This window comes from Chlorocebus sabaeus, chromosome 24, assembly GCF_047675955.1.
Source record: "Chlorocebus sabaeus isolate Y175 chromosome 24, mChlSab1.0.hap1, whole genome shotgun sequence".
Lineage (NCBI taxonomy): Eukaryota > Metazoa > Chordata > Mammalia > Primates > Cercopithecidae > Chlorocebus > Chlorocebus sabaeus.
Genome location: NC_132927.1, coordinates 53,494,214 through 53,606,308, shown reverse-complemented (window position 1 = coordinate 53,606,308; position 112,095 = coordinate 53,494,214). Strand labels below are relative to the sequence as shown.

Genomic DNA, 112,095 nt, shown 5'->3' with positions numbered 1-112,095 from the left:
ATTAAGTGACTTGCCTTAAGGTCTCGCGATGAGTATATAGTAGAGCCAGGACTCAGTGCCAAGTTGGGGTTTTTCTGCCTCTCTAGTCTGGTCCTGGGACTAGAAGCACCTTCTCAGAACAGCCTGGCAGCCCTAGATACCCGGGAGAGAAGGCCTGAGCACTCAGCCCGAGGTCCCTGAGCAGCACCTTCCCATGGGCCTTCTGCTTAATGCATCGGCAGCCGCTCATCTAGGGCCCAGGTTTTCCAGGCTCTCCCAGGTGAACCCAGATCAGTGTGTGCTGGTAGATGTTTAACAACAGGTGTTCTGGGAGGAAAAACTGGTGTGTATAGCATTTGCCAATTTCCATGGTGTAAATATTCCCAGTATGTTCTTTTTTAAGCTACCAACTTGATGCCACTGAAGGAGAAGTTGGAAAAAGATGTGTATAGTTGGTTCTTGAAAGCCATATAAACGCTGGCTCTAGCACACTGCTGACCCAGACCTGGTGACCATGGCTTGGTCCGAACTATGGTGGGGCTCTTGGCCACAGCCCATTAAAGCAAGGGAGGCATGGAGGCCTACAGGATGGGCCAGAGAGACCTGAGGTCAAATCCTGGCCCCACTGCTTATTACCTATGTGACCTTGGGCTAGTTATTTAACCTCTTTGCCTCTGTTTCCTGAGCTGTAAAACGAGGGTATGATAAATAGCACCTACTTCGTAGAGTTATTGTGAGGATGAAAAGAGGAAATGAAGTAAGGTGCCCAGAACAGTGTCTAGACATCAATGCCACCTCTGTATTATTAATGATACATGGATCTCAGTGACCGGCACTGGCTCTGGGACAGTACTTGAACTCTCCTCTAGGTTCTTACCTCCTGGGCGGATGACCCACAGGGAGGAGACTCCTGTGACTTTTACCGAGCCCCTCAAATGTGGGCTCAGACCCTTGGTCTACTGGTGGGGGGAATACGTCACTCTCGTCGCTTAGGCCCATTCAGATTCTCAGGCCTTTCTTGAAGGAACCAGGGATAGAGTGCACTTACCTTGGCTTGTCTTACTTAGCACGTATCTCCTGGCTCTAGGAAGACAAAGAGTGAAGCCATGGTTTGAGTGCTGACTCCACTTACTAGCTAGGGCCATTAACCCCCACTACCTCATCAGACTCCAGACCGTGGCCAGAGGAGAGAGGAAGCAAGATGGGTCCTAAGTGTAGACTGCTGGCAAGAAGCGCAAGCTGGGTAGAGTGGAGTATCTTAGACCAGCCAGGTGGCCTGCACAGAGCACTGAGCATCTGGGCACTGAAGAGTGAAGCTCACCAGTGACACATGGCATTGCCCTGTGACCTGCCACACCTGGCTGCAGGTTCACAAGACCCCAAGCTGGAAGTCTAATCACGTCTTGTCCCTTCAACCCCCATCCCTTTGTGCTCTTGCTTGGAGACCTCTTGGACCTTAGGACACCAGCATTTCCAGGCTGCCTTACAGCCTTGCTCTCCTGCTCCAGCCCAGAGATTTGTGAGGAAATGGGAAATAGAATAGGGGATACCACAAACTCCTGAGTCCTTGGAAGAGGGAGAACAGCTACATGGTTTCCTGGGGCATGGCTGGGAGCAGGAAAGAAGAATTCTGCTGAGGCACTCAGTTCTGATTCAGGGCCAGAAGGAGACATTTTCAAGACCAGGACTCACCACTCCATGTCTAACACAGGGCTGGGCATGGAGCCCCAGCTGTTCATAACCGGGGACTCGGGAACACCCACCTTCTATCCATGGAACCAAAGGAGGTGGACTAAAAGGCCCCAGAGACCTCGCCACCCAACCCCCTTGCTGCACAACTGAGGAAACAGGCCCAGAGAGGTGTAGACAGACAGAGGAGACAGGCTTGGAGACCCCTGAGGGAATAATCAGAGAGAAATAAAGGTGAAATGGGCTTGCTCTCCCTAACCTGGGCCACCAGCACTGGGCTGGGGCCTGAGGAACTTCTGCTTTGAAACAGAAAAGTTTAGTTCTAACTGACAGTTGGCCAACTGCACACCCTGAGTGAGGAGCATGGATTCTATCATCTGAACTTCTAATGAAAAATTAAACAGTACTTCCATTAAAAAAAAAAAAAAAAAAGATTAAAAATCATGGAAGTGGGGAGGGCCCAGGGAGGGGAGAGGTGAAAAATTAAAATTAAAATTAAATCATGGAATGGTAGAATGTTAGAGCTGAACTCGCTCAAGATTCCACCCTGGCCAAGCAGAGCTAGAATTAAGTTTCCACCCTGGCCAAGCAGAGCTGGGATTAGAACTTGATCTCAGGGATTTCTAAAGATGGAGTCTCAGAAAAACCCAGGCCTGGCTGGGAATGGCTGTGGTCTTGGCCCTGTCCCTACGGCTGAAGGCCCTGGTGGTTCCCAACGTGTGCTGGTGCCCTAGTCGGACCGAGAACTAGGCCCCTAGGCCGCCTCCCAGGCCTGACCTGCAGGCCAGGTGGGTGGCAAACTCAAATGCCTCCAGCAATGCGTGAGTTGAGGGGCCTGTGGAGAGGGGGCGCACGCAGCGCCTACCTGAGGCGACCAAATTCAACACAGTGCCCTCGGGGCTCGGGAGGAGAAACTGAGGCCTGGAGAGCCTCATTGATGTCTGTTACGTTCTGCAGGCCGGGCCTTTTGCAGGCCACCAGGTCGTCCCTGGCCAGAGCGGCTAGCGGAGGGAGCGCGCGTCTTCCTGGCCTGGAGGGGGCGGGGGCCGCGGCGGCTTTAAAGCGCCCAGCCCGGGCGTCGCGGGGCGGGGCGGCTCTCGCGGCTGCGGGGCGCAGGGCGCAGCGGCCGAGCGGGGTCCCCGGAAGCACAGCTGGGGTGCCTCCACCTACGGCTGGCCGTGCGCCTCTTCTCTCCCGCGCCAGGGAAGGAGCGGCTGCGGCCCCCGCCGGGCGGAGGCACGGGGGGCGTACGGGGGGCGGAGGGGCCCGTCGCGGAGGAGATGGCGCGGCACTTGAGGTGACGGCGCCCGAGCCCCGAGGGTCCCAGCCCCGCGCCCCGCGTCCCCGGGACAGCATGGAGCGCCCAGAGCCCGAGCTGATCCGGCAGAGCTGGCGGGCGGTGAGCCGCAGCCCGCTGGAGCACGGCACCGTCCTGTTCGCCAGGTGAGGGCGGCCCGAGCGCCCGGGGGTGCGGGTGGAGGCTGCCTCGGCGGGAAAGGGGTCACGCGGCAGGACCGGCTCCGAAGGAGGGAAAACTGGCCGCTGCCGGGGCTCTGGGGCGGCTGCCAGGTGTGCGCCAGAGGAGCGGGGCGCGGCGACGGATGGCACAGCCCCTCTGCCTCTCTCTCAACCGTGGGCGCCTGTTGCCAACCAGCGCCACACACCCGGCTCCCAGCGGGGCTCACCGGGCCGGGCGGGGTCTCCTCCCGCGGATCTCCACACATCTGGGCGGGTGGACCTCCGTCCCCGCGCGGGGCCTCCACCCCGCCTTGTGCCTCCTGCGTGTGACTGCAGGGGTGCACCCCGCTGCAGGTATCAGGGTACTGGGGTGCCCCGAGGGCCGGGGAGGGGAGGTGTGCGGGGCGAGCTCCTGCACCCATGTGTGAGCTGTCTGGCTCCAGGTGTGTGGATTCCTGACAATCAACAAGACATCAAGCCAGAGAGCCGCCGGGGAAGGGGTGACAGATGCGGGAGCCTCACCGCAGGGGAGAAGGGTTGGGGGGTGCACAGGCCCCGGGGGGAAGGGAAGGCCAGTCTCCAACCTCAGTCAGCTCGCCGTCTCGGTAACCCCTCCGCCATCACCAACCTGGCACTGCTTTCCTCACCGTGGTGTTCCCAATCCTTGGCACCCTCGGGCAGCCCAGAACTTCTGCCCAGGTTTCCGCAAAACCGCCCCCAATACAAAAGGGGAAAAAATTCAGTTACCCGGTGAGACTTCCCAAATGCCGAGGAGAGCCTCTGCTTCTGCCTCCAGACTCCCTCAGCTCACTTTTTTCTCGGGCACTCGCTGTGGCTCCACTACATCCAAGCTGTGTGACTTTAAACAAGTTCTAGCCTCGCCGGGCTTCTGTTTTCTCCTCTGTAAAACTGGGGTAACAGTTGTACCCACTGCTTAGGATGGTGAGGAATACAGTTAAAAGTTAAGCACACGGAAAGTACTCAGCACGGCGCGGGGGGGGGGGGGGGGGGGGGGAGGGGGAGAGAGAGAGAGAGAGAGAGAGAGCGCGAGCGCGAGCTCTCTCCCTCCACACAATGTAACTCCAGGTTTCCTGTTTGGGGACATCTTCCTGTCCCAAATCACACCCTTCAGCTATTCACCGAGGGGCTCCTGTGTGCCAGAGGCCCTGGGACACATTTGCCCTTTCTAGGATGCTGCCCAGAGCCAGTAGGTGTGAGGAGGAGGGCACTACCGAAGCTGGCTAGGGAGCAGTGCCAGATGGGAGAGTCTGCTGTGGTTTGCAGCTGAGACCCGGCTCGGCACCCCCGCCCTCTGACTGCAGGACAGCCAGGCTTGCTGGGGCTTGCAGGGGCTCACACCTCAGGGCTAACACCTGGGCCTCACCCCCACAGGCTGTTTGCCCTGGAGCCTGACCTGCTGCCCCTCTTCCAGTACAACTGCCGCCAGTTCTCCAGCCCAGAGGACTGTCTCTCCTCACCTGAGTTCCTGGACCACATCAGGAAGGTGAGAGGGAGGCAGAGCTTCTGTGACCTCTGGGATCCAGCAAAGCACCTCCCTGGTGGAGAATGGGGAAAATGACTTTCTGCCCCAGGCCTAGTTTTACTCCCCTCCTGTTCCCCCAAGCAGGGTATCAGCTCCTCTCCCTCTGGACTGGATTGGTCTGGGACATCAAAATCAGCCTCTTTCCCTACCCTGTGTTCAGAGAGCTGGTCCCAGCCTCTGTCATTGCCTTTGTCCCCTGGCTCCCATAGGTTGTGTTAGCACAGATCCTAACCATCTGCCTATGGGAACCATCTGCCTATGAAAACCAGGCTGAGATTTTCTTAGAATCTCATGATTCTCAAAGGGCCTCAGTTTCTCCTTGTCCCAGCAGACAACACTCTCCAGTAGGCATGTTTAGAGATGTGAATTCCTCAGAGGAGAGAGGCTTCCTTCATGGGTGTAACGTTAGTAGTTTGGCCACCATGTATCATGTGCCCCCTACATGTAGTAGACACAGGCTGCCTTTGACCCCTGATCCTGGAAACTGAGGGTCCTGCTGGCCTCTCTTGCTTTGGGACCCTCATGCCTTGGGCTGTGATTGTGAGAAGATGTGGCTGCTCTAGCCTCTCTGTTTCACTGCTGCCTTGGCCTTGGCAGGTGATGCTCGTGATTGATGCTGCGGTGACCAATGTGGAAGACCTGTCCTCACTGGAGGAGTACCTTGCCAGCCTGGGCAGGAAGCACCGGGCAGTGGGTGTGAAGCTCAGCTCCTTCTCGGTGGGTAAAGGAGCTCTGACTCTCTCCAGAGCTCCTGGCCTGGAGCCACTTCTCTCTCCCAGACTTCCCCTAGCCACCTGTTCTGTCTCCCATTCCCATATCCTTAGATAACCAGGGCTGTGGGCCTGCATCTGTTACCTGCTGTGTGGCCCTGACATGGGCTTGACCTCTCTGAGCTTCCAAGTTCTCTTTTCTGATATGGCTTCTTTTAAAACCATAAAAGTTAAGGAGCCTTTGGGATTAGCTGGTCTGCTCAATTTCCTATTGCTGTGTATCAAACAACCCTAGAACTATGACAATGCTTTCTGATTTCTCATGACTGGGCTCAGCTGGGCAACTCTTCTGCTCTGTATGGTGTAACTGGAGTTACTTGTGTGTTGTGTTTAGCTGGGAGCTCAACTGTGGCTAGAATGTCCAAGGCCTGTCAGCCTTTGAGCTCTGTCCCTGCGGTTTGTTGTCATTCACTAGTCTAGCTGAGCTTCTTTATAGAATGGAAGCTGAGTTCTGAGAGGGAGTTTTTAGAGGACAGGCCCCAGTGTACAAGCACCTATAAAGCCTCTGCTTGCGTCACTCTTGCTAATGTCCCATTGACCAAAGCCACTCACATGGATAAGCCCAGTGTCAATGTGGGAGGACCCTACTCAAGGGCATGAATCCTTGAGGTGTGGCCCACTGGAGGCAACTGATATGACAGTCTACCACATAGTCCAGTCACCTTGCCAGATGGTGAGCACCTTGAGGAAGGAGCTGTGTTGGTCTTGTCCTCCTCTCCATCCCCAGCACCAGCACAATGCCTGATCTACCAGGGCTACCGTGGATATTCAGTTAATATTTGTGAGATAAAAAAACCTTATTTTATTATGAGTAATAATAGCAAATGAGAGCCATTATCTTTACTTATTTATTTATTTATTTATTTACTTATTTATTTTGGGGACAGAATCTTGCTCTGTCGCCCAGGCTGGAGTGCAGTGATGTGATCACAGCTCACTGCAGCCTCAACTTCCCAGGCTCAAGTGATCCTCCCACCTCAGCCTCCCTCATAGCTGGGACTACAGGCATGCACTACCATGCCCAGCTAATTTTTGTATTTTTTGGTAGAAATGGAGTTTTGCCATGTTTCCCAGGCTGGTCTCAAACTCCTGGGCTCAAGTGGTCTGCCCACCTCGGCCTCCTAAACTGCTGGGATTATAGGCGTGGGCCACTGTGCCTGGCCTATTATCGTTGTAGGCTTCCTGTATACAGATGCTGTGCTAAGAACTTTTTCTGGATTATCCCATTTAATCATCCCAACAGGCCCAGGAGGTAGAGCTTCTACTTTCCCTGTATCACTGATGAAGCAGCTGAGGCTCAGAGAGGTTACTTAACTTACTCAAGGTCACCCAGCTGATGAAGAGTGGAGTCAGAATCTGCACTCAGGTCTATCTGGCTTCAGAGCCCAGACTCTTAACCCCATCATTGCTGCCTTGCAGATGAGGAAACTCAAGTCTGGGGGCAATGACTTGGTTTGGTCTAAGCTGGGAGGTCCCAGGCAATGTCTTGACCCCACTCATGGGGTGTTTGCAAGACCAAGAGTGGGGTGAAAAATGTGAGGATATAAAGCCTCACATTTAGAGGGAAAGGTGGGCACAATGTGATACCCAAGGATTTGGGTAGGACCCTGCTCAGGAAGCATGGACTCCGTGCAGGAGAAAAAAAAAGGCCCAAGAGCCCTAATCAACCCTAGGCCTCAGTTTTCTCACCTGTGGAATGGACTAGTTCCTTCCTGCCTTTGGAGGTGACAAGGTGCCTCTTGCCTCTGCAGACAGTGGGTGAATCTCTGCTCTACATGCTGGAGAAGTGTCTGGGCCCTGCCTTCACACCAGCCACACGGGCTGCCTGGAGCCAGCTCTACGGGGCTGTGGTGCAGGCCATGAGTCGAGGCTGGGACAGCGAGTAAGAGGCGACCCTGCCCAGTGGCCTCCATCTGTTTGTGTCTGTCTGTTGGTCTGTATCTGTTGTAGCCCAGGCTCTCCAAGCTTCCCTGCATCTTGGTCCTTGTCCCCTTGGCCACACTGGAGAGGTGCTGGGGCAGGGCTGGGTCTCAGTCTCCCAGAGTCCAACTGCAGGAGTGGCTTTTCCTCCAGGAAGGGGCCTCTGGGTGTCCCCTCATCCCCAATAGCCTCTTTCCTGCCTGTTTTTTTTTTTTTTTTTAACTTTTTTGGCACTCCCTCTGGCCCTGTGAGGAATGTTTTGGTGGCAGAGGCTGGATGGAGCTGGAAAGGTATGGGGGTGGGAGGGGATGGGGCTCTTCTGTCTGTCCTGCTTCTTCAGGTGAGTGCAGGCCAAGGCAGGGGTGAGATGGCTGAGCTTCCAGCACCTTCTATCTTACTTGCCCAGTCCCTTCACTGCTTTCCTGCCCCAAGATGGCTTGCTTTTCACAAATAAAGAGAAAGGCAGCTTTAGCTTTCTTGGTGGAATCCCAGGCATGGGAGCAGAATCAGAACCGCCAGGGAAGGGAAGGGGGACCTGGGTCTCAACAGGGCTCATCTGAGTCGCGTGGGCTGTGCAGATGCCCTGACAGGGTTGGTTTCCTTTGGCGGCATTCCCTTTCCCTCCTTCAGCACTTCTGCCAGGAACTCCCTGACTATTCCGCTGCTGCGGGAACCCAGCTAGCTGGCCAGGTGGGGAGGGGCTGGGGACTGGCCAGGAAGGAGGGGTGACTTCATCCCAGAGAGACCCAAGTTCCCCCAGCCCTTCGTCACCAACCCGCTCCTGCAGGAGGGAGTCTTACCTCCCCCGGCCCTCCTTTCTGGCTCAGCCTGCAGCGACTGTGAGGCCACAGCTTCTCAGATTCACTGCCCGCTGTGTGCCAGTACTCAGGCAGCTGGAGAGAAGGCAGCTGCGGAGGCCCTCGCCCTCACCCCAGCCGTCTGCACTTTTACCGTTTGCTCTGTGCTGTGATCCTATAAACTCATGAGAAATAAACTGGTACTGTGTGCCTCTCTGACCCTCGGGCCTGGTCTTTTCTTGGGTCTTGGCCTGTGCCAGGTGAAGCTGCAGGGCAGCGGATCTCAAGGCAGGATGGGAGGATGGAGTCAAGGAGGCCAAGGCCTGGGAGGAAGCTCTGGGAAGCCAGTGGCAGACATCTGTGGGGTCTGTGGCCCAAACTGGCTGGCAGGTCACAAACCCAGCTCTTCTTCCTCCTGTGCACACAGCTGGATGTCATGCAGCCACCCTTGCAATTAGGTGGGGTGTGTAACTGGGCTCTGGCCGCTGGACCATGCGATGTGTGTGCCACTCCCAGGCCTGGTCCCCCAAAACTCCTGCATGCTCCTCCATGCTCTGTCCTCCTTCTGCTGGTATGATACAGACCTCACAGAGACATGAGGGCTACGTGCTAAACATGGCAGAGCCACAGGTGAAAGGAGTCCCAACCCTGAATCGCTGCTTGGAGGAAGGTGCCCATTAATCAGAATCACCCATTTTGAATTTTCTATGAAAGAGACAAATTTCTCTTGTGCTTATGCCATTATACATTTTGGGGTTAGTTAAACCCATACCCAGACTGATCCATGGTCTGAAGCAGGTCATTGGTCAGGGGCTTGGGACCCCACAGGCTGTGGGCTAGAAAGCCAGCCAGGGATGTGGGGAGGAGGAACTGCGTTGAGTGGGCATGATAGGAGCAGGTTTGGGGTTACCTCCACGTGTTCCAGCCTCAGCAGCAGATCCAGAGCCCACGCATGGCTGCAAGGCCTGTGCCTGGGCTGGCTGTCCTCACCCTAGGCTTCCAGTTTCTCAGTTGACACTGAATGTAGCAGATGCCCATGGGGCCTTGCCAGCTTCCAGATGGGGCCTCATTTTCTTTAAGCTCAAATGCCAGGCCTGCCAGGCTATGTGATGGCAGGCACTGGGTCTGCAGCATGTTAGGAACGCCTTGCCCTCTGTGGTGCCCAAAGCATTTTCTGGAGCCCTACAGGCTCCAGTGAGGCAGGGCCTCATCTGCTGCGTGACCTATTAATGGGTCAGGCTCAGGTGTCCATGTCTGGCCCACAGCTCTTGAGGCGGCCTGGCTTTGGAAAGATCTAATGTCCTCCTCTGACTTGTGTCTGAGTCATCCTAAGCATGGGTGCTTTCACCTTTTTTGAAAGCCACTCTTCTACTTAGGTGTGAGTGCGTCTGTGCATGGGCATGCACTGGTGTGTGTGCACATGTGTGTACGTGTGTGTATGCACACGAGTGTCTGTATCAGGGGAGAATATCCCTTACCTCCTCCTCTGCTCAAGGGCTCAGCCCTCTCTCTCTCCTGCATCCCTCCTGTCAGCCCACATCTCCCCTCCTATACAAAGAACAGCCCCTCACTTCCTTTCCTCTCCAGCTACCCTTTTGGTTCTTTACTTCCTTTGATAGCAAAACCCTTCTAAAGGGTAGTCTTTCCTTGCCGTTTTCATCTCACTTCTTATGGGAGGATGGGAACCTGCTTCAACCAGGCTTTGTCCCTACTTTCAATCTACTACAGTCAAGGTCACCAACCACCCCCATCTTGCCAAATGTAGGGTCACATCTTAGTCCTTATCTTCCTCTCCTGCTCAGCAGCACTTGAAAAAGTTGGTCATGCCTTTAGTTTTATACTTTTTATTATGGAAAAATGTTAACATACACAAGAATCAAGAGATGAGGGCATCTCCATGTACCCCAACTGCACCCCCCCACCACCACTTTTTGTGTTTTTTTGTTTTTGCTGGAGAGTTTTTAAAGTAAATTCAAGACTTCATGTTCTTTTACCTGTAAATTCTTCCATATGAATTTCTAGCTGGCACTTTATTTCACATATGAACCCACGCCATCAATATATCTAACAAGAAGGACAGTATCTCCTCATCACCACCTAATTCCAATTCCCTGATGGCCCACATTCATCCACATGTAGATTTCCCAGACGTCTCTCTGCAGTTGGTTTGTTCAACTCAGGATGCACACTTTGCATTTGATTGTGTCTCTTCACTCATTCACTTTGGCCCGGCCCCTCTTGCCATTTCCCCTCACCATTGCTGTGTGGGAGAAGCAGGTCGTTTGTCTAATGGTCTATCCAGCATTCTCCACTTGGCTGAAGCCGCTTCGTGGCATCTTTTGACTTTACTCCTCTTTACGCCACATTTACTCTCAAGCGTGGTTAGAGGTGGGGACGCTGTCCTTCCTTTTTGAGTCCCTCCTGGTTTTCCTTGCCGGTTCTCCTCCTATATCTTTGTGCTGGCTCAGCCCTCAGACCTCCTCACCTGCACCTGCTCCCATCAAAGTCTCAGCCAGTCCCATGCTTTAAACACCACCCAGGTGCTGATGACTGAAATGAACATCTCCAGCCTGACTCCTGTATCCAGCCACCTCCTTGACATCCCCACATGGCATCTCAACCGGAACACACTCAAGATGGAACTCTTGGGGTTTCCCTTGGCCTTTTTCTTCCCAGCTTTCTCCACCTCAGAAATCAGTGTTTGCTGAGTTCTTCACACTAAAGAACTGGGAGTCATCCTTGCATTCCTGCTTTCCCTCAGACCCCACATCTAATCATCCAGGAATCCTTGCCCTGTGTTCCAAATGTAACTGCTTCTTTATTCACTCCCTATCCTGGTGCAAACTACCATATTCTCTCTCCTGAATGCCTCCGACACAGTCCTAACTGGGCTTTTTTTTGAGACAGGATCTCACTCTGTTGCCCAGGCTGAAGTGTGGTAGCATGATCATTGCTCACTGCAGCCTTGAACTCCTGGGTTCAAGGAATCCTCCTGCCTCAGTCTCCCAAGTAGCTGGGACTCCAGGTGTGTGCCACTATGCCCCAGCTAATTTTTAAAATTTTTGTGGAGATAGGGTCTTGCTTTGTTGCCCAGGCTGGTCTCAAGCTCCTGGCCCCAAGTAATCCTCTCACCTCAGCCTCCCAAAGTGCTGGGATTACAGGTGTGCACCACCACACCTGTCCCCAACTGGGCTTTCTGCTTCTACTTGTCCCACCGTGGTGACAGTGACCATTTCAGCACAAGGGTTACATGAGTGGTTGCCAGGGGCTGATGGGGAGGAGAGAATGAGGAATTATTGTTTATGGGTATACAGTCTCAGTTTTGCAAGATAAAGAGTTGTGGAGGATGGCTGGTGGTGATGGTTGCACATTATGAATGTATTTCATGCCACTGAACAGGACAGTTACAAATGGTTAAGATGGTGGATGGGTGCGGTGGCTCACGCCTGTAATCCTAGCACTTTGGGAGGCCGAGGTGGGTGGATTGCTTGAAGCCAGGAGTTCGAGACCAGCCTGGCCAATATGGTGAAACCCCGTCTCTACTAAAAATACAAAAATGGTGGTGGCGTGTGCCTGTAATCCCAGCTACTCGGGAGGCTGAGGCAGGAGAATTGCTTGAACCTGGGAAGCGGAGGTTGCAGTGCAATGAGATCATGCCATTGCACTCCAGCCTGGGCGACAGAGCAAGACTCTGTCTCAACAACAACAACAACAAAAAACAAACAAAAAACCCATCAATGGTTAAGATGGTGAATATGATTATGTGTACTTTACCACCACCACAACAAAAAAACCTGGAAAACAAATACCTAAGGGGGTCATCCTCCTCCCCAGAATCCTCCCGGAGTTTCCCGGATGATGAGTGAAACTGGGGAGTCCCAGCGTGGCCTGCACAGCCCATTGCCCACTCAAACCTCGCCCCACCCTCTCCTCCCCTTGCTCACTCTGCCTGGTTCTTTGGGCCCTGCATGTGTGCACACAGACCCTTTGCTGGCTCTCATGTCTCACCCCCACAGAGCTTGTGCTGGCCCCCCTAGTGCAAAGCATCCCCTCCCCGCCTCCAGGCACCCCCCGCCCTTATCCAGTGTTGTCTCTCCCTGACACCCCATTATGTAGGCCTATTTGTTGACTGCAGTTGTCATGTTCTATTGCACAGAAATGGGCAGGCAGTCATGGAAACCACTTGGGCTCTGTGTTTGGAGGGGAGGGAAGAGGGACTGTCTTGGAACCCTCGCTGAAGGTGACAAGGTAGCCAGAAGTCCCCCTGACACCTGATGTATGGCCCTCGGGCCCACACGGTAGTCATACTTATTGCAAAAGAAGATAATGATGGCAGAAGCGTGCCTGAGCTAGGGAGTTGTCATTTCTAAGCTAGCAATGGTGAGATGCTGAGGCCACCCAGGGCATGCGGTGCCTAAGGCTGGGACTGTTTTCCTTATCCACTCACCCCTCCCTGCACACTGGAATCACCTGGGGGACTTTTGTAAAATACAGGGTACTGGGCCCCACTCGAGAAATTTTGGTTTGTTTAGGGATGGGGCCTGGACATTGAGAGTGACTCCCATTTGTGGCTGAGATGGAGAACCTTGGAAATTGAGGCTGAGAGCTGCCGGGCTGCTGCTTGTCCAGGCCGAGGGACTGTCAGATGTTCTGAAAGTAGCCTCTGTTGAGAAAGCCTGGGAACCTGTCTCCCCATAGACCAGGCTCTCCTCGCCTCCCCAAGGCCTTCCACAGAGCAGACCTAGAAGCCTGGAATCGGCCAGCAAGGAGGTTCCTCAGGACAGAAGTGGGCTGCCCCAGGCTTCCCTGGCGGGCCCCATGCGGCCCCAGGCTTGGTTTCTGGGCAGAGGCACGGGGCACTCTCAGGCCCCGCTGCTTCCTCCCTGCACAGCGCTCGGTCACGTGCTCCAATTCTATCTTGGGCACAGCCCAGTGGCGCCACCTCCTGGGGCTCCCTCTTGCCTTGCCCCAGTCCCATCCCCAGCCCAAGTAAATCCACCTGCAGGCCTCCAGTCCCTCCTTGCCTGCTGAGTGGAGAGAGGATCGACCAATGCTAACCTCCCTGGAGAACGTTCCATCCCTGGGGCAACCGCCCACCCTCTTCAGCTTCTTTTTCTGTCTCTTTCTCAGTCTCTGCCTGAGAAAGGCCCCTGACAGGTCTGCTGAACCAGTGTCCCAGGCCTGCCATCTGGGGACCCTGGAGCTGCTGGCCCCTGGGAGGGGACCATGAGAGGCCGCAGCAGGGCGCAGCCCCCTCCCGTCCAGTCAGGGAGTCTTCATGGCTTCTCTCCTGAGCAGCAGCCCTTGTGGATTTCAAGGGCTGACTTGACTTGGAAAATAATTGTTTTGAGGGGGAGAGGGGACAAGTGGACAAGTCGTGATCCCATGCCCAGGCCCACACCATGGTGGACTTTGAGTCAATGGCCACTGATGGACTGTGGAAGCTTGCGGAGAGGACCCAGCAAGGGAGATGCGAGAAACAGTCCTTAGGTAGCCACCCCGAGACTGTCATTCTCTGTCCCCATAGGAAGCACTATGGGAGGAAGTCTCCCCCTACCCAACACCCACACAAGATTCCCATCCTCTGCCCCCAAATCTGCTCTGCTCAGTCATGAAGCAGAACAGTCCGCCTCATGTCCTCCCAGCCCTACTGTCTGGATGAGGTGGCCAGCCTGGGTGATGCAGCTGCTGGAGGGAGGGACAGAACGGGTCTCCTGACCCTGAGATGTGTCTCCCAGGGCAGGGAACTGTTGTATCCTTGCCACAGCTATAACAGCCTTTGCTAATGGGTGTTTCTTATCCCACATGGCTGCCCCACACATTTCCCTCATGCCAACCTCTCCCCCACCCAACCTCTCCTCTGCCTCCCCCATCCCCGAAGTCCCCCACCCTCATCCTCTTGCAGACCTGGGCCCTGTCTGCCGCTCTTCCTGGGGCCTCAGCTGAAATCTGTGTGTTTTGAAGTCTGGCTGCTAGCCTAGCCCATTGGCCCACTCATGGGGCTCAGCACTCACCAGGGACTTCTACTGCCTCTCGGGGCTACTCTGCTGGCTTCCTGGGTAGCTCAAGGACCAGAAAGTTCTCCCCACTGCACAGTGGAGCAAGGCCAGGCTGGCCCAGATGCAGAGGCAGAGGCAGGGGCCGGGAGAGGCTGGGAGGACTTGTTTATTCAAGGCACGGTCATAGCATTAACAAGAAGGTTCAGCATTCTGGCACATTCCTTTAGTGGTGGTGGCCAAGGTTAGCCCACACCCCCCCCCAACTGGGGGCCCCAGATGATGCAACACTGCTGATAGGCACTTTGCTTCCGGGGCAGTGGAGGGTCAGGCAGGCGGGCATGGGGCCACTGGAGGCCTGAGGAGGGCCCCTCCTGAAGGCTCTAGGCAATACCGGTTCCCGGGCGGCAGCTCCTTCCAGAAAGGATTAAGTCAGGGGGTGATTTGGAGGACGGAGTGGGGTGGGGCGGCTGGGAAGTGGCTGGCGGAGGAGTGGGATGGCAGTAGGTGGAGGGAGGGGGGCAATGGACGAGGCAGGTGTGGGCTGAGGCAGGAGGTGCCTGAGAGGGCCTGGATATGGTGGTGGGGAGGCTAAAAGATGCCCCGCTGCACCGCCCTGCAGTGACCATGGGAGGTCCAGATGGAGCCAACTGCCATGAGGCTTTGCTGGTTCCCCTAAGAGTGGACTATGGAATCTTCTCCTTCTCCACATGCTCACCACCTTCTCTCAGAGCCAGGCTACACTGGACCCAGGTTCAGAGGGAGAAGCCCCTAGCCACCCGCCACATTGTCTGCCAGGACCTTTCCCATATGTGGCTTCCACAGTCTGGCAGGGGCTTCAGGGGCTGGGGGCAGGCTCCAGCAAGCTGTGTCCAGTGACAGCTTCTGGCGTGTCCCACGCCCCATATACCAAATACACATGATGAGGTCGGGCAGGGTCTGAGCTGGCCACCTCCCCACCATGTGCCAAGCTCCTGCTGGGCCTGACTGCTGTGCTGTAACAGTGTCCTTTCCCCTTGTTAGTTGGTGAAATGCCAGTGGGGAGGGGCCTGTGGGACCTGGGTGTGTAGGGGCTGGGCTAGGATCACTTCCCCCTTAGTCCTAGCCGGACAAGGAATGGGAAAGACAGCCTCTCTCCAGCCAACCCAAGCTCTCTGGAAAGACAGCCCCATGCCAAAATGTGGGCCACGCCCTGGGAGTGCAGCAGTTTCTGCGCATTGAGCACAATTTCTCACCTGCGGTGACGCTTGGAGCATCTGGGGCTGGGATGGGGCAAAGGCGGGGCAGGGACAAGGCCTAGGTGATCTGAGTTCAGGGCAGCCCTGTGACTGGGGCCTGGTGCAGGCGCTCAGGTGAGATGAGCCCACCTTCAGTAGGTTGGTGGCAGGGACCCAGACCTTTGGAGGAGGGGGCTGAAGAGGGCCCTGGAGACCACACAGACCCCATTCAGCTTGGCTTGTTCTGGTTCACTGAGGCCCCCACTGGTCCTTCTCATGTCCTCCCTGGCTGGGCTACACAGTGGTCCCGATGAAAGCCCATCCCAGAGGCAGAGGCCGGTTCCCCCCAGCTATGGCAAAGGTGCTGAGTGTCACCATCACTGTTCGGAATTCAGCTCCCCCAGGTTGCAGCCCTGGAAGGGCAGCCTTGCTTCTCCAGAAAGGGCTTCTCCCTGGAGCACGTGACCCTCCCCTCCACCCCACCCCTAGCAGGCCTGGGGCGACATCATGATTGAAGCATCTGCAGTGTCTGGACCAGACCCACACTGGAGGTCGCTTGGGTGGTCTTCAAGGCAGGGTGCAGGGGCAGTCCCGAGAAGGGGGAAGGGTCCTACTTGGGACTCAGGTCAAGGTCAGTCCTTCAGTTTGAAGCATGGGGTTCTTACCCTAATGTACTGCCCATCTTGACCAAGCTGGGGGCCCAGGCACTCAGTTGGGTAGGAGGCAGGAGACTCTTCTAAGTGACCACATCTTTGGCTTTGGGGGGTCTTCTCTTTAGACGCTGGGGCTTGGGGAGGTATAGCTGGTTTCCCACCACCCAGAGTTTTGGGGAGAAAGCCCCCTTCCATGAATTCGGCCTCTGTCTCACCCCACTTTGTGTTACCCAGCAAGGGCTAACCAAGGTTTCCTTCTGAAAAATGCACACAAGTCTCATTTGATGAGCCCTGAGTGGTCGCGCTCTAGCTACCCTTGTAAGAATAGAAAGGAGAAGGGCCTCTGCCCTGCTGCTCCTGGGGACATCTGATGAGGGCACAGGAGCAGGAAGGGGCTGAGTTACCTCTTCTCAGGTCTGCGCTTTCAGTTGGTTCCTTCTCGGGTGGGTGCAGAAACTTTCTGTTTACAGATCCCCATGCAGGGAACCCCGTGATGAGGTGGTCCTCTGTGTCCTGTCAATGTGCCCCGTGCACGTACCTTTGCCTCCTCAGACTGCAGGGGAGGAATGGGCCGGGGCTGGGAGAAGGAGCAGCAGCAGAAGCTCCTTGGAAGGGCAGCTGATGCAGAGTGGTGATGACCCCAGAGAGCCTTCGGCGGCCTCTTTCTGCCTCCTCCCTTAGGAACACCTTCTCCATCTTGGTCCCAGGAAGGGACCCCAGTGTTCAGTCTCTGTGCTGGCGCTCCAGCCACCTCTTTCAAGACATGGGCTTCCCTGTATCCTCCATCCCTTCCCAGGCTCCCTCAGCACTGCCAAGCACCCCCAGTTCCAGCTGGGCAGCAGGTCAGGGCGCCTGTATGGCCCATGGCTGGGGTGGCAGATGTCTCCACTGGGGGCTTCTCAAAGTCTGCAGGAGGTAGTGGGGAGGTCCAGGCCACCCTCCTGCCTCCCCTTGCCAGGCCCTCCCCTGGCTCCTCAACAAGTCGCCAGTGGAGGCCTCAGGTCCCAGTCAGTGGTATTGGTTCTGGCCCTCCAGTTCCAGTCCTTCCTGGAACTGGGCCGAGTCTAGCTCCCTTGCAAAGCCCCTCAGACCACTCTCTTCTTCTCCCTCTTCCGGCTGGTTGTTCATGGTGCCATAGGTGTGCCTGGCTGGGGAGGAGGCGGGGGTCAGGTTCAACTCCGGTTCCTGCAGCACGGTGGCCACATATAGCTGCTTGGGATAGAGACAGGGGACAGGAGCAAGGTCACGTCCGGAGCAAGGCCCTGGGCACACCCTCTCCCCCATGCCCCACCCCCATCGCCTCTGTCTCCTCCAAACCTTGGAGCCTGCCTTCTTCCCCAGCAGCCTGGGTCCTGTCTGCCCCACCTACCTACTTTTTCTTGATCATTTAATGAGCATCCAGGTGCTCCCAGGGCTGGTTTAGTGGCAGGACTCCCCACTCCTAGTCCACTGCTCCTTTAGAACATGTTCCATTCACTCTTGGTTCCAAGTCAAGCCATATCCAGGGAAGGTGACATGAGGCTCCCCTCAGCTGGGGTCGGAGAGACCCCCTTTCCTGAGCTAGTGTACTTTCTAATACAGCTTCAGCGGCACATTCAGAACCCCCCTGGGGTCTGTCACTGGTTGGCCTGTCCTCAAGATGTGGAACTGCAGCCGGGTGCAGTGGCTCACACCTGTAATCCCAGCACTTTGGGAGGCCGAGGTGGGTGGATCATGAGGTCAGGAGATCGAGACCATCCTGGCTAACACAGTGAAACCCCATCTCTACTAAAAATACAAAAAATTAACCAGGCGTGATGGCGGGCACCTGTAGTCCCAGTTACTCGGGAGGCTGAGGCAGAAGAATGGCGTGAACCTGGAAGGCAGAGGTTGCAGTAAGCCGAGACCGCGCCACTGCATTCCAGCCTGGGCGACAGAGCAAGACTCTGTCCCAAAAAAAAAAAAAAAAAAAAAAAAAAAAAAGATGTGGAACTGCTAGCAGAGACTTTGGTCATATGACCTGTCACACCCAGGAATGATCCCCATGCCTGGGACGGCAGCAGACTAGAAAAACACAGGACATACTAGGAAAAAGAGCAATTGTCATCCTCTGAAGTGGCTCTTAAACCATCTCTTTACTTTGAAAATAGGTAATTAGGGAATGGAATGAAACCTTCCCCATAGGAGTTTATTTCAGTGAAACCAAACAGCCCTGGTCGAAGGAATGGTTTTCCTACAAAAGAATCTAGACATTTGCATGGCACCCGGGTAAACCATCTAGATGACCTTTTGGTCATAAAGGGGAAAATGTCAACTGAACCATGGAAAAATCCTTCTGTCATTTCCCTAATTAGAGGGTCATGATGGCATCATTAATGAATGGGAATTAACAGGATGTTACATCCTGAGTATACATTGCAACACCACCTGCAATGTGTTCTAGCCCCACGTTGAACTTCAATCTATCAAGCCATCAGATCTAAATTCCAGTGTTCAGGGAATACAGGAGATCATGGAACCTGTCCTAAGACATCATGAACAGCCAGAAAAATCCAGGTGGAATATTCTGCAGGACTGCTGGCTTGGTCTCTCCAGTCATTTAAAAGGTACTGTGCTAAAATAAAAGGGACATGAAAACCTGATGCACACATGCTAGATTTGATATTGGGTTGGACAAGTTCTAAAAGATACTTCTGGCACAATTAGGGAAATTTGAATATGGGCTGGGTGCTCAAAGAGATCAAAAATTGATATATATGGAAAGAGATTGTTAACTAAAAATGCAGGTTATAAGCCAGGCGCGGTGGCTCACGCCTGTAATCCCAGCATTCTGGGAGGCCGAAGCAGGTGGATCAGCTGAGGTCAGGAGTTCGAGACCAGCCTGGCCAACATGGTAAAACCCCGTCTCTACTAAAAATACAAAATTAGCTAGGTGTGGTGGTGTATGCCTGTAATCCCAGCGACTTGGGAGGCTGAGACAGGAGAATCGCATTAACCTGGGAGACGGAGGTTGCAGTGAGCCAAGATGGTGCCACTTCACTCCAGCCTGAGCAACACAGCAAGACTGTCCTCCCTCAACAAAAAAAGGTTATAAAACAGTATGTGCAGTACTATTTCATTTTAGCAAAACTATGTAAATCATACATAATTATCTGGAAGAGATACATAGTATATAAATATCTGGAAGAATATACACCACCAGTGGTCATCTCTGGGTGGTGGGAATATGGACTTTTTATTTTCTTATTTCTGCTTATCCTTTCCCCCTATAATGATGTGCAATGTTCACATAGTCCTGTTGTAATAAGGCAAGATTTAAAAAATAAATCCTAGTCGTGTTTTTTAAAAGCATAAGTTTTAGAGTCAGATGGACCTGGTTCGAACTTCGTCCTGACACTTCCTTGCTTGGTGCCCTGGAGTCTATATTGACGGAACTTCTGAGCCTCCATTTTAGGATGAAAACCCGTACTGTGTGGGTTTATCAAAAGATTAAGAGTGAAAACAGCAAGGCACCAGGCTCACGAGAAGATTTCAAAAACTTATTGCTAACAGTATTCCAAGAGGGGTCTTTTCGGAAGGGTCCCAAGAAAAGAGAGACTTTCTTGCTTTGAAATCCTTGTCGTCTCTTCATTACCGAAGCACCTTCTCCTGTCCCTGCTCAGAGATAATCTGTGCCTGTATACGGGGTTTTTCAAAGCGAGGCAAATCTGGCACCCCAGTGACTTCTGTCCATTTGCTGGTGTTTTGTCTGTGCTTGTGTCACTGTGCACTCACACCCAGCTCTGCCCACAACTAAAGAAAGCCTTGTCTCCCATAGGGCCCTACCGCCCACTCCGTGTTCCCACTGTGCCGAAAACTGTCTTGAGTCCCTCAAGCTCTGGTCTGTCTTCCAGGCCTTTGCACAGGCTGCTCCTCTTCCTTGAAAACTCTTGCCCCACACCCTATTTCACCTGGCACCCCGTATGCCCATTCCTGGGGTCAGATTCGATGCTGCCTCCTCTGGGATGCTTTCGCCAAGTGCCAGCCTGGCACCCTTCTTCAGAGCTCCTCCCAGGAGCCCTGGCCTTGGGGCACAGGCTGACCCCAGTACCCACCTCAGTGCGTTCATTGGTGGCTCTGCAGCTGAATTTGTGGCAGGGATGTGGGTGGGTGCTCATGCCCGTTCCCCTCCAGGCTGAGCCACCGTGTGAGAGCCAGCACCCAGCCTGCGGGCCCTGCACTCTGAGCCAGCCTCTCTGCATGCAGACAGGCTCGCTCATTCGGCGTCCCTGCCTTACCAGCAGTGCAGACTTCTAATAGTTCCCTGAAGCTCTGTCTGTGTCGCTCTGCCTGCCCCTGTGCCTCAGGGGCAGCCTTTGGTCCTGAGGCCAATCCTCAGCAGGCCCCCCTGTGTCTACATGACTGAGGTCGCTGTGGTCTTGGCCTCCCTGACCAAGTACTTCCTCTCTGGTTGCCTTCTAGACAATGACGAGTACATGGTGGCTCTTCTCTTTTTCTCACTCTTCATCCAGGGCCACGGCAGCATTTGGACCTGGACCAAGTCCTGCTCCATTAGAGGAGGGAGCCCAGGGGTCCCCTATCTCCCCCCGCGTACCCAGAGTGGGCAGCAAATGCTGGCATCCCCCACGATGCCACTGGAGTAGACCACCCCTGCAAGCACCGCCCTCCCGACCTGTCCCTGGGACTCAGGACTCACGAGGGAGGTGGGCGTGGAGGAGGTGCTGCTTGGCTCCATGTCAAACACCGTCTGGATCTCCTCCTCCTCAGGCTGCAGCAGGGAGAGGTGGTGGGTTACAGGATGGAGGCCTGCTCTTTGTCCCTCCCCCCACACCCAGAGGAGCCTCAACTCCACACCTGGGCTTCTCGCCACCTTGGAACTCAACTCATCTTCTGTCTTTCCAGACCTTCAGTCTGGCAAGACTGAGGCCCAGGGGGACAGAGAAAGGGCTGGGATGCAAGGGAGTCCCTTCTGGAATGTTCTATTCCCAAGGGCCATTATGGGAGGAAGTAAGCAGAGCTGGAATTGAAGTTCAAAGACAAGCCTGCTTTGACTCCAAGAGAAGCCTTGACTTCAGCACTGTCGTCTTTCCTCCTGGGGCTTCCCCTCTAATTTGGAAAGTATCCTACACCAACACAGCCTAGGTTCCTGGCCATCCTCCTTCTCTAGCATGGACACCTGGCCAACCCAATCACATAATGCTGCTGTATTAGAAAGACAGAGCCAGCGGGGTCATTCACAAGACCCTTCACTAGTGTGGTGCTCCAGCCAGGCGTGGAAAAGGAAGGCTGGGCAGAGAGGGCAGTGGGCGCCTATGCCCAGAGCCCTGGACACAGAGACACCAGCAGCAAAGAGATCCTTCTCCGAGTCCCTCCTCAGGCTCGGCAGGGTGTCAGTCCTTAAAATCAGCTTTCTTTTCTTTATATACATTCATTTAAAAAGGAAATGATTCACTTTTATAAACAGAAAACTGTATTTCAGTTGCCATAAGCAGAAAGTTAATGTTAAATACGTAACCATGAAAAATAAAAAATCATGTTGTGATCCACTGGAAATCATTCCAGTGCCCCAGGATAGATATCCATTCTGGGAAATGCTGAGCTAGAATACACAGTTGTTGGCATGGCTCTAAAAGGGCATGGATTGGCTCCCTTCTCTTAATGATTAGGCTGGACCCACTGCCAACAACCAAAGGAATCATGTGGGGCAGGGGCCACCTCCAAACATGGCCGCCTCAAGTTCAATAGCCTGGGGTCTTAAAGGAGAGAAAATGACAATCCCCCCTTTTTTGAATCATCATCAACTCCTCCGCCAACCTCCTTTGCTCCATCCTGTCTCTTGACTTCCAGTCCTTGGAGGCTCACAGCTCAGTGACTGCACTGGACCCACATCACAGGAAGGAGGGGCCAGCAGCTTGCAGTTTGGAGGTGTCAGAGGGCAGAAAAGGAGAGGATAGCTGTCTTCTGGATGGGGGCCAGAGCCTAAGCTAGTGCAAGGCATGCACGCATGCACACTGGGCTCCACGCTCTACAGTCAGAGAGAAAGGCGAGACCCTTTCGTCCTGTGGTGCTATGGGAGCCCAGGCATGGAGGGTATCCTACAGCTGTATCCCCCAAGGGACCAGGAGAACCAGTGGAGGAGGGGCAGGCTGGCAACTCACCTCGTAGTCGGCAGCCATCCGAAGCTTCCCCAGAAAAATGCCAGCAAAGGCAATTAACATGGCAATGAGGAGGGTGGACAGGGAAAACATGGTGATGGCATGGAGAGAACCTGCCAAGGAGAAGAAAAGGCCATGGGCAGGAGTCTGCCAGCTGAAATGCCACCCCAACTGGCAGATGCCCAGGGACCGTCACAGCACCACTGCAAGGGCTTTGACCTTGTCAGTCCTCCTCTGATAACAACTGGCATCAAGGAGTCTGACACAATAACAGCATTCCTTTGTTCTGTTTGATTTGAGCAGTTTAGAATTCGGCATCTATGGAGTCCATGAAAAAATGTTTTAATTGACTTCAGTACCCACTTCAGTGCCCATAAAAATGTGTCCTTCCTGATCTGCTGGTCACCTCCAACACCATGGTCCCTGGGAAGTACCTTGGAGTGACCATTTCTGCCAGTGCCCCCAACACCATCTCTGACCTACACCTTTCCCTGCAAGCCCTTTTGAAGTGAGCATGCTCAGTTATCTGTGCTGATGGCACAGAGAGGGAATCTAGAAGGTAAAAGTCATCTACATTGCATTTGGGAATATTTGGTTCCTTTTTTACGGCAGCAGTTTTCTAACTAGGTAAATATTTTTTTAATGATGCGTTACAGCCAAAAATCGCTGCTTAATGATGGTTACTGCAGTGTTTTTATAGTAGCAAAAAGTGGCAAACCTCAATATCCAATCATGGAGAACTGACTAAAACTGGTCGACTTTCATGCAACCGCTGAAAGGCACCTACGTGTTCAGTCTTTTAACAACCTAGGGAATTGCTCAGAACATCATGTTCAGCACAAAACCTCAGGGTACAGGACTGAATGTTACAATATGGACGATCGCAGTTTTGTAAAGTAACAATAGACCAACAGCTCCCTCTCTACCATCCCGTGCCCAAAGCGCATGCCTGAAAGTGGGGGCTGGGAACAAGAGACATCAGGTTCTGGGTGAGATGATGGGTCATTTGCATGTTGGTCTTTGTATTTTTTCTGTTTTTGATGATAAACATGCAGTCCTTTATTCTTAGAAAAAAACATTATGGAAAAAAATGAAGTCTTTGAGGTGGCAGGGAAAGGTTAGCGGGATAAGCAACTGGGGGTGACGGCAAATGGGTAAACCACTTAAATGACTGAGAGTCGACCGTACAGATGCCACCATGACAGGGAAAGAAAAGAAAACACCGCCTCGGATTGCCTGAGCTCAGGAGTTTGAGACCAGACTGGGCAACATGGTGAAACCCTGTCTCTACTAAAATACAAAAAATTAGTGGGGCGTGGTGGTGGGCGCCTGTAGTCCCAGCTACTCAGGAGGCTGAGGCAGGAGAATAGCTTGAACCCAGGAGGTGGAGGTTGCAGTAGATCGAGATCAGGTCACTGTACTCCAGCCTGGGCGACAGAGCAAGACTCCATCTCTTAAAAAAAAAAAAAAAAAGGGAACAAAACACCGCGTTTCCCTTCTCCCACCACTGAGAAGGTTAAGGTCAAGTATCTGAGGGAAGGGCAGTGGGGCTGGGGGTTGCTGGGGGGCACAGGTGCCTCTGATGGGAGAAAGCTGAGAGATTTCTAATCTGTGGCCTGCAGGGACTGCTTCTGGGAGGGTGTCTCTGAGCTCCCCTGGGCAGGAACAGTAGCTGTGTATAGCTAAAGAGTGAGGAAAAAGCTAGCCCCTACTGCAGGCTCGGGTTCCTCTTCCAGGTTTTTGGCAACTCATAAAGTCAGGCATCTACCACTGGGCGCCGGTGGCTCACACTTAGAATCCCAGCACTTTGGGAGGCCTAGGCAGGTGGATCGCTTGAGCCCAGGAATTCGAGACCAGACTGGGCAACATAGTGAGACCTCATCTCTACAAAATTAAAATTAGCCAGTCATGATGGCTCACGCCTGTAGTCCCAGCTACTGGGGAAGTGGCAGAATTGCTTGAGCCCAGGAGGTCAAAGCTGTAGTGAGCCATGATCGCGCCACTGCACTTCAGCCTAGACAACAGAGCATTTTTCTGATTCAAAAAAAAAATTAAGGCCGGACGCAGTACCTCAAGCCTGTAATCCCAGCACTTTGGGAGGCCGAGGCGGGTGGATCACAAGGTCAGGAGATCGAGACCATCCTGGCTAACACAGTGAAACCCCGTCTCTACTAAAAATTTAAAAAAACTAGCTGGGTGAGGTGGCGGGTGCCTGTAGTCCCAGCTACTCGGGAGGCTGAGGCAGGAGAATGGCGTAAACCCGGGAGGCGGAGCTTGCAGTGAGCTGAGATCCGGCCACTGCACTCCAGCCTGGGCAACAGAGTGAGGCTCCATCTCAAAAAAGAAAATAAATAAGTAAATGAAATAATTAATTAATTAATTAGTTAAATTAAAAAACAAAACAAAAAAACAGGCATCTTATGGGATCCCAGAGGAAATGTCATGGGAACCGAGCCTCCCAATAGTTGATATTCTATTTCCTGCCCGTCTGGAGTTAGAAAGAAGGAATATGAGGTTTCCTGCCCTGAGCCCTGGAAACCCAAATCCACACATGGGGACCGTGTTGGCCCAGGGCCTCCTCTTAGCCTTGAAGCTCTGCTAAGACTCTAATGCAGGCCCTTTAGGCCCAGAGAAGTCACTGGGTGTGGCCAGGTCTGGCGAGCAGTATCTTGCCCTGCCTGGGCTTTTCTCCTCTAACAGGGTCAGTGTTAAGGGACTCGCAGAGCAGTGGGGCAGGTGGATGTGGGGTCTCCAGGCAGGCTTGGTACCTACCCAACCGCAGGAGAGAGAAGAACAGCATCCAGAACAGACCCAAGAGTGGCGCAAAGATGGCCTGGGAGACGGCAGCCATGTGGATCTGCTCATTCAGTTTGGTGGGTGCGAAGGAGTAGTACATGTTATAGCGATCCGTCAAGTGCTTCATGCACAGGTAGAGCAGCCCTGGGGGGCCAAAGGTGGAAACTTATTCAGTGGCCCCTTCGAGTTTGGACCTTTGCGGCTCCAGTGTCTCCATAGGCCTGAGAAGCCAGATCCAGGGCTGTCAGAGTCAGAACAGCCCAGGATGGACTGGGGGAGCTCTGTGGTGCTGACCTCCGGGGCCAGCAGCTTCCCTTGAGCCCCGAGAACTGATTCTTTCAGCTAGGTGAAGAGTCATTCACTCATGCATTCATTCAACAAACATCCCTCGTCGGCAGTCATCCAACCTCAGCTCCCGCATACCCCCGGCTTGGCCCTGGTCCTGACACCTCCCCCCCACAGGTCTCCTCATGCTCCAGGAGGTGGACTGATGTTGTGGGACTCAATTCCTCCTCCCCATCCGCGGGTGTGCAGCCCTTGGACATGCCTTGGAGATAACTCACCAAAAGGCACAATGATGGGGCAAGTGATGCTGTACGCCATCACCACGCTGAACACGTTCATCATCCACGCGTACTCGCGCCCAAACTGGAAGTCTATGGCCTGGTTCTGGGGCAGAAGGCAGGCGTCACCCTGAAGTGGCCCAGTCCCCTTGGCTTCACTACTTCTGCGGCTCCTCATCAGCCTGCTGGCAGCTCAGGCCTGGAGGCAGCCTCCTTTCCAACCCTGTAGACCAAGGTGCCCCACTGCCACCCATTCACACCGTCCCTCCCACCTCAGCCCCCTTGGTGCTTCTAGCAGGCTCTATCCCTGACACCCTCCCAAAGGAAACTGAGGGCTGTGCTCAGCAAAGGGCCAGCCTGTACCTTTCTGATGTTGACTCTCTCTGGCTCTGATCTAGAGAAGAAGAGGCGGGTGCTGTAGCAGAAGAGTGACCCCAGACGCAGCAGCTCCATGCCTGTGCCAAGTAAAGCTGCCGTGATCACGTAGTTGACAAAGAAGGCGCCGTTGTCTGGCAGGAACACACACCTGGGCAGTGAGGGAGAGGGAAGGCAGCAACAGAAGCCATGGGGAGAGGGAGAGATGTTAAAAGGGAGGAGAGAGAGGAGAGCAGCAGAAGAAATGGGAGTCGGGATGGAGATACAGATACAGACAAGGAGAGTAACATTTGCTCTCTTTCTTTTTCTCTGCCTTTCTCCTATAATATATATTCCCCCAACCCAATTAAGTTAACAAGCAGTCCTCTGAGCAGGGAGGGGCAGGGACCACATAAAGCATGGGTATATTAGGGGATTGCATTGACTTGATCCAAAGCAAGGGTGTCTGAGCCAGGTCCAAAGACTCTGGAGAATCCATGAGTGGGTTTCTGGGGGGTCTGTAAACTAGGACGGGAAAGAATAACATCTTTATTTTCACTAATCTCTAACTGAAATTTAGCAGTTTCTTGCATTAAGAATGTGGGCAATATGGCAGGGCATGGTGGCTCACACCTGTAATCCCAGCACTTTGGGAGGCTGAGGTGGGCAGATTACCTGAGGTCAGGAGTTTGAGACTAGCCCAGCCAACATGGTGAAACCTCATCTCTACTAAAAAATACCCTGAAGGATTCTGGTCCTTGCCTTATAGAGCAAGTTATGGAAGTTTGCATGTCATTTGCAACATATCTTTGAAAACTGGGATTCTCAACACTTCTTACCACTAAAACAAAAAAATCGAAATTGGCAGAATGTCCCACACGGTCTGCATGTTGCTTTGTCAATGATCCCCCCAGTTTAATGTTCTTCTTCCAATAAGTAATACCAGTTTTAATACTGATGTTTTTAAGACAGTAAAATGTAACTTTAGCTTTCTTATATAAAAAATGCAATATTGGTTGGGCGTGGTGGCTCAAGCCTGTAATCCAGCATTTTAGGAGGTTGAGGCGGGCAGATCACTTGAGGCCAGGAGTTTGAGACCAGTCTGGCCAACATGGTGAAACCCTATCTCTACTAAAAATACAAAAATTAGCTGGGCATGGTGGCATGCACCTGTAATCCCAGCTACTCGGCAGGCTGAGGTGGGAGAATCACTTGAACCCAAGAGGTGGAGGTTGTAGTGAGCTGAGATTGCACCACTGCACTCTAGCCTGGGTGACAGAATGAGACTTGGTCTCAAAAAAAAAAAAAAAAAAAAAAAAAAAGGGCAATATCTTGTTATTGCTGTGTTTATAAAGATTATGTCAAAATTTTGATTTTTAAAATATCTTGATAACTATAATTCAGTATAATCGGTTTTCTTTGTAATCCATGTATTTTGTGCACATAAAGACATCATTCAGAGTACATGTAAAACTGGCAGAATCAGAATAAGCGCTGTGGATTGGACCAGTGTCAATTTCCTGGTTTCGATATTGCACTATAGTTATGCACAACGCTTCCACTGGGGGAAACTGGATAAAGGGCTCATGGAACACCCACCCCCATACAGTTTTGGGGCAACTTCCTGCGAATATACAATTATTTCAAAGATATCATTCTGAGAAGGGGTCCCTGGGCTTAACTAGATTGCCAGAGGGATCCTAGCACAGGAAAGATAACGAGTCTGCCCAGTGAGGGTGTTCACAAGCATTTGTCTACACTTCTGAGAGCAAATTCAGGTGGTGGACTCAGGGAAGAGCACATATACCCATTCCAGTGTGCATACACAGCAGCCCTGGTGGACATGTGGGAGTACTCACTGGAACCTGATGGAGGCCTGCTCTAGATAGTAGATGTCAAAGAGCCAGCGGAGAAAGACATCCAAACTAGAAGCAAAAACAAGGCAAGTCTGTTAGTTAGCAAACCTGTGAGCTAAGGCTGAGGGTTCAACCATCCTCCCTTGCCCAGTCTCCAAAGAAAGACCCTTGCTTTATTCCAGCTGGCCAGTCCACACTTCCCCTCTTCCTTCTTAGTGCTGGGCTGTCCTGGCCCTGAACCCTTTGGCCTTTCAGCTCCAGGCCACCTCCTCCAGCCAACCTGGGCCAGTTTGCAAAACTGTGAGCAAACATTTCTCTCACAGTATTCACTCACTTCTCTCATAGTACTCTCTCCCTCTTCTGAATTTCTACTGCTCTTTGGCTGTGTTGTTCCCATGTGGGGCTGTCAGGCAGCTGGTAAGCACGCCTGTGTCCCCAGCCAGATGATAAGCTCTATGTGGGCCACGCTCACGGCTGACATGTTAGTGTTTGCAGGAAGCCTGGCTCGTGCTACACCCATGACAGGCACGGGGCTATCATTTGAGGAGTGGGTTTGCAGCACCCACGGGCAGGTCTACAGTATCTGAAAGAGGAGGTCTTAACTCTAAGACAGCCTGGCTATTAGAGGAGGGATAATTGGAATTAAGGTACCTGGTCAGTCCCATAGAGGGCAGAATGACCACCATGAACACCAGAAAGATGTAGCACTTGTGCACCATGACCAGATTCTGACTTGATCTAGAAGAGACAGATATTCATCAATGGACGTGGCCTAATAAGAACCAAAGGCCTAACTATGTAATAGAGAGAAAGAGAAACACTGATATGGTTTGACTCTGTGTCCCCACCCAAATCTCATCTTGCAGCTCCCATAATTCCCACGTGTTGTGGGAGGGACTCATTGGGAGAAGATTGAATTATGGGGGGTGGGTCTTTCCCTTGCTGTTCTCATGATAGCAAATAAGTCTTGTGAGATCTGATGGTATTATAAGGAGGAGTTTCCCTGCCCAAGCTCTCTTTGTCTGCTGCCATCCACGTAACACGTGCTTGCTCCTCCTTGCCTGCCGCCATGATTGTGAGGCTTCCCCAGCCACATGGAACTGTAAGTCCAATAAACCCTTTTTCCTATATTAATTACCCAGTCTCAGGTATGTCTTTATCAGCAGAGTACAAATGGACTAATACAGAGTCCAATGAAACCTCTTTCTTTTATAAATTGTCCAGTCTCGGGTATGTCTTTATCAGCAGTGTGAAAACTGACTAATACAGACATATGCAGAGTAGAGATCTGGGCTGGGAAATTGGTTTAATCGTGCATACTGATGCCATCTCCATATACCACTGTGAGCTGTGCTGCATCTGGGGGCAGCCGGAAAGAATATCATGATCAACTAGTGATGTCTGTGCTGGGTACAGGAAGGGATGGGAAGGCACAGATCTGCCATATAGTTGATGTCTCTGTGTTAAAGAGACATTACCAAGAATATTCAAAATCCCTGCAGAGTTTCAGTCATCAATGTAAGTCTTGTTCTCGGCCAGAGGAAAAGGCCAGGAAGGATTTCCGTTAGGACACACCTTTTGGCTGCTGCCTGGTGGAATGGTAGGAACTTTTGGTGTGGAAAGTAACTTTTGAGATGCATGCAGCTTTCAAGCCAAAGTACTGCCACCTGCCCAGGGCATGGCAAATACTTTCTACCCAGTGAGCTGCCACCATAGAACCATCAAGGCTAACAAATGGGAAAGCTCCTGATTGGGTAAAAGGTTGGCACGGTGTGGGTCATATGTGATGACAGTCACAGTGAGTGTGTGGGCCCCTCTGTGTGGCCACAGCATTCTACTGACATTCCCACACAAGTCTTTCCTCCTGTGCCTTCTGCGTGGAATGCCTGGGACTGCCTAGCTCATGCCTACGGCTCCATGCTTTCAGGATATGGCTGGGGGCTGAGGGAGAAGCCCAAGGAGGGCTTGGTTTTGGCCCCACACTCTTAGACAGTGGCTCTATCTCAGCATCCCAGGGGCCCAGAGACAACCCAGACCCTCCTTCCAAAGACAGAACACCTGTTGGTCTTTGGGGATGGCTTCAGGTATCAAAATCATCCCTTATCAATTCTCCTTCTTAGGCTAGAGGGGAGGCCCAAGTGCCAGGCTATCGGGGAAGCCAAGGCAGGGGAAGAGGCTGCAGAACCCACAGGGCTAGGAGAGGAGGCCCCCAGGTCACCTGGTCCAGTGGGCCTCCAGGAAGGCGGAGAAGTAGACAATCAGAGGCAGTATCACTGTGAAGCCCCAGAGCATCACAGAGGGGAAGAACTGGGTCACAATTGGGCTCTGCAGGGGGAGAGGGGAGGATGGCAGGAGAGACATCAATGCAAGCATCCCCTTCCCCCTGCCTCTTCTCCTCCCACTCACTCCCAGGGCTGGCTTGCTCTCCTGGAGGCTGCAAGGGGCCTGGCCCTTCTCACTGGCCTTCCTGGCCAGGCAGAGGCTGACACCCAAGGTCAAGTGGTCTAGGTCACTGGAGGAGCAGCCTGAGCTTTCCTGAGTGACTTCCTCCTAAGGCCAGAGCTAGCCGGGAGATGACATTGCCTTTGCTGTGATGACATGTGAGTGGGTGAGGAGGGGAGGATGGAGGAGTCCCCAGGGAGAACTGTGGTCCTGGGGTTGGATGGGGTCTGGGGCCTATTACAAAGTTTGCAAAGGAGAACAAAAATCAGCAGCAGAAGTGGTGCGGCTTGACTTGTGTGCGTATGTGCGCGTGTGCGTGCATGTGTGCATGTGTTTTTTGGTTTGTTTGTTTTTGTTTTTTTTCAAGACAGAGTCTCGCTCTGTTGCCCAGGCTGGAGTGCAGTGGCGTGATCTCGGCTCACTGCAAGCTCCGCCTCCCGGGTTCACGCCATTCTCCTGCCTTAGCCTCCTGAGTAGCTGGGACTACAGGCGCCCGCCACCACGCCCGGCTAATTTTTTTTGTATTTTTAGTAGAGACGGGGTTTCACCGTGTTGTCCAGGATGGTCTCAATCTCCTGACCTCGTGATCCGCCTGTCTTGGCCTCCCAAAGTGCTGGGATTACAGACGTGAGCCACCGCACCCGGCCTCACATGTGTTGACTGTATGTGCATGTGGGCATGCACATGTGTGTTGACTCTGTGAGTGTGTGCATGTGTGCGTGTGTGCATGCACGTGTGTTGACTTTGTGTGAGTGTGTGCATTTGCATGTGCACATGTGTGTTGTTGGAAATGAGGATGGGGAGAATATGGAAGAAGAGACCTTCCAGGCTCATCTTAACAGTCTTGAGCCTAAAGAATTTGGAAATAGGCTAGGCTCCCTCTGACCTGCACCATCAGTAGGAGGCATCCCCTAACTTCAGAGATGGTTCCTCCAGGGCTGAGGGATCCCAGCCTAGAGTGCAGGTGTCTGGAGATGAGGGAGGTGGAGGCAGATCTGGAGTTCCCACTTCTCTGAGAGGGCTGCGTTGGGACTTACCTCACTCTTCCTCACCCTCAACCATACTACACACACCAGGAGCCTGCTGCCCTGAACAACTTGTGGAAAGCAGAGCCACTCACATTTGCCACACCCTCTGGACTCCAAGCTGGCCTGGGATGACCCCGTTCATGAAGACCTCTGAGCCCATGTTGACAGGCCGACACCCCCTCCAACTCACCCCAGGACCTGCCTGTGGACTCCCCACTCTCCCTTCCTGTTCTAGCCCTGGTCCCTAAGACTGGCAGTCACCCACCTTCATCCCTTTAGAACAAATCAAGCCCTACCCCACCATTTGCACCACGGCCACCTCCACAATGTTCGCACTGTATGGGCTCTACAGCCGCATCCCAGGGGGCCCCCCCATTCCATCCTCGCCTGAATTCTTCCTTGATCTCCCTGGGGCCCCCAGGCCTGGCCTGAGCAGAGGAGGCACCTGCAGCTTCTCGATGGGGCGGGTGACGTTGTACATGTCGATAGTGTTCATGATGATGGCAGGCGTGGTGAGGAAGAAGAAGAGGAAGAAGAGGAAGGTGTTGATTGCGATAAAGCGGGCCCACCAAAAGAAGCGGCGGACAGACAGGTGTTTCCTGGGGAGGGATGAAAGAAGGAGGCACACTTAGAGACATCAGTTCTTAGAGGCCACGTGCTGTTTGCTGCAGGCCAGCTGTGGACCCAGGCTGGCTTGGTCTAATCCAGCCTCCTGGGTCCAGACCTGCGTGCAGTGGGCCCCTGGACCGCCCCCTGTCACACTGTTTATAAAGGATCTGGTGCATATAGTCGAAAAAAAAAATGGACCTGAGTTCCTTCTGCAGGAAAAACCTTTCTGCTAAGGGTTGGATGCCTCCCACACTTGTGGGAATGAATCTGGTGGTACACACAGGTTGTGGTCTTAGGAAAGCATGGAACTTATTCCCCTTGGAGTCTCTGTTGGGCAATGACATGGGGAGAGAAGGCCCTGTCCTGCTGCCTTCTTCAGTCTCAGAGGAGCTCAGAGGAGAGGGGAGGGGTGGAAAAGGCTTACCAAATAATGTCTTTGGGGTGTGGAGCCATAGTGACCCTCCAGTAATAGGATTTGACGATGGTGGTCACTGAGGACTGCTGGGGTTGCACACCACAATGGATATATTTGTAATCCTTACGGACGCTGCAGAGAGGGGAGAAGAGGAGGAGACGTGGGTCTGGGGGTGGGGGATGGGCTTAGCAGGGTCTCATGCCCGGGGCTCGGGGTCACTACGGTGGTCCTACAGATGGGGGCTCACCCCGTTCCTGGGGATTCTTGAAACCTTGGCTATGTCTTCAGGACCTTAGAGGCGGACAGTTCCTAAGGCCCAGTGTCTGGAGGAAAGGGCTTTTGAGGGTGCCTTGACTGCCCAGGAAGGGCAGGGGTGCCATGTGGTTCTGTTTCTGCCTTTCCCCTTAACAGCAGTGACAGCACATAGACACACTCTTTCTTTGAGATTTGATAAGGGAGGTACTACTTTTAGCCTCATCTTAATATCAATAGCCACTAATTACTGAGTTCTTTCTGTGTGCTTGATACTGTGCTAATTGATGACCAGTATCATTTCCAATGCACAGATGACTAAATCGAGGTGCCTAGAGATGTGACCAAAGAGGAGCAGGTGCTGGAGCCCCACCTCTGGCTTGCTAGCTCATATTCCGCTGTAATTAAGCCTCGGATCCTCTCTACCAAATGATGATGTCTCAAAGAATGAACAATGTTACCTTAGGTAGGTGTATTGCTTTAAACAACACAGAAATGGAATAGAAGGCATATCACTTGTCAACCCTCCGGGAGGTGAACAGGGCCGGTATCAGTAACCAAATTTTCCAGATAACAAGTTGAGAGCGTAAGGAACTTGCAAAATTGTGCACCATTGTTTGTGAGCAAAATCTAGGCAGTTCTCTTCCTTTGTAGGGGTGGGGTGGGTGGGAACAATGTGCTGTACAGGATCAGTCTCCCCCGGAAAGAAGAGCCCACCCGCCCCCCACAATTCTTAAGAGATAAATTCTGGAGCTCCTTTAGGACTTTGGCCCAGTCCTAAGGATCCTTCTGGAACATTCCAGAGTGGACTGAATTCATTCCTTGTCAATGCATGGGCTGCCAGAGGCTGGGGCGGAAAAGAGAGGGGACGGTAGAGCTATGAATTAGGGGAGGCCTGCAGCAGCAGAAGGGCAAGCAGAGCTTCTCTATCCTGATGCTCTCTTACGGTGAGGAGGGAGTGACGTGTGTGTTGGCTGGGCGCGGTGGCTCACACCTGTAATCCCAGCACTTTGGGAGAATGAGGTAGGCAGATCACCTGAGGTCAGGAGTTCCAGACCAGCCCAGCCAACATGGTGAAACCCCATCTCTACTAAAAATACAAAAATTAGCTGGGCTTGGTGGCGGGCACCTGTAATCCCAGCGACTTGGGAGGCTGAGGCGGGAGAATCGCTTGAACCTGGGAGGCAGAAGTTGCAGTGAGCCAAGATTGTGCCACTGCTCTCCAGCCAGGATGACAGAGAAAGACTCCGTCTCAAAAAAAAAAAAAAAAAAAAAAAAACCGAAAGAAAGAAAAAGAAAAAGGGATGTCATTCTTGTCAAGGACAGAAGAGGAACCATGAGGTCAAAGGCTTCTGGGGCCACCTCTGTGCTAAAGCAAGGACAGGGAGTGAGGAGCCCCGGCCTGGGCACCCCTCGAGACTGGCTGGGCCCCAGCAGCTAGGAGAAGCAGGGATGGCCATCTCATCCTACTGGAGAGCCAGAGGGCAGCTGCCTGTGAGGATCATGGAGGGCCCAGGGGAGGCAGAAGGGGAAACTGGAGGGGGAGAGGGAGGAGAGTGCCGAGAAGCAGGGGTGTTCTTGGGGCTGAGTGGGGTGCCTGCCTGGTGCTCACCGCTTGGCCATCCTGGAGTCCTGGAAGGTGACGAAGATCAGGTCCAGGCGCTTGAGCGGCACGCGGTTGAGCTCGGCGTTGAACTCGTCTGTTAGCTGCTCCTCCAGCTCGCTGTAATACTGCTCTGCATCCACCTGGGGTGGCAGGCAGCCCTCAGGGCTGGGGCCAGAGCCCCAGTAAGGCCTCCCTGGTCACGAGGTTCCTCCCCACTCAAGCCTCCCTGGATTGTGGTGGCCTTGAAGCACCTCAAGGAGCCCAGGACCCTGGCTGGCCTCCAAAGTCCCACCTCTAGAACAAGAAGAGGCGATGACTGCCTTTCACCCCTGCCCTTAGATCTGGGGAAAGTGAGGCATAGCTAGGGGTACCCAGGGGCTTTCAGGCTTGGGGTGGACCCCAGAGAGGTGAGATAATGTGTTTGCCGCGTTTCCACAAGAGAGGGTGATTCTTTTCCTGGGATGGCAGAAGTTCGGTGTGGTCCTGAAGCAGGTGTCTGAGTCTTGACGCCTTCTTTGAGCCACAGTGGTCAGGTGATAAGACAGGCTGCTGCCTTCAGATGTTTCTGTCCTATCTCTTTGGGAGCCTGAGGCCTGGCAGCCTCGTGTAGCCTGCTGTGTTTTCGCTGGTCCTTCTCTCTCATTCTCCCATCCAAGACCAGAAAGGAGACAAGAGCAAGCTTCCCTGCATTGTTCTGAAGGTGGCCTCCAGAAAGGCTCCCATCTCAACAGACAGGCAGGACATGGTGGATGGGGAGGGAGGAGCTGGGTGGGGAGCACTGGAGCAGACCTGAGTGGGGCCTGGGGCCCAACAGTGCGGGTGAAGGCACAGATCCTAGAGCCCCAGGACCCTACCGCTCCTTTGCTGTGCTCCTGATGCTCAAGCCAGTTACCTCCTTGAAGCAGGTCCAGCACTTGCAGAAGCACAGGCGGGCGCAGGGGTGGATCCTGATCATCACCTTCCCAGTCTTCTTGGCCTTGGCTGTGTAGAAGAGCCGGCCCCGCATGGCGTGGCGCCTGCCAGCGGTGGGCAACGGGAGAAGGACCTGCAGGTCAGGGACCAGCAGAGCCCCATCCTCCCCTTTTACCCCCACCCCGGGCGCCGAAAGGCCCCGCTGCAGCCTCACCTCTGATCGTCCAAGTCGATCAGGTTCCTGACGTCGTAGCAGAAGTGGACTCTGGTCACGACACTGCCTGGATAGGCCTCGCTGCAGCCACAAACATGGGTGCTGAGTTGGCCTGTGGGGTGGGGATGTGCTGCCCCTAGCCCCTGCCCAGCATGTCGGCCCCCAGGGCTGGGGGGCTCAGCTGCCTGGTGTTCCTGGATGGGAGACTCCATCTCTGCTCCTAAAGCTGAACCTCAGGGTTTGAACCTTGGTGATCTGAGAGCTGTCAAATCCTTCCTACATAACTCAGAACAGGGCCAAAGGGTGGAGCTCCACCTGAGGAGAACCCAGGAGAGAGCTGTTCACAAAGAGAGAGTCAGCTCAGTGAACAGTATCCTTGGGGTTAGGAACTTGGAGTCACAAAAGATGTCTCCAGATGATCTGCTCTAAATAGCTGTGATCCAAGGTTCCCTGTGGCCAGTAGTTGGAGCAACAGCAGAAAGGAAAACTCCCATCACCCCTATCACAGCCATGCCATGCAGGAAGTCCCTGACTTCAGAAACCCTGCTCCAGCTCCAGTGGCCCTCCCCATTCTGAAAAGCTGATCCTGAGCTCAGTCCAGGGAGAGCCACCCTGGGTTGTCCCAGTGCCACCATCCTGCACCAACTCACTACCCACTTGAGGACCCAGGCGGGGTTACAGGGAGGAAGCAATCCACGCCTCGGTCCACCCCAACCCACTTACTGAAAATGCTTAATGATGATTTCTGGGTCTTCAATGTCCTTGGGCACATAGGTGATCATTAGCGTCCTTGTGACCTGGGTGGGAATAATCAATGAAGAAAGAAGACTGTGCTTGCATAGGAATTCCAGACACCTGAGTCTTTTGGTGGCCCGGAGTCTCCTGGGAGCAGGCCTTCTGCTCACGGCAGGCTGCTGATGCCAGTGTCTCCTTGCTGAGACAGCCAAGAAAGCTGAAGCCAAGCTGGGACACTGTGGGCCAAAACAGTGCCAGCTTCCTTAGCCCACAGTGGCCCAGCTGAGCCAGGCAGCTCTGAGGTTGGTCCACTGTGCTTCTGTTCTCCTCTGTGCCCAGCTGTGGGTGCCCTGCCACAGACCACTGTGGTGAAGGGAGGAAGGGCTGGAAGCTGCCATCAGGCTGGGGTGGAGGATCAGAGCTCCATGATTGGAAAGAGCTGCCCGAGCGACCCCGCAGTGATTTCTGCTTTCCCTGTAGCTTCCACTACTCCAGCATAAAGCCTCACATCGCTAGGGAAATCCCTCACGTGAGACTGGGCGGGGGAGCTGGGAAGTAAACAAGACTCTGGGGAGAGGATAGGGGCTTCTCACGAACTTCACATTTTATTCTGTGAATGGGAAATATCTTCCTGGGTCGTCACCGTTAAGATGACAGTCTGATAAACTGCGCTGCAAGAATCAGGGGTCTTGAAAGAGGCTTCTGGTAACAATAAGGAAAGCTGAAGAAGCAGATACCAGACTGGTCAAGGGTGACCAAGCCTCCACGCCTGGCAGGCTGAAGCATTTGGGTTCACTTTTCAGGGGAATGTGGATTTGCACTCTGGGGTGGGTTCAAGTGAATCAGGCCTTTTGAATGGATGGCTTGGAAGGAGCTGACTCCACACCACTGAACCATTGAAAGGCTGAGGACGGGAGCCAAGGATGCTCATCCTCGCTGTTGCCCCTCCCCACCAGAGCATGGGGGCTGGTTCAGATGGGTGGCACTGCTGGTGCCTGCCCATGGCCCCCCGTCAGTCATCTCTGCACACCAAAGCCTGCGGCATGCTGCAAACACAGTGACTGCTCTTTCCCGGCCTTGGGGCATGTTCAGCTTTTGTGCAGGGTAAGCAGTGGAGGAGTTAAAGCCCCCAAGTGCAACCCTCAATGAATGGTGGACAGGGAGCTGGTGGAAAATACCCCGATTGCTCACCTCCAGGAAAATTCTGGAGCATGTGTTCTACACCAACTCCCAGAGTTCCCAGGTCATGAAGCTCCAGCTGCCTCCAGTGGTAAGCTGCCCTTCTATGCTCCCTTTTTTTGGTTGCCTTTGCATCCTCACTCCCTTACTGGCCTTTCCTGGGATCACCTCCCATAAACAAGTGCTACTCAATCCAAGTCTCAGGGTCTGCTTGGATGGGGTCACCCAAACTGAGATGGTGGGGATACACAGGGGGTCTCTGACCTCAGAGAGGTTGCAGAAGGGCAAGGCATGGCCCTAGCAGGAGTGGGCAGGGCCAGGTACACTAAGTAGCAGCAGTTCAGCAGGGCCCTGACCACTTAGCATGGAGGCCCCCGCTGGTCCACTGGGCCTTGTTAATCCTTTAGTTTTTGATGGTAGGAAGTCCAAGAGTCCCTGGGGAGAGGCGGGGCAGCAGAGGGGCAGGGATAGGAGGTACCTGGGCAGCAGCTATTTACCAACCTGTCTGAAAGTTTCATTGGGGGTGAGAGGGTGGAGGAGGGTGAGAGGGTGGAAGAGGGTGAGAGGTGGGGGCCAGATAATTGTTATTAGGGCTGAAGGGAGGAAGCTTGGCCCCTGCTCAGGTGAAACCGCCCCCTCCCATCTGCCACAGTCTCCCTGGACCCTCTGAGGGCTTCTCTGAGGGCTGGGAGTGGTCGGCCCAGTGGGGAGCAGCTTTGTAGGCCACTTACCTTTTGGCTATTCCTGGGCGCAAACCTCAGGCAGTGATGAGCCATGAACACAAAGTTGATGATGAAGTAGAAGAAGGACAGCAGGCTATGCAGCCACAGGAGCTTGCTCCTACAGGGAGGCAGGCAGCAGCAGTGAGGTCAGCCTGCGAGCTCCCCAGAGCCCACTGCACACAGACCCCTGGGCCTCCTCCTGCCATCGGTCTCCTGGGGCCTCCCAACCTACCACAGTCTCCTCAGACCCCAACCCATCGCAGTCTCCCGGGACCACCCCCATCAATCACAGTCTCCCCACACCTCCACCCATCACACTCTCCCCACACCCCCATGCATCACAGTCTCCCCAGAACCCCCACCCTTCACACTCTCCCCAGACCCCCACCCATCACAGTCTCCCCATATACCCCCCACCCATCACAATCTCCCCAGACCCCCCAACCCATCACAGTCTCCCCACACCCCCACCCATCAGTCTCCCCAGACCCCCCAACCCATCACAGTCTCCCCACACCCCCACCCATCACAGTCTCCCCAGACCCCCACCCATCACAGTCTCCCCACACCCGCACCCATCAGTCTCCCCACACCCCCACCCATCACAGTCTCCCCACACCCCCACCCATCAGTCTCCCCACACCCCCACCCATCACAGTCTCCCCACACCCCCACCCATCACAGTCTCCCCAGACCCCCATCCATCACAGTCTCCCCACACACCCCCATCCATCAGTCTCCCCACACCCCCACCCATCACAGTCTCCCCACACCCCCACCCCTCACAGTCTCCCCACACCCCCCCATCCATCACAGTCTCCCCACACCCCCACCCATCACAGTCTCCCCACACCCCCACCCATCACAGTCTCCCCACACCCCCCCATCCATCACAGTCTCCCCACACCTCCACCCCTCACAGTCTCCCCACACCCCCCCATCCATCACAGTCTCCCCAGACCCCCACCCATCACAGTCTCCTAGGTCTCCCTCCCAGCCATCACAGTCTCCCCAAATATCTCCCCATCCATTGCAGTCTTCTCAGACCCTCCTCTCCCACCGATCACAATCTCCCAGGACCCCCCTCTCCCAGCCCACATGCAGTCTTTCCAGGAACACCTTCTTGGGAGTCCAGACACTCAGGGGCCTTGGAAGGGTCATCAGTGGTGAGAAGGGGTCTTGCTCCAGCTCATGAGTGGGATGTGTATTGAGTGTTTACTCTGAGCCAGATCCAGATGGGACTTAGTGCATGGTGTGCATTTTCTCACTAGACTCAACCACACACATAGCCATGCATGTGGTTATCTTCACTTCACTCAAAGGAAAATGAGGGTAAGAGAGGGTCGGTGACCCTTCCAAGATCACCGTGGCAGTGGTGCGCTGGGAGGTGAGCCCAGAGCTACTGAAGTACTTAGATTCATCACTGTAACACCATCCTGCCAGCTGCTGTAGCTCAGGCCCCCATGGTTACACAGCACACCAAGTGAGGAAGAACCTGGGTTACCTGCAGGCCTTGGGAGAGGAGAGCCAGATGGTTTGCAGCACCGCCCCTGGGGTAGGAGAGTCATGGCACTTGGGCCATGTTTGCCATCCCTGCTTTCAACTCACATGATGCCATCCCAAAGCATCTGGCTAGGATTGCTACTCAGAAATAGGGCCCACCTTATTCCACATGGTTAGAGGGGAGAAAGGTCACCTTGCTTCAAAAGGTGCCTGGCACCTCACACGCCATTGCCATCTGCTAGATGCCTCCACCCTCAGTTTCCATAGACGGGCAAGGCTACATGGTCTCTACAGAATGCTCCGGCTCTCTGCCAGGATGGATTCATGGAGACTGATGGCTTTTTGCTGTTCTACTAGGATTCACTTTTTGTTGGGAAGATGTAGGTACCTCGGGCCAGCAATGGGCCTTGGGAAGGAGCCGATATCCCTGCTCTGGTTGGCATCCCCAGGGGAGGATATGGTGAAAGCAGAGATGAGAGGATGTCATAGCCCCTTTCCGCTGATTTCAGAGTTTGGGTTAAGCCAGTCTGCTCCAATGTGTATTGCAGGAGAGCAGGAGCAGAGGGACAGGGGTGGGAGGAGGCGAGATGGGGCAGGGGTGTGTGAACCCCACTCACACTGGCTGGAACTGCTTCTGTAGCTTTGTCAGGAATCAGCCAAGCTGGCCTAGATACCTAGGCCATGGCACGGCCCAACAGGGCCGCATTTGGCTCAGGGTAAATTGATATGCCACCAGCCAGGTCGGCTGATATTGAAACCCACAGGTTCCTGGCCTGTGAGGGGAAGGAGCTTAGAGAGTATGTCCACCAGCCCTTCCCCAGTGATGGACATGGATAAGGACTGAAGCTCAGTGTTGGGGGCACACTGCTTCAGACCCAGGGCCAGTTAATGGCAGAGGGGGGACATGAGTCTGCTGTGGGACTCTGAGGGGGACTGTCAGGCCCGTGATTCACTCAGGTGTATGATGGCTGACTGGAGCCTATCGGTGGCAGGAAAACAATCTTCAATCTCTTTCAGCACAGGGCCTCTGCCTCTCGGGATCTGGCTACACTAAGCAAATAGGACCATCTCTCCACGTCTTCACGAGTGGCCAGTATGGGCAGCTCCACTCATGACAGATGAGGACACAGGGTCTCATCTCACACCAAGAGTCCTGCCCCACCAAGAGGATGCAGTTTCCGGCATCTCACTCAGGACCCGGTTCCCAGGGAAACCAGGCCGTTCTTATCAGCAAAACGGTGCCCATGTTACAAACGGACATGTGAGACCTCGTCTCCACACCAACAGCCCCAGCCAATGGAATGGGAGGTTCAGATCAGGTACCTACTCTGTGGAGACATTGACAATGGTGGTCCGAGCAAAGTGACTGCTCCAGTCTGAAAGAGAAAGAAGTTGCTGGCTCCTCAGTTGCTGTGGGGCACCAGAGTTCAAGGTTCCTGGACGAATGCCTGGGGTCTGGGGATGCTTGCCTTTGTCCTCCTCTTCCTTCCGGTTCCCCAGAGCTTGTCCCCAACTTTTAACAAAAACATCAGAGGCCTCTTTTCCCTGGCACTGCTGACTGGGGCTCTCGGGAGGAAAGTGTGAACACTTCTTTGTGGGGTATCTCCAGGGCACGATTGGCGCATAATGGACACCCAGTGAATGCTTGTTGAAGGTACCAGCCATCCAGCCATGAGCAGAGTGATGACATTAACAACACTATTACCACTGGCAATGTCCAGAAAAGGCAACACTGCCTTATTCAGAGGAAATCCTTCTGGCTAGGTGTATTAGTTTGACGGTTCGGACACTCTCTTGTAAAATGTGTCTAAAAATCCTGCGTGATATTATCACTGCCAACATACCAGCTCTTAGGATGAGACAAGACAAGGACTCAGATGTTACTTTAGTAGTAGAATTTGGTGGCATGGACACTCTGTGTGCTAAACTGAATTAAGGTCTACCTCTGGCCAAGGACAAACACGTAGAAACCTGAGGAATCAAGGTAAAGCTGGTTTCCACTGGGACTTTTAAGGTGCTATTCTGCACCACCCAGTTGTGCAGTCTTCACACAGCTCCGTTCAGCTTCATGATTCTAAGTGAAATACTACCTCCTATGCATTGAGCATCTACTATGTATATCAAGCACTGTGTAGGTATGTGATCTCCCAATCCGTAAGACAGCTGAGGAAAGTGAAGCTCGGGAGACTGATTTGCCATATACTAGGTTAAATCACGTTAGCGGCCAGGCGTGGTGGCTCATGCCTGTAATCTCAGCACTTTGGGAGGCTGAGGCGGGCAGATCACTGGAGGTCAGGAGTTTGAGACCAGCCTGGCCAACATGGTGAAACCCCGTTTCTACTAAAAATACAAAAATTAGCCAGGCGTGGGGGCAAGTGCCTGTAATCCCAGCTACTTGGGAGGCTGAGGCAGGAGAATCACTTGAACCCAGGAGGCAGAGGTTGCAGTGAGCTGAGATTATGCCATTGCACTCCAGCCTGGGCGACAATAGCAAAACTCTGTCTCAATAAATAAATAAATAAATAAATAAAATAACATATTAACTAGGCAAAGGTATTTTCTGGGGTACAGGTGTGGGTAAACATTGTGGAGCCCTGATTTTTCTGTTTTGGAAGCCCAGGTCTCATCCACAATGCCGTTCTGTCCGAAGGGCTTACCCTCTTCCAGTGAGTGGGAGCAGAGGTCCCACAAGACAAATTCTGCACTTACGGTGTTATGTCCAACAGAATGGGTTCAGGGATCTTTGCAGTGGGTCACATGTCACAAAAGGGTCCCCAGGAACACCCAGCCAGAGTGGGGCCGTGAATGAACACTCAGTACCCAACTGAATTAATACTATGTGCCTGCTGTGTGTCAGGCCCTGGGCCAAACCTGTGACAAAGGAGGAATCATCTCCAGTCTCCACCTGAGAGAAGTGAAGCATGGCTTGTCCAAGTTCACACAACAACGAACTCCAAGAGGCAGGATTAAAATAGATGTCTAGACCCTCAACCCCAGCCCTGACTGGCTTGCCTGACTGCCTCTCAGGTCCAGCTGCTGCCCTGGGGCCCACTGAGCTCTGCCTACCCAGAACGGATCCAGTATAGTTGATGGGCAAAATGATGCCCAGGGAGGGGATGCAGATGATGAGTACGAAGATGATGAGGTGGTACTGGAACACGATGTAGATGCGTGCGTCGTCCCCACACTTGTTCATCAGATCCTCGTCCCTGGAAGAGACACATAGACAAGGACATGCCTTGGGAGCCAGCGTGGCCACCACTGGTTGCAGGGAGGTAGAGGAAAGGGCAGCCAATGATCACCGCCTCCCCAAGTTTTGGGTTTTTTTTTTGAAATATTGCCCTATATCTCAAAGCCTCTGTTATCCCTGAAGTATACCTTAACTGAATTTCACAGACATCTCAAAGATAGGGGCTCTGTTACAGATACACACTCAGGAATCCAGAAACACTCTTGAAATAGAGCGTTCTTTCATCCTTTTATTACTTCTTCAAACATTTTGAGTGGTTGCTATGGTGCAGCCATACCACCAGACAAAGCATTCGTGGTATTGAGAGGCAGCCTATTAGGAAAAAAGGAACACCTGAAACCCATGATGAGATAACGAGCTATCACTCCACACTGCCAGATTTGCCAAAGTTGGAAAGTTGGACAACAGTAAGTGTTGGTGAGAGTGTGGGGCATTGGGAGCTCTCCTGTTCTCATGGGTGTATACACTGGCCCAGTTACACTGGAGAACAGTTGGTATTATCTACTGAAATGGAAATCATGCACATTCTAGGACCTAGCAATTCCACTCCTAGGTTTACACCCAACAGAAATGCACGACATGTGTACCCAGAGACATATATAAAAATTTCACAGATGCATTACTTGTAACATCCTCAAACTGGAAACAACTTACATGTCTATCAAGGTGAAATGGACACAAGAACTGTGATATATAAATCATGAAATACTACACAGCATTGGTCCCCAACTTTTTTGGCACCAGGGACCAGTTTTGTGGAAGACAATTTTTTCCATTGTTTCTGTAGCCACTGCCCCACTTCAGGTCACCAGCACCTCCCACCTCGACCATTGGAATAGCCTCCTTAACTTCACCAATTGTCACCCAGGAAAGCATCCTTCACCGGTGATGGGCCGAGGTGGTGAGGAGGGTATGGAGCTCAGGCCCTGTCATCCCAGGCTGGGGGCTGCTAACTTTTCCAGGAGCCTCCACCCCCCACCCCCAAGGCAACACGGTCACAAGCGCACAGAGCCCGGGCACTTACTTCATGGTTATGCTGTTGAAGAACCAGGAACAGAAGCCCTGGGGGGAAAGGAGAGAAACTGTGAGAACACTCAGGCCCTGGCCCCCCCTGCCCAGCCCTGGGAACCCAGGCGGCCGGGTCATCTGAGGCAGCCGCGGCAGTGTCTGGGGCCTCCTTCCTGGGAAAAAGAGTCTGAAGCCTCAGTTGGGAACCAGGGACTGTGGAGGGAGATGCTTCCTTGGAAATGAGGGGACATCTCTGCCTTCCTGTTACAGGAAGTGGGGTTCAGAAGGTGACTCTTGAACTGGAGGGGGAGAAGTGACTCCTTCTGGGGTGAACATCTGTCGCTCTCTGTCCGTCCTTCATGCTTCCTTCTGGAGATGCCCTTCCCTGGATGCATGTGGTCCAGTGGGCTCCTACTTCCTTCCTTCCGGAGATGCCCTTCCCTGGATATGCGTGGTCCAGTGGGCTCCTACTTCCTTCCTTCCGGAGATGCCCTTCCCTGGATATGCGTGGTCCAGTGGGCTCCTACTTCCTTCCTTCCGGAGATGCCCTTCCCTGGATGTGTGTGGTCCAGTGGGTTCCTACTCTTATTCTGTCCAAGTGGGAATTTGCCTCCAGTGACTGACTGGCCAATGGGAACTTTACCCAAGCAGGGTCAATTAAAATTTCCTTAAGGAAGCCAGGCATGGTGGCTCACACTCTTAATCTCAGCAGCTCAAGAGGCTGAAGCAGGTGGATCACTTGAGCCCAGGAGTTTGAGTCCAGCCTGGGCAACACAGCAAGACTCCACTTATTAAAATTAAAAAAAAAAAATCCCTTAAGGAGATTGATATGGGTGTTGCAAGGGAGAAGGTCTCCTTCCCTCTGAATTCCTGCACCTCGATAAACATCATGAAGCCTGGAGTGCTTTGGTGGCATCTTTGATGCCATGTGCTGAGGGCACTGTCCTGTTGATACCTTTCTCTTGGGGTCTTGCTGTCTTGAGTTTCTGGGTGGTGGGGAAAGGTGGCCTCAGCCATGGGGAGATTGGTGGGGGACTAGAGAGAGTCGTCTTTGGAATGGTGTGTAAGAGCGGGGGCTAGCGCCTGCAACTCTAAAAGCTGCCAGCTCTGGTAGCTGGTGAAGTTACCCTGGTGCCTGCTTCTTTCTGGGATCCCAGAGGACTTAGCAAAACCTTGCACAAGGTTACAGCTCTAGAATGGCTCCATCTGAGTCATGTGCACTTCTGTGAACCGGGCAGACCTCTTGACTGATAGTCCTCTGGAACCACATGGACTGGGGAAGAGGTGTTTCCCAAAAGGAAGCAACATCAGCCAACCTGACACAGGGAAGGGGCCTTAGAAGGTGGGCCTTATGCCAAGCGGAGCAAAGGACATCTGTTTCTTCTTTGCCTTTCCTCGTTGCTTCCTTTTGAGAAGGCACAAAAGAAACAGCGGTCCCTTGCTCCCCTTGGCATAAGTCCCACTTTCTAAGGCCCCTTCCCTGTGTTGGGTTGGCTGATGGTGACAATGGCCAATCAGTGGGTGTTCATGGAAGGACATTCCTCCAGCTATATCCTGGGGAGCTAAATTAAGGATAAAGGTTCAGGTGTGAGTCAGAGCAATGAAGGGGAATAGCATGCTGGTGGCAGCAGCAGTGGGGAGCATCCCCAGAGAGGGGTAACTAGCAAGGCAGAGCTGGGCCAAGAGAGGTCCAGTCACCCCTCCTGCATGGAGAGTCTGTCTTCACAGCCCAGCTGGGCAAACAGGGTGCGACTGACTAACGGAACAAGTAGCTTTCTTTTTTTTTTTTTTTTTTTTTTTTTGAGACGGAGTCTCGCTCTGTCACCCAGGCTGGAGTGCAGTGGCGTGATCTCCGCTCACTGCAAGTTCAGCCACCTCCTGGGTTCCTGCCATTCTCCTGCCTCAGCCTCCCGAGCAGCTGGGACTACAGGCGCCCACCACCACGCCCGGCTAATTTTTTTGTATTTTTTAGTAGAGACGGGGTTTCACCGTGTTTACCAGGATGGTCTCGATCTCCTGACCTCGTGATCTGCCCACCTCGGCCTCCCAAAGTGCTGGGATTACAGGTTTGAGCCACCACGCCCAGCCACAAGTAGCTTTCTTGATGGTCCCTCATGACTAGGCACCACTGGGGACACAGCTTCCTGGGAATGTGTTTCTGCCCCTTCCACTACAGGTGCACAGGTATACACTAGAATAGACAGAGGATGGGTCATCCACCAAAGGGCAAAGGTCATGAGTAGAAGCATGGCCATAAATATCCTGTATGGATCTCTCTCTCTGTATGTATCTGTCTCGTGTGTGTATGTGTGTGTGTGCGCACGCGCACACACACACACACACACACTCCCTCCCTTGAGTACCCACTGTGGCTCTGAAGGCATAAACCATTCAGAAAGTTCAGCAGCTGAACAGCCACATGAGAGGCAGATACAGGGCCGCAGTTCCCAGGAGCCAGCTCGGCTGACATGACAGAGTGACAGCTGTCAGTTCACTTCTCCTATCTGAGCTCCCGCCACCTGGGGGTAACAACGCCTGACCCAAATTGCTCAGGGAACCATGGTGAGACCCGTTTTCTTCACCCACACCACCTGGCTCTGGCTGACGTCTCCCCATCCTGGCTGGACACTGTGGGGGCCGCCTCACTGAACTCTCTGTTCCCCATTTAATTTAACTTATGCCCTCTTCAGTTTGTCCCCCTCACTGCTGCCATAGGGACTTATCTTCTAGATTTTTAAAAATAAAACTTTTTTTTTTCTGTCATTGTAACAAGAAAAAAAAAATCAAAGTGATGTTTCTAAAAGTAAAGCTGTGAGCCACATTGCAAGGTAGGTGTTGCTGCCCTTTTTCTACCTACGAAGCCTCCAAGAGATGAAGTCACTTGTCTGAGGCTCTGCACTTTGGAGAGGGCAGATCCTAGCAAGTGAAGGACCCAGCCTCTCGAGGGATGACAATGGAAGGAATGTGGCTCCGCTTACTTAGCACAGCTGACAAATACGCATCAGATGCTAAGTACATGGCAGGCTGGACTGGACGTGGGGTGCAGTGATGAACAAATCCAAGTTCAGGGCCTGTGGAAAGCAGACACACTAGACTGATCTCGCAGATGAGAGATCATTACAGACAGGCTTAAAAATGTTAAACAGAAGGAATGCATTTTCTGTGGCTATATAACAAGAGATCTGGACCCAGGAAGAGTGGTCAGGGCTCCCTGGGGAAGTATGCTTAAGCTAAAATCTCAACAACAGGTGAGCGACTCTGAGAAGGGCCACCGAGGAAGGGGGAGAGGGAAGAGCCTGGGAAAGGACTGGTGGAGGGAAGCAGGGGGCCCTATTGAGAAACTAAAATGTGGACCCATGTGGGAGTTGGGAGGAGTAAGGGAAGATGGACCAAACTACCAGGCCACGTCACAGCATCTATAATTGATTCCACGGGCCCTGGGAAGACAGTGAAGGTCTCTGCAGCAGAAAATATGTCCCTAGGCAGGGGAATCTCTCTGGATGCAGGTGGAAAATGGATAAGGGCCCTAGAGTGTGGACTTAAAGGGATCAGTTAGAGCTACTGCAGTTGTCCAGGCAAAAGGCTGATGGAGGCCTGGACCAGGGAATGGTAGGAGGGAAGGAGAGAAAGAAAGTGGGGAAGGTCAAAGCAACACAACGTGGAGACACATTGGCCATGCTTGGGGGCCTCGGTAAGAGGGAGAGGAGGCCCTGGGGAGGACGGTGGGAGGTCTGAGACCAAGGTCACAGGAACAGGTAGGTGTGGTGGGATATCATGAAATGTTTTGGACAAATGGAACCCCAAATGACCACAATATCCATGTGGAGGTATTTTGAAAGACATTGAATAAATCAGGCTGGGGCCCAGTGAGAGCATTAGCTGGAGACAGGAATTTAAAAGTTTATGTGTAGAGATGGCAAAGGAAGTTGTCAGTGTGGGCGTCACTGCCCAGGAGTCAGGGTGAGGGCAAGGGTATGGGATCAGCTGGTTGAGGAGACTCCCACTGTGGAAGAGAAGCCTGCAAAGCAGACACAGTAGGAGCAGACAGAGAGCTAGAAGGAAAACCCAAAGAATGTGACGTCACCTATGCAAGGGAGAACACCTGTGCAAGAGAGAAAGATGGTCTACGGGGTCGGACGTTTGGGAGAACGCAGGCAAGATGTGAACTGAGAAAAGTACATTGGATTTAGTGGCGGAGCGAACCACCGCTGACCTTCAGGGTTGTCTGGACAGAGTGACGGACAGGAGCTCACATTTGAGGAGGCTGAGGCGTGGGTGGGAGGGGAGGTGTGAGAGGGTGGGGAGGTGAGAGTGGGAGGCGTGAGTGGGAGGCATGAGTGGGAGAGGAGGCGTGAGTGGGAGGTGAGGCGTGATTGGGAGGCGAGAGGGGGAGGGGAGACGGGACATAAGTGGGAGGCAGGGCTCGTGAGTGGCAGGGGAGGCATGAGTGGGAGGCAGGACATGAGTGGGAGGCGGGGCGTGAGTGGTGGGGAGGCATGAATGGTAGGTGGGATGTGAGTGAGAGAGGAGGCGTGAGTGGGAGGCGGGGCGTGAGTGGGAGGGGAGGGGTGAGTGGGAGGGGGCGTGAGTGGGTGGGGAGGCCAGAGTGGGAGGGGAGGCATGAGTGGGAGGGGAGGCGAGAGTGGGAGGGGAGGCGTGAATGGGAGGCGGGGCGTGAGTGGGAGGCGGGGCGTGAGTGGGAGGCGGGGTGTGAGTGGGAGGCGGGGTGTGAGTGAGAGGTGAGGAAGTGGTGACAGCAGCATGGGCCACTGTCAGAAGTTCAGCTGTGCGTGGGGGTGGGGAGGGAGGACGTTCTCAGGGCACCCTCTCAAAGTATTCAGGGCCCCAGTGAAATGTCACCACTGCCCAAGACCATCCCTGACCTCTACTGTGCCGCAGATCCCCCTTGTTCTCTACTGTGCCTTATCACCAGTCTATGTGCTTTTGTCTGCTCGTCTCCCCCGCCCGGGGCAGACAGCGCCATGAGGCAGGACTTGGTCCCCAGCTCCCAGTCCAGTGGCTGGCAGACAGCAGGTGCTTCCCAGCAAGTGGCTGAAGGGATGAATGAGTCAGGTGGAGGGCTGGTCTTCGCCAGGGAAGGGGAGGAAGCAGCAGACTGCGCTCCACTAAACAAGGCTGGGGAGCCTGAGGCTGAGGGAATCCCTGCCAGATGACTAGAATCTTCTATGTGAAATGGGAGGTGAGGCCTTGACTCAGAGTCAGAGGCGGGGACATGGGCAGGACAGGTTGTGAGAAGGGTTGGAGATTTGAGCAGAGAAGACAAATTAATGTTAAAAATCTCTCTAAGATGTTTTAATTAGTTAACACTTACTTGGCACCCTAGTAGTAGGTATGGTCAATATCTCCATCTTTCAGGTGGGGAAACTGAGTGTGGGGGAGGCTGAGGAATTTGGAAGTGGTTGAGCCTGGCTGATTGCAAAGCCTCAGGGTCTGAGCCGTGCTTCTCCCTGTGCACACCACGCCCGCCAGCCCAGCGCCGGGACTCCCCCCGCCTAGACCGCTACCAGCACTCACCTTGTCTCTGCGTTCCATCTCCAAGGAGGTCTCCGAGGGAGACGTCTTCTCGCTCTGCTCCCCATAGATCAGCGAGGTCAGGCTGCCAGCCAGGGACGGGGCAGGGAGGTAAGAAAGGAAAGAAAAGGTCCCAGCTGCCTGCCCTGCTCCCTCTCCACTCCCTGGCTGAGGGCTGCCCTCTGCTCTGCAAGGGGCAGGCATGCCTCAGCTCCTTTGCTGAGCACACAGCTCTGGGCATAGACAGCAATCGCCCCTGTGCCAGGTGCACCAGGCATCCTGGGAGTCTAGTCATGTGATCCAGAAAGTCTAAGACCAGAGAAGAACATGGCCTTGTGCCCAGGGATGGCTGCCCTCCAAGTCCCCTTCCTGCAGGGAGGGCAGAGCAGGGGCAGAGGCCACCTGCTGGCGAGACACCTGCTGCAGCTTGGGCACTGGGCAGAGCTGCGTCCTGACCATGGCAGCAGGTTCTCCCCAAGGGGGCAAGAGCTCACCCATCTCGACCCCTCCTCACCTGTCATTGTGTATCAGCAGAGCCAGGCGCCCATAGTCCCACGCAGCTTTCCGGAGGAAGGAGTAAACCACAAGGACGAGCTACAGGCCAGGAAAAGCAATGTGGGGTGGGAGAGTTCATGGATCCCTTCCCCTTGGCTGGCCCCCCGCATTCCCTTGGGGGAGACCCTGTCCCTAAGGTCCCCAGGGAGCTCCTCCACTAGAAGGTGAGCTCTGTTGGAGTAGGGGCCATTCCTTTCAACCCTGGGTTGCCAGCGCCCAGCAGCTGCTGGGTACAGAGTGGATGCTCAGAGTTCATTGAATGGAGGAGCTGGTGGTATGTTCAGAACTATGGGACCAGAATGTGCCTTGAAGACCTCAGCAGTGAGAAACAGGAGGGAGCCCAGGTGGACCTTTGGACAATGATGCATGGAAGAGAATCCCAGGAATTCTGCCTGTTCCTCCAGCCTCTTCTCTCCGAGGCCCACCTACCCGGGCCACCCTGGGCAGGACTGACATTCACGTAGTTCGTATCACTGTGGCTGTTGTCCATTTGGACAACTGGGTCCCCCACTGCATCACCTGTGAAAGTTCAACCCTGTCTGAGGCTTTACTGTCTGCCTCCTGCAGTGCCCAGGACTCACCACCCACAGGGCGATGTTGAGGCACAGCACGGTGGGGACACCCCCGAAGGGCTGCCCCTGGAGGACAGTGCTCCGAGACTGGAAGCATTCATCCACTGTCATGTTCTTTAACCTTCCCCCTGTACTCAGTTCCTCCGGTGAGGCAGACATCCTGGGAGGTTCCCTGGGGAACAGAGGGCATCCAGGTCAGACACAAAGATTCTCTTGCATTTTGCAAAACACAGAAGCCTGATGGGGAGTTGTGGATGGGCACCGAGTGCCTTGGCCTGGCTGGGCCACTCCATACCCAAGACAGGAAAGTCAGCCCATGAGACGGCACACAGCCCTGTCCTGCAAGAGAACAGCTGCCTCACACCCAGGGCCAGATGACAGACTGGCTCTGGTTTCCTGGGAGAGTTCTTATTTTGTACCACTGGATCTCTGGAACGAGAGCTGTAAAATGCATATCCAAATGGGTCTTTCCAGTTCTACCTTGGGAAGTTTTTCTTGTATATAAATGAACAAATCTCACAAAGGTGGGTCAGACCCCAGCGTGGAAATGTTCATGTTGGAAGTCAAAACTGCTGTGTTCATGGAACGCCCGTGCAGATAGGGCTCAGTGACAACCATCTCTGCATTCAACAATCTCTGATCCAGTCACCATCCAGCCATGGTAAGGGCCATAGCTCTTAGGGGATGCAGTGCCTGGCACGTGCAGTGACTCAAGAAAGGCCCCTGTCTTTTTTTTTTTTTTAACTTCTGTGGGTACATAGTAGTTGTATATATTTACGGAGTACCTGAGATGTTTGATACAGGCATGCAATGAGAGATAAGCACATCAGGATAAATGAGGTATCCATCCTTTTGAGCATTTATCCTTTGGGTTACAAACAATCCAATTATACTCTGTTAGTTGCTTTAAAGTGTACAATTAAATTATTTTTGACTATAGTCACCCTGCTGTGCTAGTAAATACTAGGTCTTATTCATTCTGTTTTTTTGTACATATTAAGCATCCCCACTCCCCACCATCCCCATACCCTTCTTAGCCTCTGGTAACCATCCTTCTACTCTCTATCTCCATGAATTCAATTGTTTTAATTTTTTGCTCCCACAAATAACTGGGAATATGTGGAGTTTGTTATTTCTATGCCTGGCTTAGAAAGGTCTCTGTCTTCCAGGCATTTGAACTAGGGAGACCAGCACCTGCCCAGGGACCTGAGCCAACTCCGCGAGCCTGAACATTCTGGTGAGACATCAGTGCAGAGCCTGCCATCCCTGGCATCCCATTCCTCAGGCATGGATAAGAGTGGGAAGGGCGAGTGAAAATGGGAGGTGTCCGGTAGCTACTTGAACTTATCTGCAAGGTGGTTCTTCTCTCAAAAGACCGTTCATTTTGCCTTCAGACCTCACCTCTACCTGGAAACCCCTCACTTCCATTCAAGCAAAGTAGACTCATTCATCCATTCATTGATGCATTTGAGTATTTGGTGAGCAACTGCTTTATGCCAGACAAATGCACCAGTGAACAAGATAAATAAAAACCCCTCCCTTGTGGGATTCCACAGGGGAGACAAAGTGGAGGGATGCAGGTGAGGTTAGAATTGTAAAGGGGTGATTAGGGAAGGCCTCGCTGAGAAAATGACATTTGAGCAAGGACTTGAGGGAGTGAAGCATGCAGTTGCAGGGGAAGAGCACTTTAAGCGGAGGAGAGGCCCTGGGCTTGGAGCTCGCCTGGAGAGCTGGGGAAGTAAGCAGATCAGTGGGCTGCACAGGGCAGGGTGAAGGGCATGGGGAGTGAGCCATGGAGTGAATTAAAATGACTTTTTTTTTTTTTTTTTAAAGAGAGAGAGACTTGCTCTGTCACCCAGGCTGGAGTGCGGTGGCACGGTCCTAGCTCACTGTAGCCCCCAATTCCTGGGCTCAAGCAATATTAAAGAGTAGCTGGGACTACAGGTGCATGCCACCACACCAGGCTAATTCTTAACATTTTTTGATAGAAACAAGGGTCTCACTGTGTTGCCCAGGCTGGTCTCAAACTCCTGACCTCAAGTGATTCTCCTGCCTTGGCCTCCCAAAGTGCTGGGATTCAAGGCATGAGCCGCTGCACCTAGCCCACAATAACTAGCTTTAATGAGAACTCTTTGATCCTCATATGGAGACTAGGTGAGGGAGCAGGAGGGGTGAACAAGCAGAGAAGCAGACATGGAGAGCTTGGCCAGGGTCCGAGCAGGAGACAATGGTAGCCTGGACTGGGACGGGTGCAGTGGAGGTGGGAGATGTGCTCAGATTTTGGAAATATTCTGAATGTGGAGCCAGCAGATTAGATAGGCGATGTAAAAGAGTGAGAGGAGTTGAGGATGACTCTCAGGTTTTGGGCCTGAGCCACTGGAAGATAGAGTTGCTGTTATGGAATGGGAGAGGCAGAAAGTGCAGGATGGAAATGGACAGTGGAGGGGGAGTGGGTGCAGGGGTGCGACCAGGAGTTGAGTTTGGAACATGCTAAGTAGAGATGGGGAACAGAGAGTTGGAGAGGTGAGTCTACAGTTCAGAAGAGACTGGAGACATAAATTTGAGACAAAAGCCACCAGCATAGCGACAACTCTTCGAGGCAAAGCCCTGAATTACAGAAGAGAATATAGCAGGAGGAGAGATCCAAGGTGGGAGCCTCGGGTGTGCCAATATTTACAGGGCAGGGGAGGAGAAAACAGAGAAGGACACTGAGAAGCAGCAGCCAGGGAGGAAGGAGGAAACGCAGGAGAAGGTGGTGTCCTGGGTTGAATGAAGACAATGTTTCCAGGAGGAGGGAGGAACCAGTGTTGATGTGGTCAAGAAAGATGACAACTGTGAATGATCCATGGTGTCTCCCTCTCTCTCTCTCTCTCCTTCCTTTCTCTCTCTCTCTCCTTCCTTTCTCTTTCTCTCTCCTTCCTCTCTCTCTCTCTCTCTTTCCTTTCTCTCTCTATCTCCTTCCTTTCTCTCTCTCTCTCTCTTTCACTTGAGGCACGAGCCACTGCGCCTGGCCAAATTAGCCATGGTTTAAGCCATGTGCAAGTGGCCAGACTGGAATAGGCTCCAGAGAGAATGACAGGAGAGGAATTAGAGCCAGTGAGCAAAAACAGCTCTCTGGAAGAGTAATTGGAGGTGAAAGTGGTTAAGATGGGAGAAATAACACATTGTATAGTGGTGGGAATGATTCAGTAGAAGAAGTAGGAGGAGGGGGGGACTGCTGGAGCAAAGTGAGACTGTGAGAGGGTTGGGAACTAGTGCACAGTGTAGATGTTTGCTGAGAGCCAGGCTGTTGGCTGGGTGAGCGTGAGGGAAGGCAGCACACATGCCCAGGTGCTGGCTGGTCCCAGGGGTGGCAGCAGGAGCCAGTGAGTGTTCTGTCCTTACTGCTTCTAGTTTCTTTTTTTTTTTTTTTGAGACAGAGTCTCACTCTGTTGCTCAGGCTGCAGTGCAGTGGTGCCATCTTGGCTCACGGCAACCTCTGCCTCCAGGGTTCAAGCAATTCTGCTACCTCAGCCTCCTGAGTAGCTGGGACTACAGGTGCCCACCACCACACCTGGCTAAATTTTGTATTTTTAGTAGAAATGGGATTTCGCCATATTGGCCAGGCTGGTCTTGAACTCCTGATCTCAGGTGACCCACCCACCTCGGCCTCCCAAAGAGCTGGGATTACAGGCATGGGCCCCCATGCCCAGCTTTGCTTCAAGTTTCTCAGTAAAAGAAGGAATGAGGTCTCAGCACAGTGTGAGGTGGTGGTGGTGGGTGGATGTTGGATGTTTGGGGACAGGAAAAAAAGGTAGAAATAGAAGTCTAGGGGAATGAGAGAGGATGGATTAGGGAAATGGAGCAGGATTGCCAGGCAACAGTGGGGCCCATGGAGGCTCATGATCTTGAATTGATGAGAGCAATCAGACTTGCTATGCTGGATTCACCTGTATGGTTGCAGGTGTGGAAGACTTAGTTGGGGTAGAGGTTTCCCCAAGCAAGTATGAGCATAAGATAAGAGGGCTGATGGTGTAGCACATGAATAATTGTAATGATTTGCCATGGAATTTGAGCCAGGAGAGAAATAAGATGCAAGATGGGTGAGGACCAGGGAAAAGTACTGGAGTTCCAAGGGGAGATAGAATTGTGGACGACTAGTGGGTGCAGAGGAGAGGGAGTTGCACTCAGAAAGTGGGATGTTGGGATGTTTGGTGCTGAGATGAAAGAGATTCCAGCTATTGGTGGTGATCGGGTCTCGGGCATGACCATGGGAGCGAGCAGTTGAGTATCAGAAGGATCATCTTTGTGGAGATGTGAACATAGACATCAGCAAGAATGAAGACAGGAAAAGCACTGGGGAGACAGTCAGGGGGGAAGGGGAGAGTAGCCTGGGGGACTCCTTAATGACTAACAAGATGTCTAGGCGGACATCTGTGGGTCCAAGACAGGGGGCTTTAGAAAGCAGGGAGGAAGAGTCTCAATGTTGCCAAGGGGAACAAGAAAGACATGTCTCCATCCGCAGACCAGTGGTGTTGGTGGGGAAGCAGGAACTGCCCTCTGAGAGGGTGGTAAGGGAAGCTGGGCTGGGGAGTCTCCCAGTCAGAAGGTGAGGAGACTGAGGAGCTGGGGATGCTTCTGAGGATTATGGGTTCTGCGACCCCGAATCTCAGCTCTAACGCTTGCTCATCGCTCATCGGGTGACCTTGAGCAAGGCACTTATGGTCTCCATGCCTCACTTTACTCCTCTGTAAAGTGGAAGTGGCAACAGCCATTAGTACCCACTTCACAGGGCTCTTAAGAGGAGTGAGTTAGGATGTGTTCATCTTGTAGAACAATGCCTGGAACACGGAGCATCACATAAATATTTGCAAAATGAAGAATGGAGATCCAGGGGGCACCATGGAAAGGTTCCAGGAGTTGGAGAGGGCTGAGAGATGGGGATGGAGCAGGAATGAAGGTAAAGGGATTGAAGCAGGGGATGGGAGGTGGCCTGGGAGTCTGGGCTGCTTGCGCTCACTTACAGAACCTGTGATGGAGGGCCTGAGAGTAGTCCTGGAAAAGGAAGGGGTGCACAGAGCTCTTCCCACTCCCACCCTCTAGATTAGCATCTAGCAGGATATGGGAGTCTCTTGCTTGTCTTTCTCAGTTTCCCTAATTCCTGCTCCATCGAGCTCTGCCTAGGCCACCCATGGTTTCCTTGTTTCTACCCCAGCTGGCTAATTAACTCACTCACTAGCACGTTTAGCCAAATGCAAACTCGTAATAGTTACATCGAACACAGTACACTTTAATGGCATGCCTTCTGCCAAAGCATCAGAGTAGCGGCCAATGGCATTTCTAGGGTCTCTTGGAGGAAAGAGCTGGCATCTGAGCTACCTCGGGCTCTAGGTCAGCTACGGCAGGAGGCTGCAGTTCTGCTGGTGGTCACTGGGAGGAGCCCGCGCTAAGGAAGCGGGCAGGGGAAGGTGAAGGAAAGGCAATTCTGCGGGTGGAGAGGCCTGGGGAGACTTTTCCCACCTGAGTCACTTCTCCAGTGAAGGTCCACGTCAGGCCCAGAGGCTCCACTCAGCTACGGGGCTGCTGCAAGAGAACAAAATGCGGTGGAGAGACTACAAGACTTACAGACCCAGGAACTCCCTTGCTGGCAGCACCCTCCTTCAGGGCCCCTTTGGTCATCTTTATGCTCAAATGCACATCCTTTATTAGAGCTCTGCTTTGCAAACAGTTTCTCCTGGTCTATCGCTTTTCTTTTCATTTTCTTGATGGTATCTTTTGAAGTACAGAAGTTTTGAATTTCGACAAAGTGACCAAGCTGAGATGTGAAGGGGGTGTAGGAGTTAGTCCTGTGCAATGGGAAAGCCTGGGCAGAGGCACCCATATTGGTAAAGACCCAGAGGGAAGGCTGAATATAATGTTTTGAGGAAGTGAAAATGAATGGCAGTGGCTACAGTGCAGAATAGATCACTATTGGCTCATTCATTCATTCATTCAACAAGAATACATTGAGTATCTATTTCCCCTGGAAGTACAAACATGAGGTCCTCTCTAGGGAGCTCACATCCCAGCCTTTGGGGTTAGGGAGAGGACTGCTGTTGGGCGGCTTGGACCAGGTGGCCCTTCTGCCTGGGAGGACCCCTAGTTACAAAGCCCCAGCCACTAAGCTTGGAGTGGGGCAGAAGGTGGGGAGTTCCATCAAGCAGGTTGGTCAGATGCAGGTTTTCAGCTCAACCTGACTGTTCAACCTGCAGGGCAGTGAGGGAGGAAAAGAAAGGAGACAAGATCCTCACCCTCTCCCACCTCACCACCCTCCTCAGCTTTCCCAGGTAGCAAGCAGAGGCAGTAATGAAGGAGGCTGTTGCTGTGGAAACCTAGAGCAGCACCAAGCCTTTTCTCTTCATCCCTTCACCCTCCCTGGACCTTACTTCTTTCTGGAGGGAGACCTAGCTCTTGGGTGCGAAGAAGGCAGGCAGAAAATCCAGATTTGGGCTTACTGGAGACTAAAGCATCAGCACTGGAAAGAATGAAGCTAGAAACTCTGGGATGCCAACAGAAAACACAGCAGGGCCACCAGCTTAAACATCACTTTCACAGCATAGGACAAAGGCTGCCTGAGGCAATGGGAAGGATCAGGCTCTCTGAAGCCACTGACTGTACTTAATCCCAGATCCACATTTGCTAGCTTTGTGACCAGGGGCAGTGACTTCATCTCTCTCAGCCTCAGTTCCCATATCTGGAAAATGGGTATAATAACAGTATTGCCTCGCAGGGTTATTGCAAAGGGGAAGGAAGATAGTTCACACAAATCCACTTGTACAATGCTTGAGAAATATGACTGCTTAATTAGCCAGCGCTGCTGTCCCCTTCATCATCAGCTTATTTGTCAGGCTATGGTGAGAGGCCCAGACTGCACAGTCCCCACGCTCCTCCTTCCAGCCTCTCTGTTCTGGGGCAGGCAAGAGGAGAGATGTGAGGATGGAAAGGTCCATCCACTATCCCTCAGACTGCAGCTGGTAGGTGGTGGTTGTTTCTGTCCTTCCTGTGCATAAGAAACAAATGTCAGCCTTGCTTTGTGGGCCAAAGAGGGGCAGTGGGAGATGATGTGAATGCTGGTTGATGAGTCAGGGTTTCAGGTCCCCTCCTAGCTGCACATCTTATCTGATGGGAAAGTGTGTGGCTCTCTTCCTGTCCCATTTCTCCTCCATCCTGGGTTCCTATGCCAAAAGCTGGCAGCTCAGCTGTTCTAGGCTTGGGCAAAGTTGTCCTTGGCAACTGGGCAAAGGCTTCAAAAAGAGATAGCTTTGCCTTTCTGTCTGCCCCATCCTACTGCTCACTCCCAGGCCTCCAGACCTAGCCTGCTTTCATCCACTGCTGCCCTAACTAGCAAGGCCAGCACTTTGCTTCCCACTTCCCCTTCCAGATGAGTTAGACATCTCAAGGCCAAAGCCAAATCTCAGGGATGACCCCAGAGTTAGGATGGTCCAGGAGAGCCTAGGGAGGGATGAATTTTATTAATAGCTATCATTTACAGAGCAAGTAATATGGGCTAAATATTTTCTATTTAAGTACTAGCTCATTTAATTCTCATAAGTACCCTAGGGTATGAGAATCATCCCTAAAGGCAAGATAAAATTAAGGCCCAGAGAGGTTAAACAACTGGCTCAAGGTCATGGCCCAGAGAGGTTAACTGGCCCGAGGTCACGGTGCTAGTGAGTGGCAGAGCTGGCCCTGAAGCCAGACCATTCGTAACCCTCTGCTGTGCTGGCCCGGAGCCTCTGCTGCTCTGGACATGCTAAGCAGGGGGCAGAGGAAGGGGATGACCTTGCTCAGACTTTAGTCCAGGGACAGCAGCTTCCCTAGACTTTAGGGTGATGCAGCGGAGAGCAGAGTGGGCTGAGCCAGGAACCCAGGCTGGATCTGCAGCCACTGAGCCTGCATTTCCCAGCACAGCCCAGGGCCCAGTCTGCTCCACCATCCCCATGAGTTCTCAGGAACTGGTCCATAGGGCATGTGTTTTGGTTTGGATTAGAGAATCACTATAGCCACAAGCCATGTCCTAGGAAAAGATGCTACGGTTGGGGAGCCACCCCCAACTTCTCCCCTGACCCCATGACCCCCAGAGTGCACAAAGCCACAGCTCCTGCCCTGCCCTCTTACCATTTAGCCTTCCCAGTAGTTTCAATAATTAATCACCTTTTTGTAAACAACAGGTAAGATTATCTCCCATGGTTCTGGACTTAAAGAAACAAGCTGGGATTCCTGGTCCTGGGCATCACCTCCCACCTCCCCTTCTTCCTTCTTCTCCAGGTCTCCTGTCCTGCCCCCATCACCTCTTGCCCCTTCTCACTGAGGGCCCCCCTCTCAGTGAGGTTCACTCTCACAGCTAGGGGGCTGGGTACTATTGGAGGAGGTGTGGAGAGAGGGAGGGTGTGTCACTGGAATGAAGGGCTCTGGTTCACATCCTTTACCACTGACATGTCTGCTGGCCATAAATCTTTCCCTAAATATCAGTAAGCCCTTCCCTGCTCCATACCATCCTCAAACTCCTCAAATCTTCATGACAAAGAGTGGTTTGCTCAGCTTTACACATGGAGAAATTGAGCCTCCAGCAGACATGGAGATTTGCTTAAGGCTGGGGAAAATGGTGGATTGGGGATAGAACTGGGGTTTTTGGCTCCCCACTCACTGCTTTCCTTAGCCTGGGAGGGGGTCACTGGAATCACCTAGAAGGTGTTTAGTAAATCTAGATACTCATGTTCCACCCCAGACATTAAGCATGAGGATCTCCAGTCAATTATTGTGTGCAGCCAAGACATAAAAGCACCAGACTGAGATTTCCAGGGTTATTTGCACCTAGAGAAGGAGTTCTTGATGACCCCAAAAGTTTTCTCACTCTTCCTAAATAAGGAGAGAGGGTGGGGAGACGTGGGGGTAAAGGATGATACCTCACTGCCTCTTAAACCATGTCACAGCGTGGCAGTTCATGAGGCTGGTCCTTATATTCTCCTCCCATGCAATCTCTTCCCCCTCCCCCAGCTGGTCGCAAATCTGTGGAGAGTTGGCTGAAAATCTACAGAGGCCCACACCACCTCTTCACTGGAAGTTCCAGGCTCTGGTATTCCTCCCGTTACCCCAGAGGCCACTGGCCTAGCTACTTCCTCATGGTACCCTCTGTTCTGCCCCACCAGCTCCCTTATTCAGAGTTGCTTGCCCCACCCCTACACAGCTTGAGCCACTTCCTCCTGGACTTTGGTGAGCCTTGGTCTCATCAGCGTTTAAAGCCTCTGAGTCCAGCTTATATTCTACTCCTCTGAACCTTCTTTCAGATGACCAGCCCTGTCTGCACCTTGTTCCCACCCTCTTCACACAGCAGGCCTTGCAACCACTGCCTGGGACTATCCTCTCACTTTTCCACGCACATGAGCAGCCAGCTCCCCAACAAATCCATGGGCTCTTTGATAGTAGGGACCATGTCTTTCTCTTATACTTTCCATGGTTCTCCCAAAGACCATCACATAGTTGGCCTCAATGAGACAGAAGGCCCTTTACCCAGAGACACACTCAGGGGTAGGAAAGAATAAAATGTAGGTGGTTTGCACACATTTGCACAGTGCACAGAGTACGTGAGTCCCAAATTTTTGCCCCCACATAGCGCACATTGGCTACCAAGTTTCCCTCCCCGAGTCACTGCAGGGAGTGGAGGGAGCATACAGCTGCAGGTAAGGAGACTGGGTGTGAATCTGGCTCTGCTGTTTATCGGCTGCTATTTAACCTCTTGCTATTCAGATTTTTCTTGAAGATCATATCTGTCCTGCATATACCAGGGTGGTTATGAGGGTTAGTTAAAGGAGATAGTGCATGGAGACTCTTTCTGTAAACTGTGCCACAAATGTAAGTTGTTGCTTTTGCTGTCCTCTTCAAAGGATTGAAGCCAGCCTTCCCTCAGAGGTCCCCAAACGTCCTCTCCACCACAGTGGTTCCTGAAGTCCCCTCTGCCACAGTGGCTCCTGAAGCCTCAGCACGTGGTGAGAGGATTGGAGTTCCACCTTGTTATTGGGCCCATGATGTAAGCAGGGCAATGATACCGCCGCTCCTGGCTGGGTCCAGCAGGGCTCTCAGTACCATGGACAGCACCATGCTGGGCAAAGGCATTTCCGCTTCTGCTGCTGTCTGCCAGGGCTCGTGGGCAGGGTCAGGCAATTCTGGCTGGTGCCTCAGCCCAAGAATAAGAATAACAGCTAACACTTATTGAGTGAGTTCTATGTGCCAGGCCCTGTGCCAAGTCTCTTCAGGTGTCGACTGGGTTAAACCTATCAGGTTGCATGTGGGACACGGTTGATGCCCTCAGCATCCATTCCCACCTCTGTGCCTTCCTATCTTGCAGAAGCTGGAAAGTTAAAAGCTACATTACCAACACTCCCTTGCAGCTGGGGTTCTGGATACAGATTAGAGCCCATCAATTAGACATGCTGGAGATAGATTTACAAGGCTGAAGGGAGGAGAGGGAGGAAGAGGCCATCTCCCTGGTACTCAGGCGGCGTTCTGCTGACAAGCCATGTCAAGGACAGGAAGGCATTCTCTGCAGGAAGTTCAACGCCCAGTCTCTGGCTCCCAGGGAGGGGGTGGCGTGAGAGGCAATTGTGGTAAAAGCTGCAGCAGTTTTCTTTTTTTTTTTTTTTTTGAGACGGAGTCTGGCTCTGTCGCCCAGGCTGGAGTGCAGTGGCCGGATCTCAGCTCACTGCAAGCTCCGCCTCCCGGGTTTACGCCATTCTCCTGCCTCAGCCTCCGGAGTAGCTGGGACTACAGGCGCCGGCCACCTCGCCCGGCTAGTTTTTTGTATTTTTAGTAGAGACGGGGTTTCACCGTGTTCGCCAGGATGGTCTCGATCTCCTGACCTCGTGATCCGCCCGTCTCGGCCTCCCAAAGTGCTGGGATTACAGGCTTGAGCCACCGCGCCCGGCCAAAAGCTGCAGCAGTTTTCTTATCCCTGGGTAGCAGGTGAAAGGATGTGAACTCCATGGCTCCAGTAATGGCCCTCCTGACTGGGAGAGAAGTAATTTGTCTGGAGGGACAGTTCTGCTCTGTTCTGAAGACCCAGTTTCTAATTTTTCCAGTGACTTCAACACCCTGCGGTTCCCTGTATGAATCAAGCTGACTACAGCCTCATGTCCCGGTCCTGGTTTTACTTAAGATTCCTAGAGTGTTTTTTGTTTCCTATACAAAGACCAGGCAGGTTATATTATTATCCCATCTTATGAATGAGGAGTTTCAGGCCCAGAGAGGTTAAGAGACTTGCCCAGATCAGGGAGCTAATACCGTGAAGTTAGGGCCTGAGCTGGGGGGCTGGTTCCCCAGCCCCCTCCTGATCACTTTGCTATGTGCCACCCTCAAGGCAGAGAACACTGATTCCAACAAGCAGGAATGAAGCTGCTAGGCTCAAGACAGAAGTACATCGAAAAAAGGAAAGGCTGACAGGGAATACTGGGACCACACTCCAGGCTCACGTGGGTGTAGCCCCTGAGGAGGCCTCAGGAGAAGAAAGGGGCAGGAGAGGATATGGGCATTTGTGATGGGCCAGGCCTTCTTATGACTATCCCACTGAACATCGTTTATTCCTCACAAGCAACCTGAGAGGTAGCAGCCTAAGAAGTAAAAATCAGTATCCCCATTTTACACATAGAGAAACTGAGGCTCATAGAGGTTAAGTAACGGCCTAAAGTTACACAGCTGGAGAGAGACAGAGGCAGGATTGGAATCTAAGTGTCTGGCTCCACTATATCATGCAGCCTCTGAAGGCACAATTCCAGGAGGACTGTATTTCTGGGGTACAGGAGGATGGCCTCCCACATCTGTACTACATTTAAGGGACTCTCAACTAAAGAGAAGGACCAGGCAGCTTCTATTATTATCCCATCTTATAAATGAGGAACTTCAGGCCCAGAAGGTTAAGAAACTTATCCTCTTAACACCTCTGCGGGTGGCAGAGGGAGCTGGGATGCCGTCGGGAGAGAAGGTGGCCACTTGGACCCAGGCTGGAAGCTGAGTGTGTTGGTTTCCCCACCCCATCCATCTCACCTCTGGTACCCCCCCAGAGATGCCTCTCCTTGGCAGGAAGTTTCTTTTCCTTGTCCTCCAGACCCTGGACCACAACCCATGTCTTTCTGCCCATGCCCCTGAGTCCGTGAGCAGCCATGACAGTGCCCATGTGGGGCTGGAGACAGAAGGCAGAGGCAGCTGTGGGGATGTCACAGTCACCCAGCTCTCTGGGAACTGGGCAGTGACTCAGGGAGACACGGGGAGGAGGACCGGTGACTCCGTGCCTATGTTAAAAAGGTAAAATAGGAAATAAAAACAGCAGGACACAATGCTGCTAAATGAAATGATCTGGATTCTAAAAAGAAAAATAAAAGAAAAAAACTAAATTATATCACATTCTTTTAATAGTCCTTAACATTTTTTTCTGAGTTTGAAAAACTATTTAATATGAATACGTATTGTTGTTTCTAATTAGAAAAAGATCATATATTAAAAGGAAGGCTTGAGATTGACAGGCATCCATGTAACCAGCTTTCCTCCTGCATCAAATCCCTCTTCCCTTCCTCAAATGCCCTCATTCTGATCAGCTTCCACTCAGACTTGTTGCCGGGGAGGAGAGGGTGGAGGGACTGAGCTCTCACGGTGACATGCAGCGCAGTGGTTCCTGTGCAGGCTGCCTACTCAGAAGAGTCAAAGCCTGAATCCAATGCCATCTCCTCCCCCTCCCCTGTCAGGATTTGGCTGGGCCACATGCAGGCAGATCAAGACTTGACCTTGCACCATCGAAGCCAAGGTGGCCACCAGGTCCCTGGGCGTCTGCCTGGAAGCCAGAGGCAAGCCCCCATCCCTGTTCCACCCCAGGTCAGTGGCTCCTCCTGACAGCAGTGGTACTGTGCTGACTACAGCATCAAGTCCCAGCGGCAGAGACCAGGAAGGGGACTTGGAGGCCTCCCCAGCACAGCTCTTACTAGGGCAGGCAGGAGCAGCCTCCCCAGCCCCCTGCCCCAGCCCTCCCACCTCCCTACCCCAACTCAATGGATCAGTGGAAGATGGTGGCCACTGTGGCCCCTCTAGTCATTTTTTGGGGTGGTCTAAACCTAGACTCCTATAGGGAAGGGAACAAAAGAGAAATGGTAGCCTCCAGGAGGTGGGGGGTGGGGTCCTGAATGGGCCTGGTCTCTAGACTACCTCTGAGCCTGACGGAGGGCCTACGTGCACTCTCCTCCAGGTGACAAAGTATGTTTACAAAGTCATCATCTCACCTGGTCCCCAACAGTCCTGCCAGAGGAGAGGTACCAACTGTCCCCATTTACAAATGAGGATGCTGAGGCCCAGAGTGGGTGCACAGCCTGCCCAGGCTCACACAACTAGCAGCTGAGCAGCAGGGGTGGAGATCTAAAGCCAAGGCCCGAGCTTTTGCACAGCTCCCTGCTCCTTCTGACATCTGAGCTCTCGGGTCCTGTCCTGCTCCAGGGCAGAGGCTGGGACTACGGGAGGCCCTCTTGGTCCCAGGAGCCTCTCCAATCTCACCTCCCCCAGTTCCCCATGATGAGTCTCAGCTCCAGCCGAAGGAAGGCCCCTTGCCCATCAAAGGCCTTGGTTGTCTCTGCCCCCTCCATTCCTCCCCTCTGTGGAGGACCTTGATCCTTGCCCAACAGGAGTGCTCCATTGGCAAGGCCCAGTTCAACTCTGCTTTCTTCAGGCAGCCTTCTGGGTATACCCCCAGGTCTTAGTGATCTCACCCTCCCTTCCATCCTACTGTTCTCACTTACTCTTTCCTGAGTTCTCACCCGGGTAGAGGTTGCTAAAGAGGATGAGATGTGTTCCTCCCCTCCTCAAGCTCATTCTAGAAGGGGAATGAGAAAGGCCTTGGCTGAAAGGCAGTGACAACGCAGTGTGAGAAGGGCTGGCAAATGCACCGAAGCCAGTCTGCAGTGCCCAGGGAGGCCTCCTGGACCAAGCTGTTATGGAATCATAATCAGAAAGCCCTAGAAGGGCTTTCTTCGCTCTCCTTAACTTGGCCACCAAGACCTGGGTGTGCTGCCCTTCCTAGTGTTCTGGCTTCATCGTGTCAGACTTCCCCCTCACTTCCATCTCTAGCCTCCTAGGTTGTTCCCTCAGTTTCTGGAGCATTGCCATCTTCCCTCCTGCCACAAGGCCTTTGTATACGCCAGTACCACCACCTGGAAGGTTCTCCCTCCCATTACTTGACTCATTCTCCTCCTGGTTAATCTCAGCTCCATTTTTGCTTCCTTAGGGAAGAGCTCAGGCCAGGCCCAGCTCCCCAAGTCCCATGCCTCCGAGCATCTTGGGAGGCAGGCATCATGCATGCAGTAACTGTGGATTTCTAGTACTAGACTCTCTGGACCCAAGTTCTGCCTCTGCTACTTACTAGCCCCATGTCTTTGGGCAAGCTTCTTAACCTCCCTGTGCCTCAGTTTCCTTATCTGTAAAATGGAGATGTTAATAGCACCTGCCTTATTGGGTGGATGTGAGGTTTAAGAGAGCCAACTCACATGAAACATTAGAGCAGTGCCTAGCACATTGCAATGGCTCAATAAAGTTACGTGTAATTTTCCTTGTTGTACCTAGTACATTCGATGTTGTTTACGGGATGACGTAGCAGATGGCTGACACCCCACACCTCCCCGCAAAGGGAAGCTCCTTGACAACAGAGCCCTTGGCTGTGTTTGCTGATTATTTCCTCTGCTGTGCTGGATAGGGTTGAGTGCTTTACAAATATTTGCAGAAGAAAGGAAAGATTGGCAGTGGGTTGGGGTAGGACTCATTTGGCCCCCATGATGTCAAACCCAGAGTGTTTTGGCTGGCGGAGATCTTACAAATCATCTAACTTAAGCCCTCCTTCCAAAGAGGGACAAAAGGAGCATTTCCCTGGTCTAGTCCCAGAGGGCTGAGCAGCCCTTGCCCACCTCTGTCTCCCCCTAGGGCTTTGCTCAAAGCCTATCATGGCAAAATCTCAGACTGGGGCATCTGTTTCTGTTTTGATTTTTTAAAAAATGTGGTGCATCTCATATTTGAGTGTTGTGGAGCAAATACATTCACCACAACTGGGTGAAGCTGCAGGATCCAGTTCGACCCTGAGTTATTGCTGCAATTCTCGTCTCTGTGGTAACAAGTCCCCACTAAGTCTTCAGCCAGCAAGGCTGGGCAATGGCTCAGCTCAGCTCCTGCAGGGCCCCTGGGCTAAGATGCCGGCAGGCAGGCAGCATGGTTCTCCCTCCAGCCTCTCCCCTGACTGCTTCCTCCATAGGAGTCTGGAGGGGACAGGAAGGAGCAGAGGGAGGTAAAGCAGCCATAGGGATACAGCAGCAGAGGCCCCAACCCCAAAGTCAGCTCCAGCTAGAGCTGGGTTGAAGGCTGCCAGTGGGGAGGTGCCCACCAGCAGGAGCAGCCTATTGGGGCCATCCCACTCCACCTCCTGCTGCTGCCAGGATGGGCTCTGATCAACCAAAGTTCTGCAGCCAGTCCCACTCAGATCCAACCAGCTGTTGACAATTTATTACTGTCTAGATAGAGCCGGCCTTCACTGAACATTTGCTCTGGGCCAGCCCCGAGCTAGGCGCTGAAAAGGCAGGGATCCATAACATATGGCCTGTCCTCAGCAAGCACACAGTCAGGTGGAGGAGACCCCAGTGGCGTGAAAGCAGCCAGAATAAACAACAAGTGGTGCGTGGCCAGGCAGGAAAAGCAAGATGCAGATGGCACATGGAGAATGCTGCCTCCTGTATGTCTCTGTTTCCTCTAGAAGGATGCACAAGAAACTGTTGCCAGTGCTTGTCTTCTGGGCAGGGAACTAGGTGGCGAGGAAGCAGGGTGAGCAAGCCTTACCTTTCACTCTGTTCTCTTTATTGCTTTTCTTTTTCCCCCCCGAGATGGAGTTTCACTCTTTTGCCCAGGCTGGAGTGAAGTGGCAGGATCTCGGCTCACTGCAACCTCCACCCCCTGGTTTCAAGCAATTCTCCTGCCTCAGCCTCCTGAGTAGCTGGGACTACAGGCAGGCACCACCAAGCCCGGCTAATTTTTGTAATTTTAGTAGAGACAGGGTTTCACTATGTTGGCCAGGCTGGTCTCTAACTCCTGACCTCAGGTGATCCACCCACCTCGGCCTCCCAAAGTGCTGGGATTACAGGCATGAGCCACCACGCCCAGCGTCTTTACTGCTTTTTGAATTTTGTACTATATGCATACCTAACCTTTTCGAACAAAACAACAAAACCAAACTGAAAAGCAGCATCACCAGGTAAATGTTGTAATAAAGATGTAGGCTTCTCAGTGCTGGACACCCAGAGAGGAGGAGTGGATAGCTCTGACACTCAGGGGCTCTCTTTCCTCTCAGGAGCTCAGAGTTCCATGTGCCAGGTAGAGGAGTGTGTGTGTGTGTGTGTGTGTGTGTGTTGTGTGTGTGCCTGTCTGCCTCTGTAGCTATGTGTTTGGGATGTGTAGAGCTACTAGGCTGAACAGTTTCCTTCCAAAATGCATGTCCACATGGAATCACAGAATGTGACCTTGTTTGGAAGTAGGGTCTTTGCAGATGTAATTAGTTAAAATGAGGTCACACATGATGAGGGTGGCCCCTGAACCCAACAACTGCTGTCCTTAGACGAAGCCATGAGAAGACAAAGGGAGAGATTGGCGTGAGGCAGCTACAAGCCAAGGAATGCCAAGAACTGCTGACAACCCCCAGGAGCTAAGAAGAGGCAAGTAAGGATCCTCCCCTAAGTCCTACAGAGGGAGCACAGCCCTGCTGACCTCTTGATTTCAGACTTCTGGCCTCCAGGACTGGAAGAGAATAACTTTCTGTGGTTCTCTTCTGTGGTAATTTGTTGCAGAGTCCTAGGAAGCCAATACAGTGGGTCTATGAAGTGGTGCTTGTGTGTTTTGAGGTGCGTGTGTCAATGTGTTTGTGTGTGTATCGGAGTATGTTTTGAGGGGTATTTGGTTGTGCTTGGGAATGTGTTTGTGATTATAATCTGGGTTTTAGATGCTTGTGTTTTGGGTTGCATGCATATTTATGTGTTCATAGGTGTGCATATTGAGTTGTATACACTTGTGTGTTTTGGGGCTTGCGTGAATGTATGTGATTTTAGCCAATGATCTCCCTTAGCCATGTCATTCCAGAAGTCTGCCCTGGGGCCCCGCTGCAGGCAGCACGTAGAAGGGATGCTGGGCAATGGCAGTGGGGATGGAATGGACTCAAGGCCAGGTGGGAGCAGCATCCTGTCTGGTCTAGGACCACCTGGGAGAGGACAGGGGCATCTCAACTGTCCCCATCGCACCTGCCCTGTCAGTACAATGATCTCAGCCGCGGGAGTGGGGGTCCAGTAGGAGCCATGTCCTGGGGGCCCAGCCCCAGGGCCTTCTTGGAAGCCTTCAGCAGAGGAGAGATCCCCTCACCCCCAGAGACACTCTACCTCCTCTCCTCTTTGGTGTTAGTTTACGGGAAAATGAACGCACACCCTTGAAACATTACAGCAATGGGTCTCACACTTTGGTGGGTCACAGTCAGCAGCAGGGCTTGTTACACCACAGATCGCTGGGCTCCACCCCAGGGTTTCTGCTACAGCAGGTCTTGGGTAGCGCCTGAGAATGTGTATCTCCAACAAGTCCCTGAAGGATGCTGATACCGCTGGGCCAGGGACCTCACATTGAGAATCACTATCCTAGACCACGGGAGAGGGAGGCTCCTCTTCAGCCTCCTCATTCGACCCCCTAGACTTTGGTGTGGGCAACCTCGAGTTTGAAGACAGGTCCTGGGAAAGCCAGGCTCCAGCTGATTCTTTCAGTCTCACTGCCTCTGCCAGCTGCCCACCCATCACTCATAAAATAATTTATTCAGCAAACTACGGTCCAGACTCTGTTCCCTGAACTCGAGGTGCCTACAGGCAAGACACAAGGCTCTAGTGGGTACACAGACCCCTAAGGAGACCATAACAAGACCGCATAGCTGCACTCTGGAGCTCTGTTCAAGGAGTACTGGGAGCAGAGCGGAGGAGCTCCTGCCTCAGAACTGGAGAATCCCGAAAGGCTGCCTGGAGGTGCCAGCTGAGGCAGCTCTTAAAATATGGATACCTTCTCTTTGCTGTAGATGGGACCACAGAACACTTCCCACTTGGTTTTCTCTCGGCTACCTTGCTCTTAGCCAGCCTATTGGGAACATTTTATGAACGCTTTATTAAACTGTCACCAAACAAACAAACAAACAAACAAAAAACAGCACTAGATCAATTGAACTGAGTACTTATTACCCTTATTACCTGCCAGGGGCTGTGCTAAGACTCTGGAAGCACAAGAGCACCTCTGTCCTCACATCACCACCAAGATGGGAACCACTGTTCTTAGTGAGATTTGAACCTAGCCAGTTGGCCTCAAGGCATCACATTCCTAGCCTGAGGACACGTGGGCCTCCTACCCTGTGGAGAACAGGGCAGAACGGTCCAGGAGGAGACCTCGGCATGCATAAAAGCCAGCCGAGAGGCAGATGGGGAGCGGGGGCAGGACAAGATGTGAGCCTAGTTCAGGTCCCCTGGATGGAAATGCACCACCCCTCAGGGGCAGCAGAGCTGGGACGGGGACCAGGTTGAAGCCTGTTTCTGGGCTCTGGCGCCATCTGTTTAAATAGGGCTGGAGTCACATTGGCTGCCTCGTGTGCTCTCTGAGTACAGCTGGTCCAGTGATGGGTGGGAGGCAGATAGCAGAGGATGTGGGTCTGGCTCACAGGGCCTCACAGGGCCTGGGGGCCATGAGGGGCCGAGAATCCCTGCTACACTAGTGGGAGCTCTCTGTTCACAGGTTTGTTTGTGATGAAGGTTAGCCCTGCAGGGAGGCTGTGCCGAGAGGCTGAGGGGTGGTGGCTGGCACAACCTCCATGACTCATGGTGGCCCCACATCTTAGCTCCCTAGCAGTCTCCATGTGGCTCTGGGGATCACCATAGCCTCCTTAACTAGAGCACAAGCTCCAGGGCAGGAGCCAGCCTCCTCTGACCTTGCTCCTGCCCTTTGGTAGGGGATCAGAAAAGCCACAATGATCCAGGCTGAATGAGGACTTGAATGGTGACCTGAAGCCAGATGATGGAAAAAGAGAAAGTGAACTGCAGCTGCAGCAAGAGGTATTTCAGTTAGACACAAGGAAGCACTGGCCTGGGAGACTGAAGGGAGTACTAGCTATTTCTGGGGGAAGAGAGGGATCCCTCCTTCTGTCTGCGACAATCTGCTCTCTGGAAAAAGTACAGTGGGGATTTCTCTCTCATCCCTCACCAGCTCTTCCATCATCTCTCACCTACATTTTAGTCTCCTCTCTCCTTTCCTGCCTGCCTCCACTTCTGCCTTCGTTGCCTGAGTGGGCCTGGCTTGTCACAGTGTCGCTGGAAGCCTTTGAGCAGGGACACAGTTCAGCCAGCGTTCACTGAGTCCCACACCTGCTGGAGGTGAAGGAGCCCAGGCCCTGCCCAGAGCACTTCCAGCCAGGTAGAGACACAAGACAGGAAAACCAGTGCCTACACCCAAGGCAGAGTAAGAGCCACATGCTGAGAAAGGAACAAGCCAAGTTGTGGTGCTCAGAGACCACAGCCCCACGGGTCGGGGAAGGCCTCGGAGAGGCGGCATTTGGAGGGTGGGTGAGATATCTATACTGACAGAAACCAGTGGGAACAAGGATAGTCCGGGCAGAGGGACAAATGAGAGGAAGAGGGAAACAGACAGTGGACTGTTCCAGAAATGGCAGGCAGACTAGCTTGGCTGAAGAAGTGGGGTGAGAAGGGTCTGGTGAGAAGACAGGCAAGTTGGGACCAGATCATGAGGCCCTGAATCTCGGCTGAATGATTTGCACTTGATTGTGTAGGCAGTGGGGAGCTATTGAAGGTCTTGGAGAAAGGGCATGACATTATCTGGGCTGGGACTAGAAGAGCTTCTAGATTTTGCTCCTATCCAAGGATCTCATGAAAGGTACTTGGCCTTGATTCTGAGCCCCCCGGCCTCTCAGGAATCCCCAAGGGGAGCAAACAATCTGTGTGTCTCAAATGTTGCCTTTCCAGTGAGGTCTGTCCTGACCATCCTATTTAATAACGCAGCTCCTCTGGCACTGCTGATTGCCCTCCCTTTCCTTCTCTGTGTTTTTCCCCCCATTGTATTTATCTCCTTCTAACATACGTCATCCATACTACGCTGTTTATTATCTGCCCCATTTGAATGAAAGCCCCCTGAGGGCAGGGTCACATTTGTTTTACTTGCTGCTGCCTAGTCCAGTGCCTGGAATCCCAATAGATTCGTTCATTTTTCAAGTGGATAAAGAGAAAAATACCATCTTGCAGGAACCAGCATGCTCTGATTTGCCCCCTTCCTGTCCCTTCACTGCTGGCTTCCTGGGCTTGGCAGCACCGAGCCTCCAAGTGGAAAAATCTCTGAGAAACCCAGGCAGAGCTGCGCTGCTTCCCTCCCGCACTTCCCACCCTTGCCAGGAGTCTGGAAACATTTGAACTGTTTCCTGCTTCTGCCAAAAACCACCACTATTTTCCTTTATCTCAGAGCGGAGGCCAGGCGAGGACAATTTCCCCACCTAAGGAAAGCTGGAAGTCAGGACTGAAACAGCTCCACTCGGCAGCCTGGAGAACAACTTTGATGGTCTGATCAGAATCGCTGCAAATTCCCAAGTGCCTACTCCATGCATGTAGTGGCTCTGGGCATTTTGCAGCATTTTGCCGTCACCCCGACTCTACGAAGTGGGTGTTATCCTCCCCATTTCACAGATGGGAAAATAGAGAAGTTCATTGACACGGTTGAGGTCTCTCCACCAGATGAGGAGGCTGGTCTCAAACGCTGTTCTGTCCTGCCCCAGCCCAGGGCTTGTTCCTCCATAGTGTGTGGCCTCTCTTCCACCACAGGGGCTGAGATGCAGGATGGAGCTAGCTGAGTTCTCTGTCCAAGACGCCAGATCATGGGCAGTCTATGCTGGCCTCAGGCTTCCCACCTGAGCCATGGGAGCCAAGGTTTTGGCCACAGCCCCATGATGAATGAGGACCATGATGTCAAGTCTGCTGCCTGGCCTGAACTCATCAGAGAGTACACATTATAACTGTGGTCACTGTCTGTCTGGGCAATGGCCAAGTGTCCTCTCTTGACTCTGATGTGGACCAAGGCTGGAGCCCAAAATAGGGCTCACTGCATTTGCAGACCCAGTGGATCCAAGGGAAACTATCCCTAGCCTTGTGTGTGGATCCAGGGCCCCATATCCAGGTCTGCTCCTGGCCAGGCTATGGTTGGGGAGGTAGAAGAGCTTGGATCAAACCCCCAGATGTTGGCTGTAGGTGACTGCACTTCCATTCCTTAGGGACTCAGTTTACCCACGCTGAGGGTGGAAACTCTCTCCCATCAAACATTACTGATTCCTTATTACATGCAAGGCAAACAATATCTGTCTCTGCCTTCAAGCCCTTAAAGTGAAGTTAGAGCACAGTCATTAACTAGGCAATGGGGAGCCACGGATGGTTGTAGAGCCAAGGACTTGGATGTCTGCACTGTGCCTTAGGGAGGTTGATCAGGCAGCAGACTATGGCTGGGAGAGAATAGATTTTGGGGAGAGAATAGATTTTTGCAATGATCAGATCTAATGTGTTAAGCACTTACTGGGTGCTAGATGTTGTTTCAAGCACTTTACAGATATTACCATAGTTAATCTTCACCCTAGGGTACTATTGTTAACCCCATTTTACAGATGAATAGACAGAAATACATAGAGATGACAAGGCCAGTAGGTGATTGAGCTGGGATGTGAACCCATCTGGCTCCACTGCTGCCCTTTCTAGTAATCTTTTTTTTTTAATTAATTAATTTATTAATTAATTTATTTTTTTGAGACGGAGTCTCCCTCTGTCGCCCAGGCTGGAGTGCAGTGGCGCGATCTCCACTCACTGCAAGCTCCCCCTCCTGGCGATCTCCGCTCACTGCAAGCTCCGCCTCCCGGGTTCACGCCATTCTCCTGCCTCCGCTTCTCAAGTAGCTGGGACTACAGGCGCCCACCACTGCGCCCAGCTAAGTTTTGTATTTTTAGTGGAGACAGGATTTCACTGTGTTAGCCAGGATGGTCTTGATCTCCTGACCTCGTGATCCGCCCGCCTTGGCCTCCCAAAGTGCTGGGATTACAGGCATAAGCCACCACACCCGGCCCCTCTTCTAGTAATCTTGAACAAGAGTCTGGCACAGGGCTGGGGCCTGGGAATGGCCAGAGGAACAGAAGTGACACACTGCCTGTGGCTAAGGTTCCCTGCGCTGGAGGGCTCTCCCAAGAAAGGACTAGGAAATTATAAAGGGGACGTAAAGAACTATATCTAAGATTACTTTTGTCAATAACAGCAACAATCACGATGTTCTTGGCCAACACCCCATGCAGGATAATATCTTCTTTCATGTAAGAGAGATTTGAGACACTCTCAAATACAGAAGTCTTATCACAGTTAGAGCTTCCTCTGGAAAGCTTCCCGGACTCTCTAATCCTTCCTCAAAGATTTATTTATTAATGTATTTACTTACTTAAATAGGGAAGAAAACCTCACTTAGATGCTAACCTAGCTTCAATACCTTCTAGCTTGGCATGTCCAGCCACTGTCAATGTTCCTTTTGCAAAGGGAGAAGGAGTTGCTGGAGGTAACTGGGAAGGTGGAAGGAGAGGAAGAGGAGTGTGGGGCACAGGCTGGACTGAGGGGCAAAGGGAGGCCAATGAGCCCAGGAAGGGCTGTCCAAAGCCAAAGGGCTTCCCGCGCTGTTTTGACAAGACTACACCTGATTCCTCTGAGATGTTCAACCACAACATTGGAAACTACACTATTGATATAAGTAATGCTTGAGAAGTAAAAAGAGATTGCGGTTGGATTCTACCTCTAAGATCCCCAGCTCTAGTAGTCTATGAAGATACCATCTGTCTTAATCCTTTCCTAGAGAAAAAAGTGTCAAGAGTCAGGGAACTCTTGGAAGAGCCATGCCTGGCCGGATTCTGGGCTTGCCCCAAACCAGAGTCAGCTGGGCAAGAACCACCGGGGGCCCAGCTAGCAGCTCAGCCCCAGGGGAATTTCTAGGGGACAGAGGACATCCTAACCAAAACCAGAGCATCTTCTGCCCCTTCCCAGGCCTCGTGGGCAGGGTCACCTGGGACAGCGCCCTTCGGAATGGGGTTAGGCCGTTCCTGCCCCTCTCTTGGCAGGTTGTGGGTTTAGGAGGGCTTAGGGAGGGCCTTTGCCCAAGTGCTGGCTGGAGAGCTGCAGGCCATGGGGTGGCCAGGATGGCCACATTTCCTAGGCTCAAGGTGGGGAGCTGGTGTTAGGGCTTAGCCCTGATGGGTGATGGGATGATGCCAGGGGCACCTACCTGGAACAGCAGCTGAGGTTTGGGGCTCAGGCCCCCCGTGGCCCCTGGGCTGTTATAGGACCTTCCCTCCTCTTGATCAGTCCCCAGGAAAAGGTGCTTCTGAGTGGCTCAGCCGTGTCCCCGCTTGATTCCTGACCCCGAGGGAGGCTCCTCCAAGGATCTATGGCACAGGGACAACAGAACCCTTTCAGGGCAGGCGGGCGTGCATCCCAGTCCTCCCTGGCCTCCTTGCAGCTCCTCCCCAAGCCCAAGCTGGCCAAGCCCCTCCCAGCTCCAATGTGCTTGTCAGTATCTCCCACAAGGCCTGCCTTGGGGAGCTCCAATGGGGTGAGGGGTACTCCGGAAGCATCCACGATCCCCAGCCTGCCCCAGTTCCAAATCCAGGCCAGCCAGTGCCCACGCCTGGGTGGGTGAGCTGGGGGCTACCATTTAACCCAGCAGAGCATGAGCTGTGAGGAGGGGGCCATGGGGAGAGCACTGCACTGGGAGCCGAGGCACCAGCTGTCACTTGCCCTGCTAAGCTGGAGCACCCCATTTTCCCTTGCTGGTGTGGGGGTGTTCAGCCTAGATGCACAGACAACGCCAGCAGGGCTGAGCTGGGGGAGGTCAAAGGGGTCATAGACATCACCCACTTCAGAATCATCTGCGGGAAGAGGGGGAGGCCTTGCTAAAACACAGGTGGAAGGGCCCTACCTTGACCCACTGAACCTGAATCTCCAGGAAGGTGTTTGGGAACCTACATTTTAACAAGTTCCCCACATGGGTACCCATGAAGTAAGACTCATGGAAAAGTGGACGACACACTGGGAAAGCGCAGACAAGTCCAAGGATGATTTTATAATCCACATAAAGGGATCATCGGTCGTTTCCTGAAAGCAGCATCACAGGAGCCTGGTCTCTGCAGTCAGGCTAGCCAGGGAGCCCCAGCAGCTTGCTAAACCCTCTCTAGCTCTCATTTTCCTCACGGACAAAATAAAGATTGGCGGTGATCTCTTGGGCCTGCCCACATCTGAAATTGTGAATGCAAGAAGAGGTGAACCACTGAGAAACGAATTTAAAAACAAAGCTCAGGGTGAGACATTTTAACTAGTATTCTCCCCCTTATAATTTGTTTCTTCTTAAATATTCTTGTTTTGTTTTGTTTGAGATGGGGTCTCACTCTGTTGCCCAGGCTGGTCTTCAATGCCTGGGCTCAAATGGTCCTCCTGCCTCCTCCTCCTAGATAGTTAGGATTACAGGCACATGCCACCATGCCCGGCTTTAAGTATGCTCTTTAAATTCTGAAAATAACATGCTTAGGGGAAAAAAACCAAACCATTCAAAATAATACACAATGAAAACGAAATCTAGGCTGGGTATGGTGGCTCACACCTGTAATCCTAGCACTTTGGGAGGCCAAGGTGGGAGGTTCACTTGAGCCTACAAGTTAGAGACCAGCCTTGGAGACACGGCAAAAACCCAGTCCTACAAAAAGTACAAAAAAAAAAAAAAAACCAAATTAGCTGGGTGTAGTGATGTCCGCCTGCAGTCCCAGCTACTCGGGAAGCTGAGGTGGGAGGATTGCTTAAACCCAGCAGGTTGAGGCTGCAGTGTCATGATAGCACCACTGCACTCCAGCATGTGTGACAGAGCAAGACCCTGTCTCCAAAAAAAAAAAAAAAAAAAAAAAAAAGAAAGAAAGAAAGAAAAAAGAAACATGGCATGGAGGGATGTAGGGACATCTCAGACCTATATCCCACTCTCCAACATAAATATCATCATTTCCTAAATTTTCCTGAGAAGTTTTTCCAGAAATATGAACATACATACACACACACACACACACACACACACACACACACATACACACACACATCTATCTATGCCTGCATCTTTATTTTAAACCCAACCAGGAACATATTCCCTGTACTTACATTTGCTTTGCTAATTAACATACATCACACATCTCTGCATACCACACAGATTCCTCCATTCTTTTAATAGCTCATAGTGTTCCACTGAACCAATGCACTACAATTTCTGTGAATCTGTCCTTGTTGATTGATATTTAGGTTATTTCTACATTTTTTGCTGCACAAGCAAAGCTGTAATGAACATCTTTGTTTTTTCTTGTTGGTTTGTTTTGAGACAGCGTCATACTCTGTAATGAATATCTTTGTTTTTTCTTGTTTGTTTGTTTTGAGACAGCGTCATACTCTGTTGCCCAGGCTGGAGTGCAGTGGTACAACCCCAGCTCACTGCAGCCTCAACTTCCTGGGCTCAAGCGATCCTTCCACCTCCGCCTCTCAAGTAGCTGGAACCACAGGCACCCACCAGCTAATTTTTTTTTTTTGGATGGAGTTTCACTCTTGTTGCTCAGGTTGGAGTGCAATGGCACGATCTCAGCTCACTGCCACTTCTGCCTCCAGGTTCAAGCGATTCTCCTGCCTCAGCTTCCCAAGTAGCTGGGATTACAGGCATGTGCCACCAAGCCCGGCTAATTTTGGATTTTTAGTAGAGATGGGGTTTCTCCATGTTGGTCAGGCTGCTCTAGAACTCCCGACCTCAGGTGATCCGCTCGCCTCGACCTCCCAAAGTGCTGGGATTACAGGCGTGAGCCACCGCACCCGGCCTAAATTTTTTTTTTTTTAATTTTTGTAGAGATGAAGTCTCACTTTGTTGCCTAGGCTGGTCTTAAACTCCTGGGCTCAGGTGATCCGCCTGCCTCAGCCTCCCAAAGTGCTGGGATTACAGCCATAAGCCATCTCGCCCAGCCTACATCTTTGACTCTATATCTTTGTGCACATATATGATGCCAGCTAGAGGATATCCCTGGGTCAAAACTTACGTGAACCTAACATTCTGACAGATATTGCCAAATTGTCCTCCAATGAGGGTGAACCAGTTTTCTCTGCCCCAGCAACTCATGAGTGCCTGTTTTTCTCCACCCTCACACAGTGTGCATGATCAGATTGTTGGATTTTTACAGTGAGTTTAAAAATGGTATCTTGTTTCAATTTGTAATTCAGTTGTCAAAAAAGACAGACATGTTTTCATGTTTATTGACTGATCGGCCTTTGCACTTGTTTTTCTGTGACTTGTCTGCATCCATCCTTTCTAATTTCTTATTGATTTTTAAAGAAGTTTTTCTAAATTAAGGCAACTGACTTCTTGTCATGTGTACTGCAAATTGTCATTCATCTCTTTTTGACTTTATTTATGGCATCCTTGGGACTTGCTTAAAAAGCCTTTCCCATTTGAGAATCATGAAAGTATTTGCCCATATTTTCCACTTGTATTCTTGAAGGTTTCTTTTTTTTTTTTTAAGTTCAGCTTTTTATTGAACATGTTATAAAAGAGATTTAGTCAAAAAGACCAAAGCCCATGTCATCATCAGAGTCCTCGGATTCTTCTTTCTTTGCTTCCACTTTCTTCTCCTCAGCTGGAGCAGCAGCAGTGGAGGGGGCAGGACCTCCTGCCGGTGCAGCACCAGCTGCTGGAGCAGGTCCACCAGCCCCTACATTGCAGATGAGGCTCCCAATGTTGACATTGGCCAGGGCCTTTGCAAATAAGCCAGGCCTAAAAGGTTCAACATTTACACCAGCTGCTTTAATGAGGGCCTTGATCTTATACTCCGTGACAGACACCTCATCGTCATGCAGAATGAGGGCCAAGTAGATGCAGGCGAGCTCGGAAGACGGAGGCCATAGCGCAGGCAAGTGTGGGGCTGGCGCTGCCGGACGCGGTGCTAGTCGCCGGATGAAGTGAGGGCCTCATCCCAACGCGGCCTTAACTTCCTCGGAAGGACGGAGCACCTTCGAGGCAGCTGAGGAAAGGGACTTGAAGGTTTCTTTCTCCTTTTCTTCTTCTTTTCCTTCCTCCTGTTGTTGTTGTTGTTGTTGTTCCTCCTCCTCGTCCTCCTCTTCCTCTTCCTCTTCTTCCTCCTCTTCCTCTTCTTCTTCCTCCTCCTTCCTCTTTGTCTTATTCTTTTTTGAGGCAGGGCCTCACTCTGTTGGCCCAGGCTAGAGTACTTATGTGACACAATCATAGCTCACTGCAGCCTTGAACTCTTGGACTCCAGTGATTCTCCTGCCTCAGCCTCCCAAGTAGCTGCGACTGCAGGCACGCACCACCACACCTGGCTTTCTTCTTTCTTTTTGAAATATATTTGTCACCTCCAGAATTTATTTTGATGCAGGGATTGTGGTAGGGCTCAACTTTATTATTTTTTTCAAGGGGCTACACAGTTGTCCCAAAGTCATATTTGAATAATCCATTTCCTGCTCCCCTACCTAAAAATCCTCCCTCTAAATTCAAAGTTCCAATTTGACTATGTAGGAGGATGGATACAAAGAGCATAAACTCAGAGTCGAGTGCTTGGTTCAAATTTCCACTCTACTGGACCTGGGATAAGCTGCCTACCCTTTCTGTGCCTCAGGTTCCTCATCTAAAAATGGAGATAACAATAACGCCATCTGCATGGAGTTATTGTGAGGATTAAATGAGTTATTACAGGTAAGGGGTGTAGAAAGACACAGCTAATATATGCTGCCCACAAGAGGTTCAACCTTAGATGTAAAGGCTCACATAAGTGGAAAGTGAAAGAATGGAAAAAGTCATTCCATGCAAATGGTAACCAAAAGAGAGCAAGGATGGCAGTATTTATATCAGTCAAAAGCTGCCACAAAAGACAAAGGAGGCTATTACATAATGATAAAGGGTCAATTTACCAGGAAGATATAACAATTGCAAATACATATGCACCTAACAGCAGAGCACCCAAATATATGAAGCAATATTGACAAAACTGAAGGGAGAAATAGACAACACTGCAATAATAATTGGAGATTTCAGTACTCCTTTCAATAATGGATAGAACAACCAGACAGAAGATCAATAAGAAAATGGAGAACTAGGCAGGACACGGTGGCTCACACCTGTAATCCCAGCACTTTGGGAGGCTGAGGCAGGTGGATCACCTGAGGTCGGGAGTTCAAGACCAGCCTGACCAACATGGAGAAACCCCATCTCTACTAAAAATACAAAGTTAGCCAGGCTTGGTGGTGCATGCCTGTAATCCCAGCTACTCGGGAGGCTGAGGCAGGAGAATCGCTTGAACCCGAGAGGTGGAGGTTGCGGTAAGCTGAGATCGTGCCATTGCACTCCAGTCTGGGAAATAAGAGTGAAACTCAAAGAAAGAAAGAAAGAAAGAGAGAGAGAGGGAGGGAGGGAGGGAGGGGAAAGGAAAGAAGGAAGGAAGGAAGGAAGGAAGGAAGGAAGGAAGGAAGGAAGGAAGGAAGGAAGGAAGGAAGGAAGGAAGGAAAGAAGGAAGGTAGGAAGGAAGGAAGGGAGAGAAAAGAAAATGGAGAACTTGAACAACACTATAGACCAATTGGACCTAAGAGACATATGCAAAAAACTCCTCCAAACAGCAGCAGAATACACATTATCTCAAGCACATACGGAACATTCTCCAGGACAGATCACACCTTAGGCTACAGGTAAAGAACAGGACAGTGGCCACACAGGGGAACTACTATATGGTGGTGTTTACTATTATTATTATTGCATATTAAGTGTGCTTTGTTTATCAATCTGTGAAGCAGTTCCATCATTTGACAAATATCTACTACTATGTATCAGGCCCTATTCCAAGTGCCAGGGAATCAAGAATAAAGTAGTCCTAAGAGCTGCTCCTGCCACCTCTGGTTAGACTTAGTACTGGTTATTTTAGCACTTTTACTGATATTTTAAATTTCTTCCATTATATTTAAAAAGTTAAAGTCTGTTTATATACAGACAAGCTATATATTTTTCTTTCTAATAGTTATTACTAATCATGTTGGTATATTCTTTTATTATTTCTAATTTTTTTTCAGTTGACAATCTTGTTCCTTTTTCTCCAAGTCATCAATCTTATCGTCTACAATTTTGATAAATTTAGCACTTTTATAACTTATATTTTCAAAATTTGTGTTGGCTTGTGCTTCTAGAGTAGTATTAAAGAACTACAGTCATGGGGGTCATTCTTTCCTTGTGTGTTTATGTCTGAATACACACACACACACACACACACACAAGCACACACAGGCATACACAAAATCATGTTAAGCAATATCCATCTATTCCTATGACATAGGAGTTAACATCAGAGACATGTTGAATTTTATCGAATGCATTTTAGACATTTTTAGCACTTATGAAGTTGCTTGTATGATTTTTTATTTCTTTTGAGCTATTAGTTTGTTCAATTACATTAACAGTTTTTCTACTATGGAATCTATATTTCTGGAATATAGCCCCACTTGCTTGCGGTATGTTCATTTTTGTAACATAATGCTGTGTGTGTCCATTTGTTGCTATTTATGAATTTTGCACCACTATTCATAAGATTGTTTAGTCATTTTTCTCTTTTTGTGCTGTCTTTGACAAGATTTGGTATCCATGCTGTTCGTACTTCATAGAATAATTTAGAATCTCTCCTTCTCTGTGATTTGGTGTAGTTGGTGCAGTTTAAATAACATTGGCATTATCTGTGCCTTGGAGATTTGATAGAAGCTAGAAGTAATCTGAACCTTAATTTTCTTGGAGGAGAATTTTATGAAAACTGAGTTTCTTCAGTGATTATTGGTCTGTTGGGATTTTCTACCTCTCCTGATGTCAAAATGATGATTTACATTTTCCCAGAAAATCATCAGTTTCAGCTGGTTTTCAAGTGGATTTACATATGGCCAAACACAGTACCAATAATGATGATAATAATAATAATAATAATAATTCTTTCTATTTTCTCTGTATCAGTGGCTATTTCCCCATTTTAATGTTCAATTTTGTATATTTGCCTCAATCCTCTCCTAACCCCCATTAGATTATCTCATCTCTAAAAAACCATAAAGTGACACGTGATTTTTCCCCCAGGACTCTATTTACTATGTACACAACTCAGAAATAGAACAGCTGAAATCAGAGAAGAGGATGAGAGGGCAGCCGAGGCACAGCTTGATACAAAGTCAGTCAACAAACATTTCAGACGTGCAAAGAGCCGGCACAGGTATTCCCTGGCTTTAAGCACCCACGGCTGCTTTTCCCAACTCCCCCACCCCAGCGAAACCTGCCAGTTCCCCGAGTCCTTCACATCCAGCTATCACCTCCTCTTGGACCCTTTCCTGACTCCCCAGGGAGATGTCGGCACCTTTCCATAGACATCTCAGATTACTTTTCTTCAACTTCGAACAATTCATTTAAACCAATTGAATTAACAAATGTAAACATTCTGTCATTTTTGCTTCAGCTATTCTTTGTTAAACGAAGTGTTACTGACAGGTTAGAAGCCCTTCCTTTTCCTCTTTCAGTCTCAGCTCCTACTCTCTCCAAAGCACTACAAGCATCAGCTTGGTAGGCATTGCAAGAGAAATTAGTAAATCCATAAATCATAGCTAGTACTGTTTTGCGATTTTTATGAAAATTAACTTTTCAGCCAGGAACAGTGGCTCACACCTGTAATCCCAGCATGTTTGGAGGCCCACATGGGTGGATCACTTGAGCCCAGGAATTTGAGACCAGGCTGGGAAACGTAGCAAAAACCCATCTCTACCAAAAAAAAAAAAAAAAAAAAAAAGTTAGCCGGGTGTGGTGGTGTGCACCTATAGTCCCAGCTACTCGGGAGGCTGAGGTGGAAGGATCGCTTGAGCCTAAGAGGTGGAGGCAGCAATGAGTCAAGATCGCACCACTCCACTCTGGGCAACAGAGTAAGACCCTGTCTCAAAAAAAAAAAAAGAAAGAAAGAAAATTAAAGTTTCACTAATGGTATTATTTTGAAATTTCCTTTTTTTGCAACACTGTTTTTGAAATTTATTCATGTTAATACACAATATATCCATATGTGTATGCACATATATATCAGCTTTGCTAAGGTATAATTTATACAAAATAAAATTCCCCAATTACACATAGTTTAACTGCTGCATAGTATCACAGTTTTTTTTTGTTTTGTTTTGTTTTTTTGAGATGGAGTCGCGCTCTGTCTCCCAGGCTGGAGTGCAGTGGCCGGATCTCAGCTCACTGCAAGCTCCGCCTTCCGGGTTTACGCCATTCTCCTGCCTCAGCCTCCCGAGTAGCTGGGACTACAGGCACCTGCCACCTGGCCCGGCTAGTTTTTTGTATTTTTTAGTAGAGACGGGGTTTCACTGTGTTAGCCAGGATGGTCTCGATCTCCTGACCTCGTGATCCGCCCGTCTCGGCCTCCCAAGGTGCTGGGATTACAGGCTTGAGCCACCGCGCCCTGCTACAGTATCACAGTTTTATTCATTATTCTATTATTGCAGATATTGAGGTTGAGGTCTCTCTTTTTTTTTTCTGTTTGGTTGCCCATGCTGTAGTGCAGTGGCGTGATCATGGCTCACTGAAACCTCAAACTCCTGGGCTCAAGCAATCCTTCCACCTCAGCCTCCCAAGTAGCTGGGTCTACAGGTATACACCACCCCACCTGGCTAATATTTTTTTAGTAGATACAGGGTCTTGCTATGTTGCCAGGGCTGGTCTTAAACTCCTGGGCTCAAGTAATCCTCCCACCTGGGCCTCCCAAAGTGCTGGGATTACAGGTGTGAGCCACAGAGTCCAGCCAAGACCTCCTTTTTTTGCATTTCATGCATTGCTGCCCTAGATACCCTTAGAGCTGTTTCCTTGAACACATGTGTGAGTTTCTCTAGGTAATGTATACCTAGATGTGAAACCATTGGTCATAAAGCATATACACATTCAGCTTTACTAGCATTCTTGCCAGAATGTCTCAAGGAGCTTTGTATTGCTATTTTCACAGAATGTTATGATTTTTTCAAGCTATTGTCATTAAGTCATTTCCTTGTTTACCCATCCCCTTCCCCATGAATTACTGAAGGGTCTCTGTGTGACTGGCACTCAATGAACACTTGAAAAGTGAAAGGATGAGCTCACTCTCTAGCAGAAGAGAGAGACTCAATGTGTTAAGGGCATTCAAGGCTGTTAAGATCTCATCTGGCTGAGATCCAGGGAGGGCTTCATCAAGGAGGTAGCATTTGAATTGGGTTTTGAAGGGCAGGAAGATGAACAGATGAGGATAGAGATAAGGACCAGGACTAGGATGGGGAGAGGCAGTGGCTCAGACAGTCCAGGGCACGTTTGATTTGCCAGAGCAATGGTTCTTAGCCAAGCTGGGGTGAGATGGGGCAGAAAAGCCAGGCATGTGTATTTTGTAAAAACTTCAAGGGCATCTGACACATCTCCCCTCCCCACACACAAATAACCCCTGAGTGGGAGCAGAGCATGTGGGAAGGGAACCTCACTGGAAAAGGCAGGTTGGGCTTAGTCCAAGATGAGCCTTCAATGGCAGCCTCTGGGTCAGAGCTGGGTTCAAAGGTAACTCCCAGGGGAAGTGGGCAGAGTCACAGGGACACCGGGACCTGGGATAGGGCTGAGTCGGAAAGCCTGCCCTTCCCACTCACTTCTCCTCCTCTGTCCCTGTCTCTGGGAACAGATCACGGCTGTGATGGTCTGGGTTCCCTCCCCAGCCACACAGGAGGGCACTGGGACTGGGGCTCCTTCTGCTCCTCCACTTGGTAGCTCTGTGATCCAGGCCAGGGGCTTCCTGTCCCTTCCTCCCTGGCTGCTCCGTGCAGCACAAGCTGTATGCATGTGCCTGGGCCAGGGCCCCAAGGAGCCCCTCCACGGAGTGTGAGGCCTGGGCCTGGCTAGGCCAAGTCCCCTTCCTTTGCCTTGGCTCAGCCCCTTGGAATCTAGGTGGGGGCGGGGTAGGAATCCTAGCCTTCCACCTTCCCTGCTCCCGTGACACGAGATGTCCTTCAGCAGAACCTGGTTCTGGGCTCCCTGCCCAGAGTGGAGGGGAAGGGGAGAAACGCACGACCTTCTCTTCCAAGTCTTTTTGTCTCAAGCAACTTCAGCAAAACCACCAGCCCCAGCAGTACGAGGTGAGCTCAGGATGTGTCAGCTGCGCTTGGGAGGACAGCGCACAGATGGCTCCCCTGGACACAGACTGGCCACGGCCCCAGTTTGGGTTCTGCTACTTTGTGTGTGAGTGTGGTTGTGGCTGTCACAACCTGTCAAGCCACAGCTTTCTAATCTACTGAGCGGGTGACTCAGATTTGCTTTCTCTCCTAAGGCGTGGAGAGGATTAAAGAGTAATGACAGGGAATGTGAGGCCGCTGAGTGGCTCCAGGGCCTCAAGCCAGGCTCATCGTTCAGGCTGTTGTTCTGCTGCCTGAGAAGGTCTCCCCAAGCCAGGCCTAGCTGACACTCCTGGGCACATGAGGCCCCAGCCAAGGAGGGATCCCTGGTCCAGCAACAGCTTGTTCATTGTATGGAAGGACACTCTCTGCCCACACCACACAGACAGACAGACAGACAGACACACACACACACACACACACATATCCCTTTGGTTCTAAGAAGATTCCCCCTCTGCCAGGTCCTCAGGGATGTGAGAAGCCTTTTTGTTTTTTTGTTTTGTTTTGTTTTTTGAGACAGGGTCTTGCTCTGTCATCTGGGCTGGAGTGCAGTGGTGCGATCAGAGCTCACTGCAGCCTCAACCTCCTGGCCTCAAGTTATCCTCCCACCTCAGCCTCCTGAGTAGCTGGGACTACAGGCCTGGCTAATTTTTTCACTTGTTTGTAGAGACAGGGTCTTTCTATATTGCCCAGGTTGGTCTTGAACTGCTGGGCTCAAGCAATCCTCCCTCCTAGGCCTCCCAAAGTCTGGGATTATAGGCATGAGCCACCATCCATGGCCTGAAGCCTTTTTGAAGGAGACAGTTCAGTTTTAACAGTGCCTGGAGCAGTCGACATTGTTGGTCAGCCATTGTTGGATATTGTTTGGTGTCATCAAAAAAGCATGGTCTGGCTGGGCATGTTGGCTCACTCCTGTAATCCCAGCACTTTGGGAGGCTGAGATGGGCGGATCACCTGAGGTCAGGAGTTCAAGACCAGCCTGGCCAACATGTTGAAACCCTGTCTCTACCAAAAATACAAAGAAGTTAGCCAGATGTGTTGGTGCACACCTGTAATTCCAGCTACTCGGGAGGCTGAGGCAGGAGAATCGCTTGAACCTGGGAGGTGGAGGTTGCAGTGAGCCGAGATAGTGCCACTGCACTCCAGAGTGGGCAACAGAGTGAGACTGTTTCAGAAAAAAACAACAACAAAAAAACATGATTGCCATCCCAGAGGTCCCTGGACAGCTGGCCACTCAGTAGGCAGAGGGATGAACAAATGGAAAGAAGGTGACTCCTGGTTACCAAGCACCATGCTGGGCACCTTTCCGCTTCCTCCCATTCATCCTCCCAATGGCTCTGTGTGGAGGGAATTGCTTCACCATGTTGCAAATGGAAGACTCACAGAAGTGAAGTGAGCAGGTAATGAAACAGGTGGGAACGCAGCTCCCAAGTGCTCCCCCAGGCAGTGAGTCCATATGTGACAGGTCCTCTGTGCTTCCATGCCCCCCATCAAAGCAGGATTGATTTCCCCACAGGGCCCTGTGTCTATGTTCCATTGCCCTCTGTAGCGTTTCTAGTCTATGGCCAAATCACTGCCACTCAGACACCCCAAGGCAATGAGGCCTCAACACCCAAAACCCAACAGACAGCCAGTATCCCAGCGGACCACGCACAGCTTCATCTTGCCCACCTATCTCTCCAAAGACCTTAGGGTCACTTTCTCTTCTGCTGCGACTCCATGGCCTGAGGCCAGCATGCCCCTGGCTGGGCACAACTCTGAGAAGACCCAGCCAGAGTGAGGAGAAGGCTTCTGTCTTTAGGACCTTGCTTGGCCAGGCCACTTAGTAATGGGGAGGGGACAGTTTGGTTTCCTGTTGGAAGCCGGCCTGGTCTTTCTGCCTCTGATCCTCTAAGGACACCAGAGGCCCTGGCTTGGCAGGAATGAAGGTCTACAGGCACAGGGCTGGGCATGACTCACTCACCTCCAGCCCAGCTCTTCCCATCTCATCTTCAGGGTGCTCGTGTCAAATGGCAGAGTGGAAGGTTGTGAAAAGCAGAAGGTGGGAACCCAGGACACTTGGGTCCTAGTCCCGCCTTTCTAAGCAGATCTAGGCTTTGGTTTCCCTTTGGGAAGCATTACTAATGACTAGAAGGAGGGAGGAGGTGACAATGAGGCACCCCTTCCCCGCCCACTCTGCCTCTGCATGTCTCAGCACCAGTCCCAGGGGTGCTGGCAAGGAGTGTGGCAGCTTGAGTACATATCCTGCCCTAGAAACACAGAACATGGAGTACTGGCCACACGTTGTTCTTCTTAAGAGCCACCCTCGGTTGGGCCTGAGCAATGCAGACAGATCTAGAGCAAGGACACACCATACTTCATGAGCTGCCCACATTCTCATCTCAGCTCCTCCTGTAACCCTACCTTGCAGGAGTTGCACCAGCCAACTCATGGGCAAGAATGTGGAGTTCCATTTACACCACCCATGCTGATGTGTAAGCTGTGAAAACCACTGCTCTCCCACGAGAGGAAAGAAGAGTGAGCATCGGGGCCCCACCTCAGGCAAAACAGGGCACTAAAAGCTGCTGATCTCACTGGAAGCTGAGCACTTCCGCTGAGCACTTTCATTACAGCCTTTCCCAGTGTGAGCCTGCCCATGGCCTGAGCACCACGTGGGTTCCTGCAAACTGGACGCTCTGTGCAAACAGCTCCCAGCACTTTATGCCCATTATCTTTATGGTTCTTCCACCCGCCGCTTCCCGGGAAGAATCAGAGCAGAGTTCGTGGGATTTGAGAGTCGAGGCAGTGGAGAAGGTACAGGCCTGTAGGAAGCTCCACTGTGCCACTAGACACCCTCATTTTACAGGGGTGAACATCCTGTTAAATATGTTAAATGTAATGGGCAGCTGGGGATAGGGGAAGGAAACTCCTCAAGGCCCCAGGCACTACTTGAAGTGGGCTGGGGAGGGCTGACCTGCCTTCCCAGCCTAGAAGCGTGCCCTAGGCTGGCCACAGAGGGAGAGGGCATCCTCTAAAGAAGAAACAACCATGTTTCCGCCATCGAGGCAGGAAACAGATGGCTTCCACCTAGACCAGGGACTCCAGGAATAATACTTCCCATCTGTAATAAACACTTGACAAGTTTCCAAAGCCCTCCCACCCGTCTGGAGAAGGTGTTTTCATGTCTAGCTATCAGGTAGAGAAGTTGAGGGCAGAGTGCCAGACAATAGAGGTGCTTGGTCCAGGCTCTCTGCTCTTTAAGTCTGGTTCTCACCAGGGGGCCTCTCTGAGGCCTGACCCTTTCTCTGCTAGCTGGGAGGGACACATATCGTGTAGTTTCCCTCCAGTATGGTGGGCCCTCTCCTCTCTGGCACTATACAGTCATCCCACAAGCAGCCGGTTCCCATCTGGTTTACTGGGAACCCCATCCCTTCCCACAGGGTCACCCCAGCAGCTCCTGGTGGTCATCATGCAACCCAAGGCTCCTGTGAAGCCAGCAGGGGCCAGCTTCAGGGGTGCTGTGCTCAGAGGGTGTCTGAAAAGGAGCAATTCATGAGCCAGGCACATGGCAACTCCTTTCACTTGGGGCAAACAGGTGCTGGCCCAAACCCCTCATCTCGAGATGCTGTCAGGGAGATAACTGAAGTCCCTCTACCTGTGGATCCCCAGCCAGCTATGCTCACAGCTGCTGGCACTTGGGCAGGAGGGATGCCTGTTTTCGGCTCCGACAGGCCTACAGAAATTGTGTACCCCTGTGGGGGCATGATGGGAAGGTAACCAAGAGACTTCATTTCCCCTCTTCAAGCTGCTTCCTTCCCAAGAAACTAAAAAACATATCTTGAAGAAGGAGAAAATGCCGGTGCTGTCCCCTGTCATCGACCTCCACACCTGTCAGGAGGCCCCTCCCAGCCTCAGCTTCTCAGTGCTGGGACTGTGAGGTGCAAAGAGAAGACAGGAAGAGGCCCCTCCAGTCTGCCCTTTGGTGGCTGGGGAGTCAGGAGACCTGCATGTAGGTAAGAGACCTGCAGAACTCACGCCACCCTCCGTGCCTCAGTTTCCTCATCTGGCTCCAGCTCTAAAATATCACTCTCTCCTTGCCTCAGTTTCCCTCCAGGGAAAGTCATCTGTCCCAGGGAGAAGAAAAAGGTGAATTCACTTCTGAGGGGAAAGTTCACTTCTGAGGGCAATAGATGGAATGTAGCCCATTTCTCCCAGGGACGGGGCCAGAGAGAGAACGAGGATGAGGTGATCACAGAGGGTGGTGCTAAGAGATGGACCCTTCTTGAGGGAAACCACGTCTTCTTGGAGTGCTGCAGGCTGTTGAAGGAGAAAGTTCATCTCCTTGTCCCCCTCAGCACGGGCCTTCTCCTCAAAGCCAACTCTCATTCTTTCCTTGAACCCAGAAGAACGGCACAGGCTCACACCCCCTCTGCTAAGATGAGTGTTTTTCATGAGCAATTTTCTCCTGTCCCAGACAATCTAATTCCTGCTTACACCCATGATACCCTGGAGCCCCATGCAGAAGTTGCAACTCCTGGCATTCTCAGGGATGAGGAAATGTGGTGCTGGGATGGGGGGAGGCCCCAGGGTCTAGAGAGAAAGAAGGGTCCCTGCCCCTCCAGACAGCATTCAGTGAAGGCAGTGCCTGGGAGGCCAGCTCTGTAGGGCCTGCTCAGTGACCTTGGTCAAGCCACAACACCCCTGGGCCTCAGTTTCCCCAGGGCCTTCATCCAAACACAATGTTTCTCTCTCAAGGCCAGGGCGAGTAGGGAGGCAAGAGCCTTTCTTTGGAAGCACATGGGGAAAGGGTGGCATTGTTCCCCTGGGGGACCAGGAGCCCAGCCAGCCCGGCAGCAGCGCAGCAGTGACGTTGTCATAACCCATAACTGCGAAGCAGATTGCCCCCTCCCGTCCCAGCCCAGAGAGTGGGCGGCAGAGCCCTGGGGAATCCCTGGGTGGGGGAGAGGGTAGCCCAGAGCGGTAACTCCCACCTGGCTGTCAGGCAGGAGGCCGGGGACCCCGCAAGCAAACCTCCTACCCACCTCCATCCCCCGACCCGGAGAGGACGGGTCTACTAACGCCACGCCCTCCCGGGTGGGCGGCTCAAGCCACCCTTTCCTGGGTACAAGCTAGAGACAGCCAGCGTGGCAAGGGACTGTGGCGCAGTCTCCCCTACCCCCATCCCTCCCAATGCAAGGTCTCAGAAAGCACAGAAACAAGCAATCCTTCCCCGCCCCCTCCCCGTGCGGGACCTGGATCCTGCGCCCCTTCTTCCCGGCCCGACCAGCCCGGGTCACTGCACCCGCGTCGCGTGCTCACCACATCTGCGTCCTCGGCACCGCGGCCCCAGCCCCAGGCGCGGCGCTCAGGCCGCCAGGCTGCGGTGACAAGCTCCACGCTCCCCACCTGGGAGGAGACTGCCAGCGGGTCCTCCTCCTCGCCGGCCGGGCGAAGCCAGCCCCACCTGGCAAGGGAGTGTCAGCAAATTCCCTTCTGCATCACCACGAGAGAGGCATCCCGGCTCCTCCCAAGCAGGGGCCAACCTTGGCCCCGCCCCAAGGCTCCTCTGACCTGCGGGGGAACCCGGGCTGGCGGATCCTACGCGAAGACCCAGGCTCCGCCTCAGAGACCCTGTAGCTACCAGGAACCATCTGCAAATTACCATCTTAAACGCACAAGGCTGCCGGTCCCTGGTTCCAGCTTGCTTCAGCTCCCCTGATGCACTGGGCCTCCGCAGCTCCTTTGCCACCTCCCCTCGCCCTCCCTGAGGCCTGTCCCCTTTCCCAGTCTCCTTAGTCCCATCAGCCAGAAGCAAGAAAAGCCACCCCACTCCCACAAAGGTAGCCCTCTGCCCCGCCCAAGGACCCGGTCCTGGCACCAGCCCAGTGGCTGGTACCCAGCTGCTACCCAGACTCCTTCTTCCCCAACAAAGGAGCCATCTACAATTGGCCACAGCCCCACCCGGGAGGCCCAAGGGAGTGGGCTGGGTCATTTCCAGTTTGCGGTGGGCCACACTCCTGCAGGTCTCAGAGTTTCATCAAAGTCCTGACCACTCTGCTATATAGACCCTGGTTTTGACCCTGAGGACAGGTGCCAGCGTTTGCAACCCCCAAAGATCAGTGTGCAAAACAAGGGGCAGTAGTAAACAGCCTCTCCCTCCCAGGCAGGAGCCTCGGCACATTCATGTCATAGACATTATCTGGCACTCGCAGTACCAGATAATGGGAGACATCTAATGGGAGAGGAGCCACTGCCCAGCGCTCTCTGAAAGTGACGCCCTTTCACCAGTTAGCGCTGTTAGCAATATGATAAGAAGGCCACAGAGGAAGTCGTGTGAACACAAGGTGCCAGAGGATGGGCTCAAAGGCTGGTTATGCTTTCATGGGTTGATTTCCCCATAACCAGCAGCAGAGCACCCCCTTCCACACAACCCTGCCAGACTGGCACACCCTGGTCATCTCCCTCTTCCTCTGACCCCCTGGTTCTCATGACCCAGCCACCCCAGGAAGACCCAAGGGTAAGCCACATAGACACATTCCGTCAAAGTCTATCCATTATGCAGTCACTCACCCACTCTTTTTTTTTTTTTTTTTTCCTTCGAGACAGAGTCTCGTTCTGTCGCCCAGGCTGGAGTGCAGTGGCTCCATCTCGGCTCACTGCAAGCTCCACCTCCCAGGTTCACGCCATTCTCCTGCCTCAGCCTCCTGAGTAGCTGGGACTACACCCGCCACCACGCCTGGCTAATTTTTTGTGTTTTTAGTAGAGATGGGGTTTCACCGTGTTAGCCAGAATCGTCTTGATCTCCTGACGTCGTGATCTGCCCACCTCAGCCTCCCAAGGTGCTGGGATTACAGGCGTGAGCCACCGTGCCCGGCCCACTGATTCTTTTATCTTTTTCATTCACGGGACAGGAAGGCTTTTGACCATCTATTCTTCAGTGGCAACAGGGCATCAGGGTCTAGGTTCCAGCCCTTGCTTAGCGGCTATCATGCTGTGCAACCTTGGGTAGCTCACTTGATCTCTCTTTTTCCCTCTCATCTGTAATTCTGAGAGGGCTGGGCTAGTTGGGGTCTCAGACCCCTCTGCCGTGACACTTGTATTCTCCTCTTCTAGGATAAAGACCGGCGGGTACAAAGACAAACCAGATCAATACAAGAATAGCGCTGGGAATGCTAGCTGCCTGCGTTTCAGTCCCAGCTGGGCCACCTAAATATGGGACTTAACCTCTCTGTGCTTCATTTTTTTTTTTTTTTTTTTTTTTTGCATATGGAAAATGGGAAAAAACAATAATCATAAGCTTAAAGGGTGATTGTGAGGATTAAATGAAATATTGTATACAAAATAAATGCTCTGCAAAGATTCATTGTTGTTGCTGTAGTTATGCTATTCATAGTCTGGTGGGACAGCATAAATTCTCAACAGAAGCGGTTTGTCTGTTCCTTCTCTGCTTCATCATCACAGCAGCTGTTAAACCCATACCCAACCCCATCCACGTCCTAGAGGAGAAGCCTGATAAACATCAACGACATGCCATAAAGAGAGGCCAGGTGCAGTGGCTCATGCCTGTAATCCTAACAGTTTGGGAGGCTGAGGTGGGCAGATGACTTGAGGTCGGGAGTTCGAGACCAGCCTGGCCAACATGATGAAACCCAGTCTCAACTATAAATACAAAAATTAGTCAGGTGTGGTGGCAGGCACCTGTAATCCCAGCTACTTAGGAGGCTGAGGCAGGAGAATCACTTGAACCCAGGAGGCGGAGGTTGCAGCGAGCTGAGATCGCACCACTGCACTCCAGCCTGGGTGACAGAGTGAGACTCTGTCTCAGAAAAAAAAAAAGAAAGATATAGTAAAGGGGAACAGAAGCCAGGTGTGGTGGCTCACACCTGTAAACCCAGCTACTTGGGAGACTGAGGCAGTAGGATTTCTTGAGGCCAGGAGGTTGGGATCAGCCTGGGCAATATAGAGAGACCTACATCACAAAGGAGAGGAGATGAGAAGAGAGGAGAGGGAGGAGAGGAGAGGGGAGGGGAGGGGAGGGGAGGAGAGGGGAAGGGAGGGGAGGGGAGGGGAGGGGGGGGAGAGGGGAGGGAAAGGAAGGGGAGAGGGGAGGGGAGAGGGGAGGGGAGGAGAGGAAAGAGGGGAGGGGAGGGAAGGGGAGAGGGGAGGGGAGGAGAGAGGGGAGGAGAGGAAAGAGGGGAGGGGAGGGAAGGGGAGAGGGGAGGGAAGGGGAGGGGAGGGGTGAGGGGAGGGGAGGAGAGGGGAGGGGAGGGAAGGGGAGAGGGGAGGGGAGGGAAGGGGAGAGGGGAGGGGAGGGAAGGGAAGGAGAGAGGGGAGGGGACGGGAGGGAAGGGGACAGGGGAGGGGAGGGGAGGGAAGGAGAGAGGGGAGGAGATGGGAAAAGAAAGAAAGAAAGAGAGAGAGAAAGAAGGAAGGAAGGAAGGAAAGAAGAAAAGAAAGAAAGGAAGGAGGGAAGGAAGGAAGGAAGAGAAGAAGAACCCATGGAAGGGAGGAGAACCCATGAAGATGCCAGGTGGGCTGTGTGGTGGGGAAAGAGATGACCCCATTGTCCCAACCAACCACCTAGATGAGTGTCAGGCTTGTAGAAGGTTCTCAGTAAAAGTGTATGGGTATGGGCCGGGCGCGGTGGCTCACGCCTGTAATCCCAGCTCTCAGGGAGGCAGAGGCGGGAGGATAGCTTGAGCCCAGGAGTTCGAGACCTGCCTGGGTAATATAGCGAGACCCCGTTTTAAAAAATAATAATAAAATAAAAAAAAGAAAAAAAAAAAAAAAGTGTATGGGTATGAATAACTGAGGCTTTCGAAAGAAAGGCCCTTCTGGCCTGTGACACTGAAAACACTTATCATGCTTTTACTTGTGTATTGGGGTGGGAGTGCCTTTGGCCTGAGTTGTCAAATCTGAAAGATTATGCCTGTTATTGTCTTCATGACTGCATTGTTAACCTCCAATGTCTGGTCTGGGAACATAATCCAGAACAATATAAAATAAACAAAAGGACTCTGAGTAACCCTCACAGTGAGCTGAGATCACACAACTGCACTCCAGCCTGGGCGACAGAGCGAGACTCCGTCTCAAAAAAAAAAAAAGAAAAAGAGAGAGAGAGAGAGAGAGGTACAGAAAAGGGGGATGGAAGCCAGGTGCGGAGGCTCACACCTGTAATCCCAGCTACTCGGGAGGCTGAGGCAGGAGGATTTATTGAGGCCAGGAGGTTAAGACCAGCCTGCGCAATATAGAGAGATCTACATCAGAAAGGAGAGGAGAGGAGGGGAGGGGAGGGAAGGGGAGAGGAGGGGAGGGGAGGGAAAGGAAGAGGAGGGGAGGGAAGAGGAGGGGAGGGAAGAGGAGGGGAGGGGAGGGAAGAGGAGGGGAGGGAAGAGGAGGGGAGGGGAGGGAAGAGAAAGGGAGGGAAGAGGAGGGGAGGGGAGGGGCGGGGCTTTTTCTGCAGATGGCCTTGTGTCTTCAATCAGAGCCCACCTTTACTTACTCCACACAAAATTTCAACAGATCCAGTGTGCCAGAGACTGCTAAGAGCCCCTTTTCTTTCCCTCTTCCTTTTTGCAGTAGAGCTCCCAAGGGTAAAACCTGGATTTACGGCTTCCCTACTAGAGACCACATATCCCAGAACCCCTCGCAGCCAGGTGGAGGTATGAACTAAGTCCTAGCCAGTGAGATATGAGTGGAAGTAATAGGTTTAATTTCTGGGCCACATCCTTAAAAGGAAGCTGGCTGTTCTCTACTTCCTCTTTCCCCTTTATGAAGACTGGGATGTGGACATGGGGTGGAGGAGAGGGCAGCTTTGATGATGCTGACCAGGACAACCCCCTAGAGACAGGGTATCAAGGCAGGAAGAACTTGAGTCACCAGAAGACCTGGATAAGTGCCCTAGAATGCTGACCACCTTGCATTTTCCCATGGGAGAGCAATAACCTTGTAAAGTCACTATTGTCTGGTCTCTGTTGCAGCAGCTGAACCAATAGCCTAAAGGAGAAGCCACTTTCCTGATTTTCAAACCCACAGCAGATGAGCAGGAGCATGTTAGAAGGAAAAAGGACTAATAAGAAAGCAAGTACAGTGAAAAGGGCAAAAGTCAAGAGCAAGAGAAGAGAGAACAATGATAAACAAACAAACAAACAAAAAAACAAACAAACTTGACCAGGCGCGGTGGCTCACGCCTGTAATCCCAACACTTTGGGAGGCTGAGGCAGGCGGATCACAAGGTCAAGAGATCAAGACCATCCTGGCCTACATGATGAAACCCTATCTCTGCTAAAAATACAAAAATTAGCTAGGCATGGTGGTGTGCACCTGTAGTCTCAGCTACTCGGGAGGCTGAGGCAGGAGAATCGCTTGAACCCGGGAGGCAGAGGTTGCAGTGAACCGAGATGACGCCACTGCACTCCAGCCTGGTGACAGAGTGAGACTCCGTCTAAAACAAAACAAAACAACAAACAAAAACCCCACAAAACTTAGGAGTTTGGAGTCATTTAGCATAAGGTCATTCCAATAGACCTTGAAGGCATCATTGTACCATAAGGTAGTAGTGGAAACATGCTCAGAACAACATCCTGCATCACTAGAAGAAGTCATTGACCAAATCCTTTATTTTAAAGGAAAGCAACTGTGTATTTAGAAAGTATTCCCAATCAAAAGTGGTTAAAATGGAATAAAGCTTGTATATTTGGAGGAGAAACCTTCAGCATCTGGAAAACTCAGTCATCCAAAATTACACCTTTCCTCAATGATGAGAAATCAGAGATTTAGATTAATTTATATTTACCTTCTCCCTCATTAGATTATGAATCCTTTTAAGGTCAGATTATGTCTCCTTTTTCTTTTAATTTTTAATATTGAACACAGTGCCTTGACTCAATAAATATTTTCTAATGGCTTTGGGGGTGAAGTCAATGTTACCTTGGATGACAGAGCCTAGGATGGTCCCACTAGCTGATTTGGAACACAGATGCTCCTCGACTTAGGACGATGACATTACATCCTGATGAACCCATCATAATTGGAGAATAGCATAAGTTGAAAATGCATTTAACCCACCTGATAGGGTTTGGCTGTGTCCCCACTCAAATATCTTGAATTGTAATTCCCATAATCCCCAAGTGTCATGGGAGGGACCTGGTGAGAGGTAATTGAGTCATGCCGTTCTCGTGATAATGAGAGTTCTCACGAGATCTGATGGTTTTATAAGGGACTTTTCCCCTTTTGTTCAGCACGTCTCTTCCTGCTGCCATGTGAAGAAGGATGTGTTTGCTTCCCCTTTCACCATGATTGTAAGTTTCCTGAAACCTCCCCAACCATGTGGAACTATGAGTCAATTAAACCTCTTTTCTTTACAAATTATCGGGTCTCAGGTACGTTTTTATTAGCAGCATGAGGACGGACTAACACACCACCTAATCTACCAAACATCATAGCTTAAGCTAACCTACCTTAAATGCGCTCAGAATACTAACATTAGCCTATAGTTGGGCAAAATCATCTATCACAAACCCTATTGTATAATAAAATGTTGAATATTTCAACACTTTGTTATAAAATGGGCTTTGTGTTAGATGATTTTATTTATTGAATACTGAAAGTGAAAAACATAATGGTTGTATGGATACTTGAAGTATGATTTCTGCTGAATGCATATTGCTTTTGCACCATTTTAAAGTCAAAAAATTGTAAGTAGAGTCGTTGTAAGTTGGACTGCCTGTATTGATCAGTGAAATTGTCTGAGATCTTAAACTAGCCCAGTGAACAACTGCAGGGACCCAACCCTCGTAGTTTTATTGAGCCTATGGTGGGCCTGGGAACTTGCCTCTGTTATCTAGAAATAATTTCATCATACACACTCAAGCTCACAAAGACCTACACACACAAGAATGCTCATTGCAGAATTGTTTGTAATTGCAAAAACAACAATAACAAAAAAATACCTCACAACTGTGCACAGCCTACATAAATGTACGTGGGTTTTCTGTAGCACCCAGGTGAGACGTTCAGGAAGAATCAAAATGAGCGAGAAAAGGCAGGAAGTGAAAGCCACACACCAGCGTCCCTATCACCCTAAGGCCTGGTGTTGGGTGGCGCTGCTAGGCAGAGGGTAAGCAGGGGGCCATGGGCTTGGAGATGATGGGAGTCAGACCACAGATTTTACTACAGGACCCAGAATATAAACATATGCCACTGACAGGGACAGTATTTTGAAGGCAGAGCCAATACATTGTTTATACTTTAAGTGGCAAGCCACATACTCTAGGGTATCCCTGATCCCAAGAGCCAAATAAAAACTCTCTAAGAAAGTGGATTCATTTTGGGAGCTCAGCTCCTATCACACGCTCTAATCTGCCTTTCCAGACGGAAGGGAATTTGATTTCCTGTGCAGTAAGTAGCGGGGAAATGTATTGGAATGGAAAACCATTTTTCCAATGTCCTCTGCCTAACCAGACACAGGGTTGTGGTTTTCTAGAGAGAAGAAGACTTCAGGCTTAGGTCTAGACACACAGCACTGTCCCTACTTGGAAGCTGGTGTTCCCCAGTGGAGGAGTCAGGCCCTATGATCACTCAGCCCTGCCACAGAAGAGAACCCAGGCCTCCCTTCTTCTGGGACAACCCTGGCCTCTCTGCCCTCTCTTACCCCTGGCCTCAGACTGGGCCCCACTCACCAAGGCCCCGGTGGGTAATCTTAGCCAGCAGCAATCTCTTTTACTAGTACTTCTCCCCTGGAAGAAGAGAAATTCACAGCTGGTAGGAGGTCATTGTTATCCACCGCCACTATCACTTAATGATATTGGAAACTTCTGGGTGGGTGACGTCAGAAGCAGGTGTTGATGACATCACAAAAGAAACATCATTGTGTTGTACTGGAACTCTGGGGTTCTGGTATCATTTCTTCACCCAGGATTGAGCTCAACTGAACATTTTCAGACAGATCTGGGGGTTGAAGCCTGCACAGCCTCACCTCAATTCTATCTTGAGCCTAGCTGATGCCCTGCAGAATTAGATCTGTAAAGAATAACTGCCGGCCGGGCGCGGTGGCTCACACCTGTAATCCCAGCACTTTGGGAGGCAGAGGCAGGCAGATCACGAGGTCAGGAGTTCAAGGCCAGCCTGGCCAAGTTGGTGAAACCCCGTCTCTACTAAAAATACAAAAATTAGCTTGGCACAGTAGCGGATGCCTGCAATCCCAACTGCTCGGGAGGCTGAGGCAGGAGAATCGCTTGAACTCGGGAGGCAGAGGTTGCAGGAAGCCAAGACCGCACCACTGCTCTCTAGCCTGGGTGACAGAGCAAGACTCTGTCTCAAAAAAAAAAAAAAAAAAAACACATGGGTCCTTGCACTGATATTTTACTGAGGCTATAGAACTCCCCTGCTCCCCCAAACTGATACTCATGAGGCAGAAATATGAGTTTCTTCTAGGCCACGAAGTGATCTCCTCTTCAGGGCCTCATGTCTAGGCTCTTGAAATCAGCTCTGTTGTACCCCTTCCCCTGGGTGTTGGTATCTGTTTTCAGTAATGAACCTTTTCTTTGTTGTATAAGCTTTATCAACTTTGTGAAATATAATACATATACACAGAAGCATATACCATACAACAACGAGCACTACAATGAATAATCATAGAGCAAACTCTTGTGTAGCGACACTGTTTAATAAATGTTCGATAAATAGAACATTATCACCAGAAGTTTCCCTGTATTGGTTCCCAATCTACTCCTTTCTTTTCCAGTCCCTTCCCCGCACAGAGATAGCCCTATCTTGACTTCAGTCTTTCCTTGCATTGCTTTGTACTTTTACCACCTGATTATTCATTCCTAATCAATATGGTTTGCTTTGGTCTGTATTTTAAGTGTACATTAATAGAATTAGAGTATAAATATACTTTTATGTTGGGCTGTTAGAACTCAACATTGGTTTTTTTTTTGTTTGTTTTTTGTGTTGTTTTATTTTTTTGAGATGGAGTTTCACTCATGTCGCCCAGGCTGGGATGCAATGGCACAATCTCGGCTTACTGCAACCTCCGCCTCCCAGGTTGAAGTGATTCTCCTGCGTCGGCCCCCCAGGTAGCTGGGATTACAGGCACGTGCCACCACTCCCAGTTAAGTTTTGTATTTTTAGTAGAGACGGGGTTTCACCATGTTGGCCAGGCTGGTCTCAAACTCCTGACCTTAGGTGATCCGCCTGCCTCAGCCTCCCACAGTGCTGGGATTACAGGCATGAGTCACCACACCCGGCTTCAACATTGTATTTTTAAGATTTATCCACACTGTGGTATGCAGTTGGAGTTTATCCATTTTCATTACTCTATTGTTTGACTATGTCATAAACTAATCCTTCCTGGTTTGTTTGGCATTTGTTTTTATTTCCAGTTTTTTATTAGTGAGTGCTATGATTTGAATGTTTTTTGTCTCCTCCAAGATTAATTAATTAATTGAAAAATATAGGCTGGGTGTGGTGGCTCACTCCTATAATCCCAGCAGTTTGAGAAGCTGAGGCCAGCAGATTGCTTGAACCTAGGAGTTTGAGATCAGCCTGGGCAACATAGTGAGACTCCATCTGTTAAAAAATACAAAAATTAGCTGGGTATGGTGGTGTGCACCTGCAGTCCTAGCTACTCTGGAAGCTGAGGTGAGAGGATTGCTTGAGCCTGGGAGGCAGTGGTTGTAGTGAGCCAAGATTATGCCACTGCACTCTAGCCTGGGTGACAGAGTGAGACCCTGTCTCAAAAAAAAAAGGAAAGAAAAAGATGGTAAAGCAAGAAATCAATCATTTTAAACTGTTACAGAGCATAGAAATGAAGTAAAATGTCCATATTATTTTATATAAAGCCCACATAACACTGAAATAATACACAACAATGACTTCACACAAAAATTATTTCTTAAAAAATTATTTGGTTGACAGGGTCTTAAGATGGCTGCCAGGCGGCTGCTTCCTGACAGAAGAAAAGATATCGAGTGGGCTGGTACCTCCTGGACTAAATGAAAGTGATGTTGAGTCAAACTCTGAAGATGAAGCTACATTGGAGAGCTCTAGGCTTAACTTACAGGAAGATAAAGAGGATGGGAACCTCAGAAAAGCAGAAATCATAGATTTCACAACAGATGAAGCAAAAAGTGAAACAGAGTCAAATGTAAATGCCTAAGAAGAGTGTCCTTCTGGAATTGCCTTAGATACGTGGAATTGAATAGTCTTCAAATGCAGTCCAGTGGAAGGAGCTTCCTCAGTATTTTGGAGTCAGTGATAGGTTTGACCCCTCTGTTAAAAGGAAAACTGTTGAGAAGGCCTCAAAAAGAGGATAGAGCAGGCTGTGGAGGAGTGGAATATTGAGAAGGCTGAAGATCTCAGCAACCAGCTAGCTACTCGAGAGCTTGGTGTAAAAATTGCCAAAGCAGTTGTCTGCCACAATTTTGTAAAAGCCAAAAATGGAGACTAAAAATTCACAGGACTGCCCGAAAAAAGAAGAAACTCACGTGGAGGTTTGAAGCAAAGAAGAGATGGGCAACCAAAAGCAACGTGGGATATATGTAACTTGCCAGAATGCTTGAAGACATTTGTAGACTCAAATGCTCAATTTACCGAGAACGTTTTCCTGCCTATGTTAAATGTCAGAAAATTGATAGCACTAGAAAAGAAATAAGCATAAAATTTGGGAGTTTGATTATCAGCTCTTTTCAATCTTTCTCTAAGGACTTTGTCCTATTGAAGTGAATAAAATGAAGCATTCTGTTATTTTTATAAGAAATGTAAGAAAAAATATAGAAAAACAGAAAGTATTTTGTTTATTTGTATAAACCCACAGTATAAAATCAGTTTTGCGGCCAGTTGCTGTGGCTAATGTCTGTAATTCCAGCACTTTGGGAAGCCGAGGTGGATGGATCACTTGAGTCCAGGAGTTCGAGACCAGGCTGGCCGGCATGGTGAAACCTCATCAGCCGGGTGTGGTGCCACATGCCTATAGTCTCAGCTACCTGGGAAGCTGAGGCAGCAGAATGACTTGAACCCGGAAGGTGGAGGTTGCAGTAAGCTGAGATCACGCCCTTGCACTCCAGCCTGGGCGACAGACCAGACAGACTCTGTCTCAAAAAAAAAAAAAAAAAAAAAATCAGTTTTGCTGCTTTTCATTTATTTGGTTTAGCATAACCAGTGAGCTTCTTGTACTTTCTTTTTTTTTGAGACAGAGTCTCACTCCCTGTGTCACCCAGGCTAGAGTGCGATAGCATGGTCTTGGCTCACTGCAACCACTGTCCCCTGGGTTCAAGTGATTCTCTGATTCTCATGCCTCAGCCTCCTGAGAAGCTGGGATTACAGGCAAGCACCACCATGCCTGGCTAATTTATTTTTGTATTTTTAGTAGAGTCAGGGTTTTGCCATGTGGGTTAGGGTGGTCTTGAACTCCTGGCCTCATATGATCCACCTGCCTCACCCTCCCAAAGTGCTGTAATTACAGGCGTAAGCGATCATGCCGGCCTTGTACTTCCTTATCTGTACCCAGGGTAACTACACATTTACTGGAGCTGTGTTTTTAAGATTGATAATTGTTTATAATGGATTAGTCATAAGTGCCAAAAAGTCTCAGTTGATACTGTCTTTACAAATGATTACTTGACCTTAATGTCATAAAAGTAGTTACTAATTTTTTTATTGAAGGCAGTAGACTTGATATTTCAGAATTGCATAGTAAAAGCAATTTATTAATTTTTGTGTACTTTCAGATAAACTATTACAATAAAGAAAGGCGACAAATGTTAAAAAAAAAAATTCCATCATGGTTACTGCCTGAGCAAGTTGGAGCTGTGGGTGAGGGTTTCCTGGAATGGGGACAAGTTGGTTCCAGATGGTTTTGATACACCTCATTCTGCAACCCTCCTTTTCATACTCCAGCCCTATAAGAAACACATGGTTTGGAAGTAATACTAGGAAAACTTCCTCTTCTCTTCTTCAGACTTGTTTCCTTACTTCTTTACTACTTTGGTCAGTATAAGGTGGCAGCTGCCTCTGAGGGGTCAGTCATTCTCCTTCAGTTCACTCACAGATTATGAGCCAGGTAATCTATTAAAACCCTCTAAATGTTCTTTGTTCATCCAGAATCCCTTTCCAGGAAGATGTCTCTTCTTGCACTTTGTGAGATTCTATTCAAAATAAGGATTTTGAAAAGCTCTGACATATTCATGGGAATCTAGAGGACAAGTGCATGCTCAAGAAAAACCTGAGAAAACCCTAAGCTCTCACCTCTGCATGACCTTCAGTCTCTATGCAAGAAGAAATTGAAGACAAAGGCAGAGTTGTAAACTGCCTAACTGAACTCTGAAGGCATGTCCCAACAGCACACACAGGCTTATCTATAAAGACTGGGAAATTTTACTGTTTTTTTGTCCCAGGTGTTTAAGGAAATCTCTTGTCCAATCACTAGCTGATCATTAAGCTAATGGAACAGAGACTTCTGTGACCATACACACAGACACACACACACACACATGCACACACAAAGAGTTTTCAAAATTAGTTCAGAAAAGGCACTAAACAGGCCGGGCGCAGTAGCTCAAGCCTGTAATCCCAGCACTTTGGGAGGCCGAGATGGGCGGATCACGAGGTCAGGAGATCGAGACCATCCTGGCTAACACAGTGAAACCCCATCTCTACTAAAAACACAAAAAAATAAGCCAGGCGAGGTGGCGGGCACCTATAGTCCCAGCTGCTTGGGAGGCTGAGGCAGGAGAATTGCACGAACCCGGGAGGCGGAGCTTGCAGTGAGCGGAGATCTGGCCACTGCACTCCAGCCTGGGCGACAGAGCGAGACTCCGTCTCAAAAAAAAAAAAAAAAGAAAAGGCACTAAACAAACAAACAGCAACAATTACAACAGGCAGGAACAACGAACCAAGAAAAATCTGATTTCCAGAGTTGCCAAATTATAATATTCAAAATGTCCAGTTTTCTACAAAAATTATGAGGCATGGAAAAAAACACAAGAAAGTATGGCCCCTACAGAAGAAAACTGACAATCGATAGAAATTATTCCTGAGGAAGCCCAGACATTGGGCTTACTTTTAAGAGACTTTAATTCAACCATTTAAAATATGCTCAAAAAGCTAAAGGAAACCATGTACAAAGAACTAAAGAAAACCATGAGAATATCTCACAAATAGAGAATATCAATAAAAATATCAAACTTATAAAAAAGAGCCAAATATAAATTCTAGTGCTTAAAAGTATTACTGAAAGGAAAATTTTATTAGAGAGACTCAACAGCAGATTTGAGCAGGCAGAAGAAAGAATCAGTGAACTTGAAGATAAGTCACTGAGATTACTCAGTTGGAGGAGCATAAAAAAGAAAGATACAGAATAATGAGCAGACTTTAAAAGACATCACCAAGTATACCACAACATATGCATAATGGGAGTTCCAGAGGAGGTAGGGGAGTCTAATAGAAAGAATACTTGAAAGAAATAATGGGCAAAAACTTTCCAAATTTGATGGAAAACATTAGTCTATACATCTAGGAAACTCCAAGTAGTATAAACTCAAAGAGGTCCACATTGAAACATGTTATAATTAAACTGTTCAAAGATAAAGACAAAGATAGAATCTTGAAAGCAGCAAAAGAGAAGCAGTTTAACACATAGAAGTAATGCTTAATAAGATTAACAGCTTATTTCTCACTAGAAACCATGGAGGTAAGGAGGCAATGGGATAGAGCATTAAAAGGACTGAAAGAAAAATACTGTCAGCCAAGAATGCTATATCCAGCAAAACTATCCCTCTGGAATGAAATAGAAATTAAGAAATTTCCAAATAAAAACAGAGAGTTTGTCAATAGTGCCCTATAAGAAATGCTAAAAGGAGTCTCTCATGCTGAAATGAAAGGACAGTAGGCTGTAATTTGATTCCACATAAAGAAATAGAGAATACTGGTAAAGGTAAATATAAAAGTCAATATTAATGTATTTTTGGTCTGTATCTCTTATTTTTCCCCATATTATTTGAAAGGCAACTATATAAGTAAAAATTGATGATCTATATCTATGATAGGCACAAATGTGTAAAGATGGAATTTGTGACAAGAGCAACATAAAGATGGGGGTAGAACTATATAGTAACGAAGTTCTTATACTGAAACAGTATTAATCTAAACTAGATTGTTATAAATTAAATGTTAATTTTAATCCTCAGGACAACCACTATGAAAATAACTAAAAAATATATAGTAAAAGAAAAGATGAGGAAATTAAATAGTTTATTAGAAAATATCAGCCAGGCATGGTAGCTCACGCCTGTAATCCCAGTACTTTGGGAGGCTGAGGTGGGTGAATCATTTGAGCCCAGGAATTCAAGACCTGCCTAGGCAATAAGGCAAAATTCCATCTCTACAAAAATACAGAAATTAAGCTGGCATGGTGGTGTGCACCTGTAGTCTCAGCTACTTGGGAGGTTGAAGCAGGAGGATCACCTGAGCCTGGGAAGTGGAGGTGTCAGTGAGCCAAGATTGTGCCACTGCACTTTAGCCTGGGTGACAGAGCAAGACCCTGTTGCAAATAAAGTAAAATAAAATAAAATAAAATAAAGTAAAATAAAATAAAATAAATATTTAACACTAAAGAAGGCAATAATAAAGGAAATAAGGAACAAAAATGGTATGAAACACAGAAAACAAATAGCAAAACAGCAGAAGTAAGTACTTCCTTAATTACTTTAAATGTAAATGAATTAAACTTTCCAATCAAAAGGCAGATATTAGCAGATGAGTTTTTAAAAATGATGTAACTATGTGCTATCTACAGGTGATTCACTTTACATTCAAAGATACAAATAGGCTGAAAATGAAAGGATGGAAAAAAAGTATACCACAAAAACAGTAACCAAAGGGAGTGGGGGTGGCTATACTAATATTGGAAGCAATAGACTTTAAGACAAAAATTGTTACAAGAGACAAAGAATGACATTATATAATGGTAACAGGGATACTCCATCAAGAAACATAACAATTATAAAGATATATGCACCAACAACAGAGCCCCAAAATATATGAAGCAAAACCTGGAATAATTAGAGAAATAGACAATTAATAACAGTTGTAGATTTTAATATTCCACTTTAAATAATAGATAGAACAACTACACAGAAGATCATCAAGGAGGCCGAGTGTGGTGGCTCACACCTGTAATCTTAGCACTTTGGGAGGCCAAGACAGGCGGATCACCTGAGGTCAGGAGTTCAAGACCAGCCTAGCCAACATGGTGAAACCCTGTCTCTACTAAAAATACAAAAATTAACTGGGTGTGGTGGCAGGTGCCTGTAATCCAGTTACTTGGGAGGCTGAGGCAGGAGAATCACTTGAACCCAGGAAGTAAGGGTTGCAGTGACATGAGATTGTGTCATTGCACCTCAGCCTGGGCAACAAGAGTGAAAACTCCATCTCAAAAAGAAAAATTTTAAAAAAAAGATAATAAGGATATAGAAGACTTGAAGAGTACTATAAACAAACTAGACCTAACAGATATTTATGGAGCACTCCACTCAACAATGACAAAATACACATTCTTCTCAAGTGCACATAGAACATTCTCCAGTTTAAGTCAGAACACAAAATAAGTCTCAATAAATTTTAAAAGATTAAAATCATAACAAAGTATGTTTTCTGACCACAATGGAATAAAACTAGAAATCAATAACAGAAAGAAACCTGAGAAACTCATAAATATGTGGAAATTAAATAACACACCCTTAAATAACCAATGGGTCAAAGAATAAATTGCAAGGTAAATTAGAAAATATTTTGAGATCTTTGAAAACTATAATACAACATGCAAAAACTTATGGGATTTAGTAAAAGCAGTGCTTAGAGGGAAATTTATAGTTGTAAATGTCAACATAAAAAAAAAAACAAAGGTTGCAAGTGAGTAACATATCCTTCTACCTTAAGAAACTGGAAAAAGAAGAACAAACTGAATCCAAAACAAGAAGAAAAAGATTAGGGTGGAGACAAATGAAATAGAGAACAGAAAACAATAGAGAGAATGAGCAAAACCAAAAGTTAGTGTTTTGAAAACATCAACAAAATTTTTAAAAATCAACAAAATTGATGAATCTTTATCTGGACTGAATAAGAAAAAAAAAGAGAAGACCCAAATTACTAAAATTAGGAATGAAAGTACAAACATTAATAATGACCTTATAAAAAAAATAATTTTAAAAGATTATAAGAGAATACTATGAACAACTGTATCCCAACAAATGACACAACCTAGATGAAATGGACAAATTCCTAGACAAATAAGCTACCAAAATTTATTTAAGAAGAAATAGAAAACATAAATAGATCAATAACAAGAAAGGAGATTGAATCAGTAACTAAAATTTTAAAAGAAAACTTCAAACAAAGAAAAACAGAGGATCAGATGGCTTCACTAGCAAATTCTACCAAGTGTTTAAACAGTTAACACTGTTTTTTCCTCAAACGCCTCCCCTAAAAAGAAAAGGATGGAACCCTTCTGAACTCATTCTGTGAGGCCAGTATTATCCTAGTACCAAAGCCAAAGATATCACAAGACAAGAAAACAAGAAACCAACATCCCTTATGAATATAGATGCAAAAATTCTTAACAAAATACTAGCAAACCAAATCCAGCAGCATATTTCAAGGATTATATACCACGACCAAGTGGGATTTATCTCCAGAATGCAAGGATGGTTCAACAGACGAAAATCAATCAGTGTACTACACTATATTAAAAGATTAAAAGAAAAAACACATAATCATCTCAATTGATGCAGAAAAAACATTTAACAAAATCCAATACTCTTTCATGATTTAAAAAAAAAAAAAAAACAAAAAACCACTTTGGGAGGCCGAGGCGGGTGGATCACGAGGTCGGGAGATCGAGACCATCCTGGCTTACACGGTGAAACCCCATCTCTACTAAAAATACAAAAAATTAGCCGGGCGAGGTGGCGGGCGCCTGTAGTCTCAGCTACTCAGGAGGCTGAGGCAGGAGAATGGCGTGAACCCAGGAGGCGGAGCTTGCAGTGAGCCGAGATCGCACCACTGCATTCCAGCCTGGGTGACAAAGCGAGACTCCATCTCAAAAAAAAAAAAAAAAAAAAAAAAACCCATAACACTCAACAAACTAGAAGAGAACTTCTCCAACCTTATAAAGGGCATTATATTAGCCTGTGTGGGCTGCCATAAGAAAATACTACACACTGGTTGACTTAAACAACAGACATTTATTTTATTCCAGTTCTATAGGCTAGAAGTCCAAAATCAAAGTCAGGATTTATTTCTGGTGAGGCCTTTCTGGCTTGTAGATGGCTGCCTTCCCACTGTGTCCTCACATGGTCTTTTCTTTGTGCTCATGTGAAGACAGAGATATCTCTAGTGTCTCCTCTTCTTCTTTCTTTTTCTTTTTTTTTTTTAAGGCAAGGTCTCATTCTGTTGCCCAGGCCAGAATGCAGTGGTGCGATCATGGCTCATTGTAGCCTCAACCTCTTGGGTTCAAATGACCCTCCCACTTAAGCCTTCTGAGTAGCTGGGACTACAGGTGCATGCCACCACACATGGCTAATTATTTTTAAAATTTCACTCTGTCATCCAGGCTAGCGTGCAGTGGTGTGATCTTGGCTCACTGCAACCTCTGCCTTCTGGGTTCAGGGGATTCTCATGCCTCAACCTCCCGAGTAGCTGGAACTATAGGTGCATGCCACTATGCCCAGCTAATTTTTTGTATTTTTAGTAGAGACATGGTTTCACATGTTGGCCAGGCTGGTCTTGAACTCCTGACCTCAGGTGATCGGCCCACCTTGGCATCCCAAAGTGCTGGGATTGCAGGAGTGAGCCACTGAGCCAGGCCAAGGCCCTCTCTTTATGATCTCATTTAACCTTTATTACCTCCTAAATATGTCCTGTCTCCAAATACAATCACGTTGTGGGGTAGAGCTTCAATATGTGAATTTGGGAGGGATACAGTTCAGTCGAAAACAGGCATCTATGAAAAACCCACAGCTCACATCCTACTTAATTACAAAAGATTGAAAACCTTCCCTCTACAGTTAGGAATAAGGTAAGGATGTCAGCTCTTGTCACTTCTGTTCAACAATGCATTGACAATTCTTCTAGGGTAATTAGTCAATAAATAAATAAAAGACAATCAGATTGGAAAGGAAAAAGCAAACCTGTCTCTATTTGCAGATCACATACTCTTTTATATAGAAACCCTTAAAGAATCTACAAGAAAACACTATTAGAGCTAATAAACAAGTTTAGTGAAGTTTTAGTGTGCACGAATCAGTTGTAATTCCATATACTAGCAATGAACAATCTAAAAATAAAATTAAGAATTTCATTAACAGTAGCATTGAAAAAACATAAAATAATTGGGAACAAATTTTACCAAGTAAGTATAAGATTTGCACACTGAGGCTGGGCGTGGTGGCTCATGCCTGTAATCCCAGCACTTTGGGAGGCCGAGGTGGGAGGATCACCTGAGGTCAGCTACTCAGGAGGCTGAGGCAGGAGAATTGTTTGAACCCAGGAGGCAGAAGTTGCAGTGAGCCGAGATTGCACCACTGCACTCCAGCCTGGGCAACAAGAGCAAGACTCCATCTAAAAAAAAAAAAAGGAAAAAAAAAGATTTGTACACTGAAAACTACAGTTGAAAAAAATTTTTTTAACAAAAATAAATAAAAGACATCCCATATTCATGAATTGGAAGACTTTCTCTGTTTTTTGTTTGCTTGTTTGTTTGTTTTGTTTTGTTTGAGACAAGGTCTCTCTCTGTTGCCTAAGTTGGAGTACAATGGCTTGGTCATGTCTCACTTCAGCCTCAACCTCCTGAGCACAAGTGATCCTCCTACCTCAGCCTCCCAAGTAGCTGGGACCACCATACCTGGCTAATTTTTGTATTTTTTGTAGAGATGGAGTTTCACTATGTTTCCTAGTCTGAATCTTAGTATTTTTAAGATGACAATACTCCTCAAAATGATCTACAGATTCAGTGCAACCTCTATCAGAATTCTAGCTGACTTCTTTGTAGATATATACAAGCTAATTCTAAAATTTATATGGAATTATAAGACATCTGAATGCTGATCACAGTCTTGAACAAAAAAAAAAAACAGCGTTGAAGGACTGACATTTCTCAATTTCAAAATGTACCACAAAGCTTCAGTAATCAGAACAATGTGGTACTGGTATAATCTCAATTCTGTTTCTATATGAAACAGAATTCAGAACCCAGAAATAAACCCATACATCTATGGTCAGTTAGTTTTCAACAAAGGTGACAAGATCATTTGATGGTGGAAAGAATGGTCTTGTCAACAAATAGTCCTGAAATAATTCAATATTTATATGCAAAAGAAAGAATTAATTTGGATCCCCTACTTCATACCATATCAAAAAATTAACTCAGAGCCTATCAGAGTCCTAAATGTAAGAGACCTAAAACACTGAGACTTTTAGGAGGAAACATAGGTGTAAATCTTTGTGACTTTGAATTAGACAAGGTTTCTTAAATATGACACCAGAAATACAGGAAATGAAAGAAAAATTGATATATTGAATTTCACCAAAATTTAAAACTTTTTGCATCAAAGGACACTCTCAGGAGAGACAACCCACAGAATGGAATAAAATATTTGCAAATCACATATTAGATACGGGACTAGTATCCAGAAAAAATTACATACATATATTTTTTTTCTTTTTCTTTCCTTTTTTTTTTTTTTTTGAGACAGAGCCTCGCTCTGTCGCCCAGGCTGGAGTGCAGTGGCGCCACTTCGGTCACTGCAAGCTCCACCTCCCAAGTTCACGCCATTCTCCTGCCTCAGCCTCCTGAGTAGCTGGGACTACAGGCGCCCACCACCATGCCCAGCTAATTTTTTGTATTTTTAGCAGAGATGGGGTTTCACTGTGTTAGCCAGGATGGTTTCGATCTCTTGACCTTGTGATCCGCCCGCCTCGGCCTCCCAAAGTGCTGGGATTACAGGCAAGAGCCACCGTGCCCGGCCGTATCCAGAATATATTTTTTAAAAACTCTTACAATTCAGCAATAAAAAAAGACAACCCAGTTTTTAAAAACAAGCAAAGGACTTGAATAGATGTTTTCCCAAAGAAGATATACAAGTGGCTAATAAGTACATGAAGATATGCTCAGCATCGTTAGTCATTAGGGAAACAGAAATCAAAACCACAATGAGATGCTACTTCGCACCCTCTAGGATGGACACAAAATGGAAAATAACAGGCATTGGTGAGGATGTAAAGAAATTGAAACCTTCATACATTGCTGATAAGAATGTAAAATGGTGCAGCCACTGTAGAAAATAGTTTCACGGTTCTCCAAAGAGTTAAATATAGCAGTACATATGTCCCAGCAATTTCACTCCTAGATATATATGCGAGAAAATTGAAAACATGTTCAAACAAAATGTGTACATGAATGTTCACAGCAACGTTATTCATAACAGCCAAAAAGCGGAAACAACTCAAATATCTATCAACGAATCAATGAATAAACAAAATGTGATGGATCTATACAATGAACTATTATTCAGCCATAAAAATGAATGAAGTACTGATATGTTCTATGACATGGATGAATCTTGAAAACATTCTAAGTGAAAGAGGCCAGATACAACAGGCCCCATATTGTATGATTCTGTCTATACAAAATGTCCGGAATACGTAAATCCATAGAGGTAGAAAGTAGGTTGTTCACTAGCAGGAGTGGAGTGTTGGGGGGTGGTCATGGTGGCGGTGAGACTGATGGAGGGACTGAACTGACTGCTTCATGGGTATACGGTTTTCTTTTTGGGGTGATGAAAGCATTCTGTAATTATTGGTGATGGTTGCACAACTCTGTGCACACAAAAAAACACTGAATTTTTTAAAAACGGTTTAAGGCCAGGCGCGGTGGCTCACGCCTATAATCCCAGCAATTTGGGAGGCCGAGGCGGGCAGATCATCTGAGTCCAGGAGTTTGAGACCAGCCTGGTCAACATGGCGAAACCCCATCTCTACTAAAATACAAAAAAATTAGCCGGGTGTGGTGGCACGTGCCTGTAATCCCAGCTACTCGGGAGGCTGAGGCAGGAGAATCGTTTGAACTCAGGAGGCAGAGGTTGCAGTGAGCCAAGATCATGCCATTGCACTGCAGTCTGGGTGACAAGGGCAAGACACCGTCTCAAAAAAAAAAAAAAAAAAAAAGTGGTTTAAATGGTGACTTTTATGTTAATTTTGTCTGAACAACAACAACAACAAAACACACCTGGAGCGGATTTCTGTGTATATGGGCAATAGGAATCCAATTTCAATTTTTACCTGCAGAACTCCATTAACATTTATTAAAAAGACTGTCCTTTCCTGACTGCTCTGCAGCGCCACCTCTGTCACAAGTCAAGTGTCTGAATAAGTGGGGTCTGTTTCTGGGCTCTCTGTTCCTCTGGCCTATTTGTCTATGCCTGAAACCACCATTACTGTAAGTTTACTGTAAACTTAAAATCTGAGAGAGCAAGTTCTCCTACCTTATTCAACTTCTAGAGTACCTTGTCCTTTTTTAACTCTTTGTATTTAGAATCGGCTTGTCCAGTTCTAAAAACAAACCTGATGATACCTTGGCTCAGATTGGATTAAATCTATAAATAATTTGGGGTGAATTGACATCCTTAAATTATTAAATCTTCCAGTTCAAGAATACGGTGTATTGGTATACCAAGAATATGGTAAAGTTTTATAATTTTTTCTGTGAAGGTCTTGCATAGCCCTTAAAAAAATTATTTCTAAATTCAAATATGTTTATATTATATAAATTATACACTGAATTTTTTTCATTTTCAAATTATTTGTTGCTGCTGTATAGGATGTAATTGATTTTTATTTTTATTAATTTACTTTATTTATTTATTTGAGACAGGGTCTCACTCCCATCGCCCAGTCTGGAGTACAGTGGTGCGATCTTGGCTCACTGTAGCCTCAACTTCCCAGCCTCAAGTGATCCTCCCACCTCAGCCTCCCAAGCAGCTGGGACAACAGGTGCATGCCACCTTGCCCAGCTAATTTTTTTGTATTTTTTGTAGAGACTGGGTCTTACTATGTTGCCCAGGCTGGTTGGTTTTTATACACTGATTGTTTAATTCAGCAACTTTGCTAAACTCTCTTATTAATTCTTAGTAATACTAATAATTCTTAGATTATTTTGGATTAAAAGAATTTAGCCATTATTTTTTTTTAAAGTTCATGCTCCTCAAGTCTAATTACATGTGTATTATTCCAGTTGATATTGTTACCCATTATGTAGGCTCTGTTCCTTTCATCAGGCTTTTTTCTCTCTGGTTTCCTTGAAGCCTCTTCAGACATCATCTACACCCTGGCAGAGTACACAAAAGCCCTTCACGGGGACTCAAATCGCTGTAAAGTAATTCAACTTTCCTATCAGATTTATTTATATATTTAAAAAATTAAAAAGAGTGCCCGTGCATAGTCAATGCCAGGGTTCAGGAGAGTGGTTACCTCTTGAAGGAAGGTAGGAGGAGGGGATTAGGAAGTACATCAAAGATAATTTAATGTTCTCTTTCTTACGCTGGTGGCAAGAGCATGGATTTTATTTTTATTTTTATAACCGTGATCCATAAGAGCATGGATTTTTGGTGTGTTATTGTTTATATATTTGTTTGTTTTAAATATTTCATTTTTCAAAAGACACAAAGACATGAATCTCTACATGTTGGAATCTCTGAAAGTAAAAATGAAAGAACTGAAATAGGATGTTTGAGAATTGAAATAGGATATCAGGAAACCATCAGGATCTAGCCTTGGACTCCCTGACACCGCTTCTCCTGTTCTTCCAAGATATTCCCTTGGTCCTTGCATGCTCCTCCGTATACTGGAACAGCCTAAGGGGCTCTTGGTGGAGTGGGCAGGAATAGAGGCTGTGGACACCCATGGGTCATTTGTTAAGTCTGATGCCTCTAAGTTGGCCCTACCCACTTTTGAGCATATATTACCCTGACTTTATTGCCAGCATATTATTAGTTGTAGGAAAATATAGCTAACTACTAAGTGCCCTTAGGCTACAGTGAGACGACTTTTTCCTTGCCTTCAATTCCCTTTTGGCCGAGCAATGCTTAATATTCTCACGTCTGTCCACTGTTTCCTTTCAGATCTTTCTGTCTTAAGCAGGAATCCTCCCTTTCTCCGATGCCTCACATTGTGATGAGCTGGAGAGCCAGCTACCTCCTTGCCCCAGCAACTTCCTTACTAGCCTAGCCCCTTGCCAAGGCATTCCAAATAATAACAACAGTAACAGTAATCGCTAACATTTGTTATACCTCACACGCATTAACGTGTGTATCTATATACGTGGATAGATAGACGCAGGTCGATACTATTATTATAGTTCTCAATTAATCTTCAAAATATCACAGGTAAGGGAGACATCATTATTATAATTTGTAACGCTGTATAGATGAGGAAACCGAGG

General features: G+C 50.1%; 2 protein-coding genes and 1 pseudogene across 7 annotated transcripts; 2 read left to right on the top strand and 1 right to left on the bottom strand.

Moving 5' to 3' along the window:
- Positions 1-2,755: 2,755 nt before the first annotated feature.
- On the top strand, positions 2,756-8,375 carry NGB (neuroglobin). The gene is made up of 4 exons (XM_007987393.3): positions 2,756-3,111; positions 4,519-4,630; positions 5,267-5,386; positions 7,191-8,375. The coding sequence occupies exons 1-4, from the start codon at positions 3,023-3,025 to the stop codon at positions 7,323-7,325; spliced, it is 456 nt and encodes a 151-aa protein (XP_007985584.2). The 5' UTR covers positions 2,756-3,022; the 3' UTR covers positions 7,326-8,375.
- A 5,928-nt stretch (positions 8,376-14,303) lies between these two features.
- Positions 14,304-89,136, bottom strand: TMEM63C (transmembrane protein 63C). 6 transcript variants are annotated; one of them, XM_037984314.2, is made up of 25 exons: positions 88,923-89,133; positions 73,648-73,807; positions 55,759-55,821; positions 50,269-50,431; positions 49,647-49,726; positions 49,136-49,217; positions 43,617-43,654; positions 42,409-42,551; positions 40,670-40,718; positions 37,849-37,957; positions 35,927-36,000; positions 35,204-35,284; positions 34,970-35,093; positions 34,084-34,217; positions 32,229-32,351; positions 31,641-31,794; positions 29,944-30,050; positions 28,377-28,463; positions 27,729-27,794; positions 25,879-26,041; positions 25,516-25,621; positions 24,929-25,096; positions 22,160-22,269; positions 20,698-20,769; positions 14,304-17,234 (listed from the first exon to the last, which is right to left on the bottom strand). In XM_037984314.2, exons 4-25 carry the CDS (start codon positions 50,416-50,418, stop codon positions 17,031-17,033), a joined length of 2,424 nt encoding a protein of 807 aa, XP_037840242.2. In that variant the 5' UTR covers positions 50,419-50,431; positions 55,759-55,821; positions 73,648-73,807; positions 88,923-89,133; the 3' UTR covers positions 14,304-17,030. The 6 variants fall into 6 exon arrangements, with proteins under 6 accessions (XP_037840242.2, XP_037840244.2, XP_037840241.2 ...); XM_037984316.2 differs by having other exon boundaries at positions 55,759-55,818; XM_037984313.2 differs by lacking the exon at positions 73,648-73,807.
- Positions 89,137-97,858: 8,722 nt separating this feature from the next.
- LOC119619062 (protein FAM204A pseudogene) lies at positions 97,859-99,272 on the top strand (annotated as a pseudogene).
- The last annotated feature ends 12,823 nt before the right edge of the window (positions 99,273-112,095 follow it).

Excerpts from the sequence above, each read along its gene's own strand:
- NGB (XM_007987393.3), top strand. The coding sequence starts at position 3,023 with ATGGAGCGCCCAGAGCCCGAGCTGATCCGGCAGAGCTGGCGGGCGGTG. Across the intron at positions 4,631-5,266 it reads TCCTGGACCACATCAGGAAG|GTGATGCTCGTGATTGATGC; the intron begins GTGAGAGGGAGG and ends TGGCCTTGGCAG. Across the intron at positions 5,387-7,190 it reads TGAAGCTCAGCTCCTTCTCG|ACAGTGGGTGAATCTCTGCT; the intron begins GTGGGTAAAGGA and ends TTGCCTCTGCAG.
- TMEM63C (XM_037984314.2), bottom strand. The coding sequence starts at position 50,418 with ATGTCTGCCTCACCGGAGGAACTGAGTACAGGGGGAAGGTTAAAGAAC. Across the intron at positions 31,795-32,228 it reads CACCCCAAAGACATTATTTG|GAAACACCTGTCTGTCCGCC; the intron begins GTAAGCCTTTTC and ends ATCCCTCCCCAG. Across the intron at positions 27,795-28,376 it reads CCCTCTATGGGACTGACCAG|TTTGGATGTCTTTCTCCGCT; the intron begins GTACCTTAATTC and ends TTTTGCTTCTAG.